Genomic DNA, 130,706 nt, shown 5'->3' on the forward strand with positions numbered 1-130,706 from the left:
GGGGAAAATAGGACATGTCTGCGTTATTATGAAAATAATTCTGGTTCATCATGATTGACGCTATGTCATAGAAATATTTATAACCCTTTTAATATATCTATGCTCATATTCATGATAGCAAAACGTGTTTTATAACTGAGACACTTCCAGGAGTGAATAGTGTTAAACCTACACATTGTGAGGCACAACACTATGAAGTATTTAAACGTAGATATCGCTTAGATTTGTGAAATATATATACGTTTTTTCCTTTGTTATTCATCGTGTTGCACATCTACGGTCTTCTGTATCATGGGCTTTGGATGTGAGCGTCTGGCTGCTGCTGCTGGCCCTTTAAGAGATGTTTTGACTCCACACGTGCTTTCCTTATATGGAGCAGCAACACAGACTGACCGCGAGTTACCTCTGCGGCTTTGCTCTACCAGCATCAGCAGCGCTATAAAACCCTGCTGGAGGAAAAAAAAAATAGTCCTATCAGACAGTGAGGCGCGCGGCAGCCAGGGTCCGTGAATGAGAAGTTTGATCTGGTTTCTGCTCATCTTGGACGAAGCCTTTTGATTCATGAGTGGATTTTAACAGCCTTTAGGACCGAGCACGGTGAGTTTTTATTTCGACTTTTGCTGGGATTTTCGAGCTTCTTTGTTGAGTCAACGGCGAGATTTGTGATTTTGAACACGGTTTGTCGTGTCGTATTTTTTGGTACAATTTAAGTTTGACGTTCTTCGTGTGAGTAATGTTTTTCCCATTGTGATGTTGGCGTTCCGTTGTTGATTTTCTTGTACAGATAATGCTGTTTACGGGCGAGTGGATAAATACAAAGAGTTCAACGAGGCGGTTATTTATTTATTTATTTTTTGCTTTGTAGATTTTCTCATTGAACTCGCTGGTGGAACGTTTCTTTGAGAAAATATTAATAATAATAAGTGTTTGTCTGTCGCTATGTCAGTCGTCACTGGACGTTAGCGACGAGGCAGCGGAGCGCTTCCGGAAAATTTGTTACACAATAAAAGTCGCGTCCTCGCGGCCTAGGTTAGTCTAGTATATCGAGCAATTTACATATATTACTAAACATTTTGTCTAAGGTTGATTCGTGTCTATGGCCTTGATGCTGTTATTAGTCGTTTATTCGAATGTCTGAGTCGCATCTCATGTCCTTATTTTTATGTCGTTTCCCTTTACTTCGACATCAATTCCGGCAATTGACGTGGTTTGGGGTCAGCATCGCCAAACAGAGTGGCTGAACGAGAGTGACCTCAGTGTAAAGCACAAAGACAGAAAACCATCACAGCGAGTTTATGCCAGTTTACCTCACTATAAAGCAAATATAAATGTATACAACCAGTCCAAAGTGCATCATGGTGCCTTTGTCACATCGTTCATTCAACGACGCGTTCAGTAAACCGTTTTCACCTTTTCATTTTTCATTCAAATGCCGAGGTGCATCAACAGTTTTTACCGTGTTGATGGAGGACAGGACTGTCACGGTCGTCTGATGTATTTCTGCCTTTCAAACGCCACCGACACTGAACAGTCAGTCATCACTTAAACATGCTCGTGTTGTTTGGAACTGAACCAGGTTAGTCATGCGGTTTATAACGATGGATTTGCTGTATGGAAGTCAACACGTGAGCGAGTTGATGGTAAACAAGTATAAAATATATCCTTTTGTACCGGTGGGGGCGCACTTGCGCTGCACCATTTGTTCTGCATCACCCATCTATTTCCACGCTCAGTTGTTTTTCTCACCAAAATACCGCTGCTGTGGACGACGACGCCACTGACATGCATTAAAATCCACATATGATGCGTTGTAGCTTTTGGTCCTCAAACCAACCGTTCATTGTTGCGCCTTTGTTCTCGATGTGTTGTTGGAAGTCGTTGCATTTACACGTCGACGATGGGCATTTCGGGGATGTTGAAAATGATGAGTGCATATCAATAGTTTGAGAATTAACGGTGATTTTTTTTAGATGTTTAGGTGTGCTTTAAATCGGTTAAGTGGATTAATATACGTGTGAAACGGATGTGGCCTGTAAAAAGCGCAGCAGTGTTGGTTTTTCTGTTGAAGTTGACCACAGAGAGAGATGGGGAGTTTTATAGCGCGCTGCTGTCACTCGTCTGCAACACATTACAATGATGCATTTTATTTTACAGTGAATGACTCGAGTCATAAGCAGTAATAAAGCATTACAAATCTGTAATGACTGTCAGCGCCCAAACTTGTGACAGCGACCGGATTGTTTTCATTAGCATAACCCCATTTAATGCAAGACAGAATGATTGGATTTGGGAGCCGAAACAATCGACATTCATCCTTCACTCAAGTCAGAGAGTCATGATTGGGTTGGTCTTTGGCCATGATGATTGTTTTTGCTGTTGTTCCAATCAGTCACTGGCTTATTAGTGTAAATACTTCTTTACTTACTTATTATCTTGGAGTGAGCGATGACGTGGCAGTTACTGTGTCCTCACCATTCATGCTGAAATAATACACTCATGAGAAGTGTTGTTTTTTTTGTGCTGTTTAACTCACCGTACCTGGGTTGGTCCCTGCACTGAAGTTCATGATATTTTTTTATTAATCTTCTGTAAATATTTCACTCTGACTCACTACGGTACAAGTATCGTCAAATAGGACATATACGGTATTTACTTCTTCTTTAGTAGTTGAAGCCATGGCTCTGTTTGATAAGACGCTTTTGAACTCGATCGCAAACAATATTGGTGTAGGATCAAGTTTTTTTTTACCCCTGGATTTCTACTGCCTGTTGGTCCACTAGTTTAAATGTAACCCGACCTTTGGACGGATGAATCTGGGTTTACTGAACCAGAAAATTTGCACTTGGGAGCTGCTGTCCTCCCTCATCAGTTGTACTTCTTTGTTCGGTAGCTGCCAGTTGCATGGTAGGAGAGTTGTTGGTTTTGACTAGTGTTTTGGGTTTTTTTTTTATCAGTTTGTATGTCTTCAACATTATAGTCTATTTTTTACTAAGAACGCCAAGCAGGTAAACCTTTTCAGAATTTACAGGATGTGGACAAAATAATGAAAACACCTAAAAGCTTTAAGGTTTTTCCATTATTTTGTCCACCCCTCGTATTGTTGTTTGTTACTGGTCATTTGTTATTTATCATTGTGTATTATGATATTTTCCACTTCCTGAATCATGTGTCGTTTCAATAACATGCCTCGATTGTGATTAGAGTCTTTGTTGTTTTTGGATCCACAGTGAGGAGCAGGAGCGTGCTCAGTCAAGTTGAGAGCAACATGGCTGTCTCCACTCAACTGGGTTTACTTCTGTGGAAGAACTTCACCTATCGACGGAGACAGACAGTGAGTCATATTAACCATGTCATTTTTAGAACAAAAAAAAATCATATATGCTTGTTACATTATCGTTCAAATAAAGATGGAAGTGATCCTTTTCTGAATGAAGCATAAATTATGTGTGATCAGAAAACTCTTGTTACTTTGTGGAGCCAAACAAAACCTACATTCAAATATATGTGCATGCATTGTCTGATCGTGTTTATTATTTGTGTGCTGTATACACGTCTAGTACAAGTGTCTTCTGTTTTGAATCAAATAATTGAATCTGTTCTTAGAAAAAAAAAATCAATTCCAGTTAACATTCTGTTCTGGTCAGCACCCACACACTCAAGTTTATGTAAATACCCCTCGTGGTAGTCTGGTCACTTCCCCTGCGGGCTGAAAAGCAACTCTCATTACCATACAATTGGTCCCTTTGTCCGTCAAGAAGCGCCGTCGTATCAAAGTGACGTCTGTCTGCGGCCTTAACTTTCAACCCAGTTATTCACGACAAAGGGATACAGTAAAGTCTCTGAGAGTCTTGGTCTCCATATGTCTACAATGCTGGCTAATGCCTGGACACTGAAGCCGCGCAGAACAGATGGACAGACCCTTGGTCCTCAAAAGCCCTCGGTCTTTGTCTCCTCTTTACTGACCCATATTCTTTACTCAGAATCCTGCTGGGATTATTGCCAACAGCCCCATGACAAGCGCACACACACACCGTCATGTTCCTTAGGTTTCCAATGACCATGTCTTCACCAGGTTTTTCTGGAAAATGTCGAATAAATGATCTCCTGATGCTACGCTCTGGTGTGCAAACAACAAACTGAGACGACATTCTATGAGAGAAGCAAGACTTTTATAGTGACCATTTCATCAGTGTTTTAAATGATCGTCATTTTTCAGATCCAGTTCGTGATCGAGCTCATCTGGCCTCTCTTCATCTTCTTCATCCTGATCTCAGTCCGGATGCACTATCCTGCATATGAGCAACATGAATGTAAGTTCTTCAACAAATACCTCAAATACCTTTTTTTTTTCAGAGAAGTGAGCTTTATGCAGTTTCTTGGCAATATCAATGTATTGATCTACCAAGCGTGTTGCATATGTCAATATTTGTTTGAACCATGGGCCCATTTGATTGACCATTCAGAGAACTCCAAATGTTGTTCGCCGTCTGAGGTGATTTCCAAAGTTTCAACATGGGTTTACAAAGACATGTGTGTGGGTTTCCAGCCAATATTTGACTGGCCTTAATGTTGAACTCTTGATTTTACGAGATTGACAAGTGACCATATGATCTAGTTTTGCTCTAATCGCCCACTCAGGACAATTTTTAACCATGTTTTATTGCATCAGTAGCACTAAGGTATGATACCGTTCTGCTGTTGAGTGTGTGTACAAGAAAAATGAGGACAATGGACTTTTTTTTAAATCAGGAGGTTGATTTAAAATAGTAATTCTCAAGTTATGGCTGATTCTTTGTGCGTGGTTTCAAAATATAATCACGTTTATATTTATATGTGTATTTTCATGTTTGCAGGTCACTTCCCAAACAAGGCCATGCCCTCTGCAGGTACTCTGCCTTGGGTACAAGGAATCATCTGCAATGCCAACAACCCCTGCTTTCGTAATCCGACCCCAGGAGAGAGTCCCGGAGTGGTGGGGAACTTCAACGACTCCATGTAAGTGAAAAAATAAATGTCATTTTCAGGTCAGGTTGCTCAGATAATCTCAGTGTCAAAGTGTGTGTGTTCAGTTCTGTATGTAGTTAATCATTCTCCATTCTATTTTTAACATTCCAGAATCTCCCGTTTGTTCAGCGACGCCAAGAAGATCCTGCTTTATTCTCAGAATGACAAAAGCTATGAGGGCTACAAAGGACTTCTGAGGGCACTGAGGAAGATGCAGAGAAATACAGCTCGTAAGGACCATTCCTTCTTACTAATGATGTCATGACTATAAATGAAAGAGTGAACAAGAACATCACGCAAATATGTCCTTGAGTTGCAGTCAGTCACTGCAAGTGCTTTTAGTCTTTGTTCATGCAAATTCTTATCAAGTGTCATTTCATATTTTCATGTAATATAATCACTACATTGAAGGCTTTTTAACAGAAGGTAAAAAGCAGCTGGCAAGGATGTGAGGGTGTAGCCCTCCCATTCTTATCATTGCCAGCCAGCCTCGAAGGGCCTCCTATCCCCCAGAGTCTTTGGGTGTCCCACTTCCTTAGCTCTAATGTTACGAGTCAAAGGAGGTCGAGAATGAAAATGCTTCCGCTCACTACTGTAGAAAAGAGTCAGCAAGAGACATTTTTGGTGAAAGATCCACTCGAAACTATAAGATGGGAAGGGCAAAATAATATAGAAAGCAATATTGTTTGTTGTGTGATGCTGATTATCAAGATGCGCTCTCTAGTTTCATCCCTTTCATCTTTGTTTTTTTATTCAAATTTTTGACGTGGTGCTGGGAGTCAGTAGGGTTGTGATGTGGTAGAGTTTCGATGTTCCATTGCGGCCAAAAGCTTTGGGACAGCTTTAAAAATGGAATATTGTGGTGAAAAAAATATTCATTTAATCTCACCTCGGCTTGGGATCCCTTTAGCATGCTCACATTATCTGTGCATTTGTATTGTGAATGGTCATATTTATCTTAGGGAATGAGAGTTGTTTGAGAAACTCTGTTGCAAAAAGAAGATCAGTAAAATATGGCTAAGTATGTGATAAACAATATATTCAGTTCCCTTTACACTGACTTCTCCTCATCATCTATTTTAAGGCATGTGGTTTAATACATGATAAATAAAGATAACTCACCTCTAGCACAATACATCTGAACCATATAAGTCTATATTTATATCATATCGTGCATTATGCTGTGTCAAATCAAATAAAGTGCTTAATCGGGTTGTAGGACTCACAGGTTGTGCCTCATGTCTGATTCCAATTCAGCTAATGACAAGATGAAGCAAAGGCTTCTGGTTTGTTTTAGCTTAGATGAGAGGAGATGGCCTTTATTAATACATATATACACTGACATTAGAAAATGAAGATATAGTTATATAATGTAGGGGTTCATACGGACAGATAAACCTGGCAGATGGCCTTTAGATGATGGTATGTAGATTTCATGTCATTTTGGAGCAGGGCTGGGCACTTACATTTCCTTGGGGACCAAGTATGCTGGGACTGTTGTGACAGAGAAAAAAACGGAGACTTTATGTAGGTGAAAAAAATCAAAAGAACGAAAACTAAACGTTAATAAAAAAAAAGCAGTAAATGCTGTAAATACAGATCTCCAAACACCTTATTACATGTTATAAATGGGTTATATGATTGTGTTATACTTCATTCTATAGACATTTTAGCGGTTCAATTGAAAACATCTATTTAAGTTATAAATATCTGTACAAAAGTTATGTGCAAAACATGAAACAGCTTCTCATTTCCATCCATCCATTTACTTATTTCGAGGGGCAATGCATTTTCACAAAAAGGTCAGTTAAAGCTGTTGCTGATACTGAACTGATATGAATATAATTCATGTGTGAAGTGGTTGACAAAGGCCTCACTTTATTCAGATCAGGTTTATAGTTATTGTAGTTTAGCTACATTACTATTCGCAACAAACAGCAACCAGTTAATCGACCAGTTTAACCGACTGGCTCTTGAGGTGTTTTTCGTTTTCCATTTGTTTTGCCCACGCAATGCTTGTGCTAACTTGTATAGAAGTGTTGTTCAGATGAAAAAAGATGTGGCGTAGACTCAGTTTCCTGGTTCACACATCAATACACATGGTAGTCGGGTGTGTTGACCCGTAAAGGTCAGGGTCAGGTTCAGACACATTAGGCACTGTCCTGCAGTCTGCTCTCTCAAATGTGTCTGACATGAACTTGACTCCAGCTCTGGAGCTCAAAGAGACACAAAGGCATAGTTCACTTCCTGTCAGAGGAAGATCACATGGGTTGCCGCAAAAGTTCCCTCTTTGTGTCTGAGAGGATGTTAGTCGGGTGAATGGCTTCTGCTTTTGTTTTGTTGTGCAATCTGTTTGTGAGGTAAGAATTGATTGGAGAGATCAGACGATTAATAATCCGTGGATGGTCTCTACTCACGGTGGACATAACAATTATCCCGAGAATGTGTCGGAAATGGTTCTGCTTTGAGAGGAAGACAACCCTGTCCAGTCCCTATACATGTGTATTCAGGCAGTCTTCCTGTTGATTTAAACAATGCAATTCTTTTGTTCTTTTTAAAGACTTTAAGCTGAAGGACTTTCTCAGAGACAACGAGACTCTTTCCCACTTCTTGCACCACAATGCTTCACTCCCCCATCATGCTTTGAAGCAGATCGTGGAGGCGGATGTAAACCTGGAGAAGGTAATCTTTTTTTTTTTTGCTCTATGTTGTGATGTGAATGTCTTGAAGAAACTGCAAAACGATTGATAATAAATTGTTTCATTTCATCTTTAATGTAAATGAACTGTGTGAATAGGTGGAACTGTGGTGCAGTGGTTAGAGCTGTGGCCTCTGTTCATATCCAGGCTACATGATACACATTGTGGCAAACAAAGCCTCCTGTCGACGACAGCATTTTTATTGAATGCATAGACAGGTGTTGTTTTCCCTTTTCCCTCCTCCTTTTTCCCCATTATAGCTTAACAACAGCAGCCGCATCATCTTCATCACCGCCCTGCAGTTGGAGGGTTTAAGTCACATGACTCCCCCTCCTCTTTCCCTTCCCCCATATCGCCTCACGTGCCATGACAGTGGTTGAAAAACAACTTTACTGGGTCGCACACTGGTGCACGCCGAACATTTTCAGTCACTTTTATTAAATATTTATCAGTTCATGATAGGAAAAAGATTTCGTGCATGCAAATGATTTGATCAAGAGTCCACATTTTCGCACGTTTTGTTTACATATTGTATGTCGATCAGCCTTGATCGTGATTGGCCATTTTCTGTAAGCCCCGTCGGAAGGCTGCCGACATGGTGACATAACACAAACTGGTCAAGGACATTTGGACGATAAGCCCCCCTGCTCTCCCCCCCGTATTCCAGCAATTCTCTCTGTCTGAGTCACATACTGGACGATCCAGGGACACTCTGACCGCACAGGACAGAACGTCTTGTGTGTTTCAGATAGCAAGTGATCACACTCCTTGTGTCTACCACAATTCACACGCTGTTTTATACACAATTATTTTTGGTTTATTTTCATAGTGTAATTGTTCCTTGAGCCGTAAAGGCCAGTGAAACATGGTTTACTTGTTTCAAACAGCCAAAGGTGCGGTTGCAAGATACTGATCACCTGAACACTGAACACCTGTTTTCCTGTTTCTCCCTTCGCAGGTGCTGACTAAAGGGTTTGGCTTTCATCTCAGGGACCTCTGCAACGTCACACCGCTGGAAGAGTTTGTGCACATCGCTGATCGGAACGTGTCTCTTCTCACTCAAGAAATCATTTGCAAGTCCTCCAGCGATTGGCTGAACAAAGCTCAGAGCCACTTTCTGTCCAACCTGGACTTCTTCAAGCCCATCCGGGTAATTCAGAATCATCTAGAATGATCATGAATCAGGGCAAATGTAAATGAAATGTGAAATGAAAGGGAAAAATAGGACAAAAAACGGAATGATCTTTGATCATTAACTTTGAGCTAAAGAATATGTGTGTCGAATTCAATGAAACTTTACAATGTTGCATAGTTAGTTGAATTAAATCGCATATATGGAAAAAATGCTTACTAGCACAGCAGATTTAAAACCATCTAAAGCAGCAGTTAGGACATGTCTTTCTCTTTTCTGCTGACTGCAGCATTGTGTTCCATGAACTGGTGCACTTTTGGCAGATTCACATCCTTCCCTCGCTGCTCTGAACAGAGCAACCTTTCACCTACTTCCAGACTTCCCCAATCTGCCCACCCCTTCCCTGAAATCATGACCGTAAACTGACTTGTGTGTGACGCAAAAAAGGTTGAAACCACTGGGTAATAGCATTTGCATTGGAAAAGGAAGCTTTGGCTCATAAAATGTCTGACGACATCAGACACATATGACACATCGTGAGAGTAGAACAAACTTCTCCAGTCACGGAAGACGAATGCAGTTTTGTCTGTAAGGAATGTCGGCAAGATGGATAAAATAATCTGTCGAACGAAGTGTAGAAGTTAAAAACACAATGAAGCACTTTCTCCTCGACACCAGCTGCTCTCTCTTCAGCAACACTTGAGCCTTATCAACTGTCTGACATTCCAGCAGCTGACTGTTAAGTGTGATTGACAAGGACACACACGTGTGTCCCAGCTTTCACACTCACACACACACAGACAAAAAAAAGAATTTGACAGACAGGACCGCTGCAGGTCGGAGCCACTGTGACTTTTGATCCCACTGTTGATCTTTTCTTCTGTTGTTTTCACAACACAGCTGTTTGGTGAACAGTTTACTGTTTTGATTCAGCAGGCAGAGTAGCACACTGACATGTCTTTCTCTTCCTCTGACAGAAGGATGTCAAGTCAGACCCAAAGGTTGTCCAGGAAGTCTCCGCTGCAACCGACAGTCTCCTGGAGAGCCTTGGAGCCTTGGCTGTTGAGGTACGCAACACACCACGCTTAAAAAAACACCAGCTGAATTGGTGCAGCTCCTCTCAGGGCTGTGTTGACAGTGCCTTGTTGTTTACCAGTGAGCATCAGTCAAAAACCAGTACAGGTTCATTGCAGGTAAAGATGAGTCATCATTTGACTCACTGTCATGAATTCCTAATATTGAGTATCATTTTAATCAAAGTAGAATGTTATAAACAGTCAGACAAAGTAAGCAGAAATAAATCTCTCCAGCACTGATCCTTTCTTCACACAAGGAAGGCTGTTACACAATTGTTGTGAATGTTCTTGTTTTTTTCTTGACTGAAGAGTCCAGTCTTTGTCAATTCATTTCCACCTGGTTATAAATAAACTGATCTCAAGGTGCTGTGCAACAAAAAGGCAAAAAAAAAAACAGTAATTCCCGACCATTTTCAAAAATCAGAATATCTGTTTGTATGTCGTCGGGAAGTGAGCCCAGTACTGGTCTGGTTTCTGCTCCAGGAGCACAGAGTCCCCCGCTGGAATGTGTTTAGAAAGGTCAGAGGCAGCAGTTTTTGGGGAAAACACACATCCCGCTTTCTCTGCAGGCCTCAGTTCTGATGACTTGGCAGAACCTAAAGATCCAGCTGGCCGTTCGTCTGTGTTCGTACGCCTCTGTGTTCGTTCGTCTGATCAGCTGTGAAAACATCAGGGAGCGAGTCTCACCCTCAGATAACCCCGAGTGACTAGTGTTCACTGCTAAATGCATCAGAAATCTGGTCACAAAAATAACTGCTTTCACATTTTTAACCCCCACATTTTATATCTCTGCTATTTATGCTTAAAACGACAATAAAAAGATTGTTTTGAATCGGATCTGACCCAACAACTGCCCAACTGTCATCAAAATGAACAAGATCACGTTGTTCCAAATTTTCTGTGAAGCCTTATAAATCACAAAAATGCTTAGCGTATTAAATTAAGTGGTTTACGTGGGATTTATGTCAGTCGCTAATGGCTTAACTCGCTGAATTGAACTCCAGTAACCCTCCTCCTGATGATAGCACCGAGGAGACTTTATATTTCAGAGATGTTGCATAACATAAATAAATTCCCCCGCACCTCTCTGCCCTGATGAAATATTATGATCCCAAATATGTGCACGGCGAGTGTCCATGTCAGGATTATTGATTGTGCTCCTGTTGACAGTGATGGGAGAATGGAATGCTGCTGTTGAGCGTTTGTTACTTACGCCTTATGGGAATGTGTGATTCAGTTCCAAAATATTTCCAACTTTTATAAGAGCATACAGGGATTATTCTTCTGATTTTCATTTCTCCATCGGTTACATGGTTTTTGAAATAATGGTTATTAAAAAAAAGCTCAATTTATGTGTGAAAATTGTCAACTATTAAAACAAATTGGCGATTTAAGGTGAGAATGTGCTGATTTGAACTGAAGTGAACTGACTCAGGCGCAGCGTTGAGGTTACTGCCGGGCAAGTCCTGCTGCCTGCTTAAACATGTCCGTGTTTGTGTCCTGCTTGAATAAGCTTCCAGGTTAGTCATCTAGTTACCTAAGCTAACGTGGGTTTTAATAAACATGACACGTCTGGATGTTTCTCCTGCTGTCACCGGCTTTTGTCAGGTGCAGTTCAACGCTGCAGGCGGTGACGGCACTGAAAAACAAACAAAAGTCATCCGCTTCCCGCTTAAATTCACAAAGTTAATCACAAGCTGCAGACGCAACTCTTTGAGGTGAAGAACATGTGATGTTTGATGTGGATTCAGTCAGTCTCCCAAGCACTGTAACCACACGCTGAACAAGTTTGTTTGTCAGTCATCTGAGCTGCAGTCTCACTTTCTTTGTTGGAAAGCAGTGCTGAATGTTGTGGTCAAGATGGGGACAGAATAAGGATTTCATGCCGTGGACTTGGTCTGAAATATTACAGGGGACAGAGGGCCCTTTTATTTGTTCTGAAACAGTCATGCGTGGTGTGTCACAGTCATTTTTGTGTGTCAGCGAGTGTGTGTTCAGTAACTATTGTCAGCTTAATTCCAGTGCGCCTGTGGAGGTTTGCCTATTAGGAGAACGACCGAGAGTAACCTCTCTTTGTTCCTCGCTTTTCCTCCAGTTTCACCGCCTGTTGCCGGCTCCTTTTCTCTTACTTAACAAACCCATTTTCTGGCTTTTCTATTCCAGTTCCACTCCTTCTGTGTGTGGCACTCTGATAAGCTTAGTGTAAGCTCAAATTAAAATCCTGTTTTCCCACTTAAACAAAAGACCCTCCTTTCCTCGGTGCTTCATTGTTTCACACACGCAAACAAAACCTTTTCCTCTGCTCTTTCGGTCATGGGTGTGTGACATAACTACGGACCCTTGCATGACCGTCTGAAGACGTTTATAAAGCACCTGCGGCGACACATTGTCTCCTGACCTGTAATCACCCCTCTTCTGTGCAGCAAAGATGAACTCTTTGCTCCTTTAAGCCGATTAAATTCTTGATGTGGTTGCAAGTTTCTGGTGATGCACTTAGTTGGATAAGGAGCTGCTTTGTGCACACAAAATGTATCTTCATAAGGCTAAATATATATCTAATATTTCCTGCAGAATCCAGTGAAATGCTAGATGTGTTTATTGACGATAGTGGTCTGATATACATGTGTTTTTGTGGACTTGCTGCTCACTGTCCGTGTCTCCTCTGGCAGCTGTCCAGTATGAATAGTTGGAAGGATATGAGAAAGGAGATCCTCTACCTCACTGCCAATGCCACCGGCTCGCCAAATCAGATGTACCAGGCCGTGTCACGCATCGTGTGCGGACACCCAGAAGGGGGTGGACTCAAGATCAAGTCACTTAATTGGTATGAAGACAACAACTACAAGGCGCTGTTTGGAAACCATGGTAACGACAGCGACAGCGAGCCTCTATCTGCCTACGACAACTCTTCAAGTGAGCGACCTTCGACATCATTATTGTCATTTCTACTCAAGTTTTTTTGACGTCATATTTTTCTGTTGGCACCTCAGCTCCCTATTGTAACAACATGATGCGTAGCCTGGAGTCCAGCCCCATTTCCAGGATGATCTGGAGGGCTTTGAAGCCTCTGCTCATGGGGAAGATCCTGTACACCCCTGACACTCCTGCTACTCAGAGAATCATCCATGAGGTATAAGTTGTTATCACTAAAACTGAAATATTATATTATAATGCATTTCATAAATGTGCTGCAGGTGAACAAAACCTTCCAGGAACTGGGTGTGCTGCGAGATCTTGGAGGAATGTGGGAAGAACTGAGACCGAAAGTCTGGAACTTCATGGAGAACAGCGAGGAAATGGACTTAGTCAGAGTGAGTGCCTTTGCTTTTTCAGATTGGAATTTGATATGGTTCTGTAAATACATAAGAACATACAAGGAAGTGTTTCTTCATTGTATAAACATGGAAAACTAATCCGTCGAATATTTTTTTATCATTCATCCAAGAATGTCTGGATCTCAAAAATGGGTAAACAGAAACCTAGAATTATTTACACGCATAAGTTATCATATTACCTCTCTTCTTCATCTGTTTAATCCAGCTTGCCGCAGCTTTGTATTAAATAACCTCTTCATCAACAGATCTAATATTAACTCGACATGAAACACAAATCAGAGTTCTTTGTGAACTGTTGTTCCAACAGCGCGACCTAGTGGTGAGAAAAAATGTGTCGCACGGAGGATTCAAATTTAAGAGCTCATACATGAAAACAATTTTTTTTTTTACAGCTCTCGTTTTTCCTCCACCTAAAATATTCCCATCCTGCTGTCAGACCGAGACTCAACAGTGGCATTTGTTTTGAAGAACAGTAGCAAACTAAAACCTATTGAAATGTGTCGATTTATTTATTTATTTTACGGCACCTAACAACTTCTACTTTACATTACAATCACAAGTTTTTTTACTCATCTGCAACTTTACAACTAAACATAACTGGCCTTGTTTTTTTGCTTTGTTTTTTTTTTGCAGACTCTGCTCCGAAACAATGCCAGTGCCAGCTTTTTGAATACACAACTCAGTGGGACAGAGTGGCGCGTTTCAGATGTGTCTGACTTCCTGTCCAAGACATCAGAAGACCAGAGACCTGCAGGTTCTGCCTACACCTGGAGAACTGTTTTCAATGAAAGTGACCAGGCCATTCAGACCATCTCTCGGTTCATGGAGGTCAGTTGGTTGTCCATATGATTGTGTCCGTGTTCGCTGTAGTTACAGTGTTTTAATATGAGGTCAAAGATCAAGTCGCATTCAAGACTTGTTTTGAGGATTCTGTTCAGTTTTCAATGATTAACTATAAACTGTTATGGTCCTTCTTAGACAAAATATGTCAGGTCAGGTCATAAATTCTGACACGAGATTTTGTCAAGGCCGCAAAGTGACTGTTCTCCTTTACTTGCAGAGATAGGTGAGTGTACAGGGCTCTTAGTATGGAGGCAGAAAATGGGTCAGAGGTTACTGAGGACATCGTAGCTGATTAATTAGAATCATTTTCGACTCAGCGACTCCATTCTAAACCTGTTTGTGTTCGCTCTATATGAGGCCCGGTTCTGTCGCAAGAGAGCCAATTTTGAAGATTAAAAAAAAGACGTCTTCTTTCCTGATGTTTTGACTTTCAGTGTGTGAACCTGGACAAACTGGAGCCTGTTGCTAATGAGGAGCGCTTAGTCAACAAATCCATGGGTCTGCTGCACCACCAAAAGTTCTGGGCAGGGATTGTGTTTCCTGACATTTCTCACAGTGACGGGTCTGACCTGCCTCCGAACGTCAACTACAAAATTCGCATGGACATCGACAATGTTGAGCGCACCAACAAGATCAAAGACGGGTGAGATTTCACACTGAATTCAATAAAGGTAAATACAACTTGTGCGGTTGTGGGTTTAATGTTTGCCATATTTCTTTGCAGGTATTGGGACCCCGGTCCCAGAGCTGACCCTTTTGAAGATCTGCGCTATGTGTGGGGCGGATTCTCCTACCTGCAGGATGTCATTGAGCAGGGAATCATCCGAGCTGTCACTGGAACCAAGGAGAAGACGGGCATCTACATCCAGCAGATGCCCTACCCCTGCTATGTGGACGACATGTAGGTGTCTCCTCTGCATTGAAAACAATTTCCCCTGTCTCCCATTGACATCACCGTCTTTCTTTTTTGGACAGCTTCTTGCGTGTGATGAGCCGTTCGATGCCCTTGTTCATGACCTTGGCCTGGATGTATTCGGTGGCGATCATCATTAAGGGCGTGGTTTATGAAAAAGAGGCCCGACTGAAGGAGACCATGAGGATCATGGGACTGAATAATGGCACCCTGTGGCTCAGCTGGTTCATCAGTAGTTTAATACCGCTGCTGATCAGCGCCGGCATGCTGGTGATGCTGCTGAAGGTGGGTGACGTCAAGCAAACTCTCATGTTGTTTACCACTGAACTGAACCATCCTTTTGATTCTCCTCAGATGGGCAACCTTCTGCCGTACAGCGACTCCGGGGTGGTGTTTCTGTTCCTCGGCTCCTTCGGTGTCGTAACCATCATGCAGTGCTTCCTGATAAGCACCCTGTTCTCACGTGCCAACCTGGCTGCAGCCTGCGGGGGCATCATTTACTTCACTCTCTACCTCCCATATGTGCTCTGCGTGGCCTGGCAGGACTATGTAGGATACGGAGCCAAAGTCGTCGTGGTGCGTGAATGAATAAAACAAATGTGATAAACTTTCAGAATCAACTTTTAAGCCTAATATTGTTGCCCCTGACTTCTATTTCCTCTCCAGAGTCTGCTGTCTCCCGTCGCTTTTGGTTTCGGCTGCGAGTACTTTGCGCTCTTTGAGGAGCAAGGAGTGGGGATCCAGTGGTCCAACCTGCTCGCCAGTCCACTTGAAGAAGACAGCTACAACCTGACCACATCCATCTGTCTCATGCTCTTTGATGCCGTGCTCTACGGCATCATGACATGGTACATTGAAGCAGTATTTCCCGGTGAGTCATCATCAAATATGAAGTGTGTACCCTCGATTAAATAAAGAACTGGGACCTCACTTACACTTCATCTTGTTCCAGGTCAATACGGCATCCCCAGGCCATGGTATTTCCCTTTCCTGAAGTCATATTGGTGTGGAGAGAAGGAGAACAAGAACATCTCCACTCCCCTGTCCAAGAAGGGCAACGCTGAGGGTGAGTTTCTGTGTTACGTATTTGGAGGTTCTATATCCCGTGTTACGCCTAGAGCTGGGACTCCAATCTGCTTCTATGGTTTTTTAAATCAATAATGTGTATATAAAAATATGAAATATCCTCAACAGCTGTCTGTATCGAAGAGGAACCAAGCCACATTGATCCAGGAGTTTATATTGAAAATCTGGTGAAGGTCTACAGTCATGGAAACAAGCTGGCTGTTGATGGACTTTCTCTGAGATTCTACGAAGGACAGATCACATCCTTCCTTGGCCACAATGGAGCCGGAAAGACCACAACCATGTAAGGACGACAAAGCTCTGTAAAAAAGAAAAAAAAAAGAATGTGTTTTCACACCTTCTGTTGTATCTGTCATTTGTTTAGGTCCATTCTGACGGGTTTGTTCCCACCCACCTCTGGTACCGCCTACATCCTGGGGAAAGACATTCGCTCTGAACTGAGTACCATCAGGCAGAATCTCGGCGTTTGTCCCCAACACAACGTTCTCTTCAGCATGTACGTGTGTAGAAGAAGGTTATTGAATCCACATTTGCCACTGCTTTTTATTCACCGTTGGTGTTGGCTCCAGGCTGACAGTGGAGGAGCACATCTGGTTCTACGCTCGCCTGAAGGGACTGCCCGAGGAGAAGGTGAAGGCTGAGATGGAGCAAATCGTGAATGACGTGGGTTTGCCTCATAAACGCAAGTCTCGCACCAGTACACTCTCTGGTAGGTCCCGCTCTCCTTATGGAATGTTTATGTCTGCGAGAGCGATGATTGACAGGACTGCTGCTGCAGGTGGGATGCAGAGGAAGCTTTCTGTCGCGCTCGCGTTTGTTGGCGGTTCAAAGGTCGTGATCTTGGATGAACCTACCGCTGGTGTTGACCCTTACGCTCGCAGAGGCATCTGGGACCTTCTCCTGAAATACAGACAAGGTAATATCACTGTGAGTGATGTTGGTGTTTCACCCAATACCGATATGAGGTTGACTCTTTCTGTGACTGCTTCAGGCCGCACCATCATCCTGTCCACGCATCACATGGACGAGGCTGACATCCTCGGCGACCGCATTGCCATCATCTCTCACGGCAAACTGTGCTGCGTCGGTTCCTCGCTCTTTCTGAAGACGCAGCTGGGCACAGGCTACTACCTGACCCTGGTCAAGAGGGACTACGACTTGCCCCTTCAGTCTTGTCGTAATTCTGCCAGCACTGTCTCGTACAGCAAGAAGACTGAGAAGGTGAGAGTTGATGATGCTGCTTTTTAAGATCACAAAACAATTACTTGTTTTTTGAATATATGTAACTTGAATTTTTGTTCTTGTTTAAGGAGGACAGTGTATCGGAGAGCAGCTCTGACGCAGGTCTTGGCAGCGAACCAGAGAGCGAGACCACCACAATTGGTATTTTTTATATATATCATGAGTTAATATTCACCTGAATTTAGTTCATTTCATGCAAGGCTCATCTCTCCTTTTCACCTGCAGATGTCTCCCTGATCTCCAATGTGATATTCAAGCACGTGCCTGAAGCTCGAATGGTGGAGGACCTCGGTCACGAAATCACATATGTTCTGCCGTACCAGTCGGCGAAAGACGGAGCCTTTGTCGAGCTCTTTCACGAACTTGACGACCGACTCACTGACCTCGGAATTTCAAGCTACGGGATATCGGATACCACTCTGGAAGAGGTGAAAACCAGACGATGAAATTCACCGTATAATAAGATCCTTTTATTTAACGCCGTCCTCTCCATCACTTCCAGATCTTCTTGAAGGTTGCAGAGGACAGTGGGGTGGATTCTGTGGAGCTTTCAGGTGAGACTGGTGATTTAGAATTCACTATCAGTTTTTGTTTACTCACTGAAACTCACCCATCATTCTGGGGATGCAGACGGAGTTGTCCCCACAAGGAGACGGCGCCATCATGCCTTTGGTGACCATCAGAGCTGCCTGAAGCCATTCACCGAAGACGACTTTGATTTCAACGATTCTGAAGGTAACCCAGCGTGGAACCATTTTGAGCGAAGGGCAGTTATGGATCTTTACTTATTTGGTGTCGATGCTCCGCTTCCAGAGTCCAGAGAGACGGACTGGCTCAGCGGAATAGACGGAAAAGGCTCATACCAAGTCAAAGGCTGGAGTTTGAAGAGGCAGCAGTTTGTGGCTTTACTCTGGAAACGGTTTCTCTACGCCCGACGCTCACGAAAAGGATTCTTCGCTCAGGTATGCACGCTTATAAATATACTGAAAATCTTTGTTTTACATGTACGTGTGCAGTATAAATATGTGTCTTCTTCTGTCCAGATTGTGCTTCCGGCGGTGTTTGTGTGCATCGCGCTGGTGTTCAGCTTGATCGTACCTCCGTTTGGAAAGTATCCCAGCTTGGCCTTGAATCCCAGCATGTATGGAGAGCAGTTCTCCTTCATCAGGCAAGACATTTTTCTTCATCACACTGCAACCTTTATTTGTTCACTTTGTTAATAGTTTGTCTTTGTGCTCACAGTAATGACATTCCTGAAGACTCCCACACCAACAAACTTTACGGTGCTTTGACAAGTAAACCTGGATTTGGAACTCACTGCATGGAGGGAGAACCTATTCCGTGAGTTTGTTTATTCCAATTAGTTCAACATCTTTAATGAAATATTCCGTAGTTTATTCATTCCGATGTCGTCTCTATCATCCAGGGACACTCCGTGTACCGCCATAGATGGAGAGTGGTCTGTCCCGCTCGTGTCTGAGAAGCTAAGAGACATTTTCGATAAGGGAAACTGGTCCATGGAGAATCCCTCCCCTCTGTGCGAGTGTAGCTGTGAAGGGCGTAAGCGGATGCTGCCAGAGTGTCCCGCAGGAGCAGGAGGCCTTCCCCCACCAGAGGTTTGTCATCTACAGCTGATCCTTTCTCTCGCAAAAGACCAGTGACTGAACTGAATTTTGGCATCTTCAGATGAAGGTCAGCGAGACTGACACTCTGCAGAACTTGACTGGCAGAAACGTCTCGGACTACTTAGTTAAAACCTACGCTCAGATCATCGGCAAAAGGTAACACCCATCAAAGATTTGAATTTAATGTGAAAATACTCTGTAGCACAAATTCATCTTTTTTTCTTCTCTATTTCAGTCTGAAGAACAAGATCTGGGTCAATGAGTTCAGGTACTTTCCCCCACCAAATCAAAGTTGTACTGCCTCCAACCGATGCTCTGTAACCTGGAATGATTTTTATCAACAGATATGGTGGATTCTCACTTGGTGCCAGAAGCTCTCAGTTCCTTTCACAAAAAGACCGAGTGGACGACGCGATCGCTGCACTGAGGAGACGCTTCCATCTGGAGAGAGTAAGAGACTTGCTTCAACTGTTGCCTGTGAGCGATCGAAGTCGGAGGCACTCACGTTTCCCCCACCCTTGTTCTCCAGGGAACCGCTGCCGACCGTTTCTTCCGCAGCCTCTCAAATTTCATCCAAGGACTGGACAGCAAAAATAACGTCAAGGTCAGCACACACATGGTCCGCATTACGCAACAGCATGAAGCTCCGGAGGTGAAGTCTGTGTCCTCATTAACACTGGCCATAGCAGCTGGTGTGAAAACACGTGTAAATATAAGGAGTCGATAGTTGAAACAGTGACAGACGTGTGGCGTGTGTCGTTTTTTTTTGTGTTTGTGTTGCATTAAATCGGTCATAATCTCTCATGTTATTTTCAGATCTGGTTTAACAACAAAGGGTGGCACAGCATCACGTCTTTCCTCAACGTGATGAACAACGGAATCCTGCGAGCGAGCTTGCCTCCCGGAAAAGACCCCGCCAAGTTTGGCATCACGGCCCACAACCATCCTCTCAACCTCACCAAGGAGCAACTTTCACAAGTGGCGTTGTAAGTGTGACAGGTGGCACGCATTAAAGGAGAAAAAAAAATCTAACGCCATCTTGTTTTAGGATGACGACCTCGGTGGACGTGTTGGTGTCTATCTGCGTGATCTTCGCCATGTCCTTCGTACCTGCCAGTTTCGTTGTCTTCCTCATCCAAGAGAGAGTGAACAAAGCCAAGCACATGCAGTTCATCAGTGGAGTGCAGCCCTTCCTCTACTGGCTGGCCAACTTCGTATGGGACATGGTACGACTGCTGGAGCCTTTATTCATCCACACCTGTCCTCAGTACAAACTGACTGACTTACATCTGATCTCTCCTTCAGTGTAACTACATCGTCCCCGCCACTCTGGTCATCATCATTTTCATCTGTTTCCAACAAGAGGCCTATGTCTCCTCCACCAACCTGCCGGTGCTCGCCTTGTTGCTGCTGCTGTACGGGTGAGTTCGGGGGACATTCTCTGCCTCTCCAGTCACCATCTGGCTTCCCTCTGATCCCCTTTTGAATTCCCTCACAGGTGGTCCATCACTCCTCTGATGTACCCAGCCTCGTTCTTCTTCAAGATCCCCAGTACTGCCTACGTGGTTCTGACCAGCGTCAACATCCTGATCGGCATCAACGGCAGCGTCTCCACATTTGTCCTGGAGCTGTTCGGAAGCAATGTAAGTCGCACATTTAAACCGTTTGCTTATAAAGTTAAGAATAGAAAATGAAATGAAAAATGTCTTCCCAGGAAATCGGAGGCATCAACGACATTCTGAAGAACGTCTTCCTCATTTTCCCACACTTCTGTCTGGGCAGAGGACTGATTGACATGGTGAAGAATCAGGCGATGGCTGATGCTCTGGAAAGATTTGGTGAGGATCCTCAGCTGTGATGTCTCTGAACCTACCTTATATTGGAGATTTCTTTTTGTTCATTTTAATGCTTTTTTTTGCAGGTGAGAACCGTTTCCGCTCCCCCCTGGCCTGGGACATGGTGGGAAAGAACCTCTTTGCAATGGCCATAGAGGGAGTGATCTTCTTCTTCATCACCGTTCTCATTCAGTACCACTTCTTCTTCAAGGCCAGGTATGTCTTCTGACACCCATTCTCTTCTACAGTTGATCTTCTTGGCAGGAGAGTCACCTCAATGTTCTGCTTCAGGTCATCGATCAGCCACTTGAAGCCGATCGGTGAGGAAGATGAGGACGTTGCCAGGGAGAGGCAGAGGATCCTGAGTGGAGGTGGACAGTCAGACATTCTGGAGCTGCGGGAGCTCACCAAGATTTACAAGCGCAAGCAAAAACCAGCAGTCGACCGCCTGTGCGTCGGCATCCCTCCTGGCGAGGTGCGGTACTGCAGAACACTGACCAATCGCATTCACGAAGGACTTCGATACATATGAAACGAGCGTTATTATTTTTATTTTTTTTACTCCAAAAGCTAAAATGTTTCAGTGTTGTTCTCTCCTAAATTTCCTGTTCCAATGAATATTGCTATGTTCTTTATCTTTGCAGTGTTTTGGTTTGCTGGGAGTCAATGGAGCGGGGAAAACCAGCACCTTTAAGATGTTAACAGGAGACTCTGTGGTCACGAGTGGAGAGGCATATCTTGCTGGCAAGAGGTAAAACGCACCTAAGTGAAAAAAGTACTACTGCATCAAGACTTTTTATTAAACAGTCCTGCTGGTGTTGTTCCAGTGTCAATACTGAAATCGATGAGGTGCATCAGAACATGGGCTACTGTCCTCAGTTCGATGCCATCAATGACCTGCTGACTGGTAGAGAGCACCTGGAGTTCTATGCCATCCTGAGAGGAGTGCCGGAGAAGGAAGTCTGCGAGGTGATGCGCAGCACATGACTGGTGGAACAATTGAAATGGGCGGATGGACTGAACTGGTTTGTTTCTCCCACCAGGTGGCAGAGTGGGGGATAAGGAAGCTTGGATTGGTCAAATATGTTGACAAATCAGCTGGGAGCTACAGTGGAGGAAACATGAGGAAACTTTCCACTGCCATCGCTCTCATTGGTGGACCACCGGTCGTGTTTCTGGTGAGTGCCAACACAGTTTCAGTGAATAGTCGCTTCACGCGCCTCCAGTCAGGAGCACAATGATATGAGAATATTGCTAGTCTTGCATGGCAACATCTTTTATTATGTTTTCCCGCCATCATTGACTCTGTTGTGCTGTCTGTAGTAGACAGCACTTGTTACGCAGATACGGACTAGTTATTCAGACATTACACTTCATTTTTGAATGTATAGAACATTTATACATTTTATGAAGTGAAGAGTTTTTATAATGATTCTTCAGCTGTATTTAAAGCCAAAAGTTGTTTTTGAATTTGTGAACCAGTTACTCACACTTGGTATAGGTTGATGTAAAACAGTGTAGTATAGCTGTCAGGTCTAGGGTGGCGTTGTAATGTTTAGCAACAAACAAAGAAGGTAGCATAGCATCGTGCTACATTAGCACAGCAACCTGATTGTGGAAACAGACACATGAAATACGTTTACATACAAATACATTTACTACAAAATTGTCATCCGCATACACAACATTGTTAATGTTGCAATGAATGACTTACCGTAAATCCGGGACTATAGAGTTCACTTGAATTAGCCGCATCCACTAAATCCAAGAAGGAAAAATTGATCTTGTTCATCCATAAGCAGCGGTCTATAAGCCGCAAGTGCAGTGCTTACTGTCTGCGCTGTAGAAAGGTCAGTGGTGCTTAAAAAATGCACAAACTAAACTAGTTTGGAAAACAGGCTCCAGCATGGAGACTGACTCATGAGACAAATGTTCTGAACCGAAACCAACTCCTTGCATCTTTTATTGACATTAAAGCGATCAAAATGTGCTGTTTTCACCCGCGTGTCCCAAGTTCCAACACCACAGCTGCTCCTGGAGACCGGCCCTGATCGGTCCCCGACACACGGCTGAAAACGACACATTTTGAGCGCTTTAAGGTCAATAAAACGCCGGCGATGTCATAGATTTGATGTGAAGAGGCTCAATATTTTGGCAGCGTGAGGCTCTTTAGCCAAAAATCCATACATTAGCCGCGTCGTTTTATAAACTACAGGGTTCAGACCGCGAGAAAAAAGTAGTGGCTTATAGTCCAGAAATTACGGTATCTTAAATAGTAAACTTTTGAACTCAGAACAAATTTAGATCTCGTCCACTTAATGTTTGGGTTCAATTTTTACAGGATGAACCAACGACTGGGATGGATCCTAAAGCAAGGCGTGCCCTGTGGAACGCCATTCTCAGCATTGTCAAGGAGGGGCGCTCTGTCGTTCTGACGTCTCACAGGTCAGTGTTTGGTTTATATTTCATCTTGCTCAGCAGGTGCATGAATATATAGATATAGATGTACCAGTTTGGTTGCTCTTGGGGAACATACACTACCATCAATAGACTATAGTATTCACATGCGTATTGGTATGTTTGTTGGTGAAGTACAGAGTTCTTGTTAAGCCTATATTTTGACCCGCTATGGGCAACAAAAGTTTACTGTAAATAACACTGGTTATTAAGAGTGAATTAGCAAGGGCTCCACTCATAGTTCATATGTGTTCCCCAACACAAGACAGTGGGAAAAATATACTCAGTCGAACAGAACTCCTCATATGTGAAACTGTTTCCTTCAGCATGGAGGAGTGTGAAGCACTTTGCACACGGATGGCCATCATGGTCAACGGCAGGTTCCGCTGTCTGGGCAGTGTGCAGCATCTCAAAAACAGGTATGAGTGTGTACATTATGTAGCAATGCAACTTCAGTTTTCAGTGTTGGAGTTTCAAATGTGTGTGTTGTTCCCTAAGGTTTGGTGATGGATACACCATCATCCTGCGGGTGGCAGGGCCGGATCCAGACCTTGGACCCGTCATGGAGTTCATCGAGCAGGAGTTGCCGGGCAGCACTCTGAAAGAGAAGCACCGCAACATGCTGCAGTACCAGCTGCCCTCCTCGCTCACCTCCCTCGCCCGCATCTTCTCGCTGCTGTCCAAGAACAAGGACGCGCTCCGTATAGAGGACTACTCTGTCTCTCAGACCACTCTCGACCAAGTAAGCCACCTTTGAAACATCATCTGAAGCCAAATGATCGCAAAAGTCTAACAAGCGCCGTCTTCCGCAGGTGTTTGTAAATTTTGCCAAGGACCAAAGCGACGAGGACCATTTGAAAGACGTCCACCTGAACAAACGGGACGCGGTGGTGGTGGACATCTCCAAACTGAACTCATTCCTCATGGACAGCAAGACAAAGGAGAGCTGTGTGTGATTCTACAGCTAAACCCCACCCCCCCATCTCTAAGACTGAAGTGCTCCCAAGAGGGGGCCAGGACAGACTTTGTCCTTTTTTTATTTGTATTTTTTTAGTCTTTTCTAATTGATGTCTTTACTCAGTGGACCTGTGTTCCAGCACCGCCTCTTGAAAAGGGTCGCGTTGCTGGAGGTCTTGTGACTGACACAATGAAAACTCAATGCAAATCAATGCAAGAAATACACATATATATATATTTGTATACAGTATGTACCTATATGTACTGTATATGTGACGTGAAGAAGTTTCTTTGAGGGCTGGAGACTGGTGCTTCTCCTTCAAGGGACCGAAAGGATGGAAAGAAGAGACACTTGAAGTAAAACCAATAACACAACTGGGTGTCAGGTTGACAGGTGACAGGAAGGCTTGTAGCTCTGCTTCTCAGTCAACAGGTCAAAGATCTCAGACGACGAACCATCATCTTTAAAGTGCTCGCTGCACTCTGTGTTCTATTTAACAACAATGCAAAAAAAAAAACAAGGTCACCTTCACTGCCAACTGCTAAATAATGTACTTTTGTATTCAGGGTTGAAGCTCTTTTCATCTCTTTGTCACGTAGATGTTTTTTAAACCAGGTGAAGACACAACAGAATCATTTATAATCAACCTATTTAAAGTCTGAACAATGCAATCATGCTTTTGTTAAGTTTAACTTATATATATATATTTTTCAAGATAAGATCTAACTCAACGTTCCCATTTTCTCATTGTGATAACAAGATGTGTAGGTTTTTTTTTCTCTTGTTGTTAGTGTCCTTGACATTCTCCAGCACAGTGCCTAAACTGTATGACGGGGAGCGGGAAATCTGCGCACTCCATTTTAAATAACATCAGAAAGTCATGGAGGCTGCCCAGGAATGTACAACACGCATCCAAGCACAAACGGCTCATCACAACCTGACTGTTGATACAAAATAAAGTGTGTCTTTAGTTGTCAAAAATAGACAGAAATATATATATATATAGTGATGTCAGGACATGTGCAGTCAGTCAAGATGAAAGATGGATGCGTAAACTGGACTGTGGTATTTACTGCATGCTTTCACTGGGCGACATCCGGACTATCGAAGCTACTGTGCGCCCAAGCATGTCGTCTCAGACCAGCATATAAGAGCTTACAGATGATCTCATCCTGCTTCAATGTTGTCGAGTGTTCTTGGAAAAATGTGACGCTTTGCCATTCTGACGAACCAGATGTGTCTCAGAAATGTATGAGGGAACAAGGGCAGCAGTTCAAAAAAAGCCAGCGCAAAGTTTCACCCTGGACAAACTGTACGTGCCAAATGCAGCGGAAGGTGTGTGTGTTTAACCAACCAGCATTATCTCGTGATTGTGAATTCTAGATTTCAATCAAGGTCAGCAACTGTCCAAACAAAAGCTGCCAAGATCTGGTCTGAGCCCGGTTCTGCCAGGAAGCAAAGAGCACCGTGTCACTGAGTGGGATGAGATAAACAGGGACCACTGGAATTTAAAAAAAAATGTGCTTGGGATGCTTTATAGTGTAAAACTATTTGAGATAGCAAGGGTTAAAACCAATGACCGGTTGTCATAACGGGTGCTCAATGTTATATTATGACATCGCGGAGTGGCTTTTGTCGTGTCCGGGCCTGGAGCGAGCCAAGTCTCAAGCCTCCCGGCTGCTGAACACGAGCACTTTAAATGCTTGGTGGTTGCTTGTGATCCCAGTGATGAGGAGATCCCCACAAATCCTCTGCACTGGAACAATGTGCAAAATAAAAGCAGCGCCACGGCATTAAAAAAAAAAGAAAAAGAAATCACAGCGAAAGTATAAGCGGCAAAGACGATAGTTATTTCAAAAGAGAAATGTAAGACATTGCTATTGTAGTGATGTTCTCCTTCTGTGCTCAATATTAATATTTGTTTACATTTTTAAGTATTAAACAGCTGTTCCAGTCTGTTACCTTTTGTGTATAGTTATGTTGAGAAATAAAGTTCATACGTTTTGAAGAAAAAAAAAAACACGTCTGATTTTCTTTTCAGGTTGATGAATGTGACGTTTACTCCCATCTAGTGGTGAGGCCTGTTAAAGGCAATTGGGGTGACGTCATCACTTCGCTTCCTACTGGAACAGCAATGTAGCTATCTATCTATCTAGCTGTCTGTCCGTCCGTCCACCCATCCATCCATCCATCCATCATCTATCTATATCTGTTTGTCTGTCCGTCTATCTATCTATCTATCTGTCTGTCTGACTGTCTGACTGTCCACCCATCCATCCATCCATCTATCTATCTGTCTGTCCGTCCGTCCATCTATCTATCTATCTATCTATCTATCTATCTATCTATCTATCTATCTATCTATCTGTTTGTCTGTCCGTCTATCTATCTATCTATCTATCTATCTGTCTGTCTGTCTGTCTGTCTGTCTGTCTGTCTGTCTGTCCGTCCGTCCGTCCGTCCGTCCGTCCGTCCGTCCGTCCGTCCACCCACCCATCCATCCATCCATCCATCTATCTTTCTATCTATCTATCTATCTATCTGTCCGTCCGTCCGTCCGTCCACCCATCCATCCATCCATCCATCTATCTATCTATCTATCTATCTATCTATCTGTCTGTCCATCCATCCACCCATCCATCCATCCATCCATCCATCCATCTATCTATCTGTCTGTCCGTCCATCTATCTATCTATCTATGTGTGCTTGTGTGTGAGGATTTCTCCCCCTTAAAATTCATAATAAATGCACCTTTAGTGAAAGTCTCGAGTTCTATTTTGTGCCACACAACCGACAAAAGCAATATTTGTTCACTATTTTGCATAAAAAGAAAAGAACAGTACAACTTTGTTACTCTGTTACTGGTAAAAAAAACAAACAAACAAAAAAAAACATTCAAATGATGAACTGATGTTCATTTTAAGTCTCTTGTTTTTATTGTTGTGTACGTCTTCGTTTATGCAGCTGACCAACTGCAACTGAACTGTTCACTCAGCTCATTCCCTGTCCAATTGACCTGTCGCTGTGTTGTAATTCAGGAGTGTTTTTTTTTTTTTTTTTTTACGGTAAATACAATCTAACAAAAGAAATCTAGGCAAGGTGCAAGTGAACTAAGCACTGAGCAGACAGAGCCATCTAGTGGGCTCTGACAGGCTGCTCTGTCTTCAGTGGAACATTAAATGGTTAATAAGAAATAAAACACAGCATTATTTTAGGGAGTCGATTGGTTTTGTCTTGGATAGGTGATGGTCAAAAAACACTTGTTTGTTTGAGAGTAAAGTTCTTCACCTGTGAATGATTCACCAGCTTCTCCAGCATAAAAAAAGCAGCGTTCTGATTTGACTTCATCGCGCGGCTGCATCATGACTGGAAGAGCCGTCTTGTTGCTCCTGCTGCTCGCCTGCGGGGCCACAGGTCACTCTCTTGTCAGCTGTCTCAGCTGTATTGCCGTCACACTCTGCTCATGACCTGTTCTCGCTTCACTCCACAGCTGCGCCAGTGGGACAGGTGAGTGTGTGAGACAGCACTGAAGTCGTCTGTGATGGTGATGGTCATTTTGGCGTGGCAGCTGTCTTGCCCCAACACAGGTGAGGCCATGATGTGCCCCATGGTGTGGACTCCCCTCTGCGGCAGCGATGGAAGGACCTATTCCAACGAGTGCATGTTGTGCGCCGAAAGACAGTGAGTCAGCCACCAAAAATCCGGTCTTTGGAAAATGAACAGTGGAATTGGAATGTGTTTCTATTTCGTAACTTCATTCTTCCATATGGCATTACACCAAAAGAACGGTGTCATACATACACAGTGACCTTGTGAGGGTCGCAGTCATCCTGGTTCAGAGCCACGTCGTGGCGCCCGAACTACTGGGCTGGTGTTGTTTCAGTGAAGGGTCATTGAAGGACAATTGAAAGAACCACAGAGTTTCCAAAAAGTCTGAAAATGTTGCTGCTAATTTTCGACGACCACATCAAAAAGTCCTCCGTTTTCACTCTTCTTCGATCTAACCATGTGTTTTATGTGTTTCCAGGCGGACGGGGATGGACATACAAGTGGCCAGACAGGGAACCTGCATCGTCAAAGCGCAGCATCTCACGTCTCACAAGTCTGTTTCCGCCTGGTGAACAATAAAGCAGCAGCCCACGTTGTATTGAGTTCTTAATAAACACGATGGAAACCAACAACAAGCTGCAGAGCTGGGGTCAGTTTTCATCAGGTCCCAGTCAGATGGCTGCTTCCTGGACAAGTCCTGATTTCCTAGTGACTCAGTGTCAGCTAGGGCTGCGCGGTGTGTGAGTGGTTCCTGTTGCAGGCCCACAGCAAGATAGTTACTGTGGTTTTCTCCCAAACATTTCGGCATCTGTCTGTGCACCGAGACTCTCTGTTTTGTGAATTCTTCTCCAAAATATCCCCAAGTGTGTAAACAGGAAAACACAGTTAACCAGGGGCATATAAACTTTCGGTCATCTCTGAAAACAAATACCTGTTTGCACTCTGAGTAACACAGTGTGAATCAATAGTGCGTGCGTGTGTGTGTGCGTGTGTGCGTGTGAGTGCGTGTGTAAGAATGAGCCAAAGGTCGTCAGCGACAGTGACGTTGTGAATCCAGGAAACAGAAGCGAAATCCAGTGTAGCTTCCTCAATTTCAATGAAAAGGCAGCAATTGGAGCTACAATGGATCAAAGGGATGAAAAGTGAGTAGATGGGCGAACTGTTCTTGTCAAATGAACCTGATAAAGCATATGCTGATACGGATGTGATAGAGATTTGGTGCCACTTCTCGTCATGGTTGCATAATAAATCGCTTATTTTGCATAATCCACACTTTCCGCTGCGAGACGCTGTGCGATCACTTGAGCTGTGTGTGTGTCTTCCTTCCAGTGACATGGTCGTCGAGGATTGCCAGAATGGAGTTTACCTTGACCTCTTTCTGCATGTGTCGCTCGTCCCCGCAGTGAGTTTGTCTGTTTCCTGACATCCAGCAGAACCCACCTCCAGAATGTTAAAAAAAAAACTCATCCCACAGACTCGAATACGGTTCTGCTGCCCTGAGTATCATGGCATGCTCAGCCGCCTAAGTCACATGACATTTTGGGACTGTGCGAGGACCAGTCAGGAGTAGTGTCAGTGCTTATCCTGAGGGTAAAATAAGATCAAATATGGGACAATGGATGAATAACTGTGATGGGGAACTGTTTCAGGAAGAGGGAAAAAAACTGATGAATAAATGTTTATTTCAATCTCCTCTGACACTTTGTAAACACCTGACATCTCAAATTAGATGACATTTTCATATCTCTTACATAACGTGGCCTCATTATTGTTACATTGCATAGTCAATAATTGTTACTGTGATTGAAAAGGAGCCAAGTGAAGAACAGTTCTTATCATTTCTCCACTTTATCGGCCTATTGGCATATATCGGCCTTATCGGCTTACTGGCCTATATTCCCCAACCATGGTTGTGTGTATCTCGCGTCAAGTCCTGTATGTTGTGTCGGGTGTTATTATCAGTCATAATGATAAGTAGACGGTGAGATAAAACATGATTATACAGTTTCAAAATGAAGAAAGAAAGAAAAGAAAAACAATAAAAAACAAACAACAAAGGGCAAAAATGGTAGAAACCTTTTGGTAAGTTTAAATTTTCCCTTTTACATTTTTACTAGTGGGCCAAGAATCAAAAAAGCTGAGTAATATTACAGGCATTTTTTTCGTTTTCAGTATAAATCAATTAATGTAAGAGACCATAAAGATTTATAATATTATATAAATACATTGAACACAACAACAACATTTTTATTCATAATAATAATAATAATAATAATAATAATAATAATAATAATAATTTCGATAATAGTAACTCGAAACACCAAGATTGTTCTCATCCATCTATTATCTGCAATACAGTTAGAAGTCAAACCTTTATTTTTAACAACTTTCACAATTTCAGCCACAGTTTCAACTTACTAAACCATTTATAAATACGAATGCAGGTGCTCAACAGTGAATTTATGCACTTTGAACCACTATTTCAATGAAACCGTTTTCATCTTTAAACCAAAGTGCTGCCCACTGAATTCTGAATATAGTTACAGTATTTCATGACACCACACGGCCCCATGACTACAACTGATCATCACACCATTGTTTCTGCGTAAGCGATGTTATGAGCCATGGGAAACAGTGGCCAGGTGCACATGGCGTGACCATTGTTTTTCGTCTTCTAGGTGCTGATAACAGTCGTGCTCTCGTCCCTGCAAAGGCGAGCAAACATTCAAACCATTGATCACAAGCTTCCTTTCCTCAGAGGACGTTTCGCTATCGTGATGTAAGTGAAAGTGGAGAAGTGGAGCAGCAAAGGTCATTTGTGTTTGACTGTGTCGACCTGTTGCGTCTCAGACCTTTAGACACGATTGGCAGCCTCAGTAACCGCTGGTCCTATGGGTTCGCCTACGGTGTTGTCTCCTACAGCGTCCTGCTGCTTTTCTCAGAGACATATGTCCCTTTCCCGGTTCCAAAGTGGGCCAAAGGTACTCCAGCTCTTCTTCTTCAGTGACTGAGAGTTTTAACTTTGCACCCTGAAAAGTGACTCTAATTCCATGAAATGTCTTTGTTCCACAGCTCTGGTGTATCTTATCGGAGCTTTGGAGGTCGGCATGGTGAACTTCCCTTTCTTTGCGTGTTTGTCAACACCTTTTCGGACAGTCGGTGCGGTGCTGGGGATACTGTACTCTATGTCATGGTCTGTGCTCATATTAAGTCATATTCCTAATGATGATTCCACTCTGATATGACTCTGGGACCATTGACAGGATCATCGTCACTGTTTGGGACACTTTCACCTGTCCAGATGAGAAGGTAGGCCAGTACTCATGCAGTTAGTGAGGCCTTCAAGGTTGTCTTGTCTGTATTTGCCTTGCAATACTTCTATTCATGCGAGCAATTTGCTTCGATAGATTTTGGGGAACCGTAAAATCATCGTCCAGTGGCCCTGCATCCTGTCCCTGGTCTTTCTTCTGGGAAGATTCTTCTACATGCTCATCAAAGGAGTTCGTATACAGCTAGAGCTGGAACCACCCGTAAGTTTTGTTCTACACACGCTGAAGCATCATTTCTGAAGGCTAATACTCAGACTGTTCCGCCAGGACTCTGATGAGATGGTGGACAAGCACCAGCTGAAACATGTGAAGAGACTATTGAGGAAAACATCGGATGACAAGTAGGACATTTATTTCTTTTTGGTCTTTAATCTATGGAATACACTGACATATGTATGTGTATATATATATATATATATATATATATATATATATATATATATATATATATATATATATATATATATATATATATATATATATATATATATATACACAGTGGTACTTCTGTTCTCGACCACAGTCCGTTCCAGACAGCTGTTCGAGAAGCGAATTGTTCGAAATCTGAATCGATTTTTCCCATTACAATGAATGGACAAAGAAACAATGCGTTCCAAGCCTTAAAATAGTCTTTTGTAGGAGTGAATGTAGAGTGTCTGCTGCAGGTGCGCTGTTCCTCTATGTGTGTGGCCGCTGCATGTGGGAGGGGTTGCCGAGTGAGTGAGGTCTCTCCAGAAGTGAAGAGGTGCCCGGTGCGTGTCCAGCTCTGAATGTGCGCTTCTGTGCAGTTTGGCTGTGACAAAGTCATAAACCAAGTCACGCTCTGTCCCAGACTCGCCTCATCCCTGTCCCAGCTCCAGCCCACAACAGGACATCAAACCCTGGAGTGCGGTCCAGTGTGGAGACAGGAAAGGTTTTACACCTCAATATGAAGAAAAAATAGTCAGCAAATGTAGCTAACGGGACACGTCTGCATACTGAGGCTGCGTTATACACAATAACAAAGCGCGTTGTGGGTCAGCTGGTCGGTCCGCACACGTGACTTTTTTCGGGGGCGTTCCAGTTCTGGATTTTCATTCGAAATCCGAAGCAAAAATGTCTAGAAATTTTTGTTCAAACTCCAGAACGTTCAAAAACAGAGGTACCACTGTATATATATATATATATATATATATATATATATATATATATATATATATATATACATACACACACACATATATATATATATATATATATATATATATATATATATATATATAGCCGCATGATGGAAGCTCTTGCCCGTTCAGTCAGAGGCAAAATAAATCAAAGCACGTTTGCCATGAACGATTTCTAAGAATTTATATTTTTGAAAGCTCTTTATACAAGTCCAATCATATCCGTATTTTCCAGAGGGCATCTCAGCTGGTTCCAAAGAAAAGTGTATGAGTGGGATCCGCACTTCAAGTTCCCCAACCGGATCATCGGCACGGCCATCGTTTCCGTCATCGGCCTTTACGCGGTAAACACGTGGTCACTCTAAAACGTTTGTCAGATAACGCGACACTGAACTTGACCCTTCTCGCAGATGACTCTGGCTGACTACAGTGTGAGCAGTCTGGTGTTTGGTCAAGCAGACAGGTGGAAGGACACGCTCAAGCATCTGGTTACGTCGTGCAACCAGACTCAAGCTATTGGCCTGGTGCCGGAATTGGAAGAATTCATCGACGTGGCCCGCAGTAAGTAGGTCTCTTACCCGTGGATTGATTCGGAAAAAGTTCTGTTGCAAATTAGACCGTGTCAGAAACGCGATGAAGAACATGGAGTTTAGGTTTGCGTTGACCAACATTCTGAATCTGTCCTTATTGATGTCTATTACTTCCGGTCACGTGATTTAACACAAGCACTACATGGAAATCCGGACTCAGCGTAAAAGTAGCGTACAATCGATTAAATTAGCCAACATTCTACTCACACTATGGTGTCAAAATCTAGAATTAATAAAGTTTTTAAGGTTTTCTTATTCATCCATCAGTGTAGTGTGTTGACTGAGCGCCGTGAGGCTACTGCCATCTGCTGTCAGATTGGGCGCATTGCACACATTTCAATCCTAAAGATAAAATCCATGTCGTGAAATGATACCAAAATCGCAGTTTTGGTGAAATTGAGTTGCTTGGCGGAATGTTGTCTGACTCATTCTGTATTTTAAACATACATACAATTATCTTAAATTGTCTTAAACTTATATAAATAGAAGTATGTATATGAGAATAATCTTTAAATATGTTTACTTCCTGTACTTTGCCTGCTTCTGTGTGGTGATGATGCATCATGGACTGCAGCCTTTCTTGCAGTACAGTATAGATCCTGCCCATCTAAAAAGAAAAAAAGCATGGGTTCTTTTCAGTCGCTCCCACTATATTGTTTTAAGGTCAATAAAAAGGCTTGTTCACTGTGTTCCAGAGACCTGGCTTGCTACCACTGTCTTTGCAAGTCTCAATTCCTTGGTTTACATCTTGCATGTGCTGGCCTGCTACCGGTAAGACTGTCCGGGTTAGAGAAATCCAAGTTGCCCTCTCATGCTTCTGCTTTGTATTCCGACCATACAGGAAACACTTAAAGAGACTGTGGAAAGGAGAAAAGAGCTTCATTCCAGACAAACTACACACTGCTAAATCTGCCACCAACCTTGTGCGTCAATGGAACATCTATCTATCGCCGTCCATTTTTAAAACACTTCTTAAAATGCACTTTTCTTTTGGCTTTTATAGTACCACACAGCTGATCTTATAATAATGTTATCTGTCCATTTCTTTAGTGTGCTTAATTTTATGTATTTGTTATTTTTAATGTTTGTTTGATCCTGATTTTATAGTCTGCACAGCACTTAGAGATGACTTTGTGTTGTGTTTTTAAGTGCTTTATAAACACATATGGTATGGTGAATCATGTACTGAATTCCATTACAATTTTATTCTCTTCTGCATTTGTAGACTTCCATTGCGCGCTACTCTGGATGGCAAGTTGCATTCACAATGTGGGGTAAGAATCTATCTGTTCCATAACAAAGTGTTGCAGCAGAGCTTTTAGAGAGTCCATATCGTGACTTCTTTTCTTGCAGGTTACCTCATCGTCCATTTTGTCCACTTCCTCGTCGTCCTGTTGTTTGTGTATGTTTTTGTCATACCCATAAAGCACGGAAGGGCGGTCAGCATGCTCAAGAGTCTTGGCACGGTGATGTAAGTGCGCTGACATACGCCAAGACATCCGGGGGTGTTTGTTCACTTGTTTCTTCTGGTTTTCTTTCAGCCTGACCATCGGTTTGGTGATCGGCACCTTCATTCTCCAGATGGTTCTGGTGCAGATTTTCTTTCTCCGGGAAAAACTGTCTCCCACTGATAAGTACAAACCTCTGGCTATTGACAACAAGTCCGTGCAGTTTTTGTTGACCAGATAATATTATCTGTTCTCTCGGTTAACTCAGCAAACCCTGCTTCTTTTTAGGAAAGCATTTGACTGCTTCAATTACTTTTTCTTCTTCTACAATGTGGTGATGGGCTTCAGCACCTGCATCTTGAGGCTGATTTTCAGTGTCATGGTGGGAACGTGGCTGATCTCTCGTATAGACCGCACCATCATGCAGAGAGGGTACGAGAGAATGGATGCAGGTACGTCCCTACTGAGATCACATGGCTGGGTGACACATTCCCACATATAACTGTGCTTTTTATGGTGTACCTGCAGGCTACAGGACCTGGATTGGGATGATCATTGCGGATCACTATCATAACAACCCAACGATGGTGTGCTTCTGTCAGCTGCTGATCTCAAACACTCTGGAGAAGCAAACAACACGCTCATATGTCACTTTTGACAGCACAGCAGCTGGTGTGTAGCTTCCCCGCTGAAGAATATTTATTCCAGCAAACAAACTTTACCTGACAGGAGTTTATCTGGCAAATATTTGTTGCGTGCTAACATTTATTCCTTTTTCCACATAGATGGCTCAGTGAACAGTCGGGCCAAAAGACGCTGGGCTTTGTTCTACACCTTGCTGAGGAACCCTCACCTGATCCTTCATAGGAAGCACCATCTTTCCTCTGCAGCGCTGAATCTGCCTGCCGCTCAGATGGATACGGCAGTGCGGGCTTGGGTCATGACCTCACAGTTACAGGTCCAACAGTCAGTACTGCTGCCGGAAATCATCGTCATGCAGGACGATGATTGTTAGATTCTAACTGATTCTGGGAAACGCCCCTTCTTCTTCATCCTGTCTGTCTGCTTGCTTTTAAGGCTGCTGGTATAGGACAGATTGATATATAGATGGCAGTGTGCCTGTGAAAGGTCATTTTATAGTTGACCTGAGCATAACACAGTTGAAGGTCAAATCCAGGAGTTTCCCTCTAACTGTGCCTCTTTGAATGAGGAATCTGAATTTGCTGTCTCACCTGCCTTTACAAGTATATTCCGAAAAATAATCATGTATGCATTGTTGTGGGGAAAAATATATATTAATTTATTTTTGTTTTTCGCTACACGTATCATTGGTGAATAATAAAGTAAGTTATTGTGTGTTGTATAATTGCCTGATCTGAATTGTCTGATCAATGTTTAAATAAACGTTTTAATGTTCAAGAATAGAGTTGTGCCTTTCTCTTCAAGTTTGAATGCAAAGAAAACTTTCAGTTTTTAGAACTGCATTAAAAACATCTAAATCTATCACTTATAAGACACTTGATTTAACTCAACAAAACAACAGAACAAAATAGACAATATACAGGGAAAAAAAGCTCCAGTTAAAAATATTATTATTAATACATTATTGCCTGACATATATACTACGATATATTCTTTTTATTTGTCGTCGTCTTGAACAAACTCCGAGTGCAATATGCCCAATTAGACAGCAGGTGGCAGTAGAATGCCAGCAGCAGCATTTTGTCGATGGCAGAAGCGTCAAAACGTTAATAAATCTTCGTTTTGTCAGACACAGAGTCGTGAAAATTGATTCATTTCAATGAATTGATTGTATAGTGCGTTTAACAAAGCAAGCCTTTATTAAACACGGTGACGAATTTAACCGAAGTCATGTGACCGGAAGTACTAGAAAAGATCGGCGAAATTGATCCTTGATACTTGTGTAACTCACTGACAAAGTCTCCACAAACTTCTCGCCTTTGTAGTAACGATGACCACCGTGGGTAAGTGAAGTGAAGATGTCATTTCAATGTGAGGAGCGAGCTGACAATTGTTTGTCGACACTGGGAAGCTTTTCAGTGTGCTTTGTTGTCGCTTCGGCTGTCGTCATAACTCGTGACGTCACATGGACTTTGTTGCGTAGGGAGTTCGCGCCTTTCATCTTTTTGACTTTATTCTTTTTGAATTTAAAGCTCCACTCATGAGTCTAGCGTCAGACCATCGAAGTCCAGTCGCCATAGTATTTGAGCGGACGTCTCCCACAGCGAAGCCGAACAAGCTGAAGTCTTACTCCAAAGTAAGTACAAAAGAGTTTCTGTTTGACAGTTGATGACGCAACACCATGCCGTTGGTGTAGCAAAGCTAATTTAAGTTTTGCTGTGATCAAACTGTCAGGTGAATCAGTAGGATCTACTTTAAATTAGGTTTGCATCTTGAAAACTGTTTACCATCACTCCGATCGAGGTTTTAGAAGAACGCTGTTGACCACAAAAATCATAAATTACCACTCATTGCATTTTTGTTCTCGTTGTTTGTTTGTGCTTTGCGTGGTCTATTTTTCTTTATTCTACATGAAGAGTTTCACTTGAATGTGAATGGTTGCCAGCCTCATCATATGCTGACCACAGTCGCTCTCGATCTTCTCATGCAGTATCTTGGCAAACATGCGGACGCTCTACGGCTTGGTTGTCTTGCTCAGTCTGGCTGTCTTCTTGGACTCCAAGTCTTTGAGGGGACACGGAGAAAAGGATGGATCTGCTCCAGAGGACACCAGATCAGAGCTGAAGGGAGTGAAGCAAGCCTCTTGGAGGAATAGGTTTTTCGTCAGAGAAGGAATTGGAAAAGGCCAGTTCATTGGCAAGGTAAGAGCTTTCCTGCCGTCACACTCCCAAATAGGTTAAACTTCTATCTCATGAACTACTGAATGGACTCAAACTCTCTCTGAAGTGGTCAAATAAAAAACTTGACAGGAGGCCAGGAACAGTTTGGGAGTTTTACACGCCACTGAAAGTCGTTGGAAACTTTTATAGTAAAAGTGAAATGATGAAAGAATAATGGAAAGTTAAGTGAAGACAATATAGCATTAATGGTCCGAGCTGTCGAGATTTGACTGGACAAAAAGGTAATTCAGATGCAGTGTATGGAATCATTTCTTCATTTTTGAAATCTGACTTCCACTTCAGCTCCACTCCGACGACGACGTTGGTGACGGCAGCGTACAGTATATTCTTTCTGGAGAAGGAAATGGCGACGTCTTCACCATTAACCATGAAAGTGGAGAGCTGTTCACCACGCGGAGTCTGGACCGGGAGGAGAAGGCCGTCTACTCCCTAACATTCAAAGTAGTTAACACGCTGACGGGTCAAGTCGTGGAGCCAGAGACCGAGTTCTCTGTGGTGGTGCTCGACGTGAACGATCACGCACCGGCATTCAGCCAAGACACATATGTTGCAACGGTTCCTGAGCATTCCAACTTGGGTGAGTCCCAGGCCGAGACCCAGAGCAAAACCTCATGTCCTCCTTCACCACCTCCATAAATCTCCTCTTTGGCCTTCCTCTCCACCTTCTGCCTGGCAGTTCCAACCTCAACCTCTTCCTACCAATGTACTGGCTCTCTCTCATCTGTACATGTCCAAACCATCTCCATCTAGCCTCTCTGACTTTGTCTCCTGAACACCTGGCATGTGCTGTCCCTCTGATATACTACCTCCATCTCATTCTTCACTAGACATGTTCCCTGTCTCTCCTTTGTTTGAGTCCAAATCATCTGTCCTCTGTAACTTTGTGCCCAAGTTCTCCACATGAGTTGTCACTTCTAAGTCTATTTCTTGTACAACTGTGTAATAAACATACATCATGGCAAGCTCACTTGAATCTTCAGAATCAATGCTATTTAATCTCATCTGTGTCTGGTCTTGTCCTTTATGTCTATCAGGAACTTCGGTGACCCAGGTCACTGCTACGGACGTCGATGTGGGCCTCAATGGTCAAATATTCTACAGCATCACTGGAGAACACAGCTATTTCTCTGTGGATCCCACTACTGGTATGTTTGCATCCACATAGAATTCAAGATTCAGTAACATTATATTAATTTCTGTTGTTGTTTAGGTGTGATCCGGAGTGCGGTCGGCGCCGGTGACCTGGACCGAGAGCAGATGGAAAATCACCAGGTGTTTGTGAAAGCCACTGACATGTCTGGACAGAAGAGAGGATTGTCTTCCACCACCGTGGTCAACATTACTGTAACCGACATCAACGACAACCTGCCTCGCTTTGCCCAGGGTAAGATGGGTTCACGAGTGTCGCACTCATCTGTGACGCCTGCGCGAGGAACATGTGTGACTTGCTGGTTTGCTTCAGGTGAATACCAGTTCAGTGTCCCGGAATCCATCAAGCCCGGCAGCACAGTGGGCAGACTCAAAGCAACCGACCCAGACGTGGGAAAGAATGCAGAGATGCAATTCTCCATCATCGATGGAGACCACACGGGCATGTTTGAGATCTCCACAGACAAGGACACCCAAGAAGGGGTCATCATTGTTCGCAAGGTCAGGAAGTTACCGACAGACTCACATCCGTCTTGAATCATAACATTAAATTGTGTGCTTCGCAGCCTTTGGATTATGAGAGGAAGCAGTCGTACACGGTTCTCGCCAAGGTCAAGAACCAAGTGCAGACTCATCCAATGTCGGCAGGCTCTGTCGACATGGCCCAGGTTGAGATCAGCGTGGAAGATGTGGATGAACCCCCCGTTTTTTACAAGGAACATTATCTGATGGAGGTGAAGGAGGATGCTTCAGTGGGCACGACGATTGGCTTTGTCTATGCCATGGACACCGACAGACCCCAAACACCTGTCAAGTAAGCAACCTGAGAAGCAGAAAAAAAAACTCTACACTTGACACTGGTTTCCAAAACACTTTCCAATATAACTTTGACGCCCTCTACTGCTCCCACACATTGTCTTCCAAAGCCTGTAACCCTGTTAGCAAATGCATTTTCGTATTGAAAACATCAGCTTGTCTTCTGCATCAGAGCCATGACTTCTCAACTTTCTCTTTGGCAGATATTCTATCGACCGGGACACTGATATAAACCACAGGTTTGACATCGACGAAGCCAGTGGTACTCTCACCGTGGCCAAGAGCTTGGACAGGGAGGCGGCAGCCTGGCACAACATTTCAGTCATTGCGACTGAAGCTTCAGATAATCCTCCCGACAATAGCCGTGTTCCTGTTTACATCCGCATCCAGGACATCAACGACAATCCCCCCATGATGGTCGTGGAGTCTGCCTCCTTTGTTTGTGAGGGGCATCAAACTGCTGGTCAGGTGTGTGCTGGTTTATTTGATCATCTTTTGGGGGTGAAAAAATTCTGTGATTTTTGTGTGGCAAAATGTAATACTTCAGCCTCATCTCCTTGAATACACTCACAATGAGTGCTGCTTTTTTGTTCTGAGTCAGTGGAAGCATTGTGTTTCAGCACTGAGCGACTAAAGCTGATTACCTTTCCTGCTCTTGTCTTTCAAAGCTGGTCCAGACAGTGACTGCTGTTGACCTCGATGAGCCGCCGAATGGACACAAGTTTTCTTTCAGCATGGCACCTGATGAAGAGAAAACCAGTCTGTTCACTGTCCAGGACAATGGAGGTGAGACACACTCAAGCCAGGATACTGTTCTAACTCAGTGATTCTTAACCACAGGGCCGGGGCCCATGGTTGGGCCTTGAGCGCCTCCTAGAAGGCTGCTAAAAGTTTTTTGTTTTACACATTTGGGCCGTGAGGGCAGCGAGACGCTAAGCTTTTATACATTAGCCACGTATGGTGGCAGTAGTGTGTCACTGAATTGACTTGACAGTTGCAAATCTGTGATGGCTAACAACTATGGAGAAGTTTTTGAATAGAAAAAAAAGTGATGCTGACCCCCCAACTGTTCATGAAAACACCCGTTGAAGCAGTTTTGAAAATTAATTGGAACATTTTATGGCGATACTTTCCTTTACACTGCACTTATATCTCCTTTGGAGTTTAAATAAAATATGTTATTTTTATTTTAGGATATTTAGACGGATGATTTTATTATATTTATGTTATTCAGAATTTCATTCCGTTTTTCCAATTTTCTCAATAGTTTGCATCAAGTGTATTTTTTTCTTTTTTCTTCAGTAAATTTGATGAACATGCCTTGCACCTGGTTATGATACTGGTTGGACTTTTCGATGACAAATATCTTAGCGATGATCACATGGTTTCATGTCATTTCACAAGGTTTCTGTTTGTTTATGTGTGAGTAGATTAAATATGGTTGTTGATCACAAATGAAATCAAGAATAATGAATCAGTCCTTACTTGGATGGGCCCCGGGCCCATTTGTTAGGGGAAAGGTGGGCCCGGTGATCAAAAAGAACCACTGTTCTAACCAATCTTTTCCAAATCCAGACAACACTGCAGGGATCCTGACCCGACAAGCCAACTTCGACCGTCTCAGCCAAAATGTCCACCAGGTTCCTGTGGTGATCACTGACGGTGAAACGCCCATGCACGTCAGCACCAGCACAGTGATCGTGAAGGTTTGCTCCTGCAAGCGTGAAGGCCACTGCGACAGCGAGGCGGAGTCGTTCTTCGGAACACTCGGCGTTCGAGAGTACATCATCATTTTCCTGGCGCTCGGATCCATTCTGCTGAGTACGTTCACATCCATCTTTGAATGTAAAACAGGCTGGTCATCTTCTAATGAGCTGCCCTGGAAGTTCACTCCCAAAGATCTGTGGTTAGGAGGGTGAACAAAGAACACGGAAGGAACACGGTTGATGAATCTTTTGAACCATTTAATGGCTTCCTCCATTTAGTAACTGCCTTTAGGTTACATTTTAGTTCTTGCTCTGTTGACTAGCTGGAAGTTGATGACGTTTAAATTCAATGAGAAGCTAAAATGTGAACTCATGATGTCTCCTCTGCTGTGTCTCACAGTGGTCTGCGCTCTGGTGAAAATCTCGTGTATGAGGATGAAGCCAACACCGTCCGTCCCATCAGGACCAGACACTGCTGCACTGGCACTTGTTTCATAGACGTTTTAATGTGTCATCTTCATGGACGATCTCTCATGCTGCCAAGACTGTTGGTTATGATTGTACATATTGTATTTATTTTAGTAGCGCAACATCCCTGCAAAAACATGACAACAACAATGTTTTGAGTCACTGTGCACTGATTTATATATATATATAAATATTTTTTTTTATATTTTATTTTAAAAACTGAAAAAAGTAATTGATTGTTTATTTTTCACTGGGTGAGATAGCAGCGATTCCGTCCCTTGCAGGGAAAAGCAGAGCTCTTAATAAACACGATTGTTGTTCATGAAACTGTTGTTGGTATTATTTCACATCTGCGCGTGATGTGCTTGTTAGCGTTTGCTCTGGTCTCGCGAGAGTTGGCGTTACTGACTACGCAGCTCGTTCTACTTTTGCACTGTCGATATTTCACCGCTCGCGAATGTATGACGTATCAGGTAAATCTTCAAATCGACTACAATAAAAAAAAAAACGACAGCAAACAACCAAATTTTGATTAAATTGCGTTTAGGATTTGTGGTTTAAAAAGAAAATCTCGTCTGGTGTTTTTCACTTCGAACGTTGCGACTGAGCAAAACACCTGTCGAAGCCAGGTAAGTAACTTTATGCTGCCAAACAAATGTTTGCAGCAGTATTCGATCAAACGTCATCGTACATATTCATATTCTTGTCTGAATGTTATGATAGTCTTCGAGTGACGTGTGCTAGCTGCGAGCTCGAATGCCATCTACTTCCCCGCACAATTACATGTAGAGATATTTTTAGTGTTTGGTTCGTCGAAAGTAAAGTCGGTTAAACGTGACGTACATTAATGGTTGTATTATTGCTGCTTGTGCGAGGCTAAACGTATCGTATGAGCACGTGCACTTGCGTTAGCGTGACCTGCCTGCAGTGGCCCGTCATTTGGTTGACTCCGAAATAGAATACAAAGCATTCGTGGAGTCAGTACCTGTATGGGATTTGTGTATGTAAGTGTTCCTCCATTTAGTCCAGTCAAAACTGCAAAAAGCGTGGCAGTAACACAGAAAGTAGAACGCCTCCAGGTTTGTTTTGATTTGGTCTTGGCGTTTCAAAGAGCAATGTTTTCACTTACCTGTATTAAACCCTGCGTCTTATTGATGTGCAATTGCGTGAACTTGCCGAATAAGCCAATGGTGACTTTTTAAACTGTGTATTTTTCAGGATGGCGAGCACTGACTTCACCCAGAAAATGCTGCGGGCTGTTCTCCAGTCCAGCAAGGATGGTGTGTCCATTGAAAGCCTGCAGTCTGACTACAGCCAGCTGTGTGGAGAAACTATCCCGCATAGAAAACTGGGCTATGCAAAGTTGGAGGACTACCTTCGCAGCATCCCTTCAGTCGTGCGCATGTCCTTCTACCAAGGCCAGGTGAGGATTGGTCCCTGTGCCTGTTATTCTTCCCCCTACTTCAAACTCCGTCCATTTATGCCGTTGAGGCTTTTATGATGAAATAGAGGGTTTTCACGGCGCGTCATCAAACCCGGAAGCCACCATGTTGGAGATACTTGTCTCTAAACTCATGACAGGTGATGCCTTGATTATAATGATATTGGTTAAGCAGATCTGTGTTTGTAAATTGAAGTTCAAAGTTAGATGCCTGCTGTTTTTTTTTAAATTAAACTACACCATAAAAATGTTCTTGACTCACATTTAATGTGAGTAATCCAGTCGAAATGATGATTTATCTTCAGTTTGGACAGACTATTTATACATTTGCATAAAAATTCTCTCCAATGAAAAAGTCCAAGAAGCCACCAGAGTAATTTAGATGAAGAAATTACACTGAAAAGACCTTTTTATTCACAGGAAATGTGCAAAAGGCAGGGTTTCCGCCACATCTTAAATGAGAGCTGCCACGCCATCAGGAAAATGACCTCTCTTTTAAAGATGAACTCTCATGTTATCATACGAAGTGGGAACAGCCTAACAAACTGATAACACATAACGCATCATGGAGGTGGACTTCACTGAGTGGAAAAATCTTTACCTTCTGAAAGTGGGCGGGGGACCCTGAAAGGCAATCTTAGTGTAGCACCAAGTCCAAGTCTCGGACACAGACCTGTAAGAGAATCGACTGGAAGAAGCCATCAAATGTTCAGTGGATTCACTTGACTTTGACACTATGTAAAACGGCCATGAGTCCACTAAAAAACTACTGAAGTATAGACACTATAGAGAATGTCTTGAGTTATTAATGTTTCAAACAGCGATCATGAAGAGTCCTCGAGACTTTGGTGTCATGTTGCGGAGGTGGGGTCGATTTTGCCCATTCAAGTGTGACTCAAGTCTGACTCGTGGTTTATTTTTATAAATAATTGTTGGATCTAGATTACGTTTCAGAAACAGATTTTTGGTTGGATCTGTCCTTTCTAATCCGACTAGCAGCGTTATTGCCGCAGAGAGCGTCATGTAAACAGTGATACATTACTCCAAAAGAATTCTGCTGAGCCATCTGCATTTACTTTTTGTAATCGCTGGGACAAAGTTTCTGTTTTGCAAAACATAAATCAAATTTTCGATCTTAGTAAATTAATTCAAGTGGTCATTTCTTAAAGGTTCCGGTCGAAGTTTTTACTTTATAACTCAAGCATATATCGTTTACATCTGTGGTTGTGCTTTTCAGTTGCGGTGCTTTGCTGGAGTTTGCGAACAGACAGCGCATGTGGCAGAACTGGTCGCCAAACAGAAGAGCACAAAGAAATCAGGGCGCTCCCAGCTGGTGAACTGCAGGATGAGATTCAAGTCCTCGGATCCTTATATGCTGCTCAATTGTAAGGACTTTTTCCAAACTTAAGTGAGACAACAATAAGTCAACACAAGTCTATTGTTTGCAAGTTTTTCTGTGTGAGATCCATCCGCTATTTTCGTATGTTCAGGGAGGCAAAGATCTTCATTGCGTCAACCTTCAGCCTATACCACCACTAGCTTTTCATCAAACCAGTTTAGGTCCCGTGGTGGCTTCAGAGGTTTCAGCGCTGCGGGAGATTTCAGGTGTGTAGAGAATATGTCTCTGCAATTTGCCTCACTAAAATCCTAAATAGTGAACCCTTCTTCCAACACCAGGCAGTTGGATCAAAGATTCAGCTCAGTGACGCCTGTTCAGCACAGACCACCTGCCGTGGCAAAAGTGAACCGAAAGAGGTGGGTTCTTAAGCTTATTTGTTGAGCCCTAGTGTGAGAGTTCAAGACTGTTCTTTTCTGAGCTTCACTGTACAATATATTTTATTTTGTTTCAAATTATTTTGATAGTTCTCTGTCAAGCTGTCAGTCAGTCTCTTAAATGCTGCCTTTAAAATCTGTGTCAATTTACAGGGAGAACTCTGTGCCCAATGATGATAAACCTAAAGGTAAGTTTAAATCTTCAGAAAGCTTCCTCTCCTATTGCAACACTGTATGAAACTTGTTTTCTTTTTCACACTTTCTGTGATGACAGGTTGCATTTTAAAGAGCCTTGACTTGCACCGCAGTGCTGGTCTTCACTTGATTACTTTGCCAGGACAGCGCTCCTGCAGGAGCCAAGTGTCCTCACGCTTGTCAGCTGAGTGGTTGCTGGTTTACACCCACCAAAACAACTTATTCTCGCCTCTCAAGTCAGGTTAAAATCGTCTGTCAGTCTTCTGGGAGTCAGGTCTACAGTTAATAGAACGCCATGGCCGATGCATAATTGTAGGCCTTTTTCTACTAATGGGAATGAACTGGGAATTTTCAAAACTGAAAGTTGGCTCTTCATATAGAACTTAAATGTGGTTGAGGCAATTGTAGTTTAGAAAATATTGTGCCTTCAATTTTGAAAATTCACCTTTTATTCCCGTAAATTCCCATGGAAAGTTTCAGCTTCCTGGAATTTTGCAATCCTAATTATGTCTTTCACTGCTCAATGCTGAATTAGTTTTAGTTCTTAAATATTGACTCCAATGCAACCAGTGTCAGCATTTTGTTTGAAGAGAGAATATTTACTGTTTATCATGTGCGTACAACTGAACAGAATCACACTTTGATTCCACAGCAAAACCCCCAGCGCCTTTGCCGTCCTCCAAACAGCCTCAGGTACAAATGAAATGCAGTTTGCTGCAGTTTTTGTTTCCAGTGTTGTCTATGTTTCACCTGAAGTGTCGCCTGCAGACGGACCTTTATGATGTGAAGCTGATGAAACGGAGGATAAGTTCAATCCTGAAGAGATACTGCTGTGGCCTCTGGCTCTCCAAGCTGCCAGACGTCTACAAACAAATGTTTCAGCAGACACTTCACCCTCAAGTGCTCATTGATTTGAAAAAGTGGACCGATGTTTGCATGGTGAGTTTTTTACTTATGTATAATATATATGTTCGAAACATGTTTTTTTTATATGTTTTTAAACCCTGTACATCTTTCATGATGATGCAGGTAGAACAAACCCTTTCATCCAACAGCCTACTTTATCCTCCTCGACCTGCCAAGTCGTCTGTTCCTCACACAAACGCCCAAAAAAGTGCTCCGTCATCACAGCATCCATCTACTCCTTTGACTCCAACTCCTTCTCAGACGCAGACTTCTGAATGTTTGCCTCTGCCTACACTCATCCCCCCTCAGCCTCCTAGCCCGACCAATCCGCAGGTCAACCGCAGTGGAAACTCTGCTGTAAACAAACACATCCATCAAACACAACCTATTGTCCAAAACTCCACAAGTATTCCTCTTTTGGCTTCACTCAACAAACGTGGCCCGGAATTTCCGCCAGTTAAGAATACCAACGGTGCCCCCAATGCTTCCACTCACGGAGATTCATCTCCAGATGTGTCCACTGAAGTTCGCACCAGGCTGAAAGAGCTGCTGTTGAAGTACAGTCATGGATTGTGGGTCCATGCTTTGCCCAAACTTTTCATCGACACGTACAAGACTCCATTCCCCAAAGAAATTCTGGACAACATTTCCCTTCTGTTAGAACTTTGCAGTGTGGAGTATCCAAATGCAAATGACAAAAGCAAGGTAATGGATGAACAATATTGTCTCTCAGCCAGTAACTAGCTCTCAAAGCAGAGTTAATGTGGTGTGCTTTTCTGTACGCAGGCTATCCTTTACAACTCAAATAAAGAAAGCAGGAAACCCCCGGACTCTGAGGGGGGTCAGTACAGAAATCCCCCGCCGCCATCTGGTGTCGAAGTTTTGAGCTGCATGATTCCTGACTCTTTAACTTTGCCGTTGGAGCAGTTCTCCTCTGTGCTTGTTACAGATTCCAGAAACGGACACACTGTTACCGTAAGGTAGGGTTCTGTACCACCATCTCTGTGGCATATGTATCACTGTTACCCTTTATCACTAAGTATATACTTACCTTCATTTGCAGTAATCCTTATTGTTAGAATTTTCTTGCAAGATGATTAACTTAGTTAACCATGATGACTACAGTTTGAGTCGGGTCTTTGTGTTTAGGTACATTGGGGCGAAATATTCCGGGGAACAGGAGTTGATGGAGGAGTCCATGCGCTCCTTCTATTGCAGAACTGCAATCCACAGAAAACAGGCCAAACTTGCGGTCGGTCAGCTTGTTGCAATTCAGGGTGAAGAGGCAGAGGAGCTGGCCAGAGCGCAGGTCACAGAGATCATGTCAGAGGAAAACAAAGTCAAGGTAACATGGTGGTTTTACAGCTGTCTTCAGTGGTTTCACTTGTTCTTTAATGTGACTTCTCATCCTAGATAGCCAAGGCTCACTGACACATGAGTCTGGTGAAACTGTCCCTCTTAGCAGCAAGGTTGTGTATCAGAAATTGCTGTCAGTGTTGGTGACCAATTCGCAACCAAGTATGAAACATGATCAAAGTTTTACTTTCACATCACACAATAGGGCGGCACATGTTGGGAAAACAACTGATGTTGCAATTTCTCTTTTTTTGTGATAAGTATTGCAAAATTAACATGAATTCACTGGAATTCTCACCAGATTGAGTAATGACATTTGGGAAGTGCATTTTTTTTTTGCAGCAAAGGCATTCTTAATTACCATCTGTTTGCTTTGTCATATTGTGCTCTGTGCTGGAGACTTGGGGGACCAAAAAAATTTGACCTCGGGGTTGAGGCATATCAGCAGAACAGGACGTTTTTTGTTTTGCTTTGTTTTTTTTATTGGTTGACATGATCTTGAAATCCAAAATATGTCTGTAATTTGTCTCTGAGGGACAGAACTCCACAAAAAAAGTTTTCACTGTGATGTCTCTATTTCACATGCACACATTGCGGTGACGTTTAAGTGGTTATCATGCAGCCCTACTTTTCACCCATTATGTCTTAGGCACTGAGTCTTCTAAAATGAAACGGTTGGACCTCATGGAGTAAAAATATGTACTTCCCTCATGTGTCTGTATGCCTTCACCTACCCTTCCACCTCTGTCACTTGAGCGATAATATAGGCCAACCTCTAAATACAAATTGCAGTCTGATCCATTTGGAAATGTACGCTCATAATTTATATCGAACTAATGCTGTATGACACTTTTTTTTACCCATTTCTCTGAAGCTGTGTGTAGGACATCAATCTGGGCTCCTTGTGAGAAGTGGCTTATCCCTTTTTATCTCTTAACAGTATTGTAGTGTGAAATATGTAATAGTCTGGATGTGTTTTTTACATTTGATTTACAGTTTTGTGGACTCCAACTGACTGAAAATGACAACTGCAGTATCAGAACAACTGACTTTTGTGTTGGTTGAGCATCTTAATACAATGTCTTTATTTCCTTTGTTTGTACAGATATATTATGTGGACTATGGATTTTTTGCTGAAACAGATGCAACCAGTGTTCTCGAGATACACCCCAACTTCTGCATACTGCCTTTTCAAGCGGTTAATGTTCTACTTGCAGGTTGATAAGATAAGAAAATTAAGTGTTATAGATTTAGAATGCCAAGCCTGTCTTTAATAGCATATTCCCTCCTAGGCTTGGAGGCATTCAGCACCCATCCTTTAGTGCTATCCACTTTGGACAAGGTGGCAGTTGGAAAGATCTTGGTGATGGAATCACTGGAGGCCTCTCAACAGAACAGCGTGCCACAAGTTGTTCTGTATGACACGTCACAGGATGATGACATTAACATAAACTCCACGTGCCTGAAGGCCTTACAGGACGAGTCGATGAACAACCCTTTGATCGTAAGTCTAAAAGTGAAGGCCAATAGGTTGAACATATGACTGACTCAATACCATCGTCACAGAATCCTTGACTGTATGACTAGGATGTCTCTTAAGGGTGCGGAATCGTGATTATTATTTGCCAGGATTAGAATCAAAATGTCCCAAAAGTAATTTTTAAAAATAAAAAAATTCCTCTGGTCGTCCACCATTTTGTAACTACGTGCAACGTAGTTGCATACCAAATCAAAGATGACGTAGACGAAGATCAAACCAGCACTATCTTAAGTAAATGCTAAAGTTTGGCCTTATTTCAGGTTTTCCTAAATGCTTGGAAACACCGAGCTGAACAACACAAACGGTGCAGGCTCATCTTGCGATGCATCTCTCTGAGATCACGGAGCAACTCGCCACACAATGCTATGACAGAGCAGAGGCTGCAAGTTTTTCACTGAGACAGCTGTGACGCTGCTTTACCATGAGACCAAAAGAACAGTCACCCATCAGGGCACTTTTCTTCGGAATTTAAAAGGCTACTACTACTTACGAAAGTTTAACAATTAAGATAAAGATATAGAGGCAGTTTCGTTTTTGTTTATTAAGCAGTACGTAACATTGAATTTAGGGTAACGGATGGAACAATTGTATCTCAACATGGATACAATTTTAAAACTTAATGTGTGTAAAAGATTCTATTTGTCATTCTTTGTTGAAAAGCAAGTAGGTCACGATCAGAAACCATTGCGAATAAAATGGTTTTGAATCTAAACGAATCGTGGCCCAAAAAAATTGGAATGGAATTGTAAGATTGTAAAGATTCCTTCCCTGAATAATGTCCTCAGATTTCCTCAGTCTCACTGCTGTTGAATTAGTATCACGTAATGAATTGGTCCTCTTTTTTTTTTATTTTAATGCGAGTAATTGAATGTTTTGTTACACTTTCCTGTCTTATTCTCATGAATTGATTTTGTATTTGCAGATTGACTCCATCAGTCAGCAGGTTAGTGTCACATATGTCTGCACAGATGGAACCATCTACTGCCAGGTGCCCTCCAGAGGAACTGCGAGACTTGAGAAGCTGCTTGATCAGACGGAGGCATTTTTCAGGGCCCAGGTAGGTAAATGATTTGGTTACATTCACGTAAAATAATTGGGTCAAGCCAGTGTTGCAGCTTTTAATATAAATAGTTAACCTATAGATTTTGTGGTCACACTTGCCCTGTAATCCTGAGTAATCCTCTTCCTTTTCCCACACTTGGTTCGCGCTCCCTGTCCACCCTGTTCTGTCTTATATGTTGTGTGTTTCTTCCAGTCACTACTTTGTGGTGCAATGGCAAAGGCTGACTCTGTCTCTCCCTCTCTACTTCTTCCAGACAACATCTGAGTCTCTAGTATCGAGACCTTTCGCGGGCAAGCTTTGTCTGGCTCGATGCAAAGGAGAATGGTCAAGAGTTGAGGTATGGTTATGATGAAACAGATTTGAGACAAATATCTTAATATCTTAAGGTTTTGCTCAAATACTTCTTTCGCAGCTCAGTTATTCCGTTGCCTCATCTGAAGAGCCATTGAACTGTTCAGCTAGGGTTATGGCTATGTCATTGCTAGTCGTTGGCTACTGTTTAATGTAGTTTCATTCCACTTTCCCTGTATACCAGAGGAGAAGTTTCCTTCAATATAACAGGAGTAATGACTGATGGTGTCCAAATGTATGGTAGTTATTCATCCATGCCATGTCTTTTTAGATCACTAACCTGTATGGAAACAGAGTGATGGAGGTCTTCTACATTGACTTGGGTCTCTCTGCAACCATAGAGGTTACGGATCTTCGTGAATTTCCTCCACCGCTTATCGAGGACTTGACTGTCATTCCCCCACAGGTGAGTCAACTTCCTGTCTATTAAGATCAAAGCTGAGGGTGATAATCGCTCTCGCACTCATTACGATAACATTTTATTTTGTTTTTACAGGCCATTAAATGCCGACTTGCTTCCATGAACATTCCGTCAAGTAACTGGACTGTTGAGATGGTCTCATTCCTGAAAGAGGTCATCAGTGGTGTTCCACACTGTAAGATGAAGGTACATGATCTGTGTGGTCCAACCAGATGTTTCATTTGAATCTGGACTTAAAATGCATGTCTTTTTGTATTCTGTGTTGGGGTTTAGATTGAGAAGTTAGAGCAGCATAAAGAGGAGAGGTTGGTTCATATGTACCTCTTTATTGGAGCTGATTCTCAAGAGCTGAGCAAGAGCATCAACTACCAGTTGTCTCATTCAGAGATGTGGAGACAGCTCGTGTCCCAGAGTGAGCGCCACGCCAGCAACAGTGAGGATGCTTGTCATTTATATTTATTATGGCAGGAGAGACCAAAACTAAATCCTTCTTTATTCAAGGTGGACGTCATGATGTGGACGACGGGAATCTGTCAAACGGCTCAAAACATGCAAACCCTAACATGGAGCCCAGCGTGCCTCTAACTCTGGAGCTCCCTCAGGTATGTAAACTCTTGAGGCAATTCAAGTGTGAAAGATGAGAAGCAGCGGCGCCAATAAATGCTGACGAGCTGAGAAAGTTGTCGGCTGGATGCAGTGTCTCTGATATTTGATAATGGCAGTGATCACATTTTTCATTGGGAAGTTGTCATGGTTGTAGACTGGCAACTAAGTTCAAATGTGTGAACAATGAGTGGTGCCCAAGATAAGAAGCATATTAAAGGGCAGGGGGTTAGTTTAAAATGTCCTTCTGGGGAGGACTACAAATAACCCAGTCTTGCTGGAAGAAGCTCCATAAAATGTAGATAGATTGGACAGAAGCATCCACATGTTCGTTGGTGGTCATGCATCTGATACATCTGTGGATTGAAGATAATGGCAAGCGCATGGCTGAAAGAGGTCAAAATAAACAATGTGTTCTTGTTAGGACTAGATATTCTCTCATCCCTGTCAAATGTAAACACAGCGTGTAAGCTGGACTCTTCATGGACAGAACACACAGTGCTTTGAATCAAAAAACAAAGTGAAGAATCTAAGTTTTTCAGTGTGGATTATTGTGGTGAGAGCAGGGAGCAAGTGGAAGTTAAGCTAAAGTGGTGGAGGTTTGCCTTAGAAAGGAGAGGAATGAAGGTTAGCTGCAGTAAGACTGAAAATATGTGTGTGTGAATGAGAGGGAGCCAAGTGGACAGGTGAAGTTACAGGATGCAGAGATAAAGAAGGTGGTGGATTTTAAGTACTACGTGATGGAGAGTGTGAGAAAGAGGTGAAGAAGCGGGGGCAGGCAGGATGGAATCGTCAGGTGTGATGTGTGACAAAAGGGTGTCGGAAAGGATGAAAGGGAAGGTGTCCAAAAGGGTGGTGAGGCCAGCAATGTTGTATGGTTTGGAAACAGTGGCACTGAGGAAAAGACAGGAGGCAGAGCTGGAGGTAGTGGAGATGAAGATGCTGAGCTTCTCTCTGGGAGTGAGCAGGATGGATAGGATCAGGAAGCAGTATATCAGAGGGACAGCACATGTGGTCAGGTGTTTAGGAGACAAAGTCAGAGAGGCTAGATGGAGATGGTTTGGACATGTACAGAGGAGAGAGAGCCAGTACATTGGTAGGAAGATGTTGAGGTTGGAACTGCCAGGCAGAAGGTGGAGAGGAAGGCAAAAGAGGAGATTTATGGAGGTGGTGAAGAGGAAATTTGTAGCTTTGAGAGAAGAGGAAGCAGAGGACAGGGTGAGATGGAGGAAGGTGAAGAAATGGGTTCACCTGATTCAAACAAGGAGGAGATGCCTGTATCATCCTGGTCATATCACCTACTGTGCAAGGAAACATGTCTGTGAAGTGAACGTATTCACATTAAGAAACAGAGAATTTGATGAAACACAGAGAATCAGACAGATGAAATGAGCAGAATTTTGAATCTCTCTGTTATTATCTGATTACTATTATCATCCCTCCAGCCCGGGCAGAACATGGATGTGTTTGTGCCAGTGGCCTGCCACCCCGGCCACTTTGTGCTGCAGCCCTGGAAGCACATGCATAAACTAGTGGTCCTGATGGGCGAGATGATGCTCCATTACAACCGACCACAGGAATCCACCACGTGTCTGCAGGTTAAGAAAGGGGAGATGTACGCTGCCAAAATAGACAAGACGTAAGTTAATATGCCCTCCTTTAAGTACGTGACAAACATATATTGTTGAAAGGACTGAGGGAGTCGGTACGTACTGCTGTTTAGCGTTTTTTTTTCCATGGTGGTAAATACATTTTTTTCACAATTTGTGTAGTTTAGTTGTTTCCATTTGCTTCTGTGCAATTAGCAGCATTGTCTTGATCTCCTTGTCTGGTGAAATCCGTCTGTTAGATTATATTATTTTTTAAAGTTCCCCCCACCCCTCACCACCAGGATATGACATGCATGATTCAAATTACTGTTATTCTTCAAAGATACCAGCTACTCAATGTGATCTAGCTCACTTACCGTATTTTCCGGACTATAAGCCGCTACTTTTTTCTCGCGGTCTGAACCCTGCGGCTTATAAAACGATGCGGCTAATATATGGATTTTTACAGGGATATTCCAATCAATCGGCCACCGATTATGAAAGGCTGAACTTGTTGTGATCTGTGAATGCCGACCACTGCCTGTCATTGCCGGTCACAAAATCCGATCACATGTGACAGCAGCTGTTCTGATGAGGCACCGCCCGCGGTTTGTGATGCGTCCGCTCCTCCCTGCCGACTCGCCACTCGCTTGGCAATGGGGTGTCTAATGCGGAAGCTTTTTTCAGTCTGTCATGTCAAGTTTGCATCCTGCAGCACATGCACATTAAAAGGCGCCAACGCCACGAATTCAATACGATATTTAAAACACCAGCACTTGACGGAGCACAGAGTTTTCTGGTGCTCATGAAAGTGAAACTGCAGGAACCAGCGGTCACTCGCCGGTCTGAGCGTGACATTCGGAACGCGAAGCATATTGCCCGAGAAATAATCATTAATTTCACCGCGCCAGATGAGCAGCCTTTCTCAGGTGTCGTTTTAAGACGGAATCAACCGCGGCCGAATCCGCTGCAGTCTTGTGTGTGTCAGATGCAGCGTTCGCGGTCCACCACCTGAATCTGAAACTTATGCAGCCGTCCAGAGTGAGAACTTTCATGAAAGAGGTTGAAGACAGCTGCTTCACCTGAGTGCTCTCCTGTCTCTCGGAGCATCCCTAGTTTTTAGAGTCTAATGAGCATGCTCTTTGCTGGCAAAAATATTGAGCTTCGTCACATCAAACCGATTACATCACGGGCGTTTTATTTACCTTTAAAGCGCTCAAATTGCGCTGTTTTCGCCCGCGTATCCGCAGCTCTGCTAACAGAGATGATCTACTGGAGTGTGAAAACAGCGCTTTCTGAACACTTTAAATGTAAATAAGATGTGAGGAGTTCATGACTGGAGTTCAGAACATTGGCAAGATTGTTTCATGAGTCAGTCTCGACACTGGACCCCGTTTTCAAAACTAGTACTAGAGGATCGCTAGAAGTTATTCTCATGCATTTTCTGTGGCGCAGACAGCAACGGTGCACCCGCGGCTTATAGACTGGTGCGGCTTATGTATGAATAAAATCCATTTTCCTTCTTAGATTTGGTGGGTGCGGCTAATATTCCGGTGCGCTCTGTAGTCCGAAAAATACGGTACTTAGTCAGTGGTCAGTGATCTGCTCTTTTTTCTAGTTTCTGGTGTAGCCCTTCCACATGTATCAACAGTGACAGATCTCTCTGTAAAATAAATCCTGAATGGTCAGCTCTATTTTCCCTATTAGTATTTCTAAAACTATAGCCTTTTCAAAGTTCATGTCTGTGGAGCATTGTTTTTGATCAACTCGATGTGTTATTGCTGACCCATGAGTCCACCATTATTGTGGACAAACTCTGCGTCTGAGTGTGCATTATTTGAAAAGAATGGTGACTCTCAATGGCAGAATCATAGAAGAAAAGTTTGTTTTCCCACATCTCTGCTTGAAAATGTCGATTTAGAAACAATGACTATGGTAATGACTCATTGCCTTTGTGTATATTCTGTTGTTTACTGACTTTACCTCATTGAAAATGATCATTTTACTTGTGTCTCCATTTCAGTTGGCGCCGTGCACTAGTGAAGGGAACCCTCGCCAATGGGTTGATTTCCGTTTACGAGTTGGACTATGGCAAGCATGAGATTGTCCGCAGCTCCTCCTTGAGACCTTTGGCAGAGGAATTCAGGCAACTTCCTGTTCAGGCCATCGCAGCCCAACTCGCAGGTGAGGTTTGCCAGCATGAATTGAGTGTCACTGAGGGATCAAGGAATCGAGCACTGAAGAATAGTGCCCCACCTGGAGCGTTTTTTTTCTTCATTTTTAAGTTCTTTTGGAAAGAAAGTAACTCTCTTAGCTTCCTAATGTGCTTTGATGTCGGAGGGGACATTTGTACATTCTTGAGAGAATTGTTCTGTTGCTCCACCGACATCGCATGTCACACAGAGCAGCCGTTAAACTCCTCTGTCCTGCAGCATCATACAGGTAAACACTGAGTATTGGTATGTTTAGCAGGGTATTTTTGGATTGTCTTGTTTTTTGGTTGTTAAAAAACAATGTTGAATAGACATGGACAATATATTTTATTACACAAGACATATTGCTGTTGATTATTTCAAAGATTTGGTCACATGTTGTTTTCTTGGCTTGTTAATAATAATAATGATAGCGATCATAATAATTTTGCAACTGGTTCCGTTTTTTTTTCTGGCTTGAGCACCAGCACCCCAAAATGTCATGCTTTACAATTGTCCTGCCATTTTTATTGTTGAGTAAGTTTCACACATGTGCGTTTCACTCGCATGTACATGGCTTTGTAGTTCTTCAGTTGATTTATGCATCCATCCTCCAGGTGTGAAGCAGCAGACGTGGTCTGAAGCGGCTTCCATGTTGTTCAGAAGCCATGTGGAGAAAAAGGCACTTGTTGCCCAGGTGGAAAGTGTCCAAGATTTATCTGAGGTCAAAGGTGAGCCCTGGGCGCGGAAGTTGACCGTTTTTCTCGTGGACACTGGAGTGAATGACCAGGACCTCTGGATTCACAGCATCATTCATAACATTGACAGTGAGCTTACTTCAGCTGCCTAGAGACTGAAGAAAGAAAACTCATTTTTCTCTGTTCTGTTTGCTCCTTTTCTGAAGATGTTTGCCTGTTTACCTTGTTTGTCAATTTTCTTTTGCTGGCAACGCTTGTTATGAAAGTCCTGTTTTATTCAAAATAAATAGTGTGGTTTGTCAAAGTTCCTGTATCATCAAATTAATGTTCTTCTGCTGTCGAATTGTCCATGTATCACTTCATTCATGTTTCCATGTAACCCATTACAGTGGTACCTGGATTCTCGACCACAATCAAATCGATTTTTCCCATTACAATAAATAGAAAAAGAAATAATGCATTTGTAGGAGTGAATGTAGAGTGTCTGCTGCAGGTGCGCTGTTCCTCTATGTGTGTGGCCGCTGCATGTGGGAGGGGTTGCCGAGTGAGTGACGTCTCTCCAGAAGTGAAGAGGTGCCCGGTGCGTGTCCAGCTCTGAATGTGTGCTTCTGTGCAGTTTGGCTGTGACAAACCTCAACATGAAGAAAAAACAGTCAGTAAATGTAGCTAACGGGACACGTCTGCATACAGAGGCTGCGTTATACACAATAACAAAGTGAGTCGTGGGTCAGCTGATTGCGCACGTTAATCTCGAAATTTTCATTTGAAGTCCGGGACGTTCGAAAACCGAGGCAACATTGTATCTTGATTTTTAATTATCTGCTGTCACCTTGCATGCAAGGTACTTCCGTGTTTCCATTTGTGGTTGTTGTGGTTGTGATACGGAGTTTCTAGCTGGTTTTGTTTTTGTGCGAAGACAGATGCCTTATTTACATCCTGCACTGCTGGAGACGCGGGAATTACAGTTGTCGGCCATTTTGGAAAACGTCACATCAGAAACGAGCAAGTAGGTCTCTACTCGCGTGAACCTTTGAGCTTCGCAGGTTTCTTTTAACATTTAACGTGATTGTTTTTTTGTTTGTTTTTTTTAACGTACACCTACTGGTTTATTTGTCTTTAATGCTCAATGTGGTTTACCTGCTGCTTATCGCCGTCGGTTGTCAGTATTTCGTCCCATGCTAGCATACAGGTGGAAGTGCGTTTAAGAGCAAATTAACGTGTGTTTAATATGTGTTTCGAAACTTAAATGAACTCTTCCCCGTTGACGGGGTTCCGTGACATCACTTGGAGTGACAGAGCAGCCGTGTGGGGGGAGAAAGAGGAGGGTCTCAAAGTTTCCTTTGCCCTTTATGGGAGACGAGCTTCTACCTCCGCAGACAGTCCACCGAGGACGGAGAGGAAGTTGTGTGAGCCCGTCTGGTTTCGGATGATCTCGGGATTAACTGTGTGTCATGGCAGTTTTCTCCTAGAAAACTTCTCCAGGATTCCCGCTTCCGTGTCCCCGCAGTTGAGCCGGAGGTGCAGCGAGTCGCGGCGGCTCTCGGAGACCATATCTGGTCAAAGTATTCGCGTCTGTCACCCAGCGGGATCGTCCGGCTATATATAGACCCGAAGGAGGTACGTATATAGATGCAACGCTTCTTCATGAGCCTTAAAGCGACTATTGTTTTAAATCGAATTATGCATTTCTATTAGGCACATGTGAGCACACGGCTTTTAATAACGCTTTAAAGAAACAACCGACGTGAAAGTCTGATTTCTTACATTTGCATTATTATCGGTAGAACATAAAGTGCATGGAAGTTGCATCGTCAAAAAAATAAAAGTACAAAAGATAAATCACGCAAAACGTTCCCTCGCATATGAACAACTTTTGCTGAAGGCACATTTAATTTCCCCCTGAATGTTTGAATAAATTTCCTGAAGTTCAATAATAAAGAAAAGAGCCTGGAATATATTGTAACACTCACCCAAATTATAAATCTTCAGCAGGTGCTTTGCCGGATTTGCACGTGTAATTCTTTTATAAAACTGTTGACATTTAGCTGTTTTCAACTCCCCCGCACCCAGTATTTTTTTTTTCTTTTATCCATCTCTGCTAGATTGAAGTCTGTGTATGTTGCAGAAAACTGATAAAATACCCTGGAACCTGTTTTTGTTAAGTAATATGGATCATTTTCCTGTCACTGCATGGCTTGAAAAATAACTGGATGAGATACGATTTGCATAAAAACCTATTTACAATGATCAGAAGTGGCTTCAGGAGAAGGTTGCAAGATTGGAAATTATATCATGTAAGTTCAAGATAATAAATCAATGAAAGGTGATCAACACTGCGGTGGGGTTTTAGTGCCTCTTTCGTTGTGCAAATACTAGATCGTATTGTGATTGTGAAAAGTGTCATGCTGACCAAACATGATTCAATTGTGGAAGTTCAGATGCAAACCTTTCCCCACAGTATCCTACATAGCATCACAATGTGACATTTGCATTTAAGCATTTAAACACATAAAAATGCTGAAAATAATTTAGATTTTTTTCCCAGCTAGTCATACCTCTGTTGACACTAGTTGCCCACTAGGAAAGTTGCCAACAAGAAACGCTCATTATAAACTGGAAAATGCACTGTACCGTAGTCATTACAGTAATTCCCATTTAAACCCTTTCAGAGATGCATTCAGGTTTGTATTGCCATTTATTTATCTACACTCTGTTATGTTGTTCTTTTAATCAAAGTAGGTGCAGCTGTAGTACATATTTCAGTGTTGTTCAGCCTGTGTTGTTTTCATTCTTTCATCCTTCATTCTCAAATACACTGAGAAAACTGAAGTTCTGTTGAGGACAGTTATTTTGGCAGTTTACCTTGGGGAGGATTAATTGTGTTTGAGTGTGATTATACTTGAGAGATTGCTGTTTACGCCAGTATCAAAACTTAACGACCGGTTGACTAATGACCTTTGCTGCTATTCTCAGAGGCTGTGGGACCTCAAACGCCTGTTTAGAGGGCCAAACCGTATTTGATGTGAAAATGGGCTTTTTTCATTGCTTTTCTGTTTCAGTTCACTTAATCTTGTCTGATGAAGCATGTGGATGCAGAAACTTTGTTAGTCCACCGGCAGTCTGTTTGACATCATCAGAGCAAGTCGGGCTCTTCCAGCACACTTGCAGCGTTGTTTGGAGTTCGGCCCAGATTTTCATCTTTGGTTTTGGAAACTTGTCCTGTCACGGAGCTTAAAGAAAGCAGAACAAAACAATGGCACGCTTGACCCCCTCTTCTCTCCGGCACTTGGCCAGATAGCCCAGCTGACGCATTCAGGATCAAAAGCTTTGCAAGTTTTCTGCCTAATTTGATGCGTGATCCCTCGATGAAGACTGTGAGGTTAATATTAGCATGCTGTTACAAGAAAGCCATGAAGAAAACAGCTCCAACTCCGGTCGTGGCGTTAATTAGCCTGATGTGTAGAAGCAGAACACATGCTGCGTGTTTGGTGTGGTGACCCACAAATGTTCTGCTGTCCTCTTCCATGAACAGCTGTCTGCCCCCAGCTGAGAATCTGTGCTGCCTGTAAAACCAGACAGAGGTCTTGTCTGGACACAACAACAGCTGAGAGGAGAACTATTTTGGACTTTTCTTTTATTAAATCACACTCAAAAAACACTAAATAACCCTCAGCCAAAGAGCTACTGAAATACGTGAAAAAAACGTGATTGTGTTTGTCCATGGGCAAATAAAAATCCTGCTGGGAAACAATGACGCAACCATTAATCCACCAGACTTGCTCCGCCACTGTAACAAAGATGTCTGACTAGCACACCTTGTCACTACAATTACTTTAAAGTCCATTTATTTTAGCTATTTTGTACTACTGTCAAGTTGTCTGTTTTTTAGCGCGTTCTGAACCCAGCTGTGCTTGTAAACAGTAGCCTTATAAAGCTATCCAAATCAATAGGTCTGAGCCATTAAAATTAAAAAATTTCAAAGCAGCCATACATTTTTTAAAATATATACCTTCCCTTCCCCTTATCCTGCATTTGAACTGCAGCAGTACTAAACAACAGTTTTATATGACCATCTACCCATAGACCTCATTTCCTGCATGTCGTTGATGGACAGTTGTCGCCAGCCAATGGCAGACATCCATCTTCAACATCCTTTTGTATTATGTTTTGTTTTCCTTAACAAAAGTTTCCAGTAAACCTATAGTCATACTATAACAATATTGAAGTATCCGATCTGAATACTGAGATGTAAAATTTTGCCAAATTCCTCAGTCCTGCGAGTGACCAAAGCAGTGGAGTGGTGTAGTGTAGAAGTTGGGGTCAAAAGATGGAAAAGTCAGAGCTTATTCATAACAGAAAAGAGAAGCAGCTTGGTTTGGTTTCCTTCAGTGGAATAAGGGTCTCTGTGTTTTTGTTTTAAACTCTCATTGGACCAAAGAGCCGCTTACACAGGCTCATTGTTTCATAACTGTTGTCTTAAACATGATTTCCTTGTAGAAAACATTAGGGTTGGTGTTGTTAGAGGTTTTGTGTCTGTATACAAACTCTGATTTGGTTTCTCTGAACTTAGATATCTGCTGCTCATGTTGAAATTTTCACATTAAAATAGCCCTTAACCACGCAGAGCTTCTGTGTGTTGTGTTTTTGTTTTTCACTAGTTTTCACTTTTTCCCACTGATCTTTGCTGTTCTCAGCAAGAGGCTATGTTAAATCTATCAAACAAGCCTTTTAGGCTTGCGTGTCACTCTGACTTTATTTTTTGTGTGGAACTAATTGAAACACAAAAAATTGTTTGCTCGTATTTATTTTGCGTTTTTTTTTTTTTATGACAGGGCTGTCCAGTGTTTTTCTTGCCTACAAGACGGGTTGAGGTGAGTCTGAGCCCACAGTTCACAACAAAATAGTCCCTCATAACTTATAATATTTCCACTGTGTCTGTGTATTCCAGTTTGTAGGTGTGGAGTCCACCATGTCTGTGTTAAGGAAGGAGATGGAAAAGTACCGAGATATAGATGAGGACGAGTTGCTGCAGAAACTATCAGAGGAAGAGCTACAGCGTCTAGAAGATGAATTGGAAGAACTGGACCCAGATGTGAGTATAGAACAAGAGTTGAGAGGCCGACTCTGTCGTTGTTGCCCTTGTATAGATGTTTGTCAATGTCTGCACACATTTACTATTCTTCTTTATCTGTGCGGTGTGTGGTGGTTTCCCTGCTTATATTAGCGCCCTCGCCGCAGCAAAAGCAGCGCATCCGTTTCCCTGTTGTTTAGTCCCAGAGACCTTTTAATGAGGTGTTTATTTCTGCTTTTGTTGCATCTAATGCCAGCTACCTATCGTTCGCCATGCATCACTGGTCGTAATGACAGCAAGTGCAACAGTTATTGTAAATGCCAGAGCGATGACTAAAAGAGAACAGCGTGATACATTTGGTGGGCTTGCGTCAGAGGCCCGCTTCAATAAAAATAAAACAGTAGAAGCCACAGAGCATGTGCTTGTCTTGGTCATTGGTGTTGAAGTTATTGCACCATGGCAGAAAACACTTTTGGGTTTTCCCAGCAAGACTGCCCACATATGTTCCAGGATGCTGGGTAGAAGACCTCATCATTTCCTGGACCGACAAACAAGTCATGTGTCTCCATCGAGAAGAACTTTGTTTAAGGTTACAACCGTGGCCCATTAGTCCTGTTTACAAGGTTGCTGTGCAAATGTCAAGTTCAATTATTGATCCCGATTCGAGATAGTTTGTTAAATATTAGTGTAACACACACTCATATTTGACGTGGAATGAGCCTTATCTGATTCCCTCTGACTTAAGAGCCCCTTTACTTATTATATATTTATTAAGAATAGCCCAACAAAGTAACATTGAATTTACAAGCCACCAGTTGTAAGTACAGAACTATATAAATTCGCATTACCGGACCCGTCCTAAGGTTCCACCAACAGAACCATACAAGGGAATTAGTTTTGTTTTTAAGTGGTCCTGCCAGAAGTACAGATCTTTTTTTCAAAGTCTACTATGTTCATCATAAAAGCTCTTAACAAGGGGTGTAGGGATTTTTAAAAACTCTGTGTGGTAGATGACTTCAGAAAAAGGGAATCTGTGATGTGTGCAAAACTGTGAGGGCATTGAAAAGGAGTTGTTTTAGAAGTTATTTAAGTTAAACTAAATAATTGTGTACATTTTTATACATCACGTTTGTTTTGTTTTGCATGACAAACAGCAGGAGGAAAATCAAAGGGAATTAAATCTACTGTTGTAAGACATAATGATAAATTATTTACTTAAAAAAATAATGTATATTACAACATTTTTCTGGGCAACCATTCCAGGTGCGCTACATTATATAACGTGATGTCATAACCAAAACATTCATGATGATGAAGAAGAATAAATGAGACTTGGAATGAGAATGGAATGGAAGCTTGGATGCACAAAGCATGTTGTTCTGAGCAGCAAAATATTTTTTCACAAGTAGTGCACTTCCATCCTGAGGTTTCATTTGATGTGGACAGATTCAACTTAAATTTGATCGTTCTGGTGTCAAATATTGAATTGCGATCAACTGAAAATTTTTGATTTCATTAACATAATTTTTTTTCCTTAAACTCTTCTAACGCACCGTTATTGCTCGTTTTTGATACCTTTCTAGTGGTTACACGAATGGTGAACTGAACCAGCACGGGCTGTTGTGAGGTGGGACTGTGAAAAGGGGACAGGAGGTACAGTACAGTTAGAGGGGACAGACATCTAATAGAGTTAAAAATACCATAGTAGAGTGAAAGAGGTGAGATAGCTGCAGCTGATGCAAGTGTGTGATATAAAAAGCCTGGCAGAGATTGTGCGATGGTCACCTTGTTCACCCACCATGATGAAGACAGAGGATGAACATTACAGGAGCCAAATGGGAGATTTCAACACTAATCCCTGCAGTGAAGCGTATTTCTAGTTTATGGCTGATTCCAGTGTTAGCCATTTTAATATTTTGGTATGAATGTGTGGGCTTAATGCAGATCTGAGGAAAGAAACTGTTGCAAGGCCTCAGAGTGCCGAGAGGTCAGATAAGATATGAAGCTATAAGTAGCACTTCTAAGAGCTTGGTTTAAAGTTTAAAAATAACAGCACAGTTCTAAAGCTCTGGGAAATGTCTAGCTTCTGTGTAGTGCAGGGATTTGGATAACATTGACTCTGAGGCTTGTATAGTCACCAAACAGAGTGTCAAAGTATTTTTTAAATCTTCTGTCATGATGCTTTTATGATTGATGTGGCTCATTACTGAGTGATATTGATCAAGTTCTGCTCAGGAAATCGATATCTATTTGCTCTCTTTCAGCCAAGAGCATCCGTTCTCTGATCCTGGTGCTTGAACTTTTTTTCTTCATTGATCATTTTTTTCCATGTTTAGAATGCATTACTGCCTGCTGGAATGCGGCAGAAGGACCAGACCAAGAAGGCACCAACTGGAACGTTTCAGAGAGACAACCTGATTGCCCACCTTGAGAAACAAGCCAAGGAACATCCAGACAGAGAAGACCTGGTGCCTTTCACCGGAGAGAAGCGAGGTGATTTTGTGTTGCATTTATTGTCATTCATGTTGAACCTAGTAAGGTGGAACAGTTTTCCAAGTTAATGGAGTGGTTTGTTCTTTCTTGTGTGACCTTTCCATGGTGTGCTACCCTCTAGTCCTGCATGTGATGGCTCTGGCCAGACTTCATATCAAGCAGGGGGATCAGCGATAAACAAGGAAAGATTATGACTGCGTGAACCTCCTGTGGAGTTGGAAGACAAAGTCAGCGAGAGTGTGACCACAGTGGAAATCGAGAGATTCCGGACGTGTCGTTGTGAAACTTTAGAGGTGGACACTGCTGTCACCCCCAGTATTTTTGGCAGCTGTCTTAGCAGCTGGGTGGGAGTGACTGTTTGGAAGTGACAGATAAGACTACCCTCGGGGGGCGGATTCATTTACAGACATTCTATTTCATCCATGATACTTAACTCTGGAAGTTTGAGCTATTTAGCACAACCCATTGCTTCTATCAAATTGGACTTTTATCATATTTTCTGTTGTTTAATATGCACTTTGCTGACCCGAGTTGGATCATGATTAATTCCATTTATTGCTTGTTTGTCTCCACTACATTGGTTTAGATTAGTATTTTCAAAATGTTGTTTTCAAAGCCAAGATAAAGTAGCAGTTTGCTATTTATTCTCTTTAATCTCATCTGAGTCATCTAAAGATGATGCAGGAGTTTCATTCTCACCTTGCTTTGTCATTTCTGTTTCCATTCAAACTTTTTAAAATATATCCCATTGTTTTTGCAGGGAAGGCTTGGGTTCCTAAAACAAGAGTGGACCCCATCATGGAGAATGTGACTCTGGAGCCCGAGCTGGAAGAAGCTCTGGCCAGTGCTACTGATGCAGAACTATGTGACATTGCTGGTAAAGAATGCACATAAAGATACATGCCGTTTTCAGTGTCAGTTTATCTTTAAAAAGATTATTTAATCTTAACCTTTTTTTCTTCTTGCTCCGCTTTTTTCCAATCATTGATTTCATTTTAACTCCATCTCCATCTAGTCCTTTGACTGAAAGAGTCGTTCTTGTCTTCATCTACCTCTTTTTCATTTCCCTCAGTTCTCCCTTCATCTCACCACCTTCCCCATCCATCCATCCATCTCCTCCTTCGCCTTTTCTGCTGGATCAGCGGCTATTAGCTGATCGTCGCACAGGTTATCTTTGTAGGCTGCACGCAGTGTTTGCACGGCCAAACCTTTAGATAGTCAGAACCAAATAAATGACTTTAAACACGCCTGGTGCGACTGAGTGAGCACCCGGGCCAATATTGTCATTTATTCCACTGAAATGCTTGTTTGATAGTTCTGGCATCAATGTCCATATTATTGCTGAAAATAAGGAGTTTTCATTCATGAATGAACTCTGCATCATGTGAGCCCAATTCATTGTGTTAATGATGGTAGATTGTAGTTGTGTAAACAGTTTTTAAAATCATCAATAGAATGTTTAAATCGGCACAAGTTTCATTAAAATGATATATGGGTTTTTGAACTTTTAGCTTCTGGTTTATATTTACAATTGTGAAAGCAATATTTTTAGAAAAACATAGTGGCAGAAAAAAAAAAATATATATATTGCATGACTATTCAACATCAGTATTATGTTCTCATTTATCTTGCATATGGTGTTTTATTCCTGTCGAGTGTGGTGAAATGTTGGTTTGACACCTCCAATATAAGAGACATTACTGCATCGATAATGTGTCAACGTGATGACTTTAATAAGCCCTTGAAAGTATCATGCTCCCCCTCTGTCAGGAGCTTGTTGTGCTTTGTCATTGTGTATCTTGCGAAGACGATATGTCCTTGTGGTCTGGATGCAGCTCACGAACCAAAGCTGCTTCTCCTTAAATCACTTTTATACCTTCACCGACTAATCCCTTTCCTTCCATTGCATTGATGACGTAGCCGCTCATTGTTGTTCAGCCACCCAAAAGAGGTCAGGCCGCAGGCTTGGCAGCCAGCAGAAGTAATGCACTGCTCAGTTTCAACCCTAAAAACTACTGAGTGCTTGTCCCCTGAGTGGTTGCAACAGGACCAACAGTTTGTTTTACCGGAGTTGTCCCAATACTAACTGTTCTGTGCATGTCTTTCAGCTATCCTGGGAATGCACACGTTGATGAGCAACCAGCAGTACTACGAGGCTCTGGCGAGCAGCAACATTGTCAACAAGCAAGGGCTGAACAGTACGACACACACAAACACTCCAAGTGTGCACTCTTGTTTCTCTAACTGCACAATGTATGTGCGGTCAGAAAAGATGGGCTGGCTTACAAAAACATCACATCATATGAAAAAAATGTTGGAATGATTTCAGTTGTGATGAACGTTTGTTTTCCTTCCAAACATTACAGTTGTATTTTTACACCACCCCCACTTGGAGACACAATAGTTCATGCACCCACAGCACTTCTCAGTCCCTCAAAAATAACATTTACCTGCTCACTGTAAACCGCCGTATCTGGCTCAGCTAGAAACACTTTTCCAAACACACATAAACTAATGAGTGGTTTATTTTTGCACCATGACTTAACCTATACATTTACCTTAATCGCCAAATAGAGACCGGCCGAGCATCTGACTTCCAAATATGACTCTCTCATAAAAATAGTTGCCTGTAAACTTGTGAATCGCACGCTCCAAGCTGCTGCAGCTCAAAATTTGGAGATGTTTTCAACATGACCTGTTGAAGAGTCTTGTCTCAAACTAATCCTATCAAACGCACATTAGTCATGGTAGAGCTGGTGAAAAGGAGTAATGGACTGTTGACTGCTACGTTTTGTTTGGCCGCTCCGTTACTTAGTTATGTTGCTGTGTTTTCAATCTCTGTCTGAAAGTGATCTCATGAAATCTTTCCAAAATATCAGTGTGCTCAGGCGTCTTTCCCATTCTCATGTATTAGGTGTGATCCAGTGTACCCAGTACAAACCTGTGCCCGACGAGGAGCCCAACGCTACTGACGTTGAAGACACTTTGATCAGACTAAAGAGGAATGACCCCGAGTTAGTGGAAGTCAATCTTAACAACATCAAGGTGTAGCATTACAGTTTACACATCATGGAAGGCTGTATGTGGTTGTCTCGTGAAGACATATTTAAACTTAACATACTGTATTTTTCTCTACTCAGAACATCCCAATCCCAACACTGAAAGCGTATGCAGAAGCTTTGATAGAAAACACTGTGGTTGAAAGGTTCAGTATCGTGGGAACCAGAAGCAATGACCCTGTTGCATTTGTAAGTTGCACACAGAAAATATATTCACTCATCAGATGATATATTTTGGCTTAGTCATGCTTAAAAGTGACACAAATATTGTTATTCTTTCTGTTCTTCTTGATTCTTGTCAGGCTCTGGCCGAGATGCTGAAGGTCAACACAACACTGAAGAGCTTGAATGTCGAGTCCAACTTCATCACTGGGGCTGGAATCCTTTCCCTCATAGAAGCGCTGCAGAACAACACCACACTACTGGAGCTTAAGATAGACAATCAAGTATGACCATAGCACAGCACACGCAAGGAATGTTTGTTCTTACTTGATGTTTAGTTAGATCCTAGGTCGTCAAAAATGAAACATATATTTGAATAACTTCTCTGGAAATTTGATGAAATTATTAAAAATGCAATTATAATGAAGAAAAAGTTTGGCGTCAGTCACAGTGAGTTTTGGTGGTGAATTCTAGCGGAGCGGTTGGTCCTTTGTGACTTCATACCTCCCTTCCTTGTGAGTGCAGAGCCAGCCTTTAGGCAACAAGGTGGAGATGGAGATCGCCAGCATGCTGGAGAAGAACACTTCGCTGTTGAAGTTTGGCTACCACTTCACTCAACAAGGCCCTCGTCTGCGGGGCTCCAACGCCATGATGAACAACAACGACCTCGGTGGGTCTATCACATAACGCACACTGATCTGTCTCACAACAAAGTCCTTTTCAGTCGACAAGGATACGACAAACAAACAGTAATTGAAGTTGTATGTTGTGTGATGTTTGGCAGCCACGGGGCCCCTCATTCAGCCAAGACTTTATCTTCACACTTTATCTTCTTGCAGTCCATTTTATTTCAGCTTTAAGAGAAGAGTCAGTGACATCAGCGACTTGTAACTCAGCGTTGCGGCCAGATGCCCTCAGCTTTTTGAGACAGGACTTTCCCATAGATGACATCACATTCTAAAAAAGTTGTTGCATGAGAGCGTGCTGCAGGAATGATTTTCTTGTTTCATGATAGCTGATGTTGATATGGACTTTTAGGGGGAAAGTCTCTGCGGGTTTTGCTAAAAAAACAAAACAAAACAGCACGTTCGAAAACAGCTCTTGCTTTCGAAGGTTACAGAGTAGCTCTACCCAGCATTTTGTTTTCTCACCTTCTATAAAGCTATCCCCAGCTAATGTTATGGTCCTTTGGTTTGGCTACAGTTCACGGTATCTAAGCCAGTGATGCGTAGATGAGGGTTCATGAAACAGTGTTCTACTTTTCAGAGGCCACTAGATGGTGCTGTTTGCTTTAGAAATGGTGTGAGGTTTCCAATAAAACGTTTTACAGCAGACAGTGCAATCTGGTGGCCTCTGAAAATCAGGACGCCGTTTCATGAAACTTGCTTAGATACAGGTGACCCTGCTCCTCCTGTCAGTGCACATCCTTCACAAAATAGTTTCCAAGTCGCTGACTCTTCCCAAAATATAAGTCATGTGATGTGACAAGTCGCGGATGTTGCAGTTTGCAGAACTGTAATGAGGATGTCTGATGAGAACAACACAAGTGACAGAGACTCAATGAATGTGTATCATGTGAGGACAGCTGGTGTTGATGTGTAACTCGTGCGTGGGTTTTTCATGATTGTGGCGACAGTGCTTCATACTTTCCCTCCCTCTTTCATTTTAAAGCCCGAGTCGTCAGGTCACAGTCTGATGGCTCCTTCACACTAACTCTGTCCGTCCCCGAGCTGGAGAGAGCCTTTGGGAAAAAGTTCAAATCCAAGACTAAGTAAACTTATTTGCCTTGCTTCCTCTTGCCAAAACTGACAAGGCGCTTCTTTACTGCTCCGAGAGCCTTTCCTCTGCAGCACTCGCCCCTTGCTTTGATCCTTCATTTCATTTTCCCTGGACAGCACCCAGTACTGTCCGATACTGGAGAGAAGTCCAGTCCTGAGCGCACCGGAGCTATGACAGGATTCTTGTGTAGCGCTTCATGCCTGCCTCTAGGGAGGTTGGATGCTATTTTTATTTAGGGATGCATGGTTGCTATGGCTGTCAAAAACTGACAGTCCAAACGAAAGAAACAACATAAAATGTAGTGTAGTAGTGAACATTTCTAAGATTTAGACTGAAATAGATATGTGGATTTTTAGATAAAGATGTCTTACACTTTCACGGATAAATAAAAATCATGTCTTATTTTAGCTCAAAAGTCTTCCTGTGCTTCATCACGTCTTATTGCTGCGTCATTGAATTGGAAACATCTAGGCAGTTTTGTTCTCCCTCCAGATCTTCTCAGTCTTTAACTCTGCTGCTGCAAGAACAACACCTTGGTCTTTCAACCATTTTTTGCTTTCCAATCCTCTTGCTTCTTGCGAAGCAAGCAAACTCTGCTCCTCAAGCCGAGCATGATGACCAAGTCTTCCTTTTCTCACTTCTTTCTTTCTCCCACCACAGTAAGAAAGAGAAGGCTTGAGGGAGGACCCATCTTCCCTAAGTGTCGGACGAACGTGTAGACCCTCCTCCGTCCTTCAGAAGCTCTCGTTCAGCATCACTCCATTCATCAGCAACCCAGACACGACCGGCGTCTGTGTCTGAGTGTGGACTAATTATTTGACAAAAGAAGACCAGGTCGTTCTGCTAAGCACAGATCAGGAAACTACGCAGGTGATTCTGTCATTGTTTTTCAGTTTCTTTGAATGAATCATGAAAAAAAACTTAGCTTTGAACATCCAAACTCTCGAAGCTATTCAAGATTAAGCAGGGTTGAATATGTAGAATGTATTTTTACCATCACCCGATTACTGGATAGTGTAATGTGGTAAAAAAAAAACAAAAAAAACAAAAAAAAACAACTGTGTAAAAATACTGCTGTAAATGAACATGTGCACACTAATTACACTGTTGCATCATCCAGGATTACCTGTCTACGGAGCACTGCTGCTGGCAGAGAACAGCAGCTGTTCAGTTTGAGTGTTACTGACTCATTTAGGTTTTTTAAAATTCACTGTAAATTATTCTCGCACCTTTTACAGTGATCGCAGCCAAAATAATGGAGTGCATGTTCCGAAAGTTCTCTTTTATGTAGAGTGTCTGTGTCATGTTTTTGATCACAGACGTGCATGGGCCTCGATTATTTTGCACCTAAATGCAGGGTCTGTTCCTGGTGAGCTCAGAGGTGAGACACTGTTGCGACTGTCGGTGTCGGGATGTCATCGGTTTAACCCAGATGTAGTGTTTTCATAGCGCTTACGACCAAGGGCAACATTTGCGATGGCGTCCCTCAAACTTATTGATAAATCAAAACCAGAAATCACCATAAATATATGGCGTGATGTATCAAAATCGCACACCAATTTGAAAAAAAAACTTAATTTCTCATGAAATAAGCTTTATGAAATCAATGAAATGTAGCTTCTTCATCCAGTTTCACTTGAGTGCTCCGTCGTCCACTCGACCCCATCGTGTGTCTCTGTCAAAGGTACGTGATGAACACTTGGTGCCGAATATGACCAACCTGCTGTCAGTCACTGGGTTCGTTCGTCCTGTTCTGTGTTTGTTACTTGGTTAGTGCGTTGTGATGTGCCTTGTTAGAAAACTCACTCTTGGTTTCGTTCTTGTGTTTTGTTTTCCGTTTTTGAAATAAATAAACCGTGGAAACATCGCGTTTTCTCCCTCATTATTAAACCCTTTTGGCTGTGGTCTAGTCTCGCATAAATGGGAAACAGCGACCATCCGCGGAGGAATCATGCAACTACAAAAAAAAGGTCATTTTTTTTCACTTTTTGTTGAACACAATTTGTTGTGGCGTTCAAGTCTTTGTCTCGGGCCCTCAGCCAACTCCGGACCCTTGGCTGGGGGCCTATCTTGTTGCAAGTGCCCTGCTTATACACAACCTTTTGTTATTTAAACCTTAAGTTACCCCCCCAAAAGAATGAAGCGACGGTGCCTTTAATGTGAACAAGGTTTTTATTTATTTTCAGGCAGAAACATACATAATAATCCTTTATTGCTCATAACAGCGTCTTCTGGTTCTTCTCAAGTGAAGCTGACACCAACCTTTAATCTCAACTATTCATGTTTGATTATCCACCAGTTTTCACGTGAAGCAAAACCTATTCTTGTGGTGTTCCATTCTTGATTAATAAAGCTTCAAAATTGTGTGCACACATTTCCATATACACATACACACCTGTTCAGTATTCTCCTCATTGTACAAAGTATATTTTTATAGCAATAGTAGTACTAGTGTATACACGGTAAGTTCTGTTTTTATGGCTAAAGGTCTCAGGTTTTGGCTATTCTTTGAACTGATATGGACATTCATCAGTGGAACTATATGGAGGAAAACCCTGCAAACCTGAATGCGTATCTAATATGTCTTACCGTTATTACTCTTATTACCGATAATATTTGTCAGAATATCAACATGAAAGTGAAAACACACTTAAACTCGAGAGTTATTGCCTTCATATTTTTGCAGGACAAAGACAAAGTGGATTTATTGTACATATTCACACGAGACAGACTGCATGCAAGATGTGAGGATTTCCCAGATCCATAATCTAATCTACACACTTAAAGCAAGTCGGGATTGGAAAGCGAGAGGCGAAACAACACTTGGGACAGGTGACATGTAACACGGCAACGAAACATCATTTCCGACTAGGTCAAACACATATGAGTTGCTTAAGGAGAACACAACGGAAGTCTCGGACGTTCTTTTTAAAATATGGCTTATCAAGTTATGTTGACTTTTAGGAGACACACAATACCATAGATTTAATCGTTGACTTGCCCTTCTTCAGGCTTATTTTATGTATTTATATACAAACTGGAGTGAGTTTTTGTCTTGGATGCAAGGAAAGCTCTTCAGTTGTCACAGGGAAGAATGTCAGGAGGCGTGGCCTCCTCTTCTCTTCTGTGGTGGAAAACAGCTAATGTGATATTACCAGCCCAGTCAGCCAAGCTCAGTCAACCAGGCTTCAGTACAAACTGCTGGATCTGCTCTTTAAATGTTATGATCTTTAATATAAATACCAGCATTACCTATTTCAAACCCCCTGACGGAAGCCATCTTTGTGAATGAAGCCTACTGACCTAGCCAGTGATGTCAGCATTAGTTAATGGACTAAGCTACTTCTTGAGCATGTCTTGCAGTGGCCCTGGCAGGTACTTCATCACTGTGTCCATGATGCTTTCCTCCTCCTCTTCGTCACCGCAGCCGGCCGGTACCGCCTTCTTGGGTCGGGTCAAGCTGCCGGCGGCGGGCTCTTCAGCGGCAGCGGCGGCTTCTGCTTCAGCCTCTTCTCGCTTTTTCAAGCCGTACTGGTGAGAGGGGAACGGTTACAGTTACACTTGTGTTTCTGACTCACTGTTCGGAAACATTGTTGCCAAGACTCACGATTGATTCGTACACAGTGGAACATATTGAGAAATAAATCTCTGGTTCTCAACTCATCAGGCTTTTGGTTACAATAATAGCCCCCAACATCATATGCCCTGAAATTATATTTTAATAAAACAAATGCCCAGGAAAGGGCCTCCAACAAACTCAAAGCAGCTTTGCGACCCACTTTTGGGTCCCGACCCACCAGTTGAGAATCTGCTTTAGTGGTTGCACTGTAGCTCACAGGTTCAAGACTGGCTTGATGCAACCCTAGGTTTGGTAAGCACAGGCCTGGGTTAAGTGTGGCCCCGTGACTGTATTTTTCAGCCCTCAAGACTTCATTGAATATTATTTTTGTGTATTTATTCACTGTTAAAAACACTTTACAGCCATGTTTTCGTATGTTAGATTTCTTTCTCTTTCTACATTTCTTTATTTGTTATTGTTATTCAATTGTCATCTCTGCATTTTTTGATTCTTGTTCAATATATTAAGGTTTAAAATAAAAGTTCCATTCTTTATAACTCATTGTCTCCCGTTAAAAATAATAATTCCTTTTTTTATTGTTTTTTTATTTTATTATCTATTTTTAAGTTTTACTCTTATTGACTGTACATAAAATGATGTAAATTATTAAAAAAATAATTTCATATGTATGTTGTTCATTTACTACTGTAATAATAATAATAATAATACACAAAAATAAGGAGACACTTTTCCCCTGTGGGCAGGGCGAGTATATAATGTGACACCTCCTGAAACTGTTTAAGTTTCTGAGGTTAACTTAAATATCAAATTTGTCCATCAATTCAATCTTTTTCCATTGGATTAGATTTAACTAAGGACTTGGGGGACAAAGATCCGTCGGAATGCAGCGCGTCAGTAATCTTCCCGCACGACGTCTCATAAGATTAGCAGGACTATCATCCCCGTCTGTTTAATGTGATACAAATCCGACAGTCAGAGGCCTGCGTCTGTACTCATAGAACTGAAGTTACATTCAGGTAACTAATATTTCTTTTGCCTCTTATTCATTACATGTTTTGGGACTTAAAACATAGTGCAGTTGCACATGAAGTAACGTTATGTTTGAGGTGGTGACAGCAGTGGATAGACACCTCTAACTTGTGGTTGTGTCAGTGAGATTTCGTACCCTACATTCGCGACCTCACAAGTCTCACAGAATGGTCTAAGAAGGCCTGGGCTTCATGATGTCTGTGGGGAGCTCAGTCTGGCCTGTGCAGATACTGAGAACTGCAACGCAACTGGATGGTTCTAAGGGGAGATTTGTGTTGATCACAGTACAATAGGAAGTTAAGAATAGTCCCCTTTCATCTTGTTAGACCTGATGATGTATTGTGCTTCATCCTCACTGAGTGTCGGGTTTGTGATTGAATATGAGGACCACTTATCCTCCTTCAGTTTCAGACCTCACCCTCACTCTGGCTGCTCCTCGCCTTTCGGTGACAAGATTTACCACTTTGATTTGAAAATGTTTACAGAAGAGACACCGTTTCTTTCTGTATCTCCACTGCATTTAGATGTTTAAATTCACAAACACTTGACACCATGTCAATCCAGCGTTGGGTGACGATACCTTATCTCTGATGCCTTGCCTCATGCTTTCCCTCTCAGCCTCCATCTTGGCGTACTTGGCCTTCCTCTCTTCCTCCTGCTGCCTCAGCGCCTCCTGCCTCTCCTCCTCCTTCTTGGCTGCGTCTGGATCCTCCTCCTTCTCCTCCCCTCCAAGCATCTTGCCCACATCTGGAGGACCTCCTGCGAAGGTACACATGTACGTTAAGCAACACACAATCCCTCTCATGAGACAATGCCACCAATTTTACTTTTCACTTTTCAAGAAGGCTTTTACAACCAGTGTTTCCAGTAATGCATTACTCTCATATCACAACCGTTGCTATTATAGCCATTGTCAGGAAGCGAAATATTACCATTCGCTTTCTACAACTGCGTCTTTGGGCATGACATCATGTGCGGGACACGCCAGTCAACGTGCGGGCAGCTCACGTGTCAAGCTGCTGGCTACACAGCAGTAAATAACAGAGGCGTGAGGAGAGAGAGGCACATTTCTAGCTGAAAACACAGCCACTACTTTGAATTAGTGTCTGCCGCCGATATAGAAGGTATTAACCTTGCAGGTACCACCAACGCGCAGAAATCACCGGTTAAAGAGAGCGAAATAAAGTAGCCTCGCAAATGTGTGGAAAGTGCGAACTCAAAAAGCTATGTACCAGTTTTATTTTTAATCCTCTTGATAGGCCAAATTAAACGACACTTACGATTGATTTTTAGACTTTTATAGATTATTTTTTCTTTGGTGCAGGAAGAAACAGTATTGATGTGAAGTACTGATGTAGCATTTTCTCGCGAAAGTCATACTATGGCTCGTCTGAGTGTAGAGGCAAGTAACAGCAGCCACTGAAGTGCAACTACTGCCTCCAGGTGGCCAACAAGAGTTTGGCTAGGACTTTGTTTTGTTCATACTTGTACTCTTGCTTTTTGTGTGTGGTTTTCACTCTAATGGGTTAGAGTGTGTCAAAGTAAAACATTGACTGTATATTCATATAAGTGAGATTGTGCTAATAAAAAGACCCCAAACATGGAAAAACACTGGACCCCCAAGAACTCCAACCTGAAAACTGACATAAAAGATGCCAAATGTAACTTGACAAGTTGACAACTTAGGTCCTTTTAAATTCAAGTAATCAGTAAAGTTACTAAGTTACTTTTTGAGTCGCCGGATTACTTTTTCAAAGTAACTGTGGCACCACTGTTTACAACCAATGGGAAATGTTTTTCATGGCTCCATCCGTAAGTCAAAAAGCAGCCCTAAGATAGATGGTACTAAATTGTCTATGGGTCTGAAAGGGAGCTGTGCATTTTGTCTCACACAAGGTCCCTGAATAGTTGGGAAAAGTAGAGCAGAAAGACCCTAGTTTGCGACGTATACGATGATTTATTAGTTCCATAGTGGGCGAAAAATGCGTGGCATGTGTGCGGAAGCTGGGAGCGGAAGGGAACGCTAAACATGGCTGTTGTTACGCGGTAAAATAAATATATTGGGAGAAGAAGCAGGAGGAGTTGAAAGTAACAGAAGGTCCCAGTTTGAGGGATTAAACAGCAGTGTGGAGTGAGAGAAGGAGGGCAGTTAACAGAGTGAATGACAGGAATAAATAGCTTCATTGTGAAGGAAAGACAGGCAGTGATAAGGAAAATGAAATTAATAGGAAGGGGGAGAAAGAAGGTTGTGGGATTAGAGACAGACAAGGGGGCGACACAGGAAGGAATGAAGGGAAGCGAACGGGACAGAAAGACAGATTGCTCTTTCAGTCGGAGGCTCATCTGGTATTGTTGCTGATTTGACTCATCAGCATAATAAAAAACAGAAATGCCGCAAGCGACGGAGATAAAAGACAGGAGAGACGATGAAGATGAAGCGGGAAGAGATGACAGGAGAAAAGCAAGCAAAAGCGTCTGCAAAATCAGAAGTCTATTTAAAGAATGAAAAGCTTTTCAGCTAACCAACCTAATCCTGTTTAAATATGTAGGACGAGTGTTTGAAGCTCAGTTCAGTTGGATGTTGGTCCTCTTCAGAGGGATGAGAGCATCGCTTAAGACCTATCCATCTATCTGGAGCCATTCGCAGCTGATATTTGGAGCAGAGTAATAAGGCAGTATGAATGACGGCATAAATAAAGTGAAAGTATAAGACGATAAATTGTCACTCTTGAGGGATATCTGTACGCTAATGACAGTTTGATGACCATTAAGCCGTGTGGAGTCTCTTCTCCTCTGCCTTAGATGTGATTTGATCCCTTGTTACGTCTGCATATTCGCACTTAGCCATTACGGCCCGTCAGAGTTCACGCAGTCACGGCAGTTCCTCTGCCAAAACGTGGACAGATGTGCTCCAGCTTGCTTTTTTTGTACAACTGTGTTGGATTCTGCCTTTTATATTACGAAGTTGAAAAAGTTACAGAGATGTCACTACACATTGACTTCCACAAGGGGGCTCAGTTGACAGCACTTCATGAAGACGTAGGACACAAAAAACCAAGAATGTATCAGCTCAAGACAAAACATAGACGTTCCCTCACTGGGACTTCAAAATGTGACTCGGCTGTGAACTCAAGTCTTAGACCAGTGATTCTTAACCATCGCCCATGGTTGGACCGCCAGCGCCCCCTAGAGGGCTGCTTAAAGTTTTTTGTTTAACACCTCTGGGCGGTGAGGGCTGTTAGATGTTTTAATACACTTACCACATATGGTGGAAGTAGTATGTCATTGAACTGACTTGACAGCTGCAATTTTGTGATGCTATGAAGAAGTGAAGAAGTGAAAAAAAAATGACAAAGAAAGTGATGGTGCCCCCAACAGTAAAAACTGTTCACCTGTTGGAGCAGTTTTTTTCATTAATGAGTATATTTTATGGCGATATTTTCATTTCCACTTTACTTATCTTCTTTTGAGTTAATTTGTAGAAAACTTTTTTTTAGATTTATACGTTTCATCATATTTATTTTATTCAGAATTGTATTCATGGCGTCCAGTTTTTTCTATTTTCTCAACAGTTTGCATCAAGGTTATTTTTTTTTCTTTTTTTCTTTTCTGCTGGTTGGAATTTTCAATGACAAATGTCTTTGCGCTCACATGGTTTCATGTCATTTTACAAGGTTTTGGTTTGTTTACATGTGTAGTTATTGAACACAAATGAAATGAGTAATTCTGAAATCACAAATCACTGCTCAGACTAATGAATCAGTTCTATTCCTTGAATGGGCCCCAGACCCATTTGTTCTGTGGTCCCTAGACCACCAGTGATGTCAGTGACATGAAATGTCATCAACGTCCCAAAACGGCGTTGAATGAATGGTTTAATGCATTTTGTCAGCACCCGGAAAGTTGATATATTTTAGGGACTTTATCGTGTTTATAAAGTTACGTTTTATGAGTTATTTTTCAGCCAGTTCTGAACGGAGCATCGCGAGTGAGCAGCAGCGATTCAAGCCATGAATCACGGTTCCTTCATAACTTTGTTAAATCACGATGGCGCTCTACAACACCAGTGTTTCATTGCCCATTCAACAATGATTCTTAAAAAAACAAGATTAAAATATATAAAAACCTTTTGTATTATTGGTGTATTCAATAAAACATTGCGATGCTTGATGACGCATATGGCGCCTCTACATTTTCAGTATAATATTTCCATTTTGATAAATAAATACCAGGGTATGTTTTAGTTGTGGAGTTGCATGAAGGTTTCCGGCCACTTTTCCCCCTTCAATTGAATTTCCCCACTGTGGGACTAACACAGGCCTAATCTGTGTGTCTAATCTGAGAGATTACATGGCCTGAGAAAATAACGAGTTCAATACAGAACTAAGCATTACCTAGTTACTGCGGTGGTTGAATATGAAGACATAAAACTGGCATCCAAATGTTGGCAAAAGACCACAGCTATGCCTTTGAAGATGTGCAATGCGAGAGTCAAATAAATAGTCAAATAACTTGGCAAACCAAAAATCTCTGCTCTGCACCAATGTAGCATCACAGCTAATGGTTAGCATAGAACAGGTGGATGCTGCTCTAACAACTTTCCTCTGTATGTTTTTACGCCTTGAAATAATGGCTCTGGTTGATTAATATCACGGTACATCAGCATACTTGAACCATTGCAATACAGTGGTACCTCGGTTCTCGACCACAATCCGTTCCAGACGGCTGGTCGAGAAGCGAATTGTTTGAAATCTGAATCCATGTTTCCCATTACAATGAATGGAAAAAGAAACAATGCGTTCCAAGCCTTAAAATAGTCTTTTGTAGGAGTGAATGTAGAGTGTCTGCTGCAGGTGCGCTGTTCCTCTATGTGTGTGGCCGCTGCATGTGGGAGGGGTTGCCGAGTGAGTGACGTCTCTCCAGAAGTGAAGAGGTGCCCGGTGCGTGTCCAGCTCTGAATGTGCGCTTCTGTGCAGTTTGGCTGTGACAAAGTCATAAACCAAGTAACTTAGCTCTGTCCCAGACTCGCCTCATCCCTGTCCCAGCTCCAGCCCACAACAGGACATCAAACCCTGGAGTGAGCGCTCCAGCCTCGGAGGTGTGGAGAGCGAGCACCTCCCCTGTGACACTCTACCAGGCTCCAGTGTGGAGACAGGAAAGGTTTTACACCTCAATATGAAGAAAAAACAGTCAGTAAATGTAGCTAACGGGACACGTCTGCATACAGAGGCTGCGTTATACACAATAACAGAGCGCATCGTGGGTCAGCTGATCGGTCCGAGCACGTTATGTTTTTTCTGGCATTTTTCAGGGGTGTTCGAGTTCTGGATTTATATTCGAAATCGGAAGCAAAAAAATCTCAATTTTTGTTCGAACTCCGATTTGTTCAAAGTCCGAGACGTTCGAAAACCGAGGCACCACTGTATATCGTGAATGTATCGTATTGCCACTCCTACATCGCTATCAACACGACCAGCTTTCTGCCAAGTTAATCAGTTATTACAATCATATTCCACTCGGCAGAATTTATTTTTGTGTAGCAGAATTCCAGCGACTACCTAGTAACAAAGAGCGTGAAGAATCTTTTCTCTGTTCGATGACTCAGCTATAGAAGTGTGTGAAATACTGTTTGCTCAGAGGCCAGTATTTAGGCGGTTCAACACCCCTCAGGTTGTTTTTAAAACGATGTCAGATTTAAATATTAGTATAGTTTTTATGAAAGCGAAGGAAAGCAGAGCAGAGAGTGCCATCTAGAGGGCTCTGACAATGAGGCTGCAGACTGATGGAGCGTCCCCAGCCCAGTCCTGCCAGCCTCTCCTGGGTGTTCCACGTCTTTCAGCCGCGAGGACTGGCTCCTCAAAGTTATTAGCGCTCTCAAACTGCACTTAGAGAGCAGCTGTCCGTGCAAACATATGGGTTTGAATAATTGCTGACTTCCATTTCCAAGTCTTTCAAGCATGAGTTATATTTGGTTGAGCAATGACTCATCGGATGAGACTGGCTCATTATCATATGTGTATGTGATGTGGAGGTGTATGATTTATTAATGCACCCTGTGCAATGATGGTCACATTAGCATCTGGGCACAGCGCTGAAGCTAGCAGCCTGTGTCCCACTCAACATCTGCTCTGTTTCTTCTTCAATGCTGAAATTTGGTTTGTCCAATGAAAAAAATAGTGGTGGAGCTTTAGGGAACTTGTTTTTTATTTCTTTGTGTGAAATAACCTGACTGATCTTTCATGCAGTATTTTTAGTGAAGATATTGTTCTCGGTTCAATTCAGATTCAAATAATACCTTCTGAGTTTTCACATGAATTGCTATTGAAGTCACATCACTTCTGAGACACGGGGAAGGGTTAACAATATTTTCTCAATACTCGTCCTGACATTTAATCTAGCCAAGCTTTCACTCCTCTAAGTCTTTCTTAAGTCCCGACAGAAAGTCGATTGACCTCTGCTGACTCTCTGGAGCTGTGAACTTTTCACTGCATCAGATAGGGCCCAGACTCTTTTCCCCACACAACTTTCAAGGCTAAATCCCTCCAAGAGCGCAGTTCTTTGGGAAATCAGATTAATAAAAAGCAGAGGACTTTTGGGAACTACTTTTAGAAATGATCTAAAATTCATGTCTCTGGGAAAGTCTCAGACGGCGGCGCGATGTAACAGTGCGTGTGCGACTAGGTAGCAGGGGTTCTGTTGCGACGTAGATGATTTTTGTACGCCAACCTTTCAACAACAAACCCTTCATTTGAGCCGCGTGAGTCTCACAGACCTTTAGCATTGCAGCTGACGTCTCTGAAGAGACTTTCACTCACGCTTCCTGTAGCGCCTCCCATAAATTGGATTGGCTTGATGGGAACTTACAATCGAGCTGCCACCACAACAGCTCGATGTGGCTGAGACAGAACACTAACTGCTTCTTCCCTGATAGTTGGACGTGTCCTTTGGTTTCAAAGAGCTGTCCACTCGCTGTATCATGGCGAGAGCATCACATTACCTGCACCATCTTCCATTTTCTACTCTTAAATGTGATCTGTTCACTTTTGTCTTGGGGCCATCTGTTTTTTTTTTCTTCAGTGTTGCTCCATAAATAGAGGGTTTCAGCCTAAAGACAGTCATGAATGTAGTTTGAGTGCAATGAGTACTGCGATCGCCAAGGTTACCTGCGAGGAGTCGATGTTAGTGACCCTTTCGACCAATCAGTGGATGGATTTCTGATTTCCAATCGCAACGGAGTGCTCCTTAATCTGATTATTGCTACTTCGAGACAGATCTCTCTAGGGCTACGCCGTTCCCGTTTCACAATGAGCACTTACTTAAAAAGACTTCACCTTCCTGAACAAATGTGAAGCGCACTGTGTTTCCATGCTGTTCATACTGGTTGAATATTCACACAAACAGACAATAGACAAATGATAATTCGCTTTTTTACTGCCTGACAATGTCTTTGTCAACAAGAGGCATGCGAGCAAAAGCGGCCACAATTATTTCCATCTCGCTTTTATTCTGCGAAGCGGCGACAATGACAAGCTTTTAAAACAGCCTTCAAAGCTTGATATTTGGGCATCATTTCATATGATGACTAAAAACAGACTCTTTGGCAACAATGAGATCTGCTGCTGTCACAGCCTACTGAGAGGGGAACACAGAGCAAAGTGTGAGAGATATTCACTCATGGTTAGCAGTGCTGAGTCTCATGGTTAACTCACTGTGTGCACAAATGGGACGCTCTAAATTGGCTTTAATAAAGATGACTATTTATCCTGCATAGTGTAGAACCACTGAGGTCCACTCAGTCCTGATCTTCTTTCAGGCTAATGTTAGCAGGACTTAATCGGTAATGGTTTCTTTTTAAGAGGTCTTTATCAAGCAGGAAGCAGATTCAAGTTTTTAAGAACCGTAAATCCCAGACCACAAACTGCATGGCAATATTAGCCACACCCACTGAATTTAAGAAGGAAAATGGGTCTTGTTCATACATAAGATGCACCGTAGTCTGCACTGTAGAAAGGTCAGTGGTGCGCCCGGCTTAAAAAGTTCTGGTTCACTTTACCTACAGATTACTTCTAAACTAATTTTGAAAACGGGGTCCAGCATGGAGACTGACTCATGAAATAAACTGGGCAATGTTCTGAACTTGAATGCTGTTTTCACCCGTGTGTCCGAAGTTCCGACACCACAGTCGGTCTCAGCTGCTGCTTCCTGTCTCCGGTCCTCCAGGAGACCGGCTCTGTTGGCGGAGCCGTGGACATGCGGGTAGAAATAGCGCATTTTGAGCGCTGTGATTTCATTGGTTTGGTGTGACAAGTCTCAATAGTTTGGCAGCATGACGCTCTTTAGCCTGCAAAAAGCCACATATTAGCAGCAGCAGGATTGAGATCGCAAGAAAAAAGTAGCGGCTCATAGTCCAGACGTTACAGTAACTTAATTTTAGATGTTTATATCATTTTCAAGATTCTTGAAAAGTTTTTTTTTCTTTTATGTATAAAATAGTCATCAACATTTTGATACAATTTATGTTTATGTTTTCTCATACGACACGTCCCATACTCCCGTGCAACAGCTCACTAAATGCCGGTTTAATGTCTGAGAAAAGCGATCTCACCTACATGTCTTATTAGTTCCACCATTGACAAGAGACAAATTCAGGACCACTATTATCCAAACAATTGCCTTGATTGAAAAAATGTTACCATAAGCGTGCAATGAAATAACAAGAGGCAATAAAATGTTCACGGTCCAATAAGTGAAACAGCATTTCTCCTGGGTGTTCAGTCTCCAATCTTCCCCCAGATATTATTCAGGCTCACATGGTGGTTACAAACCATGACAGTGCAGAAGGGTCATTAATATGATAATGCAGCCTACAATGATTCAACAGAGACTTCTTTTTTTTTTTTGCCGGCACTCTGAAGCTGGAGGGCCGTTGCATTTGACTGAGCCCTGTTAGTTTGGAGAAGCCCAACTTTGTCAAGCTGGGAAGTGCTGAGCTGGCGCCAAGGCACTCAGTGACCAGAAGCACTGCGCATGCCAAACTGTGCTGATGGACCCAGCTTCAAGTTGAGAGGCAGCGTTTATGTGCACCTGAGAAGTGGCTTTGAACGTATCATTAATTCATGATCTGCAATTTCAACGACTTTTAAGATACTTAAAGTATGAAACCAATATAAATCATCATATGCTTTGTTCCTAGAGTATTATTAACTTGGTTATTTACCTTATTTGTACTAATAATCGTATTCAGTATTGTATTGTGTATGGTTTGCTTTTATTTTTGTTGTACGCACCAAACTTATCTGGTTTATACAAAAATTCATTCCATATCAAGCTCATGTCATATTAGATAGTTATATTAGAATTAGTTCCCAAGTTCCTTGTATCAAAATAAAATGCCCCTTGTGTTGTGATTGGTCAGGTTATGAACTAAATAAAATGAATTTATTTTCTTATTTAATTGCCTCTCAGTGCATCAGATGCAGAATTCTGACTTTAAAGTCTGACTTTATTCTCAGAATTTTGACATTATTCTCTGATTTCTGATGTTAAACAGCAGTCTGAGGATTCCCACCCCACAATTCATTGCTCGACGTCACAAAGTGAGAATAATGAGATTAAAGTCAGAATTCTGAGAAAAAAAAAGTCAGAACTCTCACTTTAAAGTCAGAAATCTGAGGAAAAAAAAAAGTCAGAATTCTGAGATTAAAGTCAGAATCCTGCCAATTACTTTTTTTTTCTTCACTGACCCTAATCCTCTGCCATATATTTTGCAAGATTTCTTTCATGTTATATTGTTTATTTTGAGTGACCAGAAACATTGTTAAATTCAATTCTACTTCGGAGTAATATTTATTTAATATTTTATTGAACATTTCAGTTTAACTATCACAAGCTGGGGAAGGAAAACAAACTGATAGGAACCCAAAAAAATTCAAATAACAATGAATGAAAAATTAAAAAAAAAAAATTCTGTTGTTAGCGACATCTGCTATAGGTGGTCCTTTCCTCGCTCCCTGCACTGCTTTCGTTTTTATTTGGGGGCCAAATAACAAGTGACTTTTACATAAAATAGAGCCTGTAATTCTATTTTATTGTGTGCTTTTTATGACGCAAGTCGCTGGGACAGGAAAGGAAATCAGAGGAAATTGTATTTGTAATCAATATCTTTTTCATACATTATGTACTCTGGAACAACTTTCAGTGTGAACTGAAGATTACACTACTTTTCACTTGTGCCCAAAGGTGTATCATCTTTGAGTTGGATATAAGCATCTCCACTCAGCTCTGTCATTCCATGAGTCAAATGTAATTATATCTGCATTATGTCAGAGAGAAGAAAAGGAGCTTTCAAGGAAGCAGCAGTGCAGGATCGTGCACAGCGTCTCCCAGTGAGAGCAGCAGCTGGGAGCCTTTGTCCTCCTGTTCTCCAACACTCCAAAACACCTTGTGCGATAAAAATATTCTCTTTCATGATGGAGACACTTTGTTGTGTCGCATTCTATATAGGCACGGCGCCTGGAAGTACACTTGAGAATGGCTCCCAGATCCCCTCCCTGCAGTTGCATTTTGACATCAATAGAGCAGTATAACACACTGCAAGTAGACGATGAACACGGATGGAGTTTGCACATCAATTCAAGTGTTTCATTCTGTCGAACAAAGATAAAAGTGAGAATCTGATTTAACTTTAGGATTTAAAAATTTAAATCAAATTGTTTGGGTCAGCAGACGTGAATTCACTCACCGTAACCATGGCGACAGTTTTGGCTAGCCATGGCCTCAGCTTAGCTTTGTGAATGTGTTCTAAACTTCATAACTTTGGCTTTATTTGACTACAACTTTCATGGCTGATCGGCTAACTTTGAACTGATTTGGTTTGATGCTCTGTACGTCTGTTTTACGAACCATCTTAAATTGTTTATTTTCATTACGTCAGGCAGTACATCCAGTCATGTGACCAGCTCTGGTTAAAACCGCAGAAAACGCGGTTCCATAAAACACTTCTCATCCAACGCGCCCTATTCTTCTTCATGGTGTGTGTATCGTCTAGGAACTCTGTTGCGCTACTGCCATCTGCTGTGCCTTTGAGTTCATTACACTTGGAATATTTATGAAATATATATAAAGTACATGTAGGACAAATAATTTTTATAAATAAATCTGATTTAAAAAATAGTGTTTTGGTGGAAGTAGTCTCTGGTGGTTTGCTCTCTGGTGTGTGCTTTTCTTCTTTGCATTTTAGCACAAGAAACTCAACTAGTGATGGGTAGATGAGGCTTCATGAAACAGTATTGCAGGGTTGATGAATCAGAGGCCACTAGATGGCGCTCTTGGTTTAGTAATGATGTGAGGTATCATTGAATTAGTCGTTCAGTCCAAACGTTCCACAGCAGACAGTGCCATCTGGTGGCCTCTGAAAATCAGGACACTGTTTCATGAAACCTCATCCACCCTTCAGTACTGTGTCATGAAACCTTACCTACCCGGGGATTATACCAAAGCAACTGAGACTCCCACCCACAGACTGCAGCCTCAGAAAATGGCGTTGAGTTTATCATGAGGGGAGAAAATGAATTCAAATGTTTCTGCTCTCAGGCTGTGGATAATTAACCAGACGAGTTTGTGAATTTTGATTGGTGGTGAGACGTGATGTGAAATCATTAGTCCAGGAATGTTTAATTGGTATTTTCTCACTTTCTATGCATCATTTTTCAATGAAACAATTTGTCGTTACTTTTGCAAACACGTCACAATTGCCCCGAGAAACAAAACCAAAATGGCAACAGACTCCTTTCATGCTCTGTGGAGTGATACAGAACAGATCAACGGGCGGAGGAGGAAGACGTGAATCGTAAAAAGGACTCTTTTATCTTTTACACTTTTGAGACTTTTACTCGCACACCCTCGGGTCACAGCTAGTAAGCCTGAAATGCATTTTTTTTTTCTTATTGCCACTGGAGCGTAAATTTCCCCCGTCTGTATTGCAGCAGTTGTCCTTTAGATGACCTTCAACGCATTTTCCAAAACAACCATATTATTGCAAATGGAAGTCAGAATACAACAGTTTGAGGAAAACTATTTAAAATAATATTTAAGTCCAGTATGAATGCTTCTGCCAGTTTCACATTACACGTGTATGATTTAATGCAGAAGCACAACAGAAAACTATGTTTTGTTTGACAGAAAAACATCAAAGAATTTGTGTTTCCGACACAAAACTTGGGGCACTGCAGAAACACGCTTTAACAGATTCAAGGGTGCTTATTGAATTCCTGCAGCGATTCTGTCCGTGATTGGCTTAGCTACTTTTTTTCCCCAATGCCCCACGAGCAGTATTTAATAAACCAGAAGCTGCTTCCTCCAAAATATGTTGACTTACATTCTATAGGTGACGTGTTGTATTGCATGCTGAACAGAAATGCACTGCGCTTTATGCTGTCAAGCAGGTGCAATGAGGTGTAGGAAGGTGCAGCAGCGCCCCCTATTCACGCGCCGGCACTGGTTGCTTCCTTTGAAACCAACATGCAGCCAGGACACATTTAATAGAATTGTTAATGTTGCTTGTTATATTTGTGATCTTCTTTTATGATACCTGCATAATGGAAAAAGCATATTTTTTTTATTTTTCAGTGTTTGGTAGACATTCGATGAGCCTGCTTTGTCCCTCCTCATCTTTTGATAGAGCTTCTTTCATCAGAATACGAGGAGCAGGAATCATTCCAAACTACAGTTCTGCCTTCAACTAAAAAGAAGCCTGCTTGACACCTGAAACGTCACTGGCCCATCGCGACTGGCCGCCAGTGTATTGGTCTCACTGTCCGGATGCATATTAAACGCGTAGACCTTTCAATCCTCTCAATACTCAACAATACTTGTGAACCACGTTTATTCACCACCTGACAGTAAAACCTCGCAGGAATAGTGGTGACGCAACCCAATTGATTAAGGAATATTTCATTCCATTGATGTATTGACTAAGCGCCACGGTGTCTCGTGGATTGATGGGCTAAGCAGATTGATTTTCCGGATAATTGATTTTTTTTTTCCTCGACCATCAGGGAACTGTAGTTAGAGAGTGCACGGTCAGCATTTTTTTCAGACCACAGGAAAAGGGTCAGGGGTTTCCAGTCGGGGAACAGAGGGCTCCAGAACCACTATCATCTAATAACAATACAATAATAACAATAATAACATTGAGAAATGACAGATGAAGGCGAGGTCTCTCCTTATAGTGATGTACACCTGAGCTCTTCATAGTTCACCAGGCACCAGAGATGATGCGGCAGTGACATGCTCTCTGCTATACCACAGCTATAAAACATGCAGAAGCGAAGAGCTAGTATACATATTTACGTCCGCGCACACACACACAGACTTTAATCTATTTCCGAAGTCTGCAGCCAGAGTGCAGTTTATTTAAGAATTCATAGCGCATGCACGGGCCAGGGCTGCTATGCAGAGTGAAGCAGTGCCGTCGTCCCCTGCATCCCAATGAGACGCAGGGGCGCAGCTTCAACTCCACTTCCAAACTGTAGCTACAGAGAGCCTGCGTGCCCCGCACCGCAGCTCAACATCATCCGCGGCTAAACGGTGTGTGTTGCCGCCGCGCTCGCCTCGCCGCTCCGAGCCTGCGGCCGACAAGCCGGATGGATTACAGGGCTATAATGAGGACTAATTAGGGGCAAATAATACCGAAGATAATATTCTGCTGGATAATACCTGAAGGCTTTGTAGGACAAAAGTGTAATGAAAAATTTGTGATACTTCTATGCAAAACAGTGCTTCTCTTTTTTTCTTTTTTTTGTTCCCCGTCTGGAAATAGCTTCAGGCGTACAACACTTAGACTCTGTAACTGGTTTCCGAAAATGTACGTGGTTCAATTTGAGACGTGTAAATATGATGGTTTAGTGAAAACTAGGAAGGTGGAGGGGCCGCTGCCAGACAGGCTACCTTCACATGAACTCCTCCAAGATGATTTTTGCTGACTCTCAGTATTTTTGTCCATCATTGGCAACCATAGATTCCCTGGAGATGTTCCCGTGGCAGAGTCGCTATGTAATCTGTGTTCACCAAAAGGACTCCATGAGAAAAAAAATATCAAATGTCATTTGAATTGGATGAATATAGCTGGTGCCTTTTGTGCCTCTTAAGGATTTAGGTTAGCTGCCACGGTGATAGATGCCATTTTAGTCATGCAAATATAGCAGTGACCCAGGGGTAAAAGTCAGAATCCAGAAAAGATATGGAGTCACCAAGATATGTAGTGAATGGAATCTTCATGGAACTTCCTCTTCTTAAATGCTGCTATCACTTTTCCGAACTGATAGAGACTTAACTTTATTAACACACTAAACACTTTTCACCCCACTGGACGTTTGGTTCTTCTAATATACGTTAACCAGCCGTTAGTTTGGGGAATATATTTGAAAATAAAAAGGCTGATGTCAGTCGAAACCCCCCCACCACCACCACCACCACATTCACCGCCACAACCACCACAAAGGATCAACATAGCTCTGTGTCCCTTTAAGTGCGTGGCCAGTGCTCGCCGCCCGCCCTCCTTCTGCTGCCTTTTAAATCCTTTACACTGCAGTGCTGTTAAATCAACCTCTCGCCCAGCAGACAACTCACCTCCCAGTGCAGCCTTCATTACAAAATTCATGATGAAGCACTTCTGCGTTCGCTTCCTTCACTCGTCGGGTTGGTGAGGGAAAGACCTGCAGCCGGGGCACAAGGAAGACGTGAGAGAAATGTGCTGCCATAAACAGGAAAAGTCTCTTTTATCTTTTGTTTCAGCATTTAAAAATGTTGTTTTTTGCCACACTCCCCCTACGTCTCCTGCACCTGCGCCCCGTTTTTTTTGAAGCCCCCTTCATCTTCAGTGGTTTTCTGCTGAGGCTGGCAGCCTGCGATGTATCCCAACAGTAATAACTTTGAGAGTGAAGGTCGAACGGAGACGGGGTCAAGGGAGACACTCTGTGTCAGTGTGCAAGGACTTGCCTGAGAGTCTACCTATTAAGGTGCTGAGCAAGGTCAGGTCAGGGTGAGACCTCCAGCGTATTTACAGCTGTCAATTCCTCCCATCTAAAACACACCGTGTACATGAGCACAGTATGTTCTCGGGACCTTCAAAAGCAGTGACATCACTAGTTCCTCAACATTGTCAGGGTCCGTTTGTAGTTCCTTGAGACTTGCCACGACCTTTCTCAGCCCTTCACAAGCCACTTTTATGACTTCACCTCCTTGAGATCTTTAAATCGTTTCCCGTCTTCCGGTCCTCAGCATCACTTACAGACGCGGATCAGTTTCCCCTCAAATGAACCCTCACGATATCAACTCTCAGCTGCGGCGATGCAGCGCAGCGTTTCAGCGCTAATACAGTTCTCTCTTCAGAAGCTTGAGCAGCCCACACTTGAGCAGCGGCTCTCCTTCCTGTCCCGAGCATGCGAACACTCCACACACTCAAACGCAACATTCGCCTCTCGAGCTGGGATGGTTACCTCGGTCGGAGCCTTGTGTCTCTTCTGCCCGCGCGGAAAAACAGCAAGCCTCGCCAGCGATTTTTTTTCTTTCTCACCGCTCTTCCTCCGTCCCTGCAGCAAGGAGCATGAAAACAGGAGCCGAGCGGGGATCGTGGCTCTGCCTCTCAGTTTGCAGACATGCCGGTTGTGTCAGAGGGAAGATGCAGCAGCGGAGGAATAGAGACTATTCCTGCAGGACTAGCTCAGAGGATGCGGAGAGAGAGAGAGAGAGAGGGGTGGGAGGAAGGGAGCGTTCACGTAATAGCCTGTAAATGAAACGCTCTACATTTTTAAGAGAAAAGCCATATTGTTGATGGCGGCTGGAAAACACATCCCTCCAGGGCTGTTGAGGCCTTGCTGCTAATGAATTAGGTTTCGCTTCATTACTGACACCGTCTTTGATTTTCTTGCAAATTTGTTATTTTTTTTAAGTCAACTACTGTCGCACAGAACACAACTCAGGTGCTCCTCTGTTTTACTGGCATCACTTTTTCTTTCGTTTCTCTCATTGAGATCCACAGAGGAAAACCTTCTCAGCCGGTGAGAGACAGGACTGAAGCGTAGCAGCCTGAGGAGTGAAGAAAGAGCCTCGCAGGACGGTGGGGACAGCTGCCATGACGTGGTTTACCGACTCTGACACCAAGACAGGGAGCACGGGCAGAAGTGGCTGAGATGAAGAGGTTTCATTGGGAGTGACAAGAGAGGGCAGGCTGAGAAGAATGTCATTGGAGATGCCAGGTGAAAGACCAGAGAGGTTCATGGATGCAGTGGATGAGGACATGATGAAGGTGGACACTGTAGAAAGCTCAAGAGGATTCTGACCTCCATCAACAGCCTCCGTTTGGCTGTCTGTGTTGGAAATGGCTTGAAAAGCTATGGGTGAAATTTTCAGGAATTTTGGAAGTGATCCGGATCACCGTCTGAACCTTAGAGTTAGGGCTAGGAACATTGGCGTTTGGATCTTTTCAATTCTCTTGAAGGATACTTGGCAGGTTGGGATGGAAGTGACTGAAGCTGCTTGGTGGGAATCTCTTAGAATCTGCACCCTGACTTGAAACAAACTCACATGGAGCGCCAAGCCTTACTTATTTGTCATTGTTTGGTCTACATTTATCTCTCTATTCACTGTATGATACTGGTAACAGTAGCAACAGCCCAGAGGTGCAGAGTTCAATACTACAGTTAGGGCTGCAACTATCTGACTATTTGGATTGATGACTAGTCACCAAACATCTCAAGGATTAGTCAGTTAGTTGGCTCAAGGATATCTACTCCAGTCTGATCTTGACGCACATGGTGGCGACATTGTAGTGTATAGTTGTTGTAAAGCAGGACTCTCAAACACAACTTAAAGTGTTAGATGCACTTGAAAAACACTCAGAGGCTTATTTGGAAGAGACCTTAACCCGAGCATTTGATATGTGACCCAAATCTTCTACCACCACATCTTATCTCACACTAATGTCAGGTATCACTGGGGTGTCTGTGCCTTCAGTTCAGGGATTACGTTCAGGTTTTTCATTGGGATTTTCTTGTACAAGGCAAGATGTACACCATCTCGCTTCGGACAAAGAGGGACTGTCCTGTCACACCCATGCAACTGATGGAAAAAAATCTTTATTAACAAGGACAAAATGTTCAATGGAAGCAAGGATATGACATGAACCCTATAAAAATCCTTTAACATGCATTTTATTTGAATAGGAATCACAATAAAACTATGGACTAAACATCGAAGATGAAAATTTATTTCAAATTATGTTAAATTTTCTTTCAAGAAAACTTTGAGGAAAGTACTAAATTGACAAACAAAAATAAAAAAAACAAAAGTGTAGTCATGAAAGTGTTGTATTTACTGTTTAACTACTACTGGCTAAAACAGAAACAGGAAAAGAAAAGTCAATTGTATAGTTTAAGCCTGACATCATGTGGGCCACAAAAATACAGGCAAATGGCCACATATGGCCCCCGGGCCGCACCATGCCCATGTCTGTGCTAACTTGTACTTACACGGAAAAGAGAACCATCATTCTTTGACACGACCATGTTGTTGTAATTGTAGCTTGAATTTACATTTACCAAAATACTGTACTACATGTATTGAGTGTTCATTCATTGGAAAATATGGGACTAAATGTACCTTTTCGAGGCTGACACGTCCACCAAACAGTGGAGACAGACTCAAGTCAGAATTATTATTATTATATTGTTATTCATTTTATACTGTTAATAGCAGCATGTCTGCAGCGGACCCTCCCAAAGAAAAGCCAAAATAGCCTACAACCGAACAAGCTACTTCCAGCTGGTAGTCTCCATGTCCTCCAAGTGAAACGTGCCAGCCTTTCCCCTGCAGGTTCTGTGAAAGTCTTAGCTTGTTCCCTCACACTCACAGTAACAGCGCTGGGCAGGGCAGGGAGCACACACAGGACCACAGGGAGCCCAAGTGCTGCAGCTCCCATCAATTAATCAAGACACACTCGAGTGTGTCCAGTCAACACGCCGAGCCGCCCTCTTTATAGCCTGCAAGAGCAACAGAAGTAGCAAGCATGCGCCCTGTTCTGAACACACAAGAACCAGCTCTGATTCATCCGTAGCAGAAATACTAATTCATGACTTGGTATGACAGGATGGTCACTTCCTTCAGGTCTCACAAAGACAACGTCTCAAACACCAACAGAACCAGATGGAGACATCATATCAACCAGTTTTAGAATCTCTACATCGGCTCCCTGTGAGTTCCCGGTCGATTTTCCTTTCATTGCTTTATAAAGCTCTTAGTCTTTGTCCTCATTATTTATTTGATTTGCTTTTACCATTTTCTCCCTCTCACTCTCCATAGACAGGTACAGTCTTGTTTTACTGCAGCAGCCAGGGTGTTGAAGCCTGCCTGTTTCTCACTTGGACTGGACTTGTGTTTTACTACCTGTAATTCTGCATGATTCACTTCACACTATCATCCTGCTAATATTATTGTATCATTCAGGTCAGGTTCATCCATTTTAATCTGCGTGTTAAGCCCATGACATTTCAATATTTTTAATTGTTGAAATACTGAGCTACTCCTTGTGTGTGTCGGAACAATGACAGGAGCAGCGCCATTAAAAGGACGCTAGCTTTTATTGAACACTTCATTTAGATCTTCCTGACCGTAAATGTTAAATGAAAATGCCCATCAATCCGTTCATGGTTCCTGTCTGTCCGCTCGCAGTTGTGTCCTTCAATGACCCGACTGTTGCCTGGTGGTTGCAGCGCTTATTTATCAACTGTCCTTGAAACTGAGTGATTGTTCTCTTTAAGAAATAAATCAGGCTGATGCCGCTCAGTGCTCACAGCTCTGTGCTGAAATGGTACTTTGTGATAGTAGTTAAACCCTTGATCGGCCTTTATAGCAGTCCTGTGGTCAGCTCATCACCATTTCTTACTTCCATTTTTATTAACTTATCCAGTGGTCATAGGACAAACTTACATGGCTTCGTGTTCTTTATTCAGCGGCTTTGTACATCTCTAGGCTCTGGTGGGTTGCTGGAGGGGATTTTAAGAGTAGTGTATTTCCACAGTGAGGCATAAGACGTAATGGGTATGTGGATGTCCTCGTGCGTTCCTTTCCTTAATTCACTCTCCAAAAAAAGTCCACTCTATTTTTGTTTATGCCGTTGAGATGAGTGTGGTCTTCCATGCATTTGTGAATTTAGAAACGGGGAATGTCTCCCGAATTCCATTTAAATTCCAGGAATTTGAATTGAAGTTGAAAACTGGAGGTACAATTTAAATTTCAATTTGAATTGAAATTCCAAAATCCAGAGTTATCTTCTACAGTACATTCCGTTTTACGTATTTCACAAACACGTCATAACTATGAATAAAAGCAGCTTAGATTAGATGTTTTTTATTTTCCCCACAGACACAAAAAATACTCAAGACATCAAACAAACACAAAAAAGGAGTGACACGTTCTATCTCAATCATTTTTAGTGACACAACACACAATACGACTAGCAATGTATGTTCCAAAGCTGTCTGAGTAATGTCGCATTCCACGTTAGCCTTGAGCAGTGATGCTACATTGGTGCAGCGGGGAGATTGTTGGTTCATTCTGTTCCATGTGAATTTGACTCCAGTGGGACACAGTGTACAAACAGCAATGTCTTTGCTATTCTTGCATTCTGCAGATGGGTGCATATCTTTCGGATTCAACCATCACAGGGGTTAGCTTCGTTCCAAACTGGGCTTGAACTGTCGCAAGCTCTTGTTGTCATACAAGGAACTTAGGGCTGTAGGCCTTAATAAAACTGAAATATGTTTGAGTTATTATGTGAAATATGGATACCGTGAAATGAAAATATTGATACTGTATTGCGCTGTATGACTGACTCAGCATTTTCTTTCACCCCCTACGTAAAATTTGAATTGAAGAATTGAAACATACCAGTGATAAAACTATCGAGGAAATATGTGTCACACTTTAGATTGGGAACATATATTAACTATAATTAAGATAACTACTTGCATATTTACTGTTAATAATCAATAATTACAGTGTTTTACAGAGTGAACTTTCAGTGACCAGGGGAAAACAGAGTTTTGGCAAAATAAGATGCAAGTCAAAACTTTATGATGAATTAGATTAGCTCCATGAATTTTGGGAACTGGAAAATATTATAGTTAAACATTTCAATGAAAAATGAGGGGGATATTCAAAATGGGGGGTCAATTTTATTAATATCAGTATTTAAGACAACAAGCAGGATAAATATCATATTAAATGTCGAACCAAAGTTCTGTTTTTTTTTTACCAAGTTACCAAAATACATTATCTGACATATGCAGTAAATTATATGGAAGACTTTTCTGATGTTTCTGTCTGGAGTATTTACTTGAAAAGTGATGTGCAACCTAATGTCTCATGATATCAATCCGCATCCAACTTGTTTTTCCCCCATGCACCATGTTCATTTTCAAAACCATAGTTCTCCTGAACTATAGGGATTTGTGCTGCTCATCTCACCGTGTGCCCTACCCCCCCAGTCGGTCTCCGTAATGTGAAGTCAAAGGGGAGGAGTCATTAGCTTTAGCATTAGTCTGCTGTCCACCCTTCCTGCTGCACTTTGTGGTCCACAGAGAGAAGTGAGGCAGAGGGAAAAACAAGAGGAGGGGAAAGTCGGAAGGATAGCTGGAAGGCAGTGCGTGTGGGCGCTTGTGTGTGTCTAAGTGTGTAGGTGTGTGTCCATCAGTCGTACAGGACCACAGAAGTACCACACAAGAGGGGGGTGTGGTCTGCTGCAATGCGTAAAGGCGGCTTCATGCAGTGAACACACACACTGAATGCTTGATTGACTGCCTTTTAGACTTCATAGTCTTGAAAGTGAAAATGCTGGCAAAATGACAAACATATGGTGGAGCAAGGTGGGCCAGTGTTTCAGTCCAAGTCTGACTCTTACTTTGTATTGTTTGCTACGAATGGATATCCAAAGCCTGAGATGCAACACTTTCAATGACGCATGACAAATGAAATGGCCAGATTGTGGTGTCAAAAGATCAGCTGCTCAGCAAGCTCCATCGGCAACATAAAGGAAGCGGCTCAGTGTGGTACCTGGCCGCGCTCCCCGATGAGGCACTCGCGGTCTTGTCTCGGCACCTTGCACCTGACAACAGGAACAGTTTAAGCAAGTCATAGTGCAGAAAGTATGGACATTTGAGAAGGTTAACCAAGAAATCCGTTATTATCGCACTGCTGAATGATGTAACGCGGTTGGGGTGACCAAGCTACAAATGGTATCACTGGTGGGGTGGGAATTTCGAGGCAGTCATACAGTTACAAAGCAGGGGTCGGCAATATTATCTAAAAAATTATGCCCTTTAAATATGACTTTTACCAACAAATATTTGAATAGTCATCGCTGGCACTTTGTAAGATGTTTCATTTAACCTTCACTAAAGGACCCTAGAGATGAATGAACACAATAAGGTTTTGGTCAATACAGCGTTACCGATAGGCTTGTTTAGACGGCTCGCTGCTTCGCGACCGTGCCCTCGCTTTTAACAATGTGCCTGCTTATTCCCAAGGTTAAGAATTGTGCTTACTCTACATTATGATTCTTGGTGACGCCATCGTCTCAATAGAAAGGCCCTAAAAGCTCTTATGGCTGAATAAGGACCGGGGTATTGTGCTCCTATGAATAAGCATCTGCAGTGACGGCAGTTTTTCAGAAACCTTAGAACCGCTGATGCATGGAGCATAGAGTCAGTTAGAAACTCTGCAGTTATCGATATGTGTACACATGTTGGTAAGTAAAATATTTTTGGAGAAATATCTGGGTAAAGTGAGAGAGCTTTTCTGTTTGATAAAAGCACTGTGGTCAAGTGATGGGAGACGATCAATAAATATGGCTCAACTACGATTATAACGCAAGAGACACGCCTTCTCCGTCTTGGACAAACTGGACAGCAACATAGACTGCAGTTTTACTTTGGTATCCTGACTGTGTTATATGTGTCTGTAAGAAGCTCTATAAGAAGTGGTGGGAGTTAATTACAGTTAATTTATTACAACATTATTACGATAAATTAATTACAAAAATAAATGATTTAATTTATTTATTTTCAGTTTGCTCTCCAGACCACAAGGAACCTTTGTCAGTGCAGGAGTTCCTGGTCCACTGATCCCACTGATGCACAAGACACGTGGCAGCTAGGATGATAACAACAACAACAAACATGGAGGAATCCCTGAACAAAAGCAGACAAAAGCATCTGTTTGCTTTTGTTCAGGGATGTTTTTCACTACACAATGACCAGGGTTTCCACTACTCTGAATGTACTTGAAATTCTTATAACATTGAAATTCTTATACAGATATTTTCAAGACATTAAAAGAGCTTTTGTTTAAATAAGGTGATATATTTATTGTGCTTTTGTCAAACTGATGCAAAATAAACAATATTTTGTTGTTTAAATGTATGTATGGGTGGCATATATTCTTTACCATTAAACTGTAATTCTCTAGTAACTAGATTATTTTTTTTCATGGAATCCCACCCCTAATATATATATATATATATATATATATATATATATATATATATATATATATATACGGAAGTTATATTTCTGTTTATTTATTTCCAAATTGTCCCAAATGTAGCACAGTGACGCACATCCATGTGGTTATACGGGACACCAAGTCCTCAGACCTGTTATTACAGTAACATCATGATGAAGCTCCAGCCTTGGTTTTGTTTTCCTTTTGAAAGTGCTGCACTGTTGCTTCAGCTACTTTGCGTTTGTCAGAGACGTCTGCCCGGACGTGCACGTCTCCTGTAGAGACGTACACTGTGTAGTACATCTATCTTTTTTTTTTTTTTTCAATATGCAACGGCCCCATCAAATCCCTGAGCCACTTCACTGTGTAGGCAAGGTGTCCTGCTTCCTCCATAATGAACATCTAGCTATTAGGGAGGCACAAGTGCATCTGATTGACTCAGTGGAAGGCTGGCACACTTCTAAACTGTGTGTGACCACAGTACATGCACGAGTGTTGGTCTCTCTCCCTCTCTCTCTTGCACTTTATGAAAAATGTCATGAAATAATTATGTAAAGTGCGTTTGAAAAATCAAATCAAGTCCCTCTCTCTCTTACTTTGTATGTGTATGTGTGCTACTGGACCTCTACTCTCCTTCATCCCTCTGAATTTCCTCGACACACAGTCAAACAAAGTCTTACCATTGATGGCCCTAAATGTTTCTCTGTCACACGCATACGCAAGTTCTCAAGTCTCCCCCTTCTGTGTGAAAGGGTTAGGGTTAGGGCTCATCTGTCAGTCAGTGGTGTGCACTTTCATTACTGTGGAAATACTTTTAAAAAGTCTATCTATACCCTTTGGAGGGATCAGTTGAGTGTGTGTGTTTGTGTACTTGTATGGCAGTCCTTTTGGGGACCAACACACCTACCTGTGCTTTGTGGGGACATTTTTGTCGATCCCCACAAGTCCAAGCGTCAATTTGAAGATGAAAACTTCAAAATAACTTCATGATCAGGTTTAAGTTTCAGAGTCCTGGTTCAGGTCAGCCGTTTGTTTTGGATGCTTGGGTTTAGGATGAGAGGCCGGGGATGGCATTATGGCAATGAGCTAGCGATACAAACGGGTGTGTGTGCCTTCTGATGTCATGTGAGCTGGGATAGTGATTCCTCAAGTCATCGTTAGTGACCCCTTTTTATTTGGCAACTACCACAATCTCTCCGTCTTCCTCTCACCCTCTGGTTCACGTACGCATTTATAATAAAAAATGTGCCGACAGTGCAATTTTGCACCAGCAGCCTGTGACCAATAAAAGAAGGCAGGTCCGTGTGTGTGTGTGATGAATGTCCACCTTGCTGCCAAATCTTGCTTTTCCTTCCGTGGTTCTGCGTGTGAACAGTGTTCATCAGTTACAAGTCCTCAATTACACATTTATTAAACAACACGTCATGATGCCTGATACTAGAACACAAATCATTGGACCAATTACTGCTATTTTATAGAGGAATGATAGACCTTTTCCATTTAATACCATTATATATATATATATATATATATACATATATATATATATATATATATATATATATATATATATATATACACTCCTGGTTTTATTATTTCTCGGCTGGTTTTCTTCCGTCCTTGATGGCCCCTCACAAGAGTCAAGGTATATGATGTGGCCCAGCCCTGAGCTACGTACTTAGAAAGAACTTCTTCTGACTCCCACACAGTCACTGCGTTGATTTGTTTTTGTTTAATTAACTAGTATTTTTTTTGTTTGGTTGTTTTCAGTTGGTGAAAAAGAGCTCTAGCAGGATACATCTGTGTCTGTGTTTATCTTTCTCTTACCAAAAGAACATGAAAATAGACGGAGAGATTTCAAAGCATCCCATGAGTCTCACCAACTCGGTTGCTCCGACACCACTTGAATGCAGCACTGTTCCCGGCGAGCTGCAACAAACACACTGTCAAGGGCGATGTTTAAACATACAACAATGAGTGACAATCACATGAGTGGAAATGAGCAGGGCTCTTTTTGTCCTTCTGAAATGCTTTTTAGCAACTGCCTGTTCACATCTAAATGGATGTAATACAGATCAGTGTAATACATGAAGCTCTTTGTACAACATTTTCAGTCGAAATAAATAGTGCCATATAATGTATCCTAGCATCTGCAGCGTTGTTCTCCATTGAAATGCAATACTTCTGCAAACAGCTGACTCAAGGTCTTTCAAGGGAAAAGAGCACCTCAAACGGGATGAGGACATTTTAGGGTGTTGTCCGTGAGGGGCCCTACAGAATTAGCCTAATGATTATAGATTTGAGGCTGTATTACCCACAACTGCCACGTCCCTCTCTCTCTCTCCCTGTCCCTTATGAGAAGTGGTGATTTCCTCTAAATCACTCCCTATTGACCAGTCGAGGCTCACACAGTTGCATTGGTGCAAACTGCTGATGCGGGTTTTTGCGCTGCTACATGGATCTGTGAATAAGATACATACCTCTCTGTGGGCTCTGCATATTTGATGCCCATAAAAAGGTGCAGGGAAAGCTGCAATGCCTCGACTCTTCATTCACCCTCACCATATATCTGGAAAAATCTCTCTCAAATATCACTTTGCTGTTGGCAAATATATATATATATATATATATATATATATATATATATATATATATATATATATATATATATATATATATATATATGATCCTTTTTGTTTTAACTTTAAAATGGCATGAATGTGAGTTGCTGGTGTGCTGGAAAATAATGAATAAAAGGTGAACACGAGTATTTGTGTCCTCCGACATCTTCGGCAGTAAACGCTGGAGCCGGCTCACCCTGCCCCCTTTTATGACTTTGCAGATATGATGTGTGACCTTGAAAGACATCTTGGCAATGCGGTGATGAGAGCGGCGCTCTGTCCATACTACTGCCCCCATGTGGACATGATGGAGAGGTACAGTTGGCAGGCTTCACCGAACACGGGCTGTGACGTAGCGAAGGGGAAATCCCATCTGCTCCAGTGTCCATTTAAAATACATGACAAAGAAGATCTGAGACTTCTCCGATCAGTCACTATGCCAATCTTACATTGAGTACAACCACACTACTACTATTGCACTGTTCAAAGTGAGGGTAAAGACGTCGGTGTTTTGATATAAAAAAATGTTTATTGTTTGAAAATGGTTCTCTTTAAACTGATTTTTTTTTACGAGCCATTAGAAATTCTGTGCACTGTTGGATGCTGCTGTTGTGATGTGATGTGCTGTGATTATTTACTCGTTTTCTTTGTCTGCTATTCCTCCCACTCCCCAGTTCCAGATCTGTCTGAGGCAACCCTGCAATGCAGCACAGATGTGAAACAGAAGCTGCTCTTCCACGCCTGACATCACTGTGTCATCAACACAAGTCGCAGAGACGTTTGTGCTTCTTCAGTCAAACATGTTAACTGCTCCGATTCGACCCTGTCAGAAACACCTCTTCCAGACATGGACTGGCATTTCCAGGCTGGAGTGAGCTCAATTTCCGTCCTCTGAATCGCCTCCTAATATCTTGGGTAAATCACTACACACAAGTGGGTCGCACAACTTTACAATAGCTTCACATTCGACTGCTCCAGTTGTTAGGAACGGAGCTTTTATGTCAGATTATTGAGAACATCGCCACCCACCTCAGACAATACACTGTCTCTCATCATGTGACCCAGAGCTCAAAAATGGTAAGAGAATGAACAGTTTCATCGATTTTTATTTGAAACATTCCAATGAAAGAAAAAAACTATTTAATGAGAGAGGAAAAAAAAACTTCTTCGCCCCTCTGTCCTGTCATTTGGCCAAAACATTTCAAGACAAAAAAATGTTCTGAATGTTATATGTATGTTCAACAATGCATTTGCACATCAGTCCTCCACACTGGCCATTTTGAAAGGGTATGGACAGCCCTTCCTTTCGGCGGATGCAGCACCGATTTTATAGTCATGAACACTCCCATTACAATGTCGAATCACTGTACAAGTATATGTGGATGGACGGTGTAAGTATCGGAAACGTATAAATGAAAATGACAATAAGAAATTAGATAAGAAATTACAAAACCAAAAAAGGATGTAAAACAAATTACATGTACTAATGCTAGGAGGTAAAATGACTTAAATGAAGATTTTTATTTGAGATCAAGCAGTTATTTTTTGTGCTTTTTATTTGGTGGAATGTTTGATGGAGTTGAAACATTGTTGTGTTTCAATGTAGAGACCAATTGAGGAAGGGGATCTGTGGGCATATTTAGATTTATGGATGTGGAACTTGGCTGAGATTATAATGGAATGAATGATAATATAAGATAAGGGGGTAAATGCTCTTCATATACACCAACATTCTTCCAAAGTAGTTTCAATATTAGTTATTACGTTGTTATTATTGTGGACGTCCGCAGTGCATTCGAGCGCTACACTAACGCTACGGTCGTTTATAAATGAAGAGCGGACACATTTATCGATACAATTGATCATAAGTTACTCCTCAATTGGTGGTTAAGTCTGTGTTATACGCAGTTTCTTTTATTCCACCTCGTAAGGCTGGTGCGTTAAGAGTTATGCAGAAAACTACAAGTTACCTGCAGGCGCGTGGGGAGTTCGTCATTCGGCGCGTAAACTAAACGTCACTTCCGGTTGAGAAGCCCACGCCAGAGCTCCTCGAGAGTCTGCTGCGTCACCACCTCGGCTCCTCCCCGTTCTGTGGCCGTCTCGTCTCGCTGCAAGCTGTCGCTGGAAACCCAGGCAGTGGTCGTACACACCCAACAACATCGGTCAGTGAGAGACCTACGTCTAACCTATATGGTGGCTTGTTGAGGATTAAAAAAAACCTCTTCACATCATCGGTAAATATTCGCAGCCTATTTTTTCCTTGCCAGCGCTACGTGAAGTGTGCTACCATAACAATCCTAGCGAGCTGCCGTGGGTCCTCAGCTAATATGCTAACTTGCACAACCTGTCCTAAATGCAGCATGTGGTCTAATGTTGCTTTTAACTTGACACGAAACCTCCTTTCTCGTTGGCATAGCTTCAAAGCGAGCTTAACTGGTTTTCCTTGAAACAACTTCTGAACATACAAAGTTGGTTTGGTCGATGATGCGTTCATGTGCCGATCACCGGAGTCGGAGTTTGGTGTGAGTTGCCTTTCACCGGATTCCTGGGTGTTTTGAATGACTATAGCCGCTGGTTACGGTTTCTTGTTGGTGAACTTAGGTGAGGTTGAACTGTCGGTCCACAGTATACTGCATGTTTTCAAAGCTATTTAATAATGTGTTGCTGTCTGTGGAAATACAACACATTTGGTTGTATTTAATTGTTTTGCAGGTTTCTTTATGCTTGCCAAACCACATACTGTATGCTGCTGTCTGGGGGAAATACAATTATTATAAAAATGAATGATCGAGTTCGTCTTATGCCTGCAACTGTCGTTTTTAGCTTTTCATGTGACATTTAATGAAACCTATTACTGTTAAATGCTGATGTGATTTTCTACAGTAGTGACCGTAAACTTGACGTTGTCCTTTTTTTAGGAGGTTGAGGTCGTGCCTCCTTTATTGCTGTGCTATTGTACCTAACCATAGAAACTTATTTTGTGTAGTTTGCTCTTGACTGAGTTCCATTTTCTGACTTCATCTGTATACCATGTATACCCAATTTATGTTATCTTATTTCATATTAAATAAAATGCACATGCAAATACTTATTGTAAAGTGTATAACAAAACACTGGACACTCTAAATTGGTAAATTCAAACAGCTGCATCCTCTGATCATCTAAAATTTGTATGTATTTCATATTCAACTAAAGTCAAAATGACCCTTAAGAATCATATTTATAAGCTGCTGAAGAAGGCCGAATTTGGATGCTCCTGAAAACGCGACAAATTTGGAGCGTTTGCTGAAGACAAGTTAAGTTTTGTAATAAGAAAATATTGCCTGCTTATAAATGTGCCCAATATTTTTTGGGTTTAAATCTGTTTGTCCTGGGTTGTTTGGAAAAGCTGCTGTAGTTACTGCTGCTGTCACTCCAACCATCAATGCATATACAGCATGATCACAAATAAATTCAATTTGTACCTTTTATTGTACTGCAGGTAAACATGCAACCATCGAGCTCTAATAGGAAGCTAACTGAAAGACGCCAGGGTTGATCCGGAGTGAGTGTCGATAGCTGTCTTAGTGACGATGAAAATATAGCTGGTGTGTAGTATGTGTGTAGTATACAAGTAAGTAGAAGTGCGTAGCAGTAGTGTGATGTTTTCCTTTGCTGTGTGCTGTCTGAAACAGCTTTCACGTCTGTCTTGTCGTGTGCATGATGTAAATAAAATGCCTTGACTGGTGAAAATTGAATAAAATGATAAATAATAGCAGAGTGCTTTAGACTTCCAAGTGTTGTCAAACGTTGGGTGGCACTGACGCTCTTCACAGAAGTAGCAGATGAACTTACTTTAGGCTTTAGGAACATCCGTCTTGCAGACCCTCCATTGCCGGGGGTTCCCACTGTCACATTATTTACCGTTTGTGTTGAGAGAGGCTGTTAAGCCAAAAGACTGAAGGAATGTAAAAAACTCTGAATTTTAACTATTTTTCCACGAGATCTGTTAAAATGAACATTGCTCGATTTAAAAAAAGCTATTTTAAGTTCACAATGTAATGTCAATAGCTATGGGAGGAGAAATAACAGGAACAAAAAAGGAAAAAGCACAACGTAATGTTGTGGCTTTGCTGTGGGTCACATAAGAACTGGCAATGGGCCCCACGTGGGTCCTGGGCTGCCCCACAAGCAGGGAAATCATCTCTGCACTTAGTCTGGAAAAAGAACCAAAAGTCCATTTGAATGCCGGCATGGGTCATTGACAGACAGCTAGATGGCCATTGGGAGGATTATTGGAGTGCAGGATACAGTCAGTCACGTGTTAAGTGCCAAATGAGCCTTCTTTTTGTCAATGTCCCGAACAAAAAATAAAATAAAATAAAACAAGAGGAAATGAATTACGTTTCCACTGAGCATCATGGTGATAGTTTAGTTTGTGTGCTGCACTCAGGTCAATGATCTACACTTACAACACACTAACTCCGAGACTAACTGGTCTTGTACACTTTTGTACACTCGAGTTCACTTAACAAGGGTTAAATGCTGGACTGCGCTTGCTGCCTGGACAAAACTGACCGGCAGGTGGCAGCACGACAGCAAGGAATCAGCAGTGAGACAAAGCAGTCGTGCTGTAATAGTCCTGGCATGAATGAAACGGATTATTATTTCGCGTCAAACATCTTGAAGGAGCGTAGTTGTTCACCTGTCACTGTAATAATTAATAGAAACCATAATTATCTGAATCATAGACTCCAAGAGCACATGACTTTTTTATCGGCTCAGACTTTGCCCACTGTAAATGGAATTACTGACCGCTTTGGTGTGTGAACCTATTAGTTTTTCATCACTAATAAACTAAATACTTCAGATTTGCTAACATTTGCCTGACAGTGGGAACATTTTGGCATCATGAGTCAAACTCAAGGGCAACTGGCGCACTTCACTGTAACTGACAGAAGTGTAGTAACAACGAGACCTTTCCGTCACGTTGTCGCCTTGCACATTCTTACCACAGCCTTTGTTGTCACGAAATGCCGTGGGAGGGGAACATTTGATTCACACGGAACATATCCATTACGTCTGTCATCATTGGATGTAGAAGTCCACTCGACACCGTCAATATGTGATACTTTAGGTGTGAGAATGTGTTGCGACCATTAAGTTAGAATAAGCCTCGGGCTTCTGCCCATTCCCTTTTTGGCCAGTGGATTTTCCAACTCCTTTTTTTCTTTTTTTGTGTGGTAGTCATTGTGCATTAAGTGAGCTGTGTTTGTCGTGGCATTGCTGTTTTTTTTTCGTTTGTGCACTGTTCTATGACTGAAATAAACCATTCCATTCAGTTAAAGTTGAAATATCCCAGATTTAGGATCCTTTTTTCAAGTTGTTGCTTGAATGAAACTGGCAGTTGAAAGTTCTGCTTCTGTTTGGGTGTTTGGCCAGTGGTGGGTGCATTATTACTTATATTTAAAAAGTAGGGTTCAAGCCAATATTTCTTTTCCATGAAGGCCTTAAATATTAACTGTTCAAGGGGGAAAAGGAGGAGCAGCTGCACACTTGGGCCTGACTTATATCTGCTTCAATATCTGTTTCACTTTCGATGGATAGCCTGTGCTAAAAGGCTTAGCACACAAATCTCAGTTGCACTTGAGCTGTGCTATCATTTGCCGTCTTGTTGCCGTCTACTAACTTATAAAGATTATCTTTTAACTGTGGATTGTAACGTTTGCTTGCTCTTCAACTTAATGGAAGATAAACTAGCTGTCTTGTTGAGCTGTGACGCCTTTGTTTGATCAACTGGGATGTCCCAAATGTGTCAACACACAGATGTTGACTCAAGCCAAATTGATTCTTTCAACTTCGAATTGATGCAAGACTGTCCCTTTTCCTCCCTGGAAATGAAACCACACACCACAAAAATGTAGGCCTGGAATTTTTACTTATTTTGATAATATATAAGAATAATCTCGTATTATTAACCCGAGTCACATCAATTTAAAAAACAAGTATTTTTGATCTATCTTTCAATATGGTGATTAAATAGTATATTGTTTCTAATGTCGCAAATATATCTAGTCCACACTTCAGAATTCACAATATATAATGGATGACAAATGATATTCCTCTCAAATATTTGTCTCATTTCACAATAATTACCAATAGTAAAATAAAAATAGGAATCACAAAATCGCACATAATAAGGTGGTTATTGCATTAAATTCACAGTTATTATTATTTCGTTTTTTAAGTGCCCTTGGTCTCTGCTTTCATTTAAATTATATATATATATATAAACACAAAATCGGTGACCAAACGTGACTGGAGGAAAAAAATACTGGCACAAAATTGAACCACTTAGTTTTCAGACTAAAACAAATAGTGTTTTTATTGAGTCAGAGCCAACAAATCTCACGTGGCTGGTCACTGGCTATATGCAGTTGAAGTGGTTTACATAAGTCTGTGTATTGTCAGGTAACTCACCATTGTTGGCGTTGATCTCTTCAAAAGGCTCTGGAGAACAGATGCTGACGTCAAAAAGTTCAGGCAACTTATTTCACGATGTTGAGTCGCACCAGTTTGTGTTAGTGGTTATGTCATTGCCTTTGCTTTTGCCCCTGGCAAAATATCACGCCGCTGCTGCGTTTCTGACTGGACCGAATCCATCATCTTCGAGCACGGACATCTACGGCCAGCGTCCAGTTCATTTGTCTTCACGTCGGAGTTCACTATGAGTTAGCAGTGTGAAAACCTCCCTTGTTGGTTTTGGCCGAACCCCCCAAAAAAGCCCCCCCCCCCCCCAACAAGATATTCGCCAGTGTCCTTGTGAGACTGACTTCATGCCCCCATTCTGTGAATGTAAGAACTCCACATTCCACCGGGTGAGTTTTTCCTCATCTCATGTCCGTCATCTGCATGCATGACAGTAGAAGGCATTATCAGGCCCACTGCGAGAAGATTGAGCAGTTTAACTGGTGTGGTAAGCCTGAACTAGATTAGATGTCGACAGTAGGGGTGAGACTCTTGTCAGCTTCAGGATGAATCACTTCAGTCATGCACAACCTGACATCTCAGAAACTACTTTAAATGCAACTGTTTTTGTCAACCAATTCCACTGGCAGTCTTATCTTCACGAATGTTTTAGAGCAAGCCATCAGCCCCTTGCAAAGGATGAGTTCCTCTAGTCATATTACCGCCTCCACTGATATGTCTTCAGACCGGTCACATGATCCTGTGTAGCATGAAAGCAACACAACACCGTGTGGGAACTGTCCAGGACGTCCCCAATCTGTTTTTGACTGTTGTGTCTTGTTGTGAACCGGATCTAACTTGACCAAGTTCCTCAAGTAATCTGGGTTCATGGGGACCAGTAACTGCTTAAAAAAATCCACATTGAAGAATAACTTGCAATATACATTACCATTCAAGTCCAAGCAGAGTGAATCCAACAGACTACTAAATATGGCAACCTCAGCGGAATTGCAAGGGCCTTTGGGTTATACCTGAAACCCACACCTTTAAAGTCCTTTTGTCACACGCAGGTCTTTGAAAGGCGGAAAAACCAGTTTCAGAGTGCCACCCACCCTTTCCACGTTCAGAATTAAATCACTGCCCAAATGAGGTTTTTCAATTATCAGATGTCTTTGTCAGTTCAGCACAAGATGGCAGCCATGTTTGGGTGACCCCTTGTGTCATCATTTTCCGTTTATACAATTGTGTTTCGGTCTTGATGATTAAACCACATGTATCAAACATGTCAGTGGTTTCATTTTGAATCAGTGTTTCTCAAGTTGTTGGGCAATTCGCATGTGGTCATAACATGTCCTTCAGACCGTGGAGCAGAAGTCACCTGACCCACAGTCACTTCTTATCTCTCCAGGCTGTTTCCGTTTCAGTTACTGGTAGTTCCGCCTGGTTCCTGCCTGTCACCTGCTGTGCTCTTTTACATTGAAGTGCCTTCAGTCATTCTTCTTTTTTCGTGTTGCATTTATTGTACTGTGCCACCACAGCAGAAGTGGTTAGGCTGATATGACAGCCAATGGAAGAGAAGCTCTTTAATGGAAGACTGGTGTGTCATCGCGCCACTGAATTTCTAGGGATTGGTTGTTACTGTACATACAATGATAAAGCAGTAGGTCTGTGTGATGGGAGAACTCTGGATCTTACTTGCGCGCCTTGTGGTGGCCTCTTGTGTCTTTGTTTGATGACAACTGGGGTGATTCCATTGTTGCGATGGGTCTGAAAGTAAGGTGACCGATGCAGGAACGCTGGTCCTTAAACTCATGATATTTTTACTAACACCACAACAACTAGTCGACTGAAATTGACAATTACATTAGTCATGTTCATGAGTCGACTGGCTGTGACATCATCTCTCTCAGTACTAGCCGCAGTAAAGGGAGTCGCGTAAGTGACCTCATGTCAGAAACGTGGGACCCATTCTTTTTACGCTGCTTTTTGAGCAATTTAATTGAAAATATTGTGTTTTAATACAATACGGAACCATATGGATTTGTTCTTCACATATACTTTTACATATGCTTTTTTAAATAGCTATTTACAACACTACAATCAGACACTGTTGGGGAATCACTGAACCTGTATACATCATGTGCTGACTCGTCGACTGTCAGAATAGTCAACAGTTGTAGCCCTTATTGTGATATGGTGTTTCCTGGGAGCCATGTTTTCCCCAAACATTTAAGAAAAGACTTAAACCCAAAGGGCTCGGTTAAGGAAAGCTGTGAGGATGCATCATGTGACTTCTGAGAATGAGATGGATTTCCAGCTGTATAGTAATAAGACTAATCCTATGTATGAAGTTGAATTTATAATATAGCTACGTGTTTCTCTGTGACCAAAGACGTTTTCCCCAGTGGTATCTTGTATTGAGACCTTTCCTCCTTTGAAGTTGTTGCTTTTATGGAGTAGCACTTCTTTCCAAGCCCCACATCCTGCTCCACCAGTATGCACACTGTGATCATGCTTATCAATGTTTGTTGATCCAAGGGTGTGTTCTTTCGCAGTCAATACAAAATGAAAGAATCTGTTAGATCCCCATTTAGTCTTTTTTTTTTTTTTTTGGCAATATCGTGCTTATCTGAAATCTTGAGATAAATGCTATCAAAAATACATTTTGAAAGTAAACATATATAAACTCTGCTAGTTTAAGATCAACCTCCCCATGTTGTGGTGGAAAGGTTTATACTTTATATGTATATACTTTATTAATCAGTTCATGAATTATTTTTTATAAAAAAATAAAAATTTATAAAAAAAGCGTGAATGCAGATTGACTCCAAATTGAAACTGTATCAGTGTGGATGATGCAATTTAAGTGTATATTTTACAGCATAAATCATCCATTGTGCATTCATTGTATCACAAAGCGGATGTTATCAAATATATTTGTGTAATTAAAGCTACTGCACTGCACATAGAACATGAGCTATGTTTACTGAAACTTAATAGTCCACTTGAGTAATCACAAATTGCCTTCCGACCTTAATGACTTTATTGTTTTCAAATTGAAACGGAAGGAAACGAGCCAGTGAGGCTGCCATGTGTGCGCCACGAAGTGCTTCATTTCTCCTTCCGCTTGGACTTGGACCAATCACACGCCGCGACGCAAATGAGCCCAGGCCCAGTTTCTGGAGCCCCTCCCCCAGCTCTATGTCAGCGAGCCAAGCTGCCTCCCTTCCTTTCTACACGCTCTTTTACCTGCTGGTTCACACATGCTCTTCTTTTCATGATATGTCAGCTCCATTTTGTAACTAAGCGAGGCCGTTTTTGTATTCAGGAAGGTAGGATTGTTTTAGGAAGCCCTAGGAATGGAAAAGCATCCCGGTTTTGTTTGCAAAAACCCTCATGTGAGTCATTCAGCAGTGTTTTCTTTCTCCCTGTCCTTGTCTGTGTGTGTATCCGTCCTACTCAATAGACACTCCTGATCTATGGGTACAGTAGCTTCATGTCTCTTCTCTGCTTTGTCATTCTTGCTTCTTTGCATGCTTCCCTTCCCCCATTGAATCACTGTAAGGCTGGCTGCTGATGTTGTCTTGTGATGCTTGAGTGGAAGGCTGGCTGTGTGTTCATTCAGAGCTGGGCTTTAACTCGGGGTCTTCTCAACCTGGGCAGGAGACCTAGCTTGATCAAGAATTCATCGGAAGATATGGCTCTTGAAAAATGTATCTCAAGCTCCCAAATCCTTCCGATACGGATTCAGAGATGTTTGAGAATTCACTTGCTACTTCAGCTTGTGTTGACATAGCCATGAGCTGGCAGAGGGCGATGACATTTGATGTAAACACTGAGTTTTGTAGCGTCCCTGCCTCTTACGGTCCGTCATGTACTTAAACTTTCGCTGAAGTCCTATTTCTGAAGTGAACGTAAATCCTGTTTGAGGTTAATATCTCTGAATTTATCACTTAGTTAGACTGCAGAACCAGTTTGTCCAAATGAAGCCAGACCAAAGCCTTCGGATTGTTGATGAAGGCTGTCGCCTAGTTGAATAAGAAAAGCCCCCGGTTGTGTCCGTGAATTGGAAAAACAGGTTGCGGACATCTCTCTTTAAATGTGACTCGAGTCAACGTGCAACAGATAGAATTGGGTATCTGACCCCCACCTCCCGAGTGGATGACAATGGCTGTATTCCTTCCTGCAGGAAAGCCTTGAGGTCCTTGAGCTGGCTAAAGTTTCGTGGGAAGTTGTGACACTCACTGAGACAATGAATTACTATTCCCTATTATATCTTACCTGCCTTGGATTTTTCAGTGAATCTCGCTTTGTAATACATTTTTCTTTACTATCTCAGGGAGTACTTTGGATTTAGAGACTGTAACATTGATGAAGGTCAATCAAATGGAATACGAAATCCCGTTTTTTTCTGGAAACCACATCGGTACTCAGATACAATTTGAGGAAACAGGAACTGGTATAAACCTCATAGTTCTAATAAACACTCTTCCAGTCGTGGAGTTAATGACTGAGCACTCTTGTGCTCTTGGGCCATAAAGGCAAGTCCTTCATCTCTGAAGGTCTCAGTCCCATATAGCTTAGTGTCCGTGTAGCTTTGGTGGTGTACTGCAAATTGTTTATTTACTGACTTCTTCTTAAATGGAAGTAATAACTTGTTTAAAACCTGGGGCACTTAATCCGTGTTGTTTCATGCACCTGCAGTGATGCATGACACTTCTTCACACCAGCTCAGATTTCATACCACATCACCAGATTGATTTATGACATGTAAATGGCCGATCCACAATCAGTAAAAAGAAATATAGGGTAGATATTTTCAAGAGCTGTTTTTCAATCCTGCTAAAGCTGTTCTTATAGACAGGTAGGAAGAAATGGAACCCAATTTTGTGTAGATAGAAGATACTAACTCCCTGAATCATCTTCAACTTCCCTCTCGTCCAAGCCCTGTCTTCTTTTAACTGGTGAACCAGAAAGTGTCTTGCAATGAGATTATCATTTAGAAGAAAGTGGGCAGGCTATTCTGGGCTATGTTTGTCTTTAATTTGATTGAATTTCAAAATCAACCATGTGAAAGCTAGAATAAGAATATGGCAGTAAAACGCTTCACACTCGCGTATGTATCAGCAGAAAGAGGGAGTATCTTCTGAGTACATTTCTGAAACCATAGTGACAAGTTAATACTAGGTTCAGTGGCTGGAATCTTGCTTATCTCTTTTTTTTATTCTTCTTGGGATCGAATAAGTGAAGAATAAGGAGCTTGTAACTGTCACCGCCAGAGTTTACACCAGAACACTCCCTGCCTTTGACCTCAAACAGCTTTTTTTAGTGGCAGGTCCACCACGCCTCGATCCTGTTTGACACGGACACGTCACCATCGCCACTATTGTCAGAGCACATGTTGCACCTGAGTACCGGATACAGCAAGATTCTTATGGCACCCGTATTATGAAATCTGTTCGCGTTCATGTTCAAGTGTGAATTTATTGTGTAGAAAGCATGCCGGGCTAATGCATTTGGGTTCTTGTATTTCTGGTCTGACAAGATCACAGGTGGATCAGGATTCTTTTTCAGACAATGCATTTCTGAGTAAAGGCCTCTGACGGTTATGTGAGGAGGAATTATCCATGCATTACGGCGTATAATAACTCAGATATCCACTCTTTTTTGGGGGGATTTCAACATGCGTATTCAGTAAATCTGTACCATGAATCAATGGACCATTTGCTGCTAATGTCAAGTAGCGATTTAATTTTGTTAGTTGTCGAGACCATATACGACTTTCTGATTTTTTTTCTTAAATGCTATTTCAGTTTTTAGGCTTGGGAGTGTTGAGTTATGAATTCTAAATCTGGGGGAAAGGCAGCCAATTGTCTGCCCTTTCAATTCCAATGTGACAAGTGATGTTATGAATTTAACTTGTCAAAAGTCAGTTATGTCTTGTACTTACCCGTTTTGGTGTTGTTGGTCTCTTGCTATGAATATCGACTATAGAATATCGAATATAGACGTCTTTTTTATTTTACTGACAGAAGGTGTACTTACTCCTTGTCATTGCACATTGTTATATTCTTTTCAGGATATCTAATCTAATAAATGCACGAAATCAAATCTTTAAAAAAATCCTCCCTGAATTATTGAGTTGTTGTCGCATTAAATAAATAGCCAAAAAAGCTGTGTCCTTTGTCTTGTGATAAAATGTATTTGCCGCCCAAAAGATGCCTTCAATGCCTGTGACTAACACAACGAATACTCTACAACTACAATCTACAACCAGGCAAATCTTCAATCAAAATTTGTTTCGAAGTAAACCGTTTATCATGAACCAACAACCAACAACCAACCTGTGTGCCATTAACTAGCTCGTAGTGTCTTATCTGTTCTTCCTCGTAACACTACATATTGCAAAAACTCAAGTTTGTCAAGTGCAAGGGCTGGCACTTTCAAGTCATCCAGTCTACAATAAAGTTATACTTGTATGCCAAAATAATTTGGTCTGTTGGCAAGCTTGTCTCCTTTTCTATCCACTTCTTCACCTAAACTTGAAAAATGATTATTATAGGCTGAATTATTTGCTCCATTTGCTCTGTGTACGGTTTGAAGAGAAACATATGAAGAATGTGTGAATATGTATGATCATATTAATACCCAGGAAATGACCATCGATTGCGGGGTCACCAACAACTTGTATTAAAACCTGTTTCACTGTTGTTGTTTAAGCTCTTTGCTTTCTTTTAAGCCTTAATGTTTTAAGCCTCCAGTTTTATATTCAGAAGCAACTTGACCTGATAAATGACTTCAGTGTTTTGGTCTGATGGTTGTCAGTCGTTTACGCAGCAGGAAAGTCTGAACCCGTAGTTTGTTTGATTCCCTTTTTATTTATAAAAATCTATTTGTCTTCCGTCATTTGTGTTGTAACTCATTGCTTTACATTATTGCATGCCTTCTTAATGAAACATTCAAAGCGTTTTAGTGTAGTTTATTTTTGTTTTCATGCTTCAGTATGTGAATATTTGGAAGGCCCAAGTGTGAGTATCACCCATGGGTTATTTGTATTTCCAATTGCTATTTCATTTTGAATTGGTTACATGGTACTAACCCGTTTGTTTCATGTTTTTTTTTCCCGTACAGGAGCTTTACTCTGTGAAGATTCTTAGGAGCAAACGGCAAAAAGACATCATGGACTTAGACAATCAGGTACGACTTTTTATTTTTGGGCTGTAGTGGCTGATACTGCTGCCCATCTGTACATTTTGCTTGCTTGTTGTTGCAGTGCAAAAGGAGGTTGAGGGTGTGTGTGGCCACATGCAACAGAGCAGACTACTCCAAGCTGGCCCCCATCATGATCGGGATCAAGGCTCATCCTGATGAATTTGATTTGGAAGTCGTCGTGCTTGGTTCCCATCTTATTGACGACTATGGGTGAGTGAGTGGCGGAGATGGAAATGACCTGATATCCTTCACTGCTGCCGCTCAGCCGGACAGATCAGCGCATCAATACACTGTAGCTCTACATTATAGTGGATAGAGAGAATGTCAGCGACTCCATGTGATCTCCTCAGGTTCAGTTAGAATGTCAACACATGTCATCATATCGCCCACCTCTGTCTCCGGACAAATACGGAGAAATTGGAGCATTTTCCCACCTGACACTCTCTCACGACACACTACTATGCTGCGGCACCCCAGTAGAAAAACGCTGCGTCAGAGCATCGCTTTCCTTTAGTGAGGACCCCACCCTTAGTCAACAACTAATTTATCAGAGCTTTAATTGTACAAACAAGAGGTCTGTAGCTTCATGTTCATTTCCTGCTCTACAGGAACACGTACCGCATCATCGAGCAGGACAGCTTTGACATCAGCTCCAAACTCCACACCATTGTGAGAGGAGAGGACGAGTCAGCCATGGTGGAGAGCGTGGGTCTTGCTCTGGTCAAGCTCCCCGACGTCCTGAATAGATTGAAACCGGACATTCTGATCATCCACGGCGATCGCTTCGACGCCCTGGCTCTCGCAACTGCAGCAGCTCTAATGAACATTAGAATTCTTCACGTGGAAGGAGGAGAGGTGAGAAGACCTCGTTGTGAAGTCGGCCGTTTGAGTCAGCGTTACATAATTACATAGTGGTTATTTTGCACACACTATTGACGTTTTTGCTCTTTTTGTGAAGTGCTTTAACCACAGGTTTCGTAGAGATTCCCAGCCAAAAGCAAGTTTCTGTGTATTAGTTTCTCTAGCCACCCAGTCCATGCCCCATATGAAAACTGCCACATCCTCTCTTCTACTTTCCTTTTCACTTTTTTTTGCTGTGCTTGTTTTGAAGCCTGATAGCTTTTTGAAAACAGAAACTGTGTGTTTCGCCGCATAGAAACAGACATATGATATTTGATAACTGGATGTTCAAGCCCTGTTGGTGTTTTGGTCATTGTGCTTGCCATACATTGGTTCTTCCAGCTTTAAATTTGTCACATCTTTCACATCAGTCAACCCAGTCCTCTGTATATCAGAAATGGTTAGTTGAAGACCGTGTTGTCATTTTACCAGGTGAGCGGCACAATCGACGACTCCATCCGCCATGCCATCACGAAGCTAGCCCATTACCACGCCTGCTGCACGCGCAGGGCCGAGCAGCACCTCATCGCCATGTGTGAAGATCACAATCGCATCCTGCTCTCGGGCTGTCCCTCTTATGATAAGCTGCTGGGTAAACAGAGAGACGACTACCTGGATATCATCAGGAAATGGCTCGGTCAGTTGAACAACCGTCTCCTGGCTTCCTTTGATGTCTTTGTACTTCATTGCGATACAAAACTGTGTGTGTTTGTAGGCGACAAAGCTCAGGAGGGAAATTACATTGTTGCACTGCAGCATCCGGTGACCACAGACATTCAGCACTCTATCAAAATCTACGGACTGATGTTGGACGCCCTAATATCCTTCAACAAAAGGACACTCATCCTCTTCCCCAACATTGATGCTGGTTAGTGTGCTGCCCTCTGTTTGGTGCTACAAAATACACTGAGCACAGTGTGAATGTTAAAAATGTTGCAACACAGATGAAACTCCGTTTTTAAAATGAACTTCAGAAAACAAAGTGAAAGTACAAGAGATTGCTGCACAAGGCGGTTTCATTTTGGCCAATTTGGCCGCGCTCCATTTTCACAGCCTTAGTGACTTGATTGAACCTTTGCTCCTGATCATTACAGTGAAGTTTCTGAGCTTCACCACTGAGATTGTCTTGGGAGCGGTTTTATACCGTGGATTGTAAAAACAACTTTTGCACTGGGCTTCTCCAGGAAGCAAGGAGATGGTGCGCGTCATGAGAAAGAAGGGCATCGAGCAGCACCCCAACTTCCGGGCTGTGAAGCACATTCCCTTTGAGGAGTTCATCACGCTGGTCTCTCACGCCGGCTGCATGATCGGAAACAGCAGCTGCGGGGTGCGGGAGGCCGGGGCCTTCGGGACGCCAGTCGTCAACCTGGGAACGAGGCAAACAGGCAGAGAGACGGGTAAACTGTCACACATGCTGTACTTCGTAGATTTTCATGAGAGCCTTAAAATGTATTTAGATTTGTGTTTTGTCGTGACTCTCGCCAGGTGAGAATGTTCTACATGTAAGAGATGCGGACACTCAAAATAAGGTCTTCCATGCTCTGCAGCTGCAGTTTGGGAAGAGATACCCTTGGTAAGCTCACAGGAAGTTTTATTTCATTTCAGTCCCCAAGTTAGAGGTGAGTTGTAGAACTTGTTTGTGTTTCAGAAGTTAAAGCTTAAAAATGCATGAGGATCACTTCTAAACTAGTTTTGAAAACGGATCCGGCATTCAGACTTACTCATGAAACAAACTGGGCAATGTTCTGAACTTGAATCATGAACTCCTTACATCTTTTATTCACATTAAAGCGCTCTAAATGCGCTGCTTCACAGTTCCCCTTAAGGTAAATAAAACACCTGGGATTTCATCAGTTTGGTGTGACAGAGGTTTTGGCAGCATGACGCTCTTCAGTCTGTAAAAATCCAGGTATTAGCCGCGATGCCGTATAAGCCGCAGCCTTCAGACTGCGAGAAAAAAGGAGCGGGTTATAGTCCGGAAATTACAGTAATTTGAATACATGTTTGCCACCCCGAATAACAATTTTTGCAATTTCCTTTTTAAACTTGCAAAATAATATTTTTTAGAGCATCAACAGTATCAGTTTATGTTCGGAAATATTGTTGTTGCAGTCTTTCTGTTCCAAAGAAATGTTTAAGGACTTGCCAAGAACATCTCCCATCTCTGTTTTTTTTTTTGTTTGTTTTGAATGGAGAACATTCTAACAGTCTTTTCTCATCTTGAATCTACCAGCTCTAAAATCTATGGCGATGGCAACGCCGTGCCTCGCATCCTGAAATTCCTCCAGAACATCAACATGGACGAGGCTCTGCAGAAGGGCTTCTGCTTCCCTCCGGTCAAAGACTGTGTCTCACAGGACATCGAGCACATTCTGGAGACCCAGTCCGCTCTGGCCATCGACCTGGGTGGGACCAACCTTCGGGTGGCCATCGTCAGTGTGAAGGTAAGCTGATGTCACTTGTGGATGTTTGATGATTTCAACTACGTTTTTCCTGTTCAAACGAAACGCCCCGCCTGCTTCTTTCAGGGGAACATAATAAAGAAGTTCACCAAGCCAAATCCAAAGACCTTTGAGGACAGAATGGAGCTCATTAAAAAGATGTGTAAAGGAGCCATTCAGGCCGCCGTGAGCCTCAACTGTAGAATCCTCGGTGTTGGTAACTATCAACAGTACATCTGCCTGTTTAGCAGAACATGTTCACACACTGAGATTTGATCACAGTTAATCCCAGCCTTTATGCCTGGAACTCATTCCTCTTTTATTAAATAACGGCTGCCAAACCCTTTATTAACGTTTTTCAACACGCTTCTTACGGATTGTTGCGTGCTGTGAATAGTGGGTTTGGAGGATGAGGATGTTATGGTCAATCTGGGTTAAAAACCAAATAATAATTTGGTAATATTTACTCTCAATATATGATGGGGAGTGTGTCTAGTTCTTGTGTCAGTGACTGGAAATACTTCTGGCTGTGTTACAGGCGTGTCCACGGGCGGGCGTGTGAACCCACAAGACGGCGTGGTGATGCACTCCACCAAGCTCATCCGCGAGTGGTCCTCTGTGGACCTCAGAACACCGCTGTCCGAAGAGCTGCACCTGCCCGTCTGGATCGACAACGACGGCAACTGCGCTGCTCTGGCTGAGAAGAAGTTTGGCCATGGAAAAGGAGTGGAGAACTTTGTGACTGTCATCACCGGCACAGGTGAGAAGAGAGTAGTGCTTCAGTACTGACCAGGATGAGTATTACTGAGATGTCTGTGGTCTCGCTGCAGGCATCGGAGGAGGAATTATCCATCACAATGAGCTGATCCATGGCAGCACCTTCTGTGCGGCGGAGCTGGGTCACATCATGGTTTCAATGGATGGACCCGAATGCTCCTGCGGCAGCAGAGGCTGCATCGAGTCCTACGCTTCTGGTCAGGCCTTGCAGAGAGAAGCCAAGAGGCTGAACAACGGTGAGTTAAGATCTTGGAAACGAAATGAATTTTCCTTCACGGTAAATATATGAGACCATCAGTTTCCTCCTGTGTTTCTCAGAGGACCTGCTGAAGGTGGAGGGAGTGGACATGAAGACATCGGAGCCGATAACTGCTGTTCACCTCATCAGTGCTGCTCAACAGGGCAATGCCAATGCAGCAGCCGTGCTGAAGAAAGGTCAGACACACATGGATACGTGCTTCTGCTAATGTGAGGATTGTCATGCTAAAAACACTTGGCACTATTTTTGTCTCCAGCCTCCACTGCTCTGGGTGTCGGCATAGTCAATGTCCTCCATCTGGCCAACCCTTCCCTGGTCATCTTGTCTGGAGTCTTGGCGTCAGTCTACCTGGAGCCGGTGCAGTACATCGTCTCCGAGCGAGCACTTCCGTCCACCAAGAACATCAAGATCGTCACCTCGGATCTGGAGGAGCCCGCGTTGTTGGGGGCTGCTAGTATGGTGCTGGACTACGCAACTCGAAGGCTGTATTGAGGATGTTTTAAGATCTTTATTGTGCCTACTGGCAGCACTATGCCACTTCTTTTGTGAAACTTGAGAAAGGGTCTCCTCATGCCCATTATTTATTGGGTGTGGATATTAGTATATTTGTGTAGACAAAATAATGCTCTGTTTTTAAATTCTATTTTTAAATCACTGGAAAATGCAATCATAAACATGAGATCGGTAGCTTCCACCCTAGGTTGGATAATTCCACATTACCTTTCGGTACATCTGCGTCTTCATATCTCGTTCATCTTCATATCTCGGTGTTGACTGAAAATGAGCCTGGCCTTAATATGACACTCTTGGCATTGTCGCCTTTTTTATTTTGTGGATATGAAAAGGTATTTTCAGTTCATATTTGATTTATTACTGGTCATATGCAACATTACTATTGAAGTATATCATTCCATAAGACAGGTTTGACTCTGAGGAGGTTTTTTAGTTTTCATGAGTTTGGAAAAATGTTTCCACCTCGAATCAGCCAAGGTTTTTTAGAGCTTGGAACTGATACCATGAAGGATTGTCTTCCAAGAGTGACCAAAGTTTTGCAAACATATGATGTTTCAGCTGCTTGGTTTTTTTTTTTGTTTGTTTTTTTAATGCTGCTAATAAGCCTTACTGACTTACTTTTTTTTCTTTTCTTTCAAACCACTGACTTTCCAAACAATCATATTAGTTCTAGTGTTTCCCTGTTATTGTTTTTATTTAAGGTTTTGGGGATATATATCTATGTTCTCAACTGGACAGTGCGTTGGGATGAATGTCTAAGACACAATATACTTGGGTTCATTTGATGTGTTGCCAATTAACATCTCCTGAGTCCGGCACAGTTTTAACATTCGTTTGCCTTGTGTTAAATGTTTACACAAATGAGTGTAATAACAACCACATACGTGTATTGTGGGACATATTTTATTTTATTTAATTGGTGTGAAGGTCCAAATAAAGGTGCTTCGGTCCAATGAATCTGTTGCTTCCTTTGAGTCACACAAAAATGCACTTGTTAAAAATGGTGGGTGCATTTTTTGTGCATTGCTGTTATCGATTTATGTAGCTACTACTAGAAATAAACGTGTGATTGGTGTATGTAATTCGGAAGAAGAGAGAACCAGCGTAAAACGTGTGACTCAGGTGAATGTCACCTGAGTCTTTGAAGAAGGTGTTAATATTTAACTACAACATTGTGGGAAGGAACTGCGGACTGACGGGAAGACCAAACGTTCAGATGAGATATCGCGATAGTAAGAATTTATTTCCTTCAAAAACGAGTTCTTTATAGAAAGGCATTCACGTCTGTGTGTGATCACAGTTGTCTGATTTCAGTGCAAACGGTAATGGTAGCATGTAGATGTTTATAAGACTATATTGGAATCAAAATCCGTTTACATTTTTTTGACAAAAACATGAAAGAGACGCTGCTGGTTCTTTAAACTCTTCGAACACGATTTGAGTCACGGGACTCGCGTCCTCCACATTACAGACCCGATTGGTCAGTGACATCAAGTACTCGCTTGCCATTGGTTAGTCATGATGTCAGTCTCGCGTCCTCACATTTGGTTGGGTCTTTTTTCTACTTACCGTCTCAGTAGGCTCCTCCCCCGCCCGTCCTCCTTCCCGTTGAGCTTACCGTTGTCAGTCAGCGTTTGCACCTGATCTGGACTCTCCGTGAAATTTCCGAATAAAAAAAGGTCTAAAATGGATGACTTTGACATGCTTAACGCACCCAATGGCGGGAACGGCGTCGGCTCGGAGGAGGACCCCGCTGCTGCCTTCTTGGCCCAACAGGAGAGCGAGATTGCGGGCATCGAGAACGATGAAGGCTTCAGCATCCTGGACAGCGGCGAGGTGCCCTCCTCCCTCGGAGAGTCCGGTACGACACCCGCTTTGTAATGGACTCTTCCATTCCACTGTGTGGACTTAACTCGATGCGTCAAGGTCGACTAAACATTCGGGTGCTTACGTCGCTGTTATCTTTCGCTTCGGTTACGCTTTCACCAAAATGCCAGACAGTCAGGAGCTACAATAAACAGGGAATACCATTGTATCAGTTGCTTCATATCGATAAATATATCGAAGGTTCTTCTATCGGAAATGAATGGAGCTCGTTGATGACAGCATCACTTCCGGTTAGTTCTGCCTAGCACAGTTGCTAATGCTATTCAAGCTAAATGACCTTTGACCACGAATACTGTTTCGACATTTGATTTGTGTATTGTTTTCTTTCTTTTATAATGTGTTCTTCTACACCGTGCGCACACACATGGTCTGAAATAAGCGTATTGGCTCGTGTGTCAGCGCTTGCAAGAGGCTCTGTTTGCTAACACGTACGTAGCCAGGCGGAAATGCCCATTGCAGTTTCGATTCTGGAACATAAAAATATATCTGGAGAGAGTCCATGGAAGTTTGGATGTATTATACTGTCTCCAACGTGTATATAACAGTGCGCGTTCAAGTGTGTTTTACGTATTTCTAGTCTTGTTGATGGGCGTTCTTGGTTGCATTTTACTGTAGAAAGGTTGTGGTTCATGTGGTGAATTATTCATTTTTACATTGACCATCTGTCGAAAGGTCATCCGATAGTCGCACCAAGCTATGTTGTATTAAACTAAACGAATTACAACAATAATAAAGAATGGATGAGTTTGAGACGTTTCAATGGAAATATATATGCAGCAATAGTCGGTCAACCACAGTGAATGGGTAACTCGTCCGTTTATGCTTGGGCCAAGCAGCAGCCTTTGTTAAGAACATTTGTTTATAGTATTTTACTGTGGTCATTTCCTGGCTGTAGAGGCAATATGTTCTCTCACATTCTCACTTTTTTTTCTTTTTCCTTGCAGATGGGGTCATTAATGGAGATCTTCATGGGGTAAAAAAAAGTCCATCCAAATTTTAATATTTTGTAATCTATTAGTAGCTGTATTTTATTTTTTTTATTTTTTTACATTTTTTTGTCTATATGAAGAGGTTCTGATATTTAAGAAATCTGGGAAAGTTCCTGTCCCTGTAATTTGAGATGGCTGAAGTATGAGTTTTAACAAAGTCTCAGTCATTTCCGATTGATTTGCAAGAGTTACAGTCGGTTTTCTGCAGCAGAGTTGCATTTTAGTGGATCACTTTAAACAGCATGTCCGGTTTTTTTATACTCATGAAATGAATGTTTCTGGTAAATGCGGTGTTATGTAAGAGACATGCTCGTCTCTGACTGATGGGAGGATGCTGACTTCCCCTTCCTTTTGCTGTCCTTGCAAAAATCACACCAGTTGCATCATCAGGACTTTATTTCAACTCAGAGACTTAAGTACTTACACTTTTAAATCATGCTTTTTTAGGACAGTCCTGAAAAGGAAAAAGTAGTTTTTCTTAAGCTCAGATTGAGCTTTGCATACATTCTGTGAACGATTATGAAACAGCATTTATTGACCAAGTACTTTGCCATTAGTGACTTTTCCGCCCCAATTTTAGGAAAGCAACGGTCCTTCAGATGCCTACGCAGCAATTTCCAACGCTGACCGTCTCCAGGCTGAACCTGAAAGTCTGCGCAAGTGGCGAGAGGAGCAAAGAGAGAGGCTGGAGCTGCTTGGTGAGCCCAGATTCCATATAATTTCTGAGTTATACGTGAGATGTGCAACTGACGAAGAGGATCAAAATCGACGTTTTGTTCACACCATTCTTTGCGCAGATGACAACTCTCGCAAACAGGAATCTGAGTGGAAGGAGAAGGCCAAGGTGGAGTTGGAGGAATGGCATGCTAGGCAGAACGAGCAGCTGGAAAAAACCAAAGCCAACAACAGGTATTGACACACCAACCCGTAAACCAGATCAAATATTCAGTCATTCCTTACACTTCTGTTGACTAGTTGAAGATGCTTTGAGGCCTTAGAAGAGTCAGTCTCAGTAGGGCCCCAATATAGACCTCAATATAAGCGCAGGGGATTCGATTTATATGATAAAAGAAGTCAAAAAGAAGGTCGGCATTTCATGTTGGAAAAAGCTCGAATGACTACAGTGAGAGGAAGAAGCTGTACTTACTGACTGATGGATCAGTGAGGTGCAGCCACCTGCTGATGGAATCCTTGTTTATTTTCTAACATCTGTGGAGTGGCTGTGCATAGCGATGAAAGGAAGGAGGTACGTTTGCTCCAGATGTTACAGCTAAATTAGTCTGTGAAGAGAATTGCATTTTTCTTTGCAGTTTTGCTATAATATAAAATGGTGCCCTCCCTCTAGAGCCACACTATTAACAAATAAGGATGTGTCCAGTCCAGATCAGAAAGCTGTTTCTCAAGTCAAGGGTTTGGGTTGGTTCACTCTGGTGGGCCCCAGTTTAAGGCAGGATTCAAGCCGCTCCATGAGGATCATGGCTCCTTGTTGCCCCACTGTGGGCTGGGCTCCCAAGTGCTGATGTCTGTCTGCTGTTCATTTCACTTAAAGTCTGGATTGTCCATTTGTTGCTAAAATCTGATCACTGTATTACTAATGATGGTAATAACAATGATGCCTCTCTCTCTCTCTCTCTCTCTCTGTTGACGCTCCCTTCTCTCTCTCTCTCTCTCTCTCTCTCTCTTTTTTTTTTTTTTACCACTCTCTCTGTTCTCTTCTGTCCACTTGCTGCTTTGCCGTCTGGATGTTCATCCAGAGTGCTGGATGAGGACTTCTACAAACAGCCCTTCTCTGAACTCATTGGTTATGTGTATGTTGCTCCAACTAACCTCCTCCTCCTCCTCCTCATCCATCTTTAGTTTGTTCCGCTCTTGTGACTTCATCCCATCAGTAGTCCAGCAGTTAGGCTCCTAGTGAGATGTCACTTTCTTTATAAACACGCCTGTTGAGTCAAGTGCACTGATGAATGCATGGATGGCTGCATGTGTGTCGAGATGTTGCTTGCCATTTACCTTTTAACACAAGTTAACAGAACTGTTAGTACAGTCCACAATAAAATAAGCTGTAATTCAACTATATATTATAAGTAGGGGTGGGATTTGACAAAAAAAAAATCTAGTTAATTCAAGAATTTGTGATGAATTAATCTCAATTAATTGCAGTTTAATGGTGTACGAATATTTCCCACAAGAAGTCACATTTTTCAATTTGAATGAATTTGGTTTTGGTATATGACTGAATCAAATGATGGACCCATACATACATTTAAACAACAAAATATTGTTTATTTTGCATCAGTTTGACAGTAGCACAATAAGTCTCAATGGTGGCTATATTCAAGTTTTTATATCACCTTATTTAAACTAAAGCTCACTTACAACTGCCACTTCATCCTGCTGAAGTAGTGATGATAGACTGTTGTTCTGTGCCACACGAGTTTGATGCTACTGCTGCAGAAGTGTTTGCATTAGTCCCTCAGTTCTGTGATAGTTTGAGCAGTGAATGCTCTGGTTTGGAGGTGCGACCGAATTGTCCCGATAAATGGCCTCTGATGATCATGTGTTCACGTGACACTGATCTGTGAACGAGCAATGTTTGTCTTAGTCCAGGGGGTAAGTAAAATGGTCATCCAAACCAAAGTATCCATGGAGGTCTCAAACATGAACTCTCATCGCATGACTGCTTCCATTGCCTGCACCCCTCCCTCCCCCTTCGCCCCCTCGCTGCTAATATTCTGACTTGTTGAACTGTTTCTCCCTGTTTTCTTTTCACCTTAAAGCACACACATTAACCATCCTTGCTACCGCCTAGACCAGTTAAGTAACACCAGAAAACCCCAGGAGATCTCGGGGTTCCTCCTCTCTTTCTGTGCTGCTGTCTGATCCTAGATTGTCTCTGTATTGTTCCGTCTGTCGTGTTGTGGTCCTTCCCTGGTCGTGGTGCTGAATGTTTCCGTGTCATCCTCGTCGCACCACGTGTTGTTTTTGTCGCAAAGCCCCTTTGTATTTTATGAATATTAGACACCGGATTGCTCAGAGGGTTTATTTAGCATCAAGCAGTGTTAGCAAAGTTTGTGAATGATGCGACGCTCTGGAGAAATGGATCCTAAACCCACCAAGGATCTTCTTGTTTCAGTCTCATTGAATATTGATCATGCGCTCTTGTGTGTGGGGTTTGTCCTCCCTGGCAGGGTTTCACTAGTGGCCGTGTTTTCCACTGTGTGTGTACCTTGTTTTTGTTAGGAGAGGTCACAGCATCTTTCCTCACTGGTTTGCCCTCATATCTGCCAAGACTGGCACTGTAAACCTCCCCCAACAATAAGGAGTGTCTGTGTACTGGCAGGTATTGTGTGATACGATACGTATCTCGATACAGGAGTGGTGCTACAATATACTCTAATGCTGTTAATTCACCAATATATTGTCATAAGAGCCCTCATTTTAAGGTAAATGTCAGATCATGCTATTCAATATTGTGTACATGGAAACAAGTTTATCGTTACGAGGTCCGTACAGTTAGACTTGCAGTTCAATTTCATGGATCAACAGAGGAATGGATCAACTCCAGTGTACAAAAAGAAAACCTTAGTATTAAACACATGTCACGAATGCAGACAACTTAAAATATCAAGACCATCTCAGACTGTCAAGTATTGTGATATTTCTGCAAAAATATTGATACAATATCATGCATTCAAGCATCGCAATATTTGAGCGTATCAATATTTTCCTCACATCCCTGCTGTTCCATTGTGGGAAGATTCAAGGCAGTCAAATCTGATCCGTAGAACCTATGTAAATATTTACTTGCAGCTTGTTTGGCCCTGTTGTGCTTGGATTCATGTGTAGTATATCATACTAGCGTTTGACTTGTTTATTTGTGTCAAGGGCTTGTTTGGATGTTTACGTTGGCAGCTTGCTGTGGTTGTCCATGTTTCAGCTTCCATGTTCAACCTAGTATTTGTTACCTGGAGTAGTGTTAGAGGACGGTGTGTATGATGGGATGTCAAATGTTCTGTGTCACTTCTGACGCTCTCCTGCCTGTCTCCCTTCCCCCCTGATCTTTAGGGCGGCTGAAGAAGCCATGATCTCAGACATGGACGAGAACAACCCCGGCACAGAGTGGGAGCGAGTGGCCCGCCTCTGCGACTTCAACCCCAAGTCCAGCAAGCAGGCGAAAGACGTGTCGCGCATGCGCTCGGTCCTTATCTCCCTGAAGCAGTCCCCGCTGGTCCGCTAGGGTTCGCAGCGGCTCCTTCCATATCATGGCCCATCACCATACGATATCTGAAAATAGCAGCCTTTCCGTTCAAATATCATTCCATCACCGCCCCAAAAAATGTTTGTCCGCTGGAGGAGGTCTTACATGCTCCTGCTTTACGCTCATCAAACATCCCAACTGTTCCAGTCGTTTCATGAAGTTTTGAAACCTCACTTCCTCCTCCGTCCACAAACTACAGTACAATCCAGAGCAGGTCTCATGGTTCGAGGTCCTGTGCAACTCATGTGAGTGTGTGTGTATAACGTCTCTACACTAAAAGGGAAAGCGTCGATGTTTGCACGGGGCTCCATCAGGCCCCACGACAGTGTTACTGCTGAACATGCTGTGTGCGAACTCTCGCCCGTCATTCTCCGTGTGACCCGTGATGATTTTATTCTCTCCTCCTTGTCATCCATCAAACAGAGTATCATCACAGCGTTTGCATTTTAAGGACCAAACTCTAAAAGAAAACTTGTGTACCTTGTGTTCTGTGTCTGCTCGTGACATGTTGTGTTGAATTTCTCCAACTATGCATTTCCTTTTTGACAAAGCCGGTCCACTCCAGGACAAGGCACCGAGCAAAGTCCAGTCATTACAAGGTTTGTGTCTACGGGTGTGTGTGTGCGTGTCTGTACTCTTGGTGTGTACCTATGTACATATACAGAAGGCGATTATATAAACAGAATATAAAAGATGTAATTGACAAACGTGGTATAGAAGAGGTTTAGCCAGCGTTCGCTCGGTCATGCATGTTCACTGTCCATTTGATTTCAATGTCATTAAAAAGTAAAACTCCAGCTGCTGTTTCTTTACTGTTTGACGTGATTCTTTCACATTATACAGTGTGATCGAACCTGCTAGAATTCAGCAAAGTAGCTTGGAAAAAAGCGGGAGAATTTACAAGCGTAAAGTGAAACCTGTGATCTCGGCGCCCTCCTGAGGTCAGGGCGTGCATTGCGCCTGGGAGGTGACGTCATTTTATGAGCAGGTGCAAAGGTGAGTCTAATACTCTGGTTAATGATCTTCTAAACTTTGCGTTTACTTAAGTTTTTTTTATTTTTTATTTTAAGTGAGTGAGTTGTTTAGTTGTTAAACCGCTTGATCCAGTTGGTGTTGAGTAAAAGTGCTAAAGTGGCAGATAGTGATTCAGCAGCTGTGAACTGTTGTGGGAGAGAAAGTGGACGAACCAAAGTTCGTATTGACTCAGTCGAGGAGAAACAAATATGTACAAATGGCCTGGTCAGATTCGTCAGGAGATCAAGCAGCAAGGGCGTCACGAGTGTGCGTGTGTGTGTGTGGCAGTGATGTTGATCCCGGGCGTGTTGTTGAATAGCTGGGTGTGCTCCATTGCACAGTTGGAACATTCCATTTGAACGTGATCCAGTTCACTTCTCTCAAAGAAACACTGAAAAGCTCGAGGCAGAGTCATGAGATGGGACGGTTGTGTGAGAGCACTTCAAAGGCGTGATGTCCTGGGTGAGATGAAGGGTCACCGCGTTGGATGAAGGGCCACGATCCAGTCACCTCCACTGCATGATGATCCGCTGTGTCTCGGTCTGAGACGGCAGCAGCCGAACACCACAGTGGCAGAGGAGGTGACGATGCACCACGATGAAGATGACATTTCCTCTGGGGGTTTTCTATCTTGGCTTTCGTCTCAAAATGGGCTGAAGTTCATGTGCCATGTTGGTTCCCAGGTGGTGTGACATGACGCCTCCTATTCTTTTTTTTTCTCTCTGAATATAAGTGAATTCAAGTGATCTGCGCTTTGATCCTTGGACGATCAATTATTTAGAATTGATATAAACATAGAAACAGCCGAGTAAATGTGTTTTTAAGTCATGACAAACATGACTAACTTGATTCCTCACAACCTTTAAATCGAAGGCGCCATGAAGACGCATTTCATATACAGGTATTTGTTAAATAGTCGGAGCCGCTTGGGTGCGCGTGAAGGCCACACGCCAACACGCGTCACAGCAGGAAATCCACTATAGAAATGGTGGTTAAACCGGGAGAGTCTGCGAATTGCCGGCGGACACATCATTAACCACAGAACAAAAGAAGGTGTCAAACGAGTAAAAGCTGTCAAACCAGCTCCCGCAACAATGGAGCGCGTTTGCTTTCCATCTGGGAGGAGTAACGTGTTCCTTTTAAAAATCCGGCTTCGCGTAACTGTGACGTTTGCGGAAGTCGTGACACGTCTCGATCGTGCGCTGCATTGAGGTTCTTCCGGATTTCACTCAGGCGCTTTCAGTGGCTACAACTCCACTGATTTCTTGACGTTATATTGTTTTTTTTCCCCAGCAAAATGCCTTTAACTTTCGAGCTGTGCCCCGGCCGCATGATCGGAGGGAGCCACCCGTGCTTCATCATTGCAGAGATTGGACAGAACCACCAGGGAGACCTTGAAATTGCCAAGAAAATGATCAAAATGGCAAAGGTAAATCACCGAGCGTGCACGATATATCAGGCTTGGCTGCTGCACCGACACGATTACGTTAGAAAAAGAAATGCGTGACTTTTCATTCGTTAACCTGTGCAACATGATCGCTACTTTATTTCATTCTAGTTTGTTTGTTTCCTAAATTATTTTTGTAAAATAAAGTTCCACGGTCGCAGCCTCACGCATCCTCTCTTCATTGGTTCGCCCTCATCCCTCTTTCCCTTCTGTCAGCGGTTCTGAAAACCGTCTCACTGGGTGCGAATAGTGTCGGTATTTATGCTTAAAAGAAGAAGTACAGAGAAGACATGAAGCGTCTGTGTTGCAGGACTGTGGCGCAGATTGTGCCAAGTTCCAGAAAAGTGAACTGGAATTTAAGTTCAACCGAAAAGCGCTGGCCCGTCCTTACAACTCCGAACACTCCTGGGGGGCCACCTATGGTGAACACAAGCGCCACCTGGAGTTCAGCCACGAGCAGTACAGGGAGCTGCAGAAGTATGCGGAGGAGGTCGGGATCTACTTCACTGCGTCTGGAATGGATGAGGTGAGAGACCTGCTGGTTTAAAGAAGCAGCTCAGCGTTTCCCTCCTTGACAAGGATGTTTTCTGTCTGTAGATGGCAGTTGAGTTTCTCCATGAACTCAACGTGCCATTCTTCAAAGTGGGCTCAGGAGACACCAACAACTTTCCCTATCTGGAAAAAACAGCCAAGAAAGGTACGTAAGTGATCGGGGGAAATGTATGTATGCATGTAATGTTGGGTTTTTTTAAGTCAATAAAATCACATGATTGCCCTTATTACTTGAATTATTTTAATTCTAGCGGTGGGATTCAATTAAAACAATTAATCTAGTTAATTAGAGAATTTGTGATTAATTAATCTCAATAAATCGCAGTTTAATGGTAGAAGAATATTTGCCACAAGAAGCCACATTTTCCAATTTGAATGAATTTGGTATACAGTGGTACCTCGGTTCTCGACCACAATCCGTTCCAGGCGGCCGTTCCAGAAGCGAATTGTTCGAAATCTGAATCGATTTTTCCCATTACAATGAATGGAAAAAGAAACAATGCGTTCCAAGCCTTAAAATAGTCTTTTGTAGGAGTGAATGTAGAGTGTCTGCTGCAGGTGCGCTGTTCCTCTATGTGTGTGGCCGCTGCATGTGGGAGGGGTTGCCGAGTGAGTGACGTCTCTCCAGAAGTGAAGAGGTGCCCGGTGCGTGTCCAGCTCTGAATGTGCGCTTCTGTGCAGTTTGGCTGTGACAAAGTCATAAACCAAGTCACGCTCTGTCTGAGACTCGCCTTCGAGTTCTGGATTTTCGTTCAAAATCAGAAGCAAAAAAACTCAAAATTTGTTCGAACTCCGATTTGTTCGAATTCCAGCACGTTCGAAAATCGAGGTACCACTGTATTACTGAATCCAATGATGGAGCCATTCATACATTTAAACAACAAAATATTGTTTATTTTGCATCAGTTTGACAATAGCACAATAAATCACGATGGTGTCTATATTCAAGTTTTTATATCACCCTATTTAAACTAAAGCTCTTTTAATGTCTTGAAAATATTTGTATAAGAATTTCAGTTTTAAAAGAATTTCAAGTCCATTCAGAGTAGTGGAAACCCTGGCCATTGTGTAGTGAAAAACCTCCCTGAACAAAAGCAAACAGATGCTTTTGTCTGCTTTTGTTCAGGGATTCCTCCATGTTTGTTGTTGTTGTTATCATCCCAGCTGCCACGTGTCTTGTGCATCAGTGGGATCAGTGGACCAGGAACTCCTGCACTGACAAAGGTTCCCTGTTGTCTGGAGAGCAAACTGTTCAATTACATTAAATTAAATTAAATGAATCGTAATTAACTATTTAAAGTGCCACCACTATTCAACATAAATTAACATTGATATAAGATAATGAAATTATGTTCCAAATAGCATTATTATCGTTTAATAACCTAACGTAGCCATAGCCCTGATCTTATTATTCTAGACCAGAAATTTTACTTACAAAAAAGACACGGTTCTGCCAGAGTCATGCGACCGGATTGTAAAAACCATCCTGGCTCTGGGAAAAAAACGGAATGAGCTGAAGACGCAACGTGTTTCCTGGTGTGCTGTAGGTCGCCCTATGATCGTGTCCAGTGGGATGCAGTCCATGGATACGATGCGTCGAGTCTACCAGACTGTCAAGAAGCACAACCAAAATTTCGCCCTCCTTCAGTGCACCAGCGCTTATCCTCTAGAAGCTGAAGACGTCAATCTCCAAGTGATCACAGTAAGTGGTCCTGAGCTACTTGATAGATTTATAGCTGGCTATAATCCTATGTATATATCTCCTCCTCCTCAGGAATACCGGAAGGAATTCCCCGACATCCCCATCGGGTATTCGGGACACGAGAGCGGGATCGCCATTAGCGTGGGAGCTGTCGCTCTGGGTGCCAAAGTGGTTGAGCGCCACATCACCTTGGACAAGACCTGGAAAGGAAACGACCACGAGGCATCGCTGGTGCAAGAGGAGCTCGCCGAGCTGGTCCGCTCCATTCGTCTGGTGGAGAGGGCTCTGGGCTGTGGCGTGAAGCGCATGCTGGACTGTGAGAAGGCTTGTCACGACAAGGTGAGACGCCCTCCCTCAAACTCAAGACACCAGACTGAAATGTAGCTCCGCTGTCTGAGCCAGAGTCCTCTCCTCATCTACTCTGTTTCACATCCTCGAATCCCTCCCAGAGACCACCCCTCTCTCCCTTCTGTGACAGAGACTTAGCTGCTCCAGCATCCTCCACTGACTTAAAACATTCGGCCATTTCATTCCAGGTGCGGTTTATTCACATCAACCTCTTTTCTGTTTCTGCAGTTGGGAAAGTCTGTGGTTGCCAAGGTGAAGATCCCTAAAGGAACGACTCTGACTCTTGATATGCTGACAGTGAAAGTGGCCGAGCCCATGGGTGTGGCAGCTGAAGACATCTACCAGCTGCCAGGTCGGGTGGCGAAGGAGGACATAGAGGAAGACGAGAGCCTCCTGGCCGAGTGCCTGGAACCCACATGTTAGTTTGGTGTCGCTCCACCAGCTTGAAGCCAGGTCTTCTTTCTGCTCTGAGTCAGACTCGGGGCAGGCTGGGACGTCTTCTTGGGAGCAGGAGTTTCTCTTGAAGCCATCAAGTGTGCCAACCTCTCCGCCTGTGATTGTGCGCCTCTGTGGCGCCTCCTACGCTGATGCACTGTCTGCATGAAGATGGGAGCACCTGCTATCATGTCCTATCATGTCAATAAATGATGACAGAAATCTCTTGTGCTGCTTTATTTTGAGGTCACATTGGAGATATTTGAAGCAATTCGGGAGCTGGGAGAAACCAGTAATACATTACCTTTTGTACCCAATAAGGATTTTTGTTTATTTTTCTCACAGGAAAGTACTTGTTATGTTTGTTGAGGATCACTTTGATCTTTAAGGATCTATTTTTGGATACGCTTAAACATCATACAGTACCATAATAAACTACTTATTGATCTGTGTCTCATCAACATAAAGCTGTTATTATTCTGAATGAAGTTGCGTTCATTCTTGTTCAGCCCGACTATACCTTTCCAGATGTATGTTCTGCAGATTCTTTACGGTAAATAAGTCATTTGTTTCGTAATGTGAGCTCCACAATCTAAAGTCTAACCTTTTATGTGTCTTACTTTAGTTTTACAGATGCACAAAATCTCAAGATGAAGCTTGACCTGTAGCTCATTTTGCCCCATTTTGTTAAGCTGCATGTAAAACCATGTCGTTGTCGAGGTGCACATGCAACTAAATCCTTCAACCCCACGACTAGTGAAGGACGGAAGATGTTTCATGAAACACTGTCCTGATTCTCAGTGGCCACCAGATGGCACTGTCGGTTTGGTCCTGAACAACTCATACAATGAAACCTCACGTCATTTCCAAACTTCCAATTCTGTTTCATGAAACCTCATCTTCCCACCACGGCCTACGACAAACCCAGACGTTGTCTCACTCACATCATGCCCACAGAAACCTTGCTCAAAGGCTCCTCAAAATCTCGGTCAATTATCCAGACACGGTTAGAGGTTCTGGTGCAGCTTCAGGTGACATGCTTGCCTGAAGTTTTGTGTGTGAGTCATCCCACAGATTCTAAACAGGTGTATCTCCAAACTCAAACTTAGATTGTCAATAAGAGCATTTTATCGCTCCTAAATTTGGCATTTGCTTCTGGGTATAGATCACACCTGGGCAAAGTGCGGCCCGGGGGCCATATGCTTATTTTTCTTCATTTTTCCTATCTTTTTTAGCCACCACCACTTCAGCAGTAAGTATAGCATGTTCTGGTTTTAAGACTAAAATGGCCAATTTTGCATTTTTCTTGTTCCTCAAAATACATTGAAGGAATACTGAAAGCATATTTTGAAACGTATAGTCCATAGTTGATTTCTATTCAAATTAAATGCATATAAGGTTTCATGGCATATTTACACTTATAATATCCTTACTTGCATTTCATCTTTAGGTTCATTTTGTACTTGTTACTTAAGTATATATTTCCGTCATCGCTTTCTTTCTTTTGATGGTGGCCCCTCACAAACATTACAGTTTATAATGTGGCCCTTTAGGAAATTCAATTGCCCACCTCTGGTATAGAGGAACAGAGGTCAGCATGCGAATGAGCTGCAGGTGAGACTGACACTGCTGCAGTAAATAATCCCGCTTGCTCTCTCTGTGGATGAGAGGATTTTCTGTGAAGATTATGAAATCTGGTCTGAGTGTGGCGTCCAGGATAGGGGTCATTTCTTTCTTGCTTGA

At 42.4% G+C, this 130,706-nt stretch overlaps 10 protein-coding genes across 16 annotated transcripts; 9 read left to right on the plus strand and 1 right to left on the minus strand.

Moving 5' to 3' along the window:
* The first annotated feature begins 446 nt into the window (after positions 1-446).
* On the plus strand, positions 447-26,225 carry LOC128753415 (phospholipid-transporting ATPase ABCA1-like). 2 transcript variants are annotated; one of them, XM_053855105.1, is made up of 49 exons: positions 447-597; positions 3,228-3,331; positions 4,217-4,310; positions 4,854-4,995; positions 5,116-5,234; positions 7,565-7,686; positions 8,662-8,853; positions 9,813-9,902; positions 12,581-12,824; positions 12,902-13,041; positions 13,106-13,222; positions 13,880-14,074; positions 14,524-14,732; positions 14,814-14,990; positions 15,065-15,287; positions 15,357-15,578; positions 15,669-15,873; positions 15,955-16,068; positions 16,197-16,371; positions 16,453-16,584; positions 16,658-16,797; positions 16,867-17,004; positions 17,080-17,309; positions 17,399-17,471; positions 17,556-17,758; positions 17,833-17,884; positions 17,961-18,065; positions 18,144-18,292; positions 18,374-18,498; positions 18,573-18,671; positions 18,757-18,946; positions 19,017-19,111; positions 19,191-19,223; positions 19,300-19,405; positions 19,485-19,559; positions 19,772-19,941; positions 20,004-20,181; positions 20,261-20,376; positions 20,454-20,598; positions 20,670-20,793; positions 20,877-21,006; positions 21,082-21,265; positions 21,435-21,541; positions 21,618-21,759; positions 21,834-21,968; positions 23,132-23,235; positions 23,574-23,666; positions 23,746-23,989; positions 24,060-26,225. In XM_053855105.1, the coding sequence occupies exons 2-49, from the start codon at positions 3,266-3,268 to the stop codon at positions 24,201-24,203; spliced, it is 6,807 nt and encodes a 2,268-aa protein (XP_053711080.1). In that variant the 5' UTR covers positions 447-597; positions 3,228-3,265; the 3' UTR covers positions 24,204-26,225. The 2 variants fall into 2 exon arrangements, with proteins under 2 accessions (XP_053711080.1, XP_053711078.1); XM_053855103.1 differs by having other exon boundaries at positions 17,961-18,292.
* Positions 26,226-27,475: 1,250 nt separating this feature from the next.
* Positions 27,476-28,351, plus strand: LOC128754922 (serine protease inhibitor Kazal-type 1-like). Its single transcript, XM_053857917.1, has 4 exons — positions 27,476-27,620; positions 27,697-27,713; positions 27,775-27,887; positions 28,234-28,351. The coding sequence occupies exons 1-4, from the start codon at positions 27,569-27,571 to the stop codon at positions 28,325-28,327; spliced, it is 276 nt and encodes a 91-aa protein (XP_053713892.1). The 5' UTR covers positions 27,476-27,568; the 3' UTR covers positions 28,328-28,351.
* A 189-nt stretch (positions 28,352-28,540) lies between these two features.
* LOC128754921 (stimulated by retinoic acid gene 6 protein-like) lies at positions 28,541-35,665 on the plus strand. Its single transcript, XM_053857916.1, has 18 exons — positions 28,541-28,897; positions 29,085-29,157; positions 30,434-30,534; positions 30,606-30,736; positions 30,828-30,948; positions 31,019-31,064; positions 31,163-31,285; positions 31,352-31,425; positions 32,480-32,588; positions 32,655-32,805; positions 33,530-33,605; positions 33,676-33,757; positions 34,060-34,108; positions 34,188-34,305; positions 34,376-34,495; positions 34,571-34,734; positions 34,811-34,954; positions 35,068-35,665. Exons 1-18 carry the CDS (start codon positions 28,878-28,880, stop codon positions 35,295-35,297), a joined length of 1,932 nt encoding a protein of 643 aa, XP_053713891.1. The 5' UTR covers positions 28,541-28,877; the 3' UTR covers positions 35,298-35,665.
* A 568-nt stretch (positions 35,666-36,233) lies between these two features.
* Positions 36,234-41,595, plus strand: LOC128754920 (cadherin-6-like). The gene is made up of 12 exons (XM_053857915.1): positions 36,234-36,267; positions 36,457-36,560; positions 36,915-37,125; positions 37,447-37,741; positions 38,199-38,309; positions 38,375-38,548; positions 38,627-38,814; positions 38,880-39,127; positions 39,333-39,597; positions 39,798-39,915; positions 40,705-40,950; positions 41,236-41,595. The coding sequence occupies exons 3-12, from the start codon at positions 36,928-36,930 to the stop codon at positions 41,331-41,333; spliced, it is 1,941 nt and encodes a 646-aa protein (XP_053713890.1). The 5' UTR covers positions 36,234-36,267; positions 36,457-36,560; positions 36,915-36,927; the 3' UTR covers positions 41,334-41,595.
* Positions 41,596-41,710: 115 nt separating this feature from the next.
* LOC128754066 (tudor domain-containing protein 7A-like) lies at positions 41,711-55,720 on the plus strand. Its single transcript, XM_053856392.1, has 23 exons — positions 41,711-41,932; positions 42,522-42,726; positions 43,982-44,129; positions 44,235-44,349; positions 44,422-44,499; positions 44,671-44,705; positions 44,792-44,953; positions 45,365-45,405; positions 45,481-45,651; positions 45,742-46,323; positions 46,405-46,598; positions 46,768-46,963; positions 48,080-48,191; positions 48,267-48,478; positions 49,437-49,571; positions 49,831-49,914; positions 50,200-50,334; positions 50,425-50,535; positions 50,623-50,782; positions 50,851-50,951; positions 52,398-52,591; positions 54,565-54,725; positions 55,351-55,720. Exons 2-23 carry the CDS (start codon positions 42,523-42,525, stop codon positions 55,581-55,583), a joined length of 3,564 nt encoding a protein of 1,187 aa, XP_053712367.1. The 5' UTR covers positions 41,711-41,932; position 42,522; the 3' UTR covers positions 55,584-55,720.
* Positions 55,721-56,419: 699 nt separating this feature from the next.
* Positions 56,420-71,425, plus strand: LOC128754422 (tropomodulin-1-like). Of its 3 annotated transcripts, none has more exons than XM_053857028.1 (13): positions 56,420-56,437; positions 56,890-57,048; positions 60,264-60,302; positions 60,380-60,523; positions 62,839-62,995; positions 63,756-63,872; positions 65,104-65,193; positions 65,910-66,040; positions 66,136-66,243; positions 66,357-66,500; positions 66,742-66,886; positions 67,888-67,987; positions 68,656-71,425. In XM_053857028.1, exons 4-13 carry the CDS (start codon positions 60,401-60,403, stop codon positions 68,672-68,674), a joined length of 1,134 nt encoding a protein of 377 aa, XP_053713003.1. In that variant the 5' UTR covers positions 56,420-56,437; positions 56,890-57,048; positions 60,264-60,302; positions 60,380-60,400; the 3' UTR covers positions 68,675-71,425. The 3 variants fall into 3 exon arrangements, with proteins under 3 accessions (XP_053713003.1, XP_053713002.1, XP_053713004.1); XM_053857027.1 differs by lacking the exon at positions 56,420-56,437 and adding an exon at positions 56,444-56,832; XM_053857029.1 differs by lacking the exons at positions 56,420-56,437; positions 67,888-67,987 and having other exon boundaries at positions 56,444-57,048; positions 68,656-71,424.
* Positions 70,149-88,377, minus strand: LOC128754423 (complexin-1-like). Its single transcript, XM_053857030.1, has 4 exons — positions 88,102-88,377; positions 87,233-87,318; positions 73,185-73,363; positions 70,149-71,526 (listed from the first exon to the last, which is right to left on the minus strand). The coding sequence occupies exons 2-4, from the start codon at positions 87,261-87,263 to the stop codon at positions 71,335-71,337; spliced, it is 402 nt and encodes a 133-aa protein (XP_053713005.1). The 5' UTR covers positions 87,264-87,318; positions 88,102-88,377; the 3' UTR covers positions 70,149-71,334.
* A 19,100-nt stretch (positions 88,378-107,477) lies between these two features.
* On the plus strand, positions 107,478-117,275 carry LOC128754645 (bifunctional UDP-N-acetylglucosamine 2-epimerase/N-acetylmannosamine kinase-like). 2 transcript variants are annotated; one of them, XM_053857411.1, is made up of 15 exons: positions 107,478-107,561; positions 111,232-111,257; positions 111,361-111,426; positions 111,503-111,651; positions 112,050-112,296; positions 112,774-112,978; positions 113,057-113,209; positions 113,526-113,738; positions 113,827-113,914; positions 114,575-114,785; positions 114,870-114,999; positions 115,321-115,542; positions 115,613-115,795; positions 115,878-115,994; positions 116,075-117,275. In XM_053857411.1, the coding sequence occupies exons 1-15, from the start codon at positions 107,507-107,509 to the stop codon at positions 116,308-116,310; spliced, it is 2,301 nt and encodes a 766-aa protein (XP_053713386.1). In that variant the 5' UTR covers positions 107,478-107,506; the 3' UTR covers positions 116,311-117,275. The 2 variants fall into 2 exon arrangements, with proteins under 2 accessions (XP_053713386.1, XP_053713387.1); XM_053857412.1 differs by lacking the exon at positions 111,232-111,257 and having other exon boundaries at positions 107,479-107,627.
* Positions 117,276-117,915: 640 nt separating this feature from the next.
* On the plus strand, positions 117,916-124,262 carry LOC128754927 (clathrin light chain A-like). 2 transcript variants are annotated; one of them, XM_053857924.1, is made up of 7 exons: positions 117,916-118,192; positions 119,163-119,191; positions 119,788-119,905; positions 120,005-120,116; positions 120,962-121,015; positions 121,985-122,020; positions 123,273-124,262. In XM_053857924.1, exons 1-7 carry the CDS (start codon positions 118,018-118,020, stop codon positions 123,442-123,444), a joined length of 696 nt encoding a protein of 231 aa, XP_053713899.1. In that variant the 5' UTR covers positions 117,916-118,017; the 3' UTR covers positions 123,445-124,262. The 2 variants fall into 2 exon arrangements, with proteins under 2 accessions (XP_053713899.1, XP_053713900.1); XM_053857925.1 differs by lacking the exons at positions 120,962-121,015; positions 121,985-122,020 and having other exon boundaries at positions 117,918-118,192.
* Positions 124,263-124,963: 701 nt separating this feature from the next.
* Positions 124,964-129,176, plus strand: LOC128754287 (sialic acid synthase-like). Of its 2 annotated transcripts, XM_053856796.1 has the most exons (7): positions 124,964-125,060; positions 125,773-125,908; positions 126,237-126,452; positions 126,524-126,623; positions 128,026-128,180; positions 128,253-128,519; positions 128,757-129,176. In XM_053856796.1, the coding sequence occupies exons 2-7, from the start codon at positions 125,777-125,779 to the stop codon at positions 128,949-128,951; spliced, it is 1,065 nt and encodes a 354-aa protein (XP_053712771.1). In that variant the 5' UTR covers positions 124,964-125,060; positions 125,773-125,776; the 3' UTR covers positions 128,952-129,176. The 2 variants fall into 2 exon arrangements, with proteins under 2 accessions (XP_053712771.1, XP_053712770.1); XM_053856795.1 differs by lacking the exon at positions 124,964-125,060 and having other exon boundaries at positions 125,647-125,908.
* The last annotated feature ends 1,530 nt before the right edge of the window (positions 129,177-130,706 follow it).

This window comes from Synchiropus splendidus, chromosome 2 (genome assembly GCF_027744825.2).
Source record: "Synchiropus splendidus isolate RoL2022-P1 chromosome 2, RoL_Sspl_1.0, whole genome shotgun sequence".
In the NCBI taxonomy this organism is placed as follows: domain Eukaryota; kingdom Metazoa; phylum Chordata; class Actinopteri; order Syngnathiformes; family Callionymidae; genus Synchiropus; species Synchiropus splendidus.

Bases quoted from the DNA above. Each gene is read 5' to 3' on its own strand.
- LOC128753415 (XM_053855103.1), top strand. From the start codon at position 3,266: ATGGCTGTCTCCACTCAACTGGGTTTACTTCTGTGGAAGAACTTCACC. The intron at 17,885-17,960 runs GTGAGACTGGTG...CTGGGGATGCAG, and splicing joins GGATTCTGTGGAGCTTTCAG to ACGGAGTTGTCCCCACAAGG. The intron at 18,499-18,572 runs GCAAGACATTTT...TTGTGCTCACAG, and splicing joins GAGCAGTTCTCCTTCATCAG to TAATGACATTCCTGAAGACT.
- LOC128754922 (XM_053857917.1), top strand. From the start codon at position 27,569: ATGACTGGAAGAGCCGTCTTGTTGCTCCTGCTGCTCGCCTGCGGGGCC. The intron at 27,888-28,233 runs GTGAGTCAGCCA...ATGTGTTTCCAG, and splicing joins ATGTTGTGCGCCGAAAGACA to GCGGACGGGGATGGACATAC.
- LOC128754921 (XM_053857916.1), top strand. From the start codon at position 28,878: ATGGATCAAAGGGATGAAAA. The intron at 28,898-29,084 runs GTGAGTAGATGG...TCTTCCTTCCAG, and splicing joins ATGGATCAAAGGGATGAAAA to TGACATGGTCGTCGAGGATT. The intron at 34,735-34,810 runs GTACGTCCCTAC...GTGTACCTGCAG, and splicing joins GTACGAGAGAATGGATGCAG to GCTACAGGACCTGGATTGGG.
- LOC128754920 (XM_053857915.1), top strand. From the start codon at position 36,928: ATGCGGACGCTCTACGGCTTGGTTGTCTTGCTCAGTCTGGCTGTCTTC. The intron at 38,549-38,626 runs GTAAGATGGGTT...GGTTTGCTTCAG, and splicing joins CCTGCCTCGCTTTGCCCAGG to GTGAATACCAGTTCAGTGTC. The intron at 39,128-39,332 runs GTAAGCAACCTG...TCTCTTTGGCAG, and splicing joins AGACCCCAAACACCTGTCAA to ATATTCTATCGACCGGGACA.
- LOC128754066 (XM_053856392.1), top strand. From the start codon at position 42,523: ATGGCGAGCACTGACTTCACCCAGAAAATGCTGCGGGCTGTTCTCCAG. The intron at 49,572-49,830 runs GTAGGTAAATGA...TACTTCTTCCAG, and splicing joins AGGCATTTTTCAGGGCCCAG to ACAACATCTGAGTCTCTAGT. The intron at 50,783-50,850 runs GTGAGGATGCTT...TCTTTATTCAAG, and splicing joins TGAGCGCCACGCCAGCAACA to GTGGACGTCATGATGTGGAC.
- LOC128754422 (XM_053857028.1), top strand. From the start codon at position 60,401: ATGTCTGTGTTAAGGAAGGAGATGGAAAAGTACCGAGATATAGATGAG. The intron at 62,996-63,755 runs GTGATTTTGTGT...TTGTTTTTGCAG, and splicing joins TTTCACCGGAGAGAAGCGAG to GGAAGGCTTGGGTTCCTAAA. The intron at 66,501-66,741 runs GTATGACCATAG...TTGTGAGTGCAG, and splicing joins AGCTTAAGATAGACAATCAA to AGCCAGCCTTTAGGCAACAA.
- LOC128754423 (XM_053857030.1), bottom strand. From the start codon at position 87,263: ATGAATTTTGTAATGAAGGCTGCACTGGGAG. The intron at 73,364-87,232 runs GTGAGTTGTCTG...GTACCTTCGCAG, and splicing joins AATGAAGGCTGCACTGGGAG to GAGGTCCTCCAGATGTGGGC. The intron at 71,527-73,184 runs GTATCGTCACCC...CCCTCTCACCAG, and splicing joins GGCAAGGCATCAGAGATAAG to TACGGCTTGAAAAAGCGAGA.
- LOC128754645 (XM_053857411.1), top strand. From the start codon at position 107,507: ATGATATGTCAGCTCCATTTTGTAACTAAGCGAGGCCGTTTTTGTATT. The intron at 112,297-112,773 runs GTGAGAAGACCT...TCATTTTACCAG, and splicing joins TTCACGTGGAAGGAGGAGAG to GTGAGCGGCACAATCGACGA. The intron at 115,543-115,612 runs GTGAGAAGAGAG...GTCTCGCTGCAG, and splicing joins GACTGTCATCACCGGCACAG to GCATCGGAGGAGGAATTATC.
- LOC128754927 (XM_053857924.1), top strand. From the start codon at position 118,018: ATGGATGACTTTGACATGCTTAACGCACCCAATGGCGGGAACGGCGTC. The intron at 121,016-121,984 runs GTATGTTGCTCC...TTCACCTTAAAG, and splicing joins TCTGAACTCATTGGTTATGT to CACACACATTAACCATCCTT. The intron at 122,021-123,272 runs GTTAAGTAACAC...CCTGATCTTTAG, and splicing joins CCTTGCTACCGCCTAGACCA to GGCGGCTGAAGAAGCCATGA.
- LOC128754287 (XM_053856796.1), top strand. From the start codon at position 125,777: ATGCCTTTAACTTTCGAGCTGTGCCCCGGCCGCATGATCGGAGGGAGC. The intron at 125,909-126,236 runs GTAAATCACCGA...TCTGTGTTGCAG, and splicing joins AAATGATCAAAATGGCAAAG to GACTGTGGCGCAGATTGTGC. The intron at 128,520-128,756 runs GTGAGACGCCCT...CTGTTTCTGCAG, and splicing joins AGAAGGCTTGTCACGACAAG to TTGGGAAAGTCTGTGGTTGC.